General features: G+C 42.1%; 8 protein-coding genes across 18 annotated transcripts; 3 read left to right on the top strand and 5 right to left on the bottom strand.

The window, feature by feature from the left end:
• Positions 1 to 21,220: 21,220 nt before the first annotated feature.
• Positions 21,221 to 33,497, bottom strand: qtrt2 (queuine tRNA-ribosyltransferase accessory subunit 2). Of its 3 annotated transcripts, XM_039790179.1 has the most exons (9): positions 33,429 to 33,497; positions 32,897 to 33,133; positions 32,743 to 32,798; positions 30,949 to 31,025; positions 30,100 to 30,309; positions 29,323 to 29,522; positions 27,392 to 27,561; positions 23,063 to 23,177; positions 21,221 to 22,932 (listed from the first exon to the last, which is right to left on the bottom strand). In XM_039790179.1, exons 2-9 carry the CDS (start codon positions 33,112 to 33,114, stop codon positions 22,692 to 22,694), a joined length of 1,287 nt encoding a protein of 428 aa, XP_039646113.1. In that variant the 5' UTR covers positions 33,115 to 33,133; positions 33,429 to 33,497; the 3' UTR covers positions 21,221 to 22,691. The 3 variants fall into 3 exon arrangements, with proteins under 3 accessions (XP_039646113.1, XP_039646112.1, XP_039646117.1); XM_039790178.1 differs by having other exon boundaries at positions 32,897 to 33,475; XM_039790183.1 differs by having other exon boundaries at positions 27,410 to 27,561; positions 32,897 to 33,473.
• Positions 33,498 to 33,920: 423 nt separating this feature from the next.
• ccdc191 (coiled-coil domain containing 191) lies at positions 33,921 to 45,513 on the top strand. Of its 2 annotated transcripts, XM_039790172.1 has the most exons (17): positions 33,925 to 34,000; positions 34,458 to 34,496; positions 34,720 to 34,855; positions 34,976 to 35,128; positions 35,967 to 36,145; positions 36,287 to 36,510; positions 37,558 to 37,702; positions 37,811 to 38,001; positions 38,222 to 38,471; positions 39,022 to 39,461; positions 41,197 to 41,288; positions 41,628 to 41,710; positions 41,830 to 41,931; positions 42,113 to 42,256; positions 43,489 to 43,641; positions 43,877 to 44,031; positions 45,247 to 45,513. In XM_039790172.1, exons 1-17 carry the CDS (start codon positions 33,929 to 33,931, stop codon positions 45,386 to 45,388), a joined length of 2,700 nt encoding a protein of 899 aa, XP_039646106.1. In that variant the 5' UTR covers positions 33,925 to 33,928; the 3' UTR covers positions 45,389 to 45,513. The 2 variants fall into 2 exon arrangements, with proteins under 2 accessions (XP_039646107.1, XP_039646106.1); XM_039790173.1 differs by lacking the exon at positions 34,458 to 34,496 and having other exon boundaries at positions 33,921 to 34,000.
• Positions 45,514 to 45,674: 161 nt separating this feature from the next.
• zdhhc23b (zinc finger DHHC-type palmitoyltransferase 23b) lies at positions 45,675 to 51,646 on the bottom strand. Of its 4 annotated transcripts, none has more exons than XM_039790175.1 (7): positions 51,523 to 51,646; positions 49,435 to 49,589; positions 48,979 to 49,038; positions 47,959 to 48,648; positions 47,310 to 47,477; positions 46,545 to 46,814; positions 45,675 to 46,025 (listed from the first exon to the last, which is right to left on the bottom strand). In XM_039790175.1, the coding sequence occupies exons 2-7, from the start codon at positions 49,569 to 49,571 to the stop codon at positions 45,980 to 45,982; spliced, it is 1,371 nt and encodes a 456-aa protein (XP_039646109.1). In that variant the 5' UTR covers positions 49,572 to 49,589; positions 51,523 to 51,646; the 3' UTR covers positions 45,675 to 45,979. The 4 variants fall into 4 exon arrangements, with proteins under 4 accessions (XP_039646109.1, XP_039646108.1, XP_039646111.1 ...); XM_039790174.1 differs by having other exon boundaries at positions 51,274 to 51,645; XM_039790177.1 differs by lacking the exon at positions 46,545 to 46,814 and having other exon boundaries at positions 51,274 to 51,643.
• A 1,473-nt stretch (positions 51,647 to 53,119) lies between these two features.
• gramd1c (GRAM domain containing 1c) lies at positions 53,120 to 66,829 on the bottom strand. 2 transcript variants are annotated; one of them, XM_039789584.1, is made up of 18 exons: positions 66,664 to 66,829; positions 65,967 to 66,066; positions 65,246 to 65,369; positions 63,981 to 64,081; positions 63,130 to 63,225; positions 62,957 to 63,037; positions 59,486 to 59,604; positions 59,238 to 59,394; positions 58,994 to 59,153; positions 58,227 to 58,370; positions 57,929 to 58,047; positions 57,660 to 57,802; positions 57,473 to 57,576; positions 56,602 to 56,772; positions 55,559 to 55,625; positions 55,220 to 55,339; positions 54,701 to 54,800; positions 53,120 to 54,417 (listed from the first exon to the last, which is right to left on the bottom strand). In XM_039789584.1, exons 2-18 carry the CDS (start codon positions 66,051 to 66,053, stop codon positions 54,349 to 54,351), a joined length of 1,962 nt encoding a protein of 653 aa, XP_039645518.1. In that variant the 5' UTR covers positions 66,054 to 66,066; positions 66,664 to 66,829; the 3' UTR covers positions 53,120 to 54,348. The 2 variants fall into 2 exon arrangements, with proteins under 2 accessions (XP_039645518.1, XP_039645516.1); XM_039789582.1 differs by having other exon boundaries at positions 58,994 to 59,156; positions 66,664 to 66,828.
• Positions 66,830 to 67,246: 417 nt separating this feature from the next.
• Positions 67,247 to 76,353, bottom strand: atp6v1ab (ATPase H+ transporting V1 subunit Ab). The gene is made up of 15 exons (XM_039789585.1): positions 76,201 to 76,353; positions 73,837 to 73,939; positions 73,472 to 73,600; positions 72,710 to 72,924; positions 72,468 to 72,605; positions 72,221 to 72,372; positions 71,973 to 72,135; positions 71,786 to 71,894; positions 71,441 to 71,563; positions 70,334 to 70,448; positions 70,191 to 70,254; positions 69,884 to 70,087; positions 69,229 to 69,323; positions 68,883 to 69,054; positions 67,247 to 67,995 (listed from the first exon to the last, which is right to left on the bottom strand). The coding sequence occupies exons 2-15, from the start codon at positions 73,916 to 73,918 to the stop codon at positions 67,903 to 67,905; spliced, it is 1,854 nt and encodes a 617-aa protein (XP_039645519.1). The 5' UTR covers positions 73,919 to 73,939; positions 76,201 to 76,353; the 3' UTR covers positions 67,247 to 67,902.
• A 1,912-nt stretch (positions 76,354 to 78,265) lies between these two features.
• Positions 78,266 to 82,231, top strand: naa50 (N-alpha-acetyltransferase 50, NatE catalytic subunit). 2 transcript variants are annotated; one of them, XM_039789587.1, is made up of 5 exons: positions 78,266 to 78,490; positions 79,766 to 79,899; positions 80,269 to 80,388; positions 80,480 to 80,546; positions 80,769 to 82,231. In XM_039789587.1, the coding sequence occupies exons 1-5, from the start codon at positions 78,483 to 78,485 to the stop codon at positions 80,944 to 80,946; spliced, it is 507 nt and encodes a 168-aa protein (XP_039645521.1). In that variant the 5' UTR covers positions 78,266 to 78,482; the 3' UTR covers positions 80,947 to 82,231. The 2 variants fall into 2 exon arrangements, with proteins under 2 accessions (XP_039645521.1, XP_039645520.1); XM_039789586.1 differs by having other exon boundaries at positions 78,267 to 78,490; positions 79,763 to 79,899.
• A 237-nt stretch (positions 82,232 to 82,468) lies between these two features.
• On the top strand, positions 82,469 to 92,692 carry LOC120551982 (basic helix-loop-helix domain-containing protein USF3). Of its 2 annotated transcripts, none has more exons than XM_039789580.1 (7): positions 82,469 to 82,575; positions 83,098 to 83,212; positions 83,310 to 83,341; positions 83,482 to 83,564; positions 83,695 to 83,791; positions 83,962 to 88,925; positions 89,970 to 92,692. In XM_039789580.1, exons 2-7 carry the CDS (start codon positions 83,169 to 83,171, stop codon positions 91,758 to 91,760), a joined length of 7,011 nt encoding a protein of 2,336 aa, XP_039645514.1. In that variant the 5' UTR covers positions 82,469 to 82,575; positions 83,098 to 83,168; the 3' UTR covers positions 91,761 to 92,692. The 2 variants fall into 2 exon arrangements, with proteins under 2 accessions (XP_039645514.1, XP_039645515.1); XM_039789581.1 differs by having other exon boundaries at positions 83,067 to 83,212.
• A 326-nt stretch (positions 92,693 to 93,018) lies between these two features.
• On the bottom strand, positions 93,019 to 117,473 carry boc (BOC cell adhesion associated, oncogene regulated). Of its 2 annotated transcripts, none has more exons than XM_039790396.1 (18): positions 117,230 to 117,473; positions 105,524 to 105,652; positions 104,571 to 104,843; positions 101,113 to 101,259; positions 100,136 to 100,279; positions 99,234 to 99,527; positions 98,028 to 98,300; positions 97,652 to 97,920; positions 97,370 to 97,535; positions 97,108 to 97,173; positions 96,585 to 96,794; positions 96,063 to 96,238; positions 95,714 to 95,936; positions 95,415 to 95,600; positions 95,124 to 95,329; positions 94,949 to 95,034; positions 94,311 to 94,462; positions 93,019 to 94,097 (listed from the first exon to the last, which is right to left on the bottom strand). In XM_039790396.1, exons 2-18 carry the CDS (start codon positions 105,633 to 105,635, stop codon positions 93,928 to 93,930), a joined length of 3,153 nt encoding a protein of 1,050 aa, XP_039646330.1. In that variant the 5' UTR covers positions 105,636 to 105,652; positions 117,230 to 117,473; the 3' UTR covers positions 93,019 to 93,927. The 2 variants fall into 2 exon arrangements, with proteins under 2 accessions (XP_039646330.1, XP_039646331.1); XM_039790397.1 differs by lacking the exon at positions 117,230 to 117,473 and adding an exon at positions 115,084 to 115,102.
• Between the last annotated feature and the right edge of the window lie 15,636 nt (positions 117,474 to 133,109).

Raw genomic sequence — 133,109 nt, 5'->3', positions numbered from 1 at the left:
TATGACTTGAAAAATGTCGGGAAAAAAGTCATAGTATAGTATGTCGAAAAAAGTAGTTTTTTTCAACTTTTTTATTTCATACTATACTCACAAAGAAGGAATGCAACACAGCAACAATTTACTTTTGGAATATTTTATTTTACAAATTACAGAACAGCTGCACACAAGACATTCTATGACTTTTTTGACATATTATACAGACTGACTATACTGACTCTTTTAACATACTATGACATTTATTCAACTTTGTCCGTCCGGGGTCTTAAACCGGCAACCCTCCAGTATTTCGAAAAAAGTCATAGTATAGTATGCCCAAAAAAAGTCATAGTATATTAAGTCGAAAAAATTCATATTATATCAAAAAAAGTCATAGTATAAGTATGCTGAAAAAAGTCAAAAAAGTCATAGTATAGTATGTTGAAAAAAGTCAAAAAAATGTCATAGTAAATATTCAGAAAAAAGGCATAGTATTGTATGTTGTAAAAAAGTCATCGTATAGTATGTGGGGAAAAGCCGAAAAAAGACAGTATAGTATGTCGAAAAAAGTAAAAACAAAAAAAGTCATAGTATAGTATGTTTAAAAAAGTCTTAGTATAGTATGTTTAAAAAAGTCATAGTATATTATATATATAAAAAAAAATGTGAAAAAAATGTCTTAGTGGAAAATATTCTGAAAAACAGGCATAGTATAGTATGTCGAAAAAAGTAACAAAAGTCATAGTATATAGTATGTCGAAAAAAGTCAAACAAAAGTCATAAGGTAGTATGTCGAAAAATGTAGAAAAAAGTCATAGTATAGTATGTCGAAAAAAGTCATAGTATATTGTGTCAAAAAAAGTCGAAAAATGTCAGTGGAAAATATTAGAAAAAAAGGCATTGTATTGTATGTCAGAAAAAAGTCACAGTATAGTATGTCGAAAAATGTTTTTAAAAAGTCATAGTATAGTATTTCGAAAAATAATTCATAGTATAATATGTCGCAAAAAGTCATAGCATATTATGTCGAAAGAAGTCAAAAGAAAGCCATAGTATAATATGTCGAAAAATGTCAAAAAAAAGTCATAGTATAGAATGTTGAAAAACGTTTTTAAAAAGTCATAGTATAGTATTTCGAAAAATAATTCATAGTATAATATGTCGCAAAGAGTCATTGTATAGTATGTCGGAAAAAAAGTCATATTTTCGGCATAATATCCTATAACTTTTTTTTCTACATACTATACTATGACTTTTTTATTTCATACTATACTAACAAAGAAGGAATGCAACAAAGCAACAATTTTCTTTCAGAATATTTTCTTTCACAAATTACAGAACAGATGCACACAATGCATACTATAACTTTTTCTTGAGACACTATACATACTCTTCTTACATGCTATGAAATTTACGAAAAAATATGAAAAAAGTCATAGTATATGTAATAATTATTATTGATTAAAGAAAATGCTTCTAATAAAATAGGCCTACTTCACATTAAATTAATAATGTAGGATGGTTACCTGACATTATCAAAATTGAATTATCAAATGCTTCACCTGCAGCTAGCCTCCTGGTATTTTTGATCCAGCTCTGCAAAGTTGCAGTTCTTTTAGCTGCTTCTTTAAGGTTTTTCACCCTCTTCTTCAGTCGTAGGAGGCATAGGCTTTATTATTTGTTGCATGACATGCATGAATCTGACGTGCACGTGTCTGTGCACCTTTCTGTGTGTCAGTGTGCATTCATAAGGAGTGCATAATGGAACATGTGTAAACAGGTCTAATTGAGGGAGGTTAAAATAATGTAGGATCCTATCCCTGAGTGAAAGGCAGAGGGAGGGTTTAGCTGCACTGCTCACCCTGTTAGGTGGGGATGACACGTCTGAGGAAGGAAAAGATTAATGTTATGTAGAGTTTAGATGTTTATCAGCAGGTCTCAGAAGGAACAGGATGCTTTACAGTGATGGCTGCTTATTGTTTAATCACTCAGACCTGCTTTGCATGTACAGTATGTGACTGAGGAGACAAAACACACAGGGCAGAAATACCTCAATGACTAAAAGTGTCTCTCTAGCTCAGGCACAAATGCAAGTCTCTTGTTCTGCTTCTTTCCTTTTACTTCATGAATATGAGAGGCTTTGTGCATTTCTGTGTGGACGAACAGATGTTATGGACACTTGTAGTCTTTACCAGCGGCTAATGATGATGGATAAAGATGCTGATTACAGACAGGGGTGGTAATGACATTCTGTCTGTCCCTCTCTTCTTCCACCAAAGCCTCCCACTTTTTTCCTCCCACCAGTTTGTCAAAGCAGCCCAATAATCATCCTCCCCCTCTCTGACACTCCCTGACGTTTATACACATGCTGCCTTTACTGTTAATTTCTTGCCATTTTGAGGTTAAGGTAAGGGGCATGTGTGAGAATGGAACCAATCCTGAAATGGTGGTGGGAAATTAGTTCTAGCAATTTTAAGATGTAACATAAAGTTCAAAGCCAGCAGTCTGTCAGCATAGCTTAAAAAAACAAAACTAACAACACACTGAAATAGGTCTGTCAAATTTTTCCTGCACATTACTGTAAGGCTGGAAACAGGTGGAACACAGGTGGAAACAGCTAGCCTGGCGCTGTCTAACAAAAACAAAATCCACATACCAACACCCCAAAAGCTCACTCATTAACACATTGTGTTTTGTTTGCTTAATCCGTACAAAAAAAAGAGACTTTGGTTTTTATACAGATTAAACAAACTGGATATAATGTGATCATTAGGCTGCATTAAAGGTGCTGTAGGTAGGATTGTGAAGATCCAGGACTTAGCCAAAATATTTGAACATCGACAACTTCTCAGTCCTTCCCCCCTTTCTGCTAAAGCCCAAACGGTCTCCTAAGCCCCTCCCCCCACAAGGGAGAGCTGTGCACAATAGAGCGCGTGTGAAGAGTGGGGAAGGGGAGGAAACCTATCTGCAGCTCGTGCGCGGGGAAGGGGGAGGGGAGGACACTATGAAATGCATGTGCCTGAGCAGTGATTCACACGCAGTCAGACCCCCTCCAAATATGACAGAAAGTTAGTTTTATAAGGCTTACCTACTGCACCTTTAACGCAATGTTTGCAGCATGGAGGAAACCTTGTATTTCCCAAAATGTTGAACTCTTCCTTTTACCATAACACTTTAGGGTTAAGACTTGGTTTTAGGTTAATATTAGGTTAAGGTAATGGTTAGTCATGTTGTGATTATGGTTAAGGTAAGGATAAGTTTCCAGGAAATGAATGTAAGTCAATAAAATGTTTTCCCAAGTAAATAACAAGTCTGTGTGTGTGTGTATGTGTGTGTGTGTGTGTGTGTGTGTGTGTGTGTGTGTGTGTGTGTGTGTGTGTGTGTGTGTGTATGTGTGTGTGTGTGTGTGTGTGTGTGTGCATGCACGTGTGCATGTGCCCTGGTGACAGATTAATAGCAATAGATTCTAATGAGTGCATAATGTGGCCACGGTGGAAGTTAAAGCCCTTGAAACATGTCAACCATTACAGAAGATCCAAGCAGGTGATGTAGCATATCCCATAGATTCACACATGAAAACATTGGGATACTTTTCCACTCTAGTACTTTACCCTGCCAGTGTTGAGGGATATTTTTACCAACAACATTTTAACTCAAAATGATACAAAAAGCATCAACACATATTTTTGTATGCTTTTAGTCACATTTCATCATTGGGTTTGTGAATACAATTATTTAAAATTCATTCAGCTGCTGGATGTTACAGGATGCTATAAGTAGCTGTGCAATATCCACAGTATAAACCAGAAAACAAATAAGAAACGTTTTGTTAAACGTTATTGTGAAATCAACATGTTAATACCAGGCCGTAACCAGGAATGCAGAAATACTGAGGTCAAGAGCCCAATTCCCTCCATTGAAGCGCATCCCTCTGAAAATTCTGACCATACCAAAAAAAAGCGCTTTCATTGACGCTTTTGTTTTTATTATTATTTTAACTTTTCCATTACATGCTTTATACAGCTAAATGTATAAAGGCTTAAAAGTATGTAAATTCATGTATGTGTTCATGTATTTAGTCTAAAAATACTGGAATCAGTTTATAAAACACCCACAACCCAGTGTGTGTTAGTTTAAAAACAATTATACATTGTAATGTCCCTGAAGGTTGCTAAAACCCACAAATTCACTTGCATGGTAGCTACAGCCCTTGTTAATACTCTACTACTAACAATAAGATTTTCTGCCAGGAAAAGGAAAAAATAGATGAAAAGCTAGATATGATAAAATAAAAACGCTCATTGTTACCAAGATACATGACATACAAAGTCAACATTCTGAGGTAGTGAGTCAAAATTGAGATTTTAAATCAAATGTCTGTTACTGTACTGAATCCCCCCAAGGTGGTAGACTTAAAACTGTATTCACATCACTGCTAATACTGATAGCTAATGCTAACCCGTGAGCTTCTGGAATGTAGCCTGCTAACGCTAGCTTGTGCTAATATGACTGATTGATTTGTCAGTTTTACTGTTATATTGACTCCCGATATAGCTATTAGGGATACCCATCATTCAGTCCTTCTAAATCTTACACTTGATGGAAGTCAAAATTATGAGATACAAAATCAACATTTTTATTTAAAATTTCATGATTTTTATTTACTATTTTATCCATTTTAATTAGTACCTCATACTTTTAATTTAATATCTCAAAAATATGACATTTTTTCGACTTTTATCCAAAACATCTTCCATGCTTCCCAGACTCATACATTTGGGACAATTTTGGGCTCCATGTCGTCCTTGAAGACATATGTGAACAGATGGAGCCAGGGATCAAACCACCTGATTAATTACAATTAATGGCCAACCCCCTCTACCAGCTTAGTTGCAGCTGCCATGCATAAACATTTTTTAAATATATATATATATATATATATATATATATATATATATATATATATATATATATATATATATATATATATATATATATATATATTTAAAAAATGTATCCATCCCATACTGCAGGTGTTTTGGTGTCTTTAACCCTGCTTTGTTTTAGGGTTATTCTGAATCATTCCATGGCGATGGCATCCTGTGTTCACTTATCACAGTTTGAGTGTTAAAACCAAACATGACTGGACTTTGTGTTTTATCTTCAGCAGCTGACTCTGGGCACTCTCTGAAAGCATGCAAATCTCTACATGCTCCTGCATGCGCAATGCCTGTACACTCTTTTGCAAACGACCCCTTGAAAGATGTGACCCCTTTACATTTGCTTTATGTCTTCAAGCTGTATTTATCTCACTCCAGTGATAAGGAGTTACCAAGAGGAGGAATGGAGAATGGAAGCCTTAAGAGGAGAATGTTCTTTGTGAGTTTCGTGACTAACATTCATAAGCACTGAGGATTTGAGGTAGGCCTAACTATTTAACATAATTAGATAAAATAAGTTTTAGATGGTTAGCAATGCAGTTTGTAAGAGGGGAAAAGGGGGCATTTCAAAAGACTTCAAAGTGAATTAAAAATCAATGCATAGAGTGAGGCTGTTCTTTCTCTATCAAAGATGTGGATATGTAAGAAGAACAGAGAAACCCTATACATATATATAGTCATTCGTATGCTAAAAAAAAGAGTCAAGGTGCAGCACGAAGACTCACTTCATTGTAAATGATATGCTGTGTGAACAGCATATACAACCCTGCACCAAGGGATCATCTGGTAAGAAGACCCTGAGAATCCTTCAAACACAGTATGCACTCACAAATCCATTCAAATGCTTGTGCACGCCGCATGTCGCCCCACGTCGCCTATGTCTTGGTAAAAAATTTGCTGATTGTCAAGTACCAGTACCACATACGTGCTTCACTCCCCACCAGGAAGACAGCGGACACCGGGAGATGGCTAACCCGACTGTGCCTCTCCCAGGCTATTATCCGTTCTCTTGGCAAAGAACTCTCCCTATAGTGGGAGCAGAGTGGATGTATGGCTGGCTCATTAGCTAACGTTTGCATGCTAATTTCCCCCACCCAACATGCCCTCATAATACACTGGTTACAGAAAATTATCCTATCTAAATTGTCACTCATCTGGCAAAAGCAATGTGCTTTCCGACCATAGACTGTTATGGATGTGACAAGAGCATGTGAATGAAACATTAAGTTGTTACATTTTACTAATTTAGAGGCTGGCTAGTAAGCTAGCTTGCTTAATAGGGGGCTAATTGTTTAGCGGTGCATAGAGAGAGGTCTTTATGAAATATCCCAGTATAGGATATTAGTTTATTAACGTTAGTTTATTTTGCAATGGGTAGGTATGTAGAGATCTTTTAAAAAACATGTTATTGTTGGAATAAATATACCAACACAAGTAGCTATGTATATCTTGTTGTACGTTTGCCATGTTATGGACATAATGTGCAAAAATAGTTATTCCAATCGTTCAAACCTATGTGTTTTTAGAAGGAACATTCAAACGTAATTTCTTTTTACCAGTTTTGACAGCTCTGATGTCTAATGGATTGATCAGATGAGATGAAAAATGCCTTGTGTGTGCCTCTCACTGTCATTTGTTTTGTTTCCTCACTCTCGTTTTCAGGTTGAACACTGTTCGGCCGAAAAAAAGGCAGACGAAGACACACTACACAAACAACGGCGACGGTCACTCACCGGCGGCCCAACTTGGACAGACGGCCGACGGTCTCCTTTGTGTGTCACAGGGCCTTTGGATCCTCTCCTGTGGAAACGATTAAAGGGCAAACGCTGCTGCCCTAAAAACATTACAGGTTCATCTCCCTCAATACACAAGATCCGGTATTTCCCCTGAGAAATTTAATTCTGGAGGAAATTGTGCCAATGAAATGGTTATTTTACAAAATCGGAAGGACGTACTGCAAATTGTACTGCATATTTTGCAAATTGCACTTAAAATAGTTGCAGATGATATGTGCTCCTTAAATAGAGGCACACATATAAATAAGGTATCAGGAGTTGCATACATAAATAATGCATTCAATGCATGGTCATACCTTTCTCACCCTGGACTGTCAGCACCTGGGCTCCCCTTAATCTGTTAATCTGTTGAGCAATTAAAGCAACACCTCCCTACCATCTCGGCAGGGATGACTGAGAGCGACTTGCTGTGTGAGTGGTTTATGAGAAAAATGTGCATTCACTTGAGGGTGCTTGCATGTGAGGCAGAGCAAAAGAGACAGAGGAAGGTGGTCACGTAAAGGCTTGGTCATTATATTCTCTTTCTATAGGGGTCAAAATACACATGCAGCATTAGATTTTGTATTAATTGCATCACATTTAGACCTAAACTGCTATAATGACTACTAATTACACACTTGCACACTGTTCTCATGCTCGGCGTCCATTTTACGTAGGCTGCTGATGCTTTGCCAGAAAATACTTCACCAGAGCCAGGAAAGGTCAATGAAAAATCATTTCTCTTTCCTGCTAATTTTGAAAGCTTACTACACCTCATGAGTCTGTGTTTACTTCTATTTTTTTATCACACTCTCACAAGCACCTGGATGAAACCGGTTACCTTAATCAGGACATAGACACACACCCTGTCTCTCTGCTCTCTGCGTCGTGCCGCATCCACTGCATCCACCCATGCTCTGCTGTGCCACGCTACATCCTGTAACGCCCTGCTGTGCCCTGCTATGACATGAACTCCTACAACTACCATTGTAGTCACTGTTCCATTATCTTTAATGTGACTATTATTGCCACTGTTCATCACACCCCCAACCGGCCACGTCAGACACCGCCTACCAAGAGTCTGGGTCTGCCGAGGTTTCTTCCTAAAAGGGAGTTTTTCCTCGCCACTGTCGCAACAGCCACTGCTAATGCTTGCTCTTGGGGGAATTACTGGAATTGTTGGGGCTTTGTAAATTATAGAGTGTGGTCTAGACCTACTCTATCTGTAAAGTGTCTCGAGATAGCTCTTATTATGATTTGATACTATAAATAAAATTGAATTGAATTGTTTCCTGGTAGACCTCCCTGCTATACCCTCCTCTCTTTGCAGTTTCAAATTTCCTCTCTCTGCCAGGTTAGATACTCTGCACATGTGATGCCAGCGTCAAGCTACAGAGTCTGAGAGTCACACTAAACTGGTACCACGCACAAATCTTATTTTCTTCCTAATCTTGCCTTCTCTTGGTTCAGCGTTTCCTAATTGTTCCATTTCAGGCTCACTGTGCTTTGCCATCACACGTGCTTTGTTTATGTGTGTCGGGCTCTCATGTATTGATTGTTCATTGATGATGCACAGGTGGTTGCTCTTGCAGGGAAATATTGACTGGTCTGAAGCTGCACACTTCTCCTGCAGTCTATGTGTGGTTGGAATCAATATTTGACTTAAAGGAATTATTTGATTATTTGCTTTCTTGCCAAGATTTAGTTGAGAGGATCGATACCACTCTTATATCTGTATGCTAAATAAGAATCTATAGTCAGCCGCCAGTTAGCTTAGCTTAGCATAAAGACTGGAAACCAGGGCCTGCCAGCACCTCTACCAAGCAACTTTGAGTCGATGAAAAGTGATATACAAATTAAACGTATTATTATTATTATTATTATTATTATTATTATTATTATTATTATTATTATTACCACAACCTGACATTTTCGTTGTTCATTAATGAGCTAGCAAAAGTTAAAAGGATCAGGCTAGCTGATTCCCCACGTTTTCCATCTTTATGCAAAGCTAAGCTAACTGGCTGTTGACTGTTGCTTCATTGTTAGCTTACTAATAAATATCTCATTTGTTTAATCCCTACACAAAACAAAGTCCTCTGGCTCACCTGGTAGAGTTTGCGCCCCATGTAGGCTGAGTCCTTGGCAGCATCCAGCAGACTTTTGCTGCTTGTCATCCCCCCTCTCTCTCTCCCTCCTTTCCTGTCTATCACTATCACTGTCTATTAAAAATAAAGCTCCAAAAGATAATCTCTAAAATAAAAACGACAAATTGTGATAGAGGTTATGACAGGTTAGACAGAACCTGGAAAGAGAAACAACTCACAAAGGTAATCTTTGTTATATGTTATAACTTGTTTGATCCAGAATCAGAATCAGAATCTGAATGAGTTTTATTGCCAAGTATGTTTTTTTTATCACATATAAGGAATTTTTTTTTGTGTTGTTGGTGCACATCACACATTCTCTAAATGGAATATTAAACAATATAAGTATAGGTATAAACAATATAAGTATATGTACACATTATGTATTAAATTAAATAAAAAATAAAGATAGAAATAAAAAATAAAAAATAAAGAGCTAAGAGCATTACAGCAGAGAGAGAACAGTGGCATGAAGAGCCAGGTGGAGAGTCAGGGTGGTTTCCGGGCCTTGTTAATAAAGCTAGTGGCGGAGGGGTAAAAGCTGTTCATGTGACGCGAGGTTTTGGTCATGATGGACCTCAGCCTCCTGCCAGAGGGGAGTGGCTCAAAGAGTTTGTGTCCGGGGTGGGAGGGATCAGCCACAATCTTTCCAGCATGCTTCAGAGTCCTGGTGGCGTATAGGTCCTGGAGCGGCGGCAGATTGCAGCCAATCACCTTCTCTGCAGACCGAATGACACGCTGCAGTCTGCCCTTGTCCTTGGCAGTGGCAGCAGCGTACCAGATGGCTGATGGAGGATGTGAGGATGGACTCAATGATGGCTGTGTAGAAGTGCACCATCATTGTCTTTGGCAGGTTGAATTTCTTCAGCTGCCGCAGGAAGTACATCCTCTGTTGTGCTTTCTTGACGAGGGAGCTGATGTTCAGCTTCCACTTGAGGTCTTGGGAGATGGTAGTTCCCAGGAAGCGGAAAGACTCCACAGTGTCAATTGTGGAGCCACAGAGGGTGATGGGGGTAGGTGGGGCTGGGTTCTTCCTGAAGTCCACAACCATCTCCACTGTCTTTAGAGCGTTGAGATCTAGATTGTTTTGGTTGCACCACTTCACCAGGTGGTCAGCCTCCGACCTGTAAGCGGACTCATCTCCGATGGAGATGAGTCCGATGGGGGAGGTGTCGTCCGCGAACTTCAGAAGCTTGACGGACTTGTGACTGGAGGTGCAGTCACAAGTCGGACTCATCTCCGATGGAGATGAGTCCGATGAGGGAGGTGTCGTCCGCGAACTTCAGAAGCTTGACGGACTTGTGACTGGAGGTGCAGCTGTTGGTGTACAGGGAGAAGAGCAGAGGCGAAAGAACACAGCCCTGAGGGGATCCGGTGCTGATGGTCTGTGAGTTGGAGACGTGTTTCCAGCTTGACATGCGGCTTCTTGGGGACAGGAATAATGGTTGAGGACTTGAAACAGGCTGGCACGTGACATGTCTCCAGTGAGGTGTTTAAAATGTCTGTGAACACTGGAGACAGCTGATCAGCGCAGTGCTTCAAGCTTGATGGGGAGACAGCATCCGGTCCAGCAGCTTTCCTGGGATTCTGTCTCCTAAAGAGTCTGTTGACGTCCCTCTCGTGGATGGAGAGAGTCGTCACTGAGGTGGGTAGGGGGGTGGAGGTGGAGACCTTTAAGGAGGGCATTGGTGGGGGGGCCCCGGACCCTGCTGAGGTGAGGGAGGTGGAGGTGATGCACAGTGGCTGTAGCTGTAGGGAGGTGTCGTGGGGGATGGTGTCAGGACTGTCCTTTTGTCTTTCAAATCAACAGTAGAACTCGTTCAGGTCGTTGGCTAGGTGTCGGCCATTGAAGGAGTGGGGGGTTTTAGGCTTATAGTTGGCGATCTGCCTAAATCCTTTCCGGACCGTCGCAGAGTCGTTAGCTGAGAACTGGTTTGGGAGTTTCTCAGAGTACCGTCGTTTAGCCTCCTTCACTGCTTTGCTAAACTTGTACTTTGACTACAGGTTTGCAGAGCTTTAGTTTCTGCCTGTACGTGGGGATCAGGTGGACCATGACGTGGTCAGAGTGTCCAAGTGCAACACGGGGGACGGCGTGATAAGCATCCCTGACTGTGGTGTAACACTGATCCAGAATGTTCTCCTCTCTGGTCAGGCATTTAATATGCTGTCTATATTTAGGGAGTTTGTGAGTGAGGTTCCCTTTATTAAAGTCACCAAGGACATTAACTAGGGACTCCGGGTTGGTCCGCTCCACGCACAGTATCTGGTCGGCAAGCATGCGCTGCGCGTCCTGCACGTTGGCCTGCGGTGAGATGTAAACACGACCAGAATGAATTACGCAAACTCACGGGGTGAATAAAAAGGCTTACAGTTTATGATGAAATATTCCAGATTAGGAGAACAATGCTGCTGGATCACTGTCACATTGTTGCCACTATTGATGTAGAAAGCGATTCCTCCAGGAACCGGTTTCTACATCAATAGCGGCTGGTGCAACGATCCATAAACTCTAGGCAAGAAAGCAAATAAGCATATTTCTCAAGCATTTTCCTTTATTCCTTATTGTGTATGACTGATGTTGTGCTAATGCATTTGAAACTCCTTTAATCGTTTGTGCTCATTCTTTTTTACACTTTAATCTATCACTTCTTTAACACAGCGTGCTTTTTTTTCTCTTGCTGATGGCCCCGTCAATTTCTCATATCAATTTGCTTTTGTCTCTCACACTTTCTTTCATGTTGTGCTTTTTATTCACCACATAATCCACTCCCACTCTAACAACTGCTGCCTGTTAGTCATGTGAAACTTAAATCTGCAGATTGAAAGATCCCCGGTGAACATTGTTTAATCAATGAGCACAAATAGATGACTTTCATTCCACACAATTCTTCCCATATTGTTAGCCCAATCCTTGGCCCAATTGAGAGAAGTGAGTGTGTGTACTCGTACAATTACAAAGAGGCCAGTGCAAGAGCAATCTCAATCAATCACAATCTGCCTCTCCCTCAGTTACAGCAAGTAAATTGTTTCACTACCATAGAACGCCTCTCTTTTTTATTTCTGTGCTTAAAATGTTTTTTTTCTAAACTTTACTTAACCCCATTTCCCTGCAACTCTCCTCTTTTGCTGTTGATATGTCAGCTAAATTAGGAAAGAGAGAGCTTCTAATGGAGACCTACTACCTGATGTGTAGCGGAGGAGGTTTACTCTAACCAGTGGCTGTCATCTCATTTACCAAAGTCAGCCCGACGTTACTGGTGATTCACAAGGAACAGAACTGAGGTTACATGCAGATTAGGTTAACTGTGCCTAACCATGTACAAATGAAGACAAATATTCATGCATTAAGTGTGGCACGATCACATGTGCACTCATATACATACTAAGTGCACTCGGTAGGCAGAGGGGTGCCTGGCCTTTCTTCAGCTGCAGGCAGTATCCCAGTTCACCCAGCTGTTCTTTTACCCCTGCAGCTAACTATGTGTCTGACCTCCCCATCTCCAGCAACAACAACCCGACCCAGCTGGCTTAAACATCAGCAGCACCCACAACAACACTGAAACGCAAAGTCACAGAGAAAACATGGCCGTGAATCATCACAGACACAACAATCTCTCAAAATAGCCGAAATAGTCCCAAAGTGCCCGAAAAGACGTCATCAGTGACCCACCACAAGTTCTATACATTCATACGTGAACTAGTTGTAGTTATAGTATAGTTCTCAATAATAAAGACTTATTTTAAGCCTAAAGGGCCGTCCATACCTAGAACGATAACTATAAATATATTGTTTTAAAAATGGCTCTAAATCAAGTGGATGGCAGAGTCCACACCACAACTATAACAATGACAGTTGGCAACGATATCGTTGAGATCACTTTGAGAGTGATTTAATAAACGATAGAGACTCTGACAATCAATCAGAATCCATCCAAATTTACAGGGCGCCACGTTCAACACGTCTGTTTTGGCAGTTGCCAAAAGCATGGCTGTAGACTCTTACTCTTGTAACACATTAGAAGTTACTAATAGTAACAAGACTAGTTTAGGATGTTAGCATGCTAACATTTGTTAAAATTAGCACTATTACAGCTGTGGCTGATGGAATGGGTTTGGATCAATAATTTTGCACACGCTGCACAAAATAGTACAGCTTTCTTTTCCTTAAGTTTATTTGTAAATATTTGTTATATTGTCTTACATATTTTTCAATGTGATATTTCTAATAGGCCTATTCTTGACTGTGGCAGTACTTTGCTTTATTGTTTATTTCCTTATGTTTTATTGTATGCACTAAACAAACCAAGGCAAATTCCTTGCAAGTGAAAACTTACTTTGGCAATATATTGGATTCTGATTTTGCAGGAATTTGGTCATAAATTAAAGTATTTAACTAAACTTAAAGTTTGACCTGATGATGGTGCTACATGAAAAGTCAGGGCATCACCTAAGTCAGTAGTATTCATCACCATGAATGTCTGTACCAAACTTTATGCTATGATATTTCAGTCTGGACCAACGTGGTGGGCCGACCAACTATCAGACCTCTAGAGCCACATCGATAGCATAGCTCAAAAATATATTATAATGTAATAATAACAATGCAAAGAATGGAAACACATACAGTCCAACTCGCAGAAGATACATTGGAGTACTCATGTATAATTTTGTGCATTATATCTACATCTCATGTCATATTTGGTGGTCCTTTCCTGTCTATCACTATCACTGTCTGTAGTCATGTAGCAATTCAGATACTTCTTTGGATTCATGCAAATGCAGGCTCCCTTGTGGCTAAGGCCACCAGTATCCAGGAGGCATGTGACCTGAGGAACCAACAAGCTGAAATAATAACATTCTGCTCTTGTTTCAGCTCCTTTACTTTGAGCTGTTATTATCACCATTTTGTGATTTCTTTTACTTTGTGGTAATATTTGTGCATTTCTTTGTGCACTTTTAATCCAAAAGGTCTGATTTAATTCTATAAGTGGATCAATATATATATGGAACTAAATAATTACAATTATTAATATTGTGTATAATGCCTCTGTAAAGCACTGTAGGCATAACTAGTCCTACTATACAAATTAGAATATTTTATTTCTGTACATTTTATATAACCCTGAACCATTAACCATTAAACTAACTGCAATATAAATATGTCTTGAATCACCACCATACGCATATAGTAAATTATACAGTATCACAAACATAGCCTCAGCGTTGTAATGATAATTGAAGCAGGTGGAATACTGCTTATTGGACATGAGTATACTGCATTCCCATGTTATGCATTGCAAATGACTTTGGTTGGATGGATGATGTGCTTGAAAAACAGATGCAAATATCCCAGTTTACATCTGTACACTCTCATCTGCCCAACTGATCACACTGCTGCAGTCGTTACTCAGCTAAATGTCCCAAGTGGGTGAGTACCTAAGGCATGTTCAATACTTGTGGTGTAAAGAGGTGAACAGCAGCAGAGATTTGTGTCTACGCGTGGCTGCCTGACAGCCTTTTCATCAACAACATCAAAACATTGGACTAACGCCAGAGTGTCAATGAGAGTTTCGGCTCCATCATTCACAGAAACCCACCCTCCCTTCAGCCTGGAGCAATGAGGCGAGGGATTCTACTAACCGATTGTACAGAGCATACAGAGTAAGGAAGGTTTAAGGTGAGAAAGGGCGGCAATTATACACAGGTCCTATAGGCTGAATACATAGCATCCTCAAATGAGCCACAAAGTACGTCCGTCTCTTGATTTAATCAAGACACAAGGAAATTGCCTTCAAACTCAATGATCGTCAGTGTATCTATCACAGTGGCAGCACCAATCACACTCTTGGTTTACGAGCCAAAAACCCAGAACATCATGAGGAATGCTTCAAAGACCCCTCCACTCAAAAATGTGTTTTTGCTAGTGCTACTTCTTTTGTTTTTTTGAGTGTATACAGATTGAAGTTTTTCCAGCTGCTGAGGGGCTAAAGGTTTTTCCGTACTGTCATGAAATCTCAGTGGGAGATGTGCATGATTTGTGACATATCAAAAAGTGGCAGCATAATCATGGTCCAAAAACAGATTTTTTTCAGAGAAGTTGGAGACAGCCTGTCAAGTGGTTAATCTTTTGAAATGTGTATGACAGATTGATGACCCAGAGCTGAGAGATTTTCTTTCACTATCTAAGGAGTACCATGGTGAGACAGAAAAGATGGATTTTATTTGGAAGTTAAATTTGAATCCTGCAAACTATTTATCCTCAGGCAACACAATTAAGCAAACCCTCATAAGAAATAATTTTCCATAGAACATATTTCCTAGGTGACTTTAATATTGTTAGCTCGCCGCTAGCAGCTATTGTTAGCTAGCAGATTGAATCAGATAACGGCAAAAAAGAAAACTGCTAAATGAACCAAAAGATCTGAAACTAAATGAAATAATTTTACAAATGAAAGGAGTCGACAACAGAAACAAAAAGCAGATTTTCAAACTGAATAACAACAATAAAAAAAAGTGTAAGAAAAATAAAGGTATCTTTGTAATAATGAGACAGCAGGAGGACAGGTGTGGTTTAAGATGTTAAGTTCTGTGATTTTTCCCTTTAAGAAATAAACAACATCATGAATATAATCATCTTCTTTATCTCTAACTGTTCTGTTCCAGTGTCACACACAGCTTCACTGTCAGCTGGTCACTGGTCAGCTACAATTTAAAATGCGTTGTGTATGGTGAACCCCAACAAACACAGTTAGGGTTAGAGTCCTTCATGTCAGTCTAATAATGCCTTCAGTTGTAATCATGCAGACAAACATTGTCACAAATTGTTAGAATCTGCTCAGCTCACTTTTTTAGATACTAAGATGTTTCTATGTCTATCAAAGTGTAAGCAAGTTCTCAGCTCAGTAAAAGTTTTATATGGCAGCAGCAGAATTCTTATAATCTGCAATCTTGTTATTTCTGAGCACAAATAAAAATCAGCTTGACTTCTTTTAAATGACATGGCTTGTGCTATGGCTAGTTCTAAGCGGACCAGTGGTGGTGGTGGGTGGAGCAGGAGGTCTGAGGCAGCTGCTGACAGGAATTCTCAATGAGGGAGTAGATGTGCTTTGAGGGATCTTTCAGTTATTTATTGAGCTTATATTTGTGGGAAATCCAACATAAACAACATATTGCTCAATGCCGAGTACTTTCGTTTTCTCCAGAAGAGATATTTAAAGGAGATATTCTTAAAAGCACCCGAATTTGCAGTGACCCCATGCTGAGCAACAGATATGTGATGTGACTTCAAAATCAAATAAAGATCTCTGCTATCAGCTGTCTCCATTTATATAGGCAAGAAGAAGGAAAACCTTGTTTTTAAGAGCAGAAACAATTGGATTTCCGACCACTGGTTTCCTGATCCCTCAACAGCTGATATAATTTGTTTTGTCTTTTCCTAACCTGTCCAATGCTTTGATTACCCAGCTAGTTCTGCAAAATAGAGAAATGTTTCACAGCTATTCAGAGAAAAGAAATACTACTAATGTCTCAAAGTTTGCACCAGAAATAATGCCACACATGCCTCAATGTAGCTATGGCAACATTGGCCAATATGCTTTTTGTGCCTGAAAGGTGAAGAAGACAAGCCTCCACTGATGCCTCACTCCATCTCCACAACCCAAACCTTCATGGAATGCGCTTTGGGCACCGCAAGCCGAGTGTGAGTGCCATCTGCTTCCATTATACTGGAGAGAAGGCAGACATCTCTACAGCTGATAACTCCAACACTAAAACAATCTAGATTGCTATATAGCATTACAGGTAAGAGGGAAAATATGTATTTTTGATTTTAGGGTAAACTGTCCCTTTAAATAGCTGATCATGGCATGTCTTGCGGCTTAGGAGCCATTTTTCTCCATCCAACCACTTTTAAAGATATAAGAGAATTTCTAATAGGAAAAATGAGGCTAATTTGCTTTTTTAATATAGAAATAATGAATTTAGAACTAACAAACATCCTGAATTATGGTTGACAAGTATATGAACAGATCATTGCAGCGGAAATACATACACGGTTTGATTGATGGCATGGTGATCACATAAATTCGCCGTCATTCCTTTACCGTTTCACTCTTTCAAACAGGGGCCCATAAGCTATCAACAACAGTGGCAATTAAATATAACTGGTTAAGGTGCATTACAAATTACCCCATAAGATCCTTAAGGAAATCTCATAAACAACAACAAGGTTATATTACACATGTCACGCCATTAGGGGAAGATGAATCCCTCAATCATCACTCATTGTGTAAAAGCGTTTTCAAACTACTGCCTATCCAGACACACTGTAGGGAGGCATGCTTGGAGATAACTTTAGCTGCAAACACTTCAAGTGCAGCAAATCACTTGCTGCAACCTTCCTGTACTGTACTAAGTGATATGATGCAGTTGCAGAGAAACTTTAAGTGTTAATGTTTAATGTTAACGTTTTACCTAATGCTCTTTCCTTTTCTCGTCTCTCTTTCCTTCAAACAGCACAGACCTAAAATAATGCTGAACGACTTAATTCTGCATTTTCCCCGCCCTAACCGGTGATGCTCACGAGTAAAGGTCGAATTCTGCGTGGCCTTTTCATCCATCCGCTGTCCCACTACACTGACTACACAACTGACCTTTCGTTCAATTCCCTGTGACCTCTAGAGCAGAAGAGCAACATAAATGAAAAGCCTGCTTTAGTAGTGAAACAGAAACTACAGAAGCAAAAGCTCATCCGACCTTTTGTAACATTTGGTGTCCTTTAAATAAACCCTCAATTAACTAACGCATATTTTCCAAATTACTTTGTTCCAGATAAAGAGACATAATGTTCTCTCAGGATTTAACTCCCTGGATAGTAACAGCTGTTACTACATCCCACAATAATCATGCGTTTAGGAACTGAACCACTGTACAGACGGAGCATCACAATTTAAAGGTGCTTGTTACCCTCATTTCCCTGTGTGTATTGTTCTGCTACCGATTGGTATGATAAATATACTGTAAGTTGTAAGAAAAAGCATTTTTTTATATTTTCTAAAAAAATTCCAACCATGTCTCTTACTGTGGGGAGCCTTTTGCTGACTCAGAGGCAAACCAAATAAAACCCTTCATTCAATAAAATATGATTTTGGGCCACCCCAGCCAACCTCTCTGCACATCTTTTTATTTATTTTGGCAGTATGTTTCATTGAATTTGTGTGTGCACAGGCAAAGAGGAGGATTTGGGAGTCAAAAAGAAGAGTTAATCAAAGTTTCTCTGGTTTCAATAATTTGGTACTTTTTGTCGTTTTCTATGATGGTAAATTGATTATTTACTGAAACAGATTGAAATGTCTTGACAACTGCCGGATGGATTTTCTCCTCAGGATAAATTGTAATAACGTTTGTGATCCCTTAACTTTTCCTCAGGTCAAAACTTCACTTTGTCAAATAAATTGGTTTTTGATATTCCTATCAGCCTCAGCTGTACTTTGTATTTAGTGCTACTTAGGAAATGTTAACAGCCTGAAATAAGATCGTGAACATTTTCCGTTTCCGTCCAAAAAAGTTCAGGAGCTATAATCAAATGTATACTTCCTCCTTTTTCATTCACTGAATTCTACACCTAGCCTTAATATGGGATGGGATTTGCGCAAAACTAAACTGCAGCCACAATTCATTGACAGCCTTGTTCACCAACCCGGAAAAACACCATTGCTTGCAAATGTTCAACAAAGTTAAAGGACCGGTTGTAGTGCACATATTTTCGGTTGTTCTTCTTTGAATATAACTCCATACTGGTGTTGCAGTGAGCAAACTGGTACAACAATTAGAAAAATATGGGGTCATCCCCAGGATTTGTACAGTATAAAATCACAGTAATGGGGCATGATATGCAGAAAAGACCTGCACACGTGCTCCAATGTCTTTCAAACATTATGATACTGGTTTCATATCACATCCCATTAAATTTACACATGACACTGGGGCACAAGGTCCTGAGAGATATTAACCAATAAGTCTGAAGCATTAACGTATTATGACCTTCTCTATTTCTATATTTCAGAGTACTTTAACTTAGACTTATACATTATGAAGTGCAGAGTCACAGCCCTGATGAAATATTCACTTAGGGCATCCAACGGAGTGAGTAGGTCCCCGCTGACTTAAAACATTGTCAGCCGATGATTTATGTGAATAAATGAATCCTGAAATACATCAGGGAGGTAATAAGGCATTTGCCCTCCTGTTTAGTGAGCGATCATTCATAGCCAGCTAAGTGGCAAGAATCATGGCTGCTCCTCGCTGGTGGTCAAGGGTGGCCAAGGGGACTGAGGAGAAGGTCAGGACAGGAGCTACTGAGGGAGTCGTCGCAGTGTAGGTTTGTTGTAGCGTGATTGTTTATGATTGGGTGACATGAAGAAGGAGATCCTGTAAAGTAAGCTGACAGAATGTTATTTTGTGCGACTGTAGTTAAAAAGGGAGCTACAGCCTCGGACAGATTATGAGACAACCCCCATAGACACGTAGAAGACTGTCAGAGACACTTTCTTCTCTTTGTGGTAATTTTTTGTCTCTTTGTGGTCATTTTGTGTCCCTCTGTAATTGTTTTGCGTCTCATTGTAGTTGATTTGTGCCACTCTGTAGTTGTTTGGTGTGTCTTCGTAGTTGATTTGTGTTTCATCGTAGTTGATTTGTCTCTTCGTAATCATTCAGTAACATTTTCAACAAGATGTTAATCACAAACAGCTGCTCAGGTGACACCCAGGCCTGTGCCCAGTAGTCCTGTTGAGTAACCCATTAATCAAAGCTGTGGCACCTTGTTGAATCAATGATTTAAGCTTCCAAAGCATTACAACATGACACTCTCAAAGTGACAAATGCTGGCACTTTTTTACTCCTGTAAAGACTCTGGATGCTCTGCTCTGACAACACAATCCCTCACTGATGAAACCCTTCTCTGGCCATCATTTCCTCCATGATAACACCCGCTGCACTTCACACTGCTGGCTTTATGAGACTTTCTGTTGTCTTTGGAGAGAAGCTGATCTCATCCTTTTTCATGTTGTGCTGCCATGACAGCAGATAACAATTCAGCTGCCATGTGGAGAGTGGGATTAATGTGAGGCTCGGCTAGAGAGTAGAGACAAAAAAGAAACGTGTAGTGATACAGCCTGAATGGCACTTTCCATCTATATAATTGGGTGAAATGAGCTATGAGGGCCACCTGCTGACTATGTCATTCAGAGCTCTTTACATGGAAATTGTGCCCAATGTCGCTCAGTGCAGCAGTGAAAAGAGGCACATGGTGTCCTGTGCAGCACTGATAGTTTAAAGCTGCACTAATAAATATATTTGTATGAAATGTGAAAAGGGGGTCACTCACAGTGACAAATCCACAGAGAATTATCACCTGACACTGCAGTTTTCTTCAGCTCTATGGAGAGTTTTAGCGTTTTTCTGTTCATCGCTTTTATGGCCCAAAACTTTTGTTTTCAGCTGCAGCAGGCATTATTTCTGTGAAAATGCTCTGATAAACTCACTGTACACATGCTTAGCAGTTAGTGACTAGCTGGTGAACATTGTGGGACATTTAACAGCTAAAGAGCTAGATATTTCTCTCAAGAGTTGGTGGAAACCATAGACAAATCATTATACAGTCTATGAAGGAAACCAAAAACAAACCTTAAAGGAGAGTGAATATTGGACTTACATTTGCCAGATGACTAGAAACACGAGTTCATGTGAATAATATTCGTCCACATTAGCTGAATGTTCCACTCGAACAGCGTCTAAGCTGCCAAAATAATCAATTAAACCTGCTTTAAGTTTATCTACAAGTGCATTTTGGAAATTAATTCCCATAATGTTAAAGGTGTGCTCACAATCTTTAAATAATTGCGGTTATATACTATACTAATATACTATCTATCAAACCTATGAGCCGTGAAGCATTTCTTAAGAGAATATTTTAGCATTTCCACATCAATAGTTTTAATATCACACGTCCATTCTGTAGGAATCTTGTGTGAATCTTTTAACGTAAAAAGGGTATGAACTCCTGTGTATCCTAGGTGTTCTAAATCCACATATTGTTCTCAAACTCTTATTTTTCTACTTAACACACTCTAGCAATAGGTCAGCTGGGGACACCAACCCCCATCTGCTACATGCTTATTTATATTCTATTTCATTGTGCTGTATCTCATCATTTTTGTAATCACTTTTGTTCCGCTTTCTCTTGCAGTTGAAGGTCACAAACCTGATAAATATATGTCAAAATGAATAATCAGTTGGAATCTTATTAGGAGCTTCAATCAACCATCATTAAGAACCACTTCAAAAGGGGCCTAATTATTGCAATAAACCGACAGAAACCAGTGCGTATTTACCAAGGGTAGATTTAGTGACAATTGTTTATACAAATGTTTGTCAGATACACAAGGAAACGTTATTTTTTTATTAGCTGCTGAAAAAGTAAAATACTAATAGCCGTTATCCAGGGAAAGGAGGGCAATATCTGTTCACTTATCATTCTATTTTTACTGGCTAATCTGGGGGATTGACTTTACAACCTTCTCCGCACCATCTTCTGTCTACTACCATCGCATTAAACCCCAAAATAAACATGTCTCAAGGTGACTGCTTGTTTTAGCTTTCATTTTCCCCGCAGTTAATTGACTTCCATCTTTCCCAACTTATATTATGCCTATATCTCTGAAGCATGCTATACAGCACTGACCTATTGATGACCGTAAATCCTCCAACCTACTTCTATATAATGCGTAATGTGGTTAAGGTAAACCACAAGTGTGACAACAAATCTTACTGCCGTTCCACAAATCTATCACACTCCCTCTCTCAGTCTGTCCCTTGTACCCCACAAATATCTGCACGGTCTGGCAGTCAATTATATCTCCTCACCTTCAAAAAGCTTCTCTCCATCGCTGCATTGGAGGCAGTAGAGACCCATATCTTTCCTTGATCTTTATCCTCCCTCAGCAGTAGGAATGGTGAAGCTGTCAGCTCAAACCTTCAGTTAACCTCCCCGAAGCTCACAAGAGACAGCCACCACATCTGCATGTTGAGAGCAGCGTGTTTAATGCAACACACAATCTCATCATACCTGCTGGTTAGTCATTGGGTTTGACAACGACATGAAGTCAACGTCTTTGTGTGTGAGAAGCTCATCCAACTGAAACATAAAAAATATTCCTGGAGCACAAGAACAAATGAACGGCTGGATGATGACAGAACAATATGAAATAACAAAAAGGATGCCTCAAAGAAATCTTAGTGCATGACATTTTAATGTATGACAGGAGAAAAGCGGGAACTATTTTGGGTTACCCAAGTTGGTTCTCCCTCTGGTCTATGCTACTGTATCAATGAGTCCAAAGGGTATTAATCATCTGCTAACCTGCAATCACACCACAACAGAAGGCACACAGGGACTTAGTCAGTTGATAGTACACCACCATCCGTCCTTACATGTATCTCTTTATGCAAATTCCTCTTGACCTCCTATCCAGCTACTTTCCTTCTTAAGCCACCTAACTCTGACTTCATCTCCTGGATATCTGCTCAGATCAATACACAAGCTTCAGGGAGTGGTCCCTCCTGCTGTAAACCACGACCCAAATCTAAGGGACAAACATCAAAAGGGTGTCTTTTCATCAAAAACGTGCTTCAGAGACATGACAATAGCGATATATGGAGAGGCCCGGTCTCAAGGTCTCTGCAGTAGTAAGACAAAGCTTTGATTGCGTCTGGCCAAGTCAGTCCGGTGATCCTTTAGAGGAAAAGCAGGATCAATCCCTCTCCTATCATTTCACTTATCAGTCTTAGTCCTTTCTTTATGTCTGCCTGCCTCTTTCCCTAAGTACCCGTCTCTTTAGAAGGTCCAGTTTATCATTGGCCAGAGCTTCTCTCAGGGCGCCGAAGAAAGCGTGATAGTGGGCTGTGTTGTGAATCATGAGCAGGACTCCAGCCAGCAGCTCATTGGTCACCAGCAGGTGGTGCAGGTACGCCCTCTGGTGGTTCTTACAGCAGTAGCAGCCACACCCCTCCACCAGGGGCCTGAAGTCATCCTGGTATCTGGATAGAAGTTCAAAGAAAGTTTAAGTACAGTAAGTAGAATTCATGAACAGAAAGTTAATCAAGTGTTATTGATTCTGCAAGCGCTGCTTATGAAACCTGCTGGAGTTTTATTACAGCTGCCACAAACCTTTTGTCTTTGAGATTGATCTCAAAGGATGTCATCTGCGTTTGATCATCAAGATTAAAATCTCCATTCTGTTGCGTCTCCCCCGCTGTGTCCCTCTCTTCATCCAGCCCTAGCACTGCCAAAGCAAACATAAATCAATTAAACCACAAACCATTCACAGCATTATCTCATTATTTAGCACGAAAACCTACATACAGAACCATAGCTCTATCAGCCCGGCGGTGAAAATAAACAGGAACAAAGTCTGTAGCTTGACTGCCTTTAAAGGGGTGATAGCATGATTATATAGGGTATGTAACATTGGTTGAAAATGGTCTAGTTGATATTTTATTGGCCCTTATGCATCCCTGTGTTTTGGCCCTATTTGTAACAAGAGCTTTTCTTCCAAATATGGTATGCTCATGAATATTTAGATGAGCTGCGCGCTGATTGGTTGAGCGAATCCCCATACACACACATTAGAGACACGACAGAATCTCATATTCCAGACACTGCAATGTTTCATTACCAAATTCACTTCTGAGACTTTTATTGCTTGAAATCAACTATATAAAGCTCAACTATGGGCCGTTTTACGAAAATTGATGGTTAATTGCAAATTTGGTAAGACATGTCGGACTTTAGGAGCTCCACACAGTCTGACGAGAAAGCGGTAGCCTGCTGGGCTCCATACCCAGGGCAAAGTCACCCTCTGTGGATACTGCACTACCGCGGCTCTGCGGCCGGCTGCCGGCATAACTATAATATATTTACGGTTTGAATTTCGTCACAACACTTCTATCACAGCTACCCCAAGGTCTTACAAAGCTAACAGTCCGATTTGAATTTAAGGCATTTTTATGAACGTGAGGGGTCTTGTTAGGAGGAGCAGCTAGCTAGCTAGCTATGTGTCCCATTCAATACAATGGGAAACGATTGCGGCTAGCTAGCTACACTTTCGGCATAACTATAGTATATTTACAGTTTGAATTTCGACACGCCACTTATATAACATCTACCCCAAGGTCTTATAAAGCTAGCCGTTGTGTCCGATTTCGGATTTCAATTTAATGCATTTTTGTGAATTTCAGAGGTCTCGTTAGGAGGAGGCTCGCTAGCTCTCATTGATGGACTCCAGCTCACCGCAGGCTCTATCAATGAGACTCGCGGACAAGAGGCATTTATTTCCCTGATCGTTTGTTTAATTAACTCAACACACACTCAGAAGTGAATTTTGTAATGGAATAGCAGAGATCTGCACAACCTAGATTCAGAAGACTACCTGATCTCAGGTCAGTTGTGTAGCCTATGTAAATGTTTGGGCGTGACCGTTCTCTTAATACATCCATGGGCGTGACAAAGGTACAGGTCTTGGGATGCTTACGTAAGCAACTAGCTTTGTTGAGATTCCCCCGCAGTTTCAAAATATGAGATTTTCATGGTAAAGGGGTGTCAATGGGATTTTGAGCTTCTATGTATGTCCTATTTACCCACCGAACTGTCGTTATTCAACTATGACATGGTAAAATCGGTTTTGCATTCTATCACCCCTTTAAACACTGCTGTGTCCTATATTATCTCCACCATTATAATATAATTACTTACTGGCTATGTTTTGACAACCAAAGCCTGTCTTACACAGATTGGTGTTCACTTCAAGGTGACTTCGCTTAATTAAATGAAAATGAATAAGAAACCAGAGAAGAGCCTTGTTTTATCAAGAAGGATGTTGTTTACAGGAGGGTAGACCACAGTTACGCACACAATGGATATAAGAGAGATGAAAAAGATATGGAAGAGGGAAAGACAAAATGGAAGAAAGTGGTCCACAGCAATGCACATGATTAAGTATGGAGATTAAAAGGCAACAATAGAGCAAAATGGGTTTAGTGCAAACTGAAATGGGTGAAGCAGAGTGCAACAAAGCAAAGAAAAGGAAATTTGTTTAAGAGACAAAATGAGGCTTGACCATAGCTAATAAGATGTAAAGGATGGAAAAGTAACTTGCGCTGAAGAGCAATTCTGCCTTACAAAAGCAGAGAGCAGCAACTACAGTAACAGGCTACTTAACCAAACTGTGAAGCACATTGTTGTAAACCTTAACTGTATGCCTTTTAGACCGATTGTTAATAAAAAAAGAAACATTTTGGATAGTGCGCTCGATGTTTGGACATCTAAAGGCTGCCGAGAAAACACACCCACAAACAAAATGTGTTGTTTATCTTCGTCTTTCTTTTCCGTTTAAAGAAATGAGCTACTTTAATTTTATTCCAGTGGAGTTGGAGGCTACAGAGCTCTCTAATAAGCTAGGCTAGTTAGCTTAAGTTTATATGTTGTTGCTTTTTCCTTCTACATTGTGATTACATTAAGCTGCTACCTCAATTATTAAGATGTTTGAGCATTAGAACACAGTTTTCAACTACTAGCCATAGTGCTGCAGCTTGGTTTTTACCTGTTTTGTAGTTCTTAAAATTATGTTTGTTCCCCCAAAATTACACATTTCTATATTTTTTTTTATATCATGGTAAAATAGATTCTGGGCAAACTCAATTTTGAGCAAATGTGTAGTTACAGTGTTTTGGCTTTTTAGGGTAGAATAGGTGGAGGAAGTGCAGTAAGAGGAGAAAAGTAAGATTGAAAACATAAAAGGTCTAAAGATGGAGAAAAAGGAAAACTTCAAGAGGGTTAGAAGGACGGAATAGGGTAAATAGCATGTGGTCTGCCGTGTCAAAAACAGTCTTAACTGGACCGGTCCACAGGGCTTTGTAATTGGCTGAGAGGGGAATTAGAATTTCAGGTTTGACACCATCAGTGCTCTCACCTCCACTGAACTCCATTACGCTCCCTGTGCAGAATCGATTAGTGCTGTCTGACACTACATGCTGTCGGATACCCAACTTCACTCCTTCTGTCAGACAAGTTTCACGCAACTTTTTAATGAAGCACAATGTCCTCAGCAGGCTGAGTCAGTGCATTACCCACAGCTCTTGTCATAACACTTCTTTAGCTTTTCACTTGGGACAACAATCAGTATGACGAACCTTTACTTAATTGTTACCTTACTGGAGCTGCTATGGGATACACCATTGATTTCATTTTACCAGCTGAATTTCTTCCTACCCGATTACTTCAACTGACCTGAGGCTAGAAAATACACACCAGCAACTACACACACACACAAACAATCAAACACATAACTTCAATAGCCATGATCCATCTCTGATTTTAATGTCACACACACACACACACACACACACACACACACACACACGTATGTGAAAACTGGCTCAAATAGCAGTCAGACTTCCTTTTGTTCTCATCAAACTAAAATTAGATGAAGGGCTTGTTCATTTACTGAAGACACCCTGCAAGGTCTGTACACTGGAACCATTTAAAGATGGTGTTATTAGAGAAAATGTTCTGTTCAGCCTCTCTGCTGTGAGATTAATGGCCATTTACATTCTGTATGAGAACCAGGAACATCTGTAAGCATTTTTAACTCAACATCACAACTCCTCCTATAGAAATAAAAAAAACTATCATGGTGAGAGGAGTCATATTCTCCACCACATGCAATCCAAATGCATATAGCGAGACAGACCCCCTACCTAAGCTCCCATACTACATTGTGACATGTCAGTTTGCTCTAGGAATATATCCTAATGCAAGCTGTTGAAAAGAAAAGCCAGTGTTTTCCATCTTTTGGGGTAATTTCCTTCATTCACTTTAAAAAGTAATTATGTGGCTTTGGGCAAGGTTGTTTTACCTGAAAGGTTACTTGGTTTGACAAGAGCAGAAGTGTCACCTTGTTCCATTTTAAGTTTGGAATTAAACCTCTGTGTGCTTTCATTTAAATGCTTAATGTTTGCTAATGTCTAAAGAAACCCAGTTACATAAGTTGCTGCCTAAGAAGAACAAGAAAGTGGAGGGGGGTAGATACAACTTAAATGGGAATGTTAGAGCAGCCGAAATTTAACAAGCTTGATCTGCATCTGCTGATATGTTCAATTAATTGATGTTACAATATCCAAATTAGTTTGGAGTACAAGAGAAAGACAAAACAAGTAAAATCATTAACAATAAAATAAGTTAGTTTTTTTTTTTTTTTTTTTTTTTTAAATGGAGTTTGGTGCTGAAGCACCACATATATAAATTACTAGATCAATATCTGTCAGCGCTCCACAGCTGCCAATTAAGTTAAACTTTCTTTCATCCCTTGTGGTTTAGCTTCATCAGAGATATTGATTTACCCTCTAAATGATGTAACGTGTAAAAAGAAAAAGTTCAACAACAAAACAAAAACTATACAAACTAAGCAAAATGATTCCTTAGCACAGGTATTCACCACACCTGCATGGGGCGCTCTACCTGCGAGCTCCGGGTCCGGGGAAATGTCGAAGCTGAAGCAAAGAGCGCAGCCTCGCTCCGTCACCTGGAAGGGGAAGAAACTCTCAAACAGGTCTACACCGGCCTCCACACACGCCAGCACCTCATCAGGTCGTCCTACACCCTGCAGCAGTCTGACAGTCACAGCACAAACAGCAGAAAGTACTGAATTAAACATTACATTAATCATAAAAAAAGGGTCTACAACATGTGTGTGTTTGTGCTCTTCATGGGCTTTCAGTACACTGGCTCCCTCTGACTCTCTGCCTGCAGGCATCAAGGTCAAGCCCAATTTAGCATTTGATAATGACTCCACTCCACTTTCCAGTAGGAAGCAGCATCTCCTAACTAGAATTAACAGCAGGGACGGTGGCGTCCCTTACTATTCCAGATGAGCTCAAATGCAGCTCCTGGATACAGATTACTGCTTCTTTCAGGTCCTCTTTCTCAATCTCAGAGCCACTGCCAGACCCTCCATCACCTCCAGGAGAGGCGCGCTCATGTGGTACAGTGAAGGCAGGCAATGAAAAGCCTCTGAAAGGCTACCAGCTTTTGTAGTTATGTTTGGAGAGCCAGTAACATCTAGAGAAAGTTTAGCCCGTACTGATAGTGTATTCAGTCTGGTTGGAGACTTAGGGTTCTTTTGAATATCTCTAGAAGAAGCATTTTATCATTCATCATTATACAATATTCCTTTAACAAGATTAAAAATTGTCTAGATCATCTTTCTATTTCATCATTATGTTTATGTGTACGAGTTGAGTGTTTTAATCTCAAACTAAGATTATATTTGGGGCTACAACGAACAATAATTTAAAGGTAAATGTAATAAAAAAAAATTCTGCCACATGGCATCGTTTTGTCATTGATTACATGCCACTTTGCAACACAGTAATACAACAGAGACCTTATTTATTGATATTGACTGATTTCAATATCGATCGATCCAGCTTAAGGTTAGCCTACTATAAAAGGTGCTAGTTGACGAGTAGCTAATGCTAATGCTTGGTCTATGACGTTAGCTAATTCTTGGTGGGTAACATAAGATTACGACAACAACTAACCCACAAATTCACCAGTAAATGTACAGATACACAACTAATCTAAATGGTAATTTAGCCAGCTAGCACACCCCTGTCTGTCTGCCTCACTCTCCCGGCGCTGCAAGGCTTCAGTCGGGATGAGAGCTGACAACAGCCCCAGGGACACATCCTCAGTCAGCCCCCAGCCAGCTAGCAGCCAGCCACTATCATTACAGCAATCCAAACCATGTCAGCACTAGAGGTGTGAATCTTCACTGATCTCCCGATTCGATTATGATTATCATGTTAGCGATTCAATTCGATATCTCGATGCATCAAAAAAATAAAAAAATGTAAAAATTCTATTAAAGCCATATAGGATACTTAATTCATAGCTTTTCAAGCTTCAAAAACAAAAACACCTCCGTTAGCGTTACCAGTGTTCATGCCGAAAATCTTTTTCAAGCAAAAAAACTCCAAACCTTCTCTGGTTTTACCACATCCAACATGCTGCTTTCCTCCGTTTAATATCATTGTAAACTGAATATATTTAGGTATTGGATTTTGGTCGCTTTAAAATGGTAATGGACCTTTTCAAATCCTAACCCTCAAAATCAACACGTTCATTAATGATGAAAATCCTTGTTGTAGCCCCTCAGGTGTTTTTTGTTTCTGTATGGATTTGCTGCAGGGCATCTACAGGCTGTTCCTAATCGGGTGATTAAAATGCCTTTGTGCTACATCGGTCTTATTGATGTCAAGATAGTAAATAACCGAGTACTTTCAAATTAAACAACAGAGACGAGTGTATGATTAGTGGGGGAGAAATCTCTGTGATCAATAAACACATTTCTCACACAGTCAGAAGCTGACCTTGGTTTGTCCTCAGGCAGCTCTTTGGTCACAGCAGTGATGAGCTGGGTCCTCAGGGCCCGGTCCATGGAGCCCGTCTGCAGGCCGTCCAGACAGAATCCTGCCACCGGCCTCTTGGCTGTCTCCCTGGCTGAGCGCACCCTCTCTTCCAGGATGTCTCCTCCCTCCACCACCCCAAACATCTCCACTCCCTCCAATTCCTGGCAATGACACACAGTTTGGTGATTGGTGAAATATAGAAAGAAAAGTTATTGGAGCATTATCAGGGTGTAGGGACAAAGGAAAATTTTCCTCAAGTGCAAAAAACAAAACAAAAAAAAAATAAGGTTTTATTCTTGGCATAGACCATCTGGATTTTGATGACTCTACATGAAGTTAACTTTACATCACGAGGATGAAAGATGCAGTGAGGGGTGGGGAGTGGAGCTCCGTAGCAATCAAGCAGCTCACTCAGTCAGGACAATGTTGATGTCAACATTTACCTGCAGCACGCTGTTGCTTGTTTGTACCTTTGCTCAACATCATTCTACACTTGTCCCAATGGAAATTTGGTTTGCAGCCAGGCAATAAAATACACAGAAGAGACATACAGGCACTGAAATGTACAGATAATAAAAAACTGTGTTAAAAAGACTTCAGATTAATGCAACCCAAACAAACTTAGAATAAATTACTTCCTACATATCAAGCTAGAGACCTTAGGGGACTAAGGCAGTACAGTTGGAAAATATATGATCTCTTCATTAAGGTGTCATATGTATGCTTGTGTGTGTGTACCTGGGATTTTTGGTGAACCAGCAGACACTCATCCAAGTGGGCGAGAGTTCGATCCACCGACTTTCGAACCCTTTTGCGGGAGGTGTTATTCTGCCACGTCTCTCCGTCTGCCATGCTCTGGTACCAGTCTGGCTGCACGGTCTTCTGGAGAGCCATAAACTTGGCCACTGTCAGCTCTATCCGCCCACCGCTGCCCCACACTGACACCGTCTAATAACAACCCACAGGGGGCATTTCCATGTAAAAAGATGCTTGAGCTGAAACAGCTTTGGTGAGACAATTCTCTCTTAAATAGTTTGGCATTGTGGGAAATGTGCTTATTCGTTTTCTTGCCAAGAGTTAGATGAGAAGACCTATACCAATCTCACAGCAGCTGGTTACTTTAGCATAAAGACTGGAAACAGGAGTATACAGCTAGCCTTGCTCTGTCTGAAGGTAACAAATTCCTCCACCAGCCTCTCTTAGCTCACTTATTTACAAAAACAAAATGCAAAAACGATGAAGTGTGGTTTAACCCATTGTTTTGTGTTATTTGCAAGTATTTCTTGGGCGTAGTCTTCGCTGGTTGCCTAGCAACTACTCCCAGGCCAACAAATAGTCACACATAACACCCCATAAAACTACAACTTCATCATGTTCACGCATTAGGGGTGCATTTTGCTACCTTTGGACGGAGTGGGACTAGTGGTTTCCCCGTTTTCAGTATTTATGCTAAGCTAACAGGCTGCTGGCTCCAGCTACATATTTAGCGCACAGATATCAGAGTAGTATTAATCTTCTCAACATGGAAGGAATAAGCAGATTTCCCAACATGTGGAACTACTCCTTTAAGGAGAAACTTAATCTTACCTTGTTAGTAGTGTAACCTGTTGGGCAGGGGGTCGCGGGGTCGTGAAGCGAGCAGTACAACACAGTATCATGAAGACCTGCACAAAACAAAAATCAAGGCATATCACAGAGGGAAGAACATTAGACAAAGGGTCACAGTCAGCACGAAACGAGGTGACGGAGTGAGCCGCTTCATCACTGCATGTTATTAATGTGACGACTCCGGGTCGGGCGAGACGAATGAGGTGTGGCCTTATCAGCAAACCTAGCTGCAGCAGAAGATCAAAAGGTGAGAAAACCAAAGGCTTGATAGCAGCAAATGCTATTATTATTTCTAATTATTCAATCACTGCTCTTCCCTTCTGGGACTTCAGAGACAGCACAGTAGTAATCCCCTGACAGTTTACAACAAGCGAAACAGTGATTACATTTCTAATTTAAAATGTGGTTGCTTGAGGCAGAGTATAGCTTAGTATCACAGCTACTGTTGTACATCAAAGCTGAATGAGGTCACTCTTCTGGGGCATTTATATTAATATTACTCAGAACGGCACCACATTTTGGTCAGGCTCATGAAGCTAATGTGCTTTTTTTAAATATTGAACTTGCATTCTGTATGTTTAGAAGCAATTTGCTCCAGTTTTTCCAGTCTAGCCAGTAGAAATAACAATACACCCCAAGCTCTTCTAAATATGTGTATCATGCATGCATGACATTTACATCAAATACATCAACTAGTCACACCAGTACAGGATTTGGAGCCTGACTGAGGTTTATATTTAAAATATGACTAATGCAGAAGGTTAAATAACAGTAACTGTGGAGAAAAACATAATACAATTCAAAATAGTTCAATAAAGTCCATTTCCTCCTCTACAACCTCCTAATTTTTGACATTGAGATGATTTGACTTGTTCTGACAGTGTGAAGCAGATGTGTTTTGAATTACTACGAAAGCTACTTCCAAAAAAGGACCAACAGAGTCTTAACACCGCACAGTTCAAATGGCATGCTTTTCAGTAGAAACATACATACCGGTCCATTAAAAGGGTGGAAAAAAGGACAATTTGAGAAAGATATTTACACTCACGACCTTGTTAAAGATCTGTAAATGTTCAGAACTCAGTAACTATTATGGAGTTTTCAATTGTATCACAAACAGTTAACGGACTTCTCATTCATGTTGCCTTTAAAGTTGAGACTGAAGGAACAGAACAGCTACTGGATGAACCATGTGGTGAAACTGTTTTTGTCATCTGTTTTTTTTCAAGCTCAAGAAGGAACTTTAAATCTCAAAATAAAAAGTATTAAATAATAATAAAAGTAAGTAATAAAATATTTGTATGAACACGCTTTGCTTAAAAAAGCATTTCAGCACTGACTGGCTACGGTTGTCATATAATATATATGCTGCTACTAAACATTTCCTAATATCTGGTCCAGTGTTTTGACCAATATCGACTATCAGATCTGCACATTACTATCACCTGTCCATACTATTTTGCAGTTGTATGCCTTTACCTGAACATATTAAACTGATTCCAACTATTTTATACAAGTGGCTGTAAATAAAGCTCTACTGCATTAATATCAATACACTTCATGATTTTTAGTTAGTTAAAAAGATGATGATGGATTACCTTTTAATCATACTGAATAAATCTGAATACATTGGGTGTTATCATAATTTATGCAACTGATGCTGTTGGTCTGCTAGAATGTCCCAACTTATCTTCTTCACTCTTCTCCTGATTACTAAGTGCCACTGAGGGAGGAGAGAGGAAGAAGAATACAAATGTGATTGATCCAAAGTACCTGCAAACTTTCTGAATCCATCCTTAAACTCCTCCAAAACGTCCTGGTGCTCTGCTCTTGAGAAAGGAAAAAAAGTTAGACTTCGTGTGTGTGTGTGTGTGTGTGTGTGTGTATGTATGTATGTATGGTATGTATGTATGTATGTATGTCTTACATATTGGACAGGGTAACCTGAGTGACAGAGGGGAGGTTGCTCAGGGTGTGCAGTGTGTCCTGGGTGAGGTGGGGCACTGTGCCTACGTGTGTGTGCAGCAGACACCCCGGGACTTCCAGAGAGTGCTCTCCCGTCCTGCCGAGCCCCTTCAGTACACCCAGCCGACTTCTTCCCTGAACCACACGGCTTAGCTCCAGCTTCATCCTGCTGCCAGCCATACCAGGAGCTGCAGTCTCTCTAAAAAGATCCACAGAACTACACTAACGTACAGTACCTAAACCACCACGAGTTTCAATGATAGATCTCCGATAGCTTACGTTAACGTTAGCAAAACACACGTGAAGCAGCCACGTATAGCTAACGTGAACCAGCCTAACCACTCACGTATTAACGACTCAAGCGTTCGGTGAGTTGAGGTGTTTAACGTTACTTACTGCTCTTAAAAGAAACCTACGCATTCACAATTGTGCTGGTTTGAATTATATAAGTGTAACTAGGAGCATCTCTTCTTTCGCTTCCCTACAAAACTCACCGCCTGACAGGAACTACAAGTCGTCGAAATATGTCGTCATCACCGGCCGCGACGGCACTTCAACAAATAGCCAACACCAGTTTGTTGTAAAGTGCTTTACAACCTTTCAAATAATTAGTGTAACTGGATTTCTTTAATTATATTTTTACGATTTATTACATATTCAAAGCAAATTAGGCACATTTAGAGAAGTGAGCAGCGTTGCTATGGTTACCAAAAACCACAAACAAGGTGTAGTGGGCCATGTAGTCCTAACATGATTTGTTGACGCAACAGATAGTCTAAAAAAATGGTTAATTTACTACATTACCCAGAATCGTATGTGAACAAATCGACGGCAGTTATGTGTATAGGTCTTACGTTGTCCGAGGGTTCTTTGAGCCGACTTCTGAACACTTTTTGTTGAAATAGTAAAATAGTTGGCTTTTGTGGCTGTTGGTAGAAGAGTAATTATTTTTACGCATATATTATAGTAGCAGCGGTCTATAACTAAACAGATTATGACATTCCCAGGTCACAATCCTCACCTGTTTAGGTGGAGGAGGCTCGGCAAGAGTAAAACTGCAGATAAGGTAAGTTTTGTCTTCGTAAAATTATGCTTAATTATCTTACATAAAATATATTTTCCAACTATTTTCACTTTTTAGACCTTTCCCCAGGATTATCAAATCCCCTAGAGATATAACATAATTGTACAAAAGGGTCCTATTGGATTTATGAATGAAGAAGAAGCACAGCATCAATGTTATTACTACGGATGAAGGATGGCTCATGTCAGAGGATGGCTTAGAAATGTCATACAGATGACCTTTCTTAGATTCTCATATGCCTGCAGTCTCATATGTCTCCTGTCAGATGAGACAGACCTGTGAAATAATCAGCAGACATCAGGCATGTCTGCTGAGCCCACAGCTCAAGGTGTCTGTGTCTGTGAGCTTGGCTGGGCATTTTCATGGGCCCTGTGATCTCTTTTGCAAAACACTATCAGCTTACACTTGAAATTATTTTAATTTTTTCTTCCAATAACAGATGCATGTGAAGAATTGTGACATCGATCAGTGGAGGAAGGTGAAAGAACTTATTTGCAGCTGCAGCTGTGTGCATGTGTATTTTCATGATGCAGTTTTGAATCATTGCATGTATTCTTTTGGGTTTTGGATTGTTAGTGGGAAAAACAAGCTATTTGAAGATGACACCTTTCACTGATGGGCACTAACCAAGTAATTGAATAATCATCACATTAATTGATAATGAAAACAATCAATAGTTTTTTCCATTTTTTTGTCTTTAGCGCGTGGAGGTGGCTTCCGAGTTTGCTGTATCGGAAGTCTTCCCCCACAAGAAACCTCATTTAGGAATCAACGGCCTAGCTGTACCATTGCAAAGCACTGAGCAGATAAGAGATCATGATGATGCTTACAGTGAAGGTAGGTCAGCCTATAAAAAAATAATAGAGGTCTCTAGAGAAATGTCACCTATATAACAGAGTTGATCCTGTGCAGCAGCAGCAGACTGAACAATGATATTTGGGTGATTGCTTGTTGCAGCTCAGGCTCTTCTTGGTGATTGGCTGAGCAGTAAGTTGCGACTGGAACTAGAGACAGAGGAGGAAGATGACCTGATGTGCTCCAGTGAGAGGAGAAGCTCTGCTGCACTGGCTAGTGCTCAGCCTGCTGCCCTTAACTACTGCAACTTTGATGGTACAAAGCATGACAAGAACTATGTAACCTATCCAACTAACCTTTTTATTTGAATTAATCAAGACCAGTTAAAGCTAGGGTTTGTAGTTAAATATGTCAAAGTTTGGAGCAGAACACCTTTAAAGGACTAGTTCACCACAAAGGAAGATGTTGTCATTATCATGTAATCTTAACTCCAGCTCACTGATTTGAATTTGAATTTATTTCACTGCAGAGATGTTGAATTTGCTTGAGTTTAGAAATTGATCACCGTGAGCATTTTATAAACTTTCTTTTTTTTTGTCAAAGTTAAGTTATCATAGTGTATTTGTCTTCTGTTGTTTTCTTCATTGTTTGTGCATTCAAGGTCAGAATTGTAAGACTTCAGAGTTAAATGCCAAACTGCCAAAGAGGCTACCAAATTTCAATTTCCTTTCACAATGTCCTGTCTTTTGGTATTTTCGGTTTCACATTCCTACAACATAACTTGTGAATGCAGTGGTTTACAACAAGTGACTTCCACATCTTAGATGTAGGAGTTTCCTTGAGTTTTGAAAACAATACTATTAACTGCACTACAATAGAGTTAAACAATAGAGAACCTATATAATATGTGTGTATGTCTAAATGCTTTCTGTAAAAGATTATCTCAAGCAAGTGTTTTGAGTCTCAGCGCGTTGATTTTCACATCATGGGGAAATGAACTGAAAGGGCAACAAATCAATCTGAAAACTTATGCTTTGCAAATCTGTCAGCAGTAATTTACAGTACAAATGTTAATGGTATAAAACATAAAATCACTGGTACAGTCCTTTTAAAAACTCCTCAGTTATAATATTTCTTTTTCACTCGTGCAAAGATCTGTACAACTGCCTGGCCGAGGAGGAAGAGCACAGTGCCGTTAACAGCTTCCTACAGGACCTGATGGAGCAAGAGGTCTTGGACTCTGGAATGATGGAGGAGCTGGCGCTGGATGTTGGACAAACAAGGAAGAAGTTCAGAGATCCGACTGTCACCATGGAAGCACGACACCTGCAGGTATGTGACCAATGTGAATCTCAGTTTTCTCGAGATAAGAGGTGTGAATGCTGTGGGTTGGGAAACTTTCACCGTGAGTAGAATGATGGGCACCCATGTCGTGTTCTCACTTAAAGTAATTGCTACTGATTGCCACTGAAGGTGCGAGAGAACAGGGCACGGCAGGAGGCTGAAAGGCAGAGGCAACAGAGAGAGAGGGAGGCCCGGCGGGGTGCCATAGAGGAGGCAAAGAGGAGGGAGCGAGTGGAGGACACAAGGAAGAAGCAGCAGGGACGCAGACAGGAGGAGATGGTGCAGCAGGAGATGGTGAGACTGCGACGCCAGATGGAGGAGAGGAGAGGCCTGGAACAGCTGGTTCGACAGAGGTATGGTATCCACGGCAACCACCGACCTGTGCTGAAGTGCTTATCGCCCAAATCTGAAATAACCCCCAGTCTCCTGTCTGATTGCATCATACGTGAGCTTGCCTCTTCCACCTTCCTATAGTGGATTGAATGGATTAATGGTAACCTATTGAGAAGTAAGCCAGCTCCCTGACTCAAACGAGTATTGCAGAAGTGTCCCTGTGAAGGGCATTGGACACAAGCTCATGTCCAGCACGGTGAGACTGCTGTGTCATCTCTTACAAAGTGTGTACCAGCCAAGGTAAAACATCCTTTGTTAAAAGCGATCAATGGCTGTCACCATGCGGAAATAAAAAACAGACCTTCAGATATACTTGTACAGCGGTGGTTTGAACTAAATGCAAACATGACAATGCTAACATGGTGATGTTTAGGAGGTATAATGTTTCCCATGTTCACCATCATCTGAGGCTGATGAGAATGTAATTGTATTTGTAGACCAAAGTATTGGATAAATTAGAAATTCAACCTAATGATGGTGCTAGATGAAAAGTTGTTAAAAATAGTTGTGGAGACATTTCACTCAGAACCACAATTGTCAACTTGTGGCACTAGAGGAAAAGTCAGAGGATTCATCATCTGGGGATCATGAATGTCTGTACAAAACTTAATGGCAGTCCATCCAAAACCTGTACACATATTTCTGTCTGGACCAAAGTGGTGGACCGAATCAGCCGTCATTGCCATTTATAGAGCCATACTGCTAGCATAGCTAAAATGTTTTACGATTGTATTACAGGGCATTAGTTTTGTCATTAAGGTATTTCTACTTAATTTAAATTCTGAAAATCTAATGAAAAATGTAACAGAGATTGGCAAGAGAAAAATAACCAATTGGGTCAGTTCCAGGAGATACGGTGTACAATTATGAAAGACCACATATTCATGTTTAGTATGTGTGTTAATACACACCCAAAAAAAGACTTATTTACTGCAACTTTTAGAGATGACTGCTATTCTTTATGGGCCCCTGGTAGACTAAGAAGTGTATGTATGGTTATTCCACAGGGAAAGGGAGAGAGTGGAAGGGCAAAGGGCAGCCAGAAGCCTCCAGTCAGCTCATCCACTTCCCACAAAACAGCAACCGCAGGACACAGAGAAACTTTATAAAGAACAGAAAATTCAAACCATGGTTCTCATGGGTAATCTCAAGGTTGGTTCCTGTACTGTACCTATACTTGCAGGTTGGTACAGCAAATGTATCAATGTAAGTTCTCTAACTTGTGGGCATGCATGTTTGTACATGTTTTGCATGTTTTAGTGTCTGCAGAGGCATTTCTCTAAATGGTATTCAGTGGTGTTGGCCAGAAGGCTACGCTTAGGTAAAGCCATGGCCCTCTGTGACTGGAAGCGGCAGCTGAGAGCCTGGCGAGCGTGGCGGGCAGTGGTCTGGGCAGAACAACAGCAGCGAGAGGTGGCAAGAACAGAGGAGGATCTACGAGCTGAAAACAGGCAAGAACCTCAAAGGAATTACGTTAAAAGGTCCTGATAACCCATCATTGTATAAAGCCTGCCATTTACCACAAATTATACAATGTAAATTACAACCTATATTCAAAATGAATTATTAATGATGGCAGTATTTCTAGAAGACACCCTCCATCATTTCTGTTACCCCAATCAAGCAATAACTGAGGGGTAAAACTACAATCACACCTGTTCCCTCCTCCAGGCGATGTCAGCTGGCTGTGGAGAGTGACCGAAGGCGATTGCTTCGGCGATGTCTGAATGAGTGGCAGCTATGGTGTCGGATGGAGAAGGAACAACGAGAGCTTTTAGCCCAGCAGCAGGAGACCCGGCGCAAGATGGCTGCCTTAATCAATGCTGCATCAACAGGCAAACTCAAGGCCACAGAAACCCCAATTTATCAGCCAATTATGGCGCAACCTGAGGCATCTAACCAACCAGAGACAACGAAAAAGGTGAGAAGTGCACTCACAAATCCTCATATCATTAGCAACAATGCAAAGTGTAAAATGTAATAGGTAAACATCTTTGTTGATGCTCCTTGGATTGTTTTCCAAATCTTCTTATTGCCTGGGATGACCTGAACCTTTCTCAGTAAGTCAACCAGGAAGAAAAACTTTTCCTGCTGAAATATTCACAACTCTGGAGAGTGAGAGCAAGAAAAGAGTGGTGTTAATATATAGGGGACGGGAATGTATAGAGCAGATGGAAAGAATACTAGAGAGAAATAAGTGGTGTAGGATAGTGGAACAGAGCTCGAGGGACAGTAGAAACGGAACAGGAGATAAAGTTGGAGTTGCTGGAGGGGTCAATAAAGAGGACATACTTGCAATCAGGCTCCTGTTGCGTATATATCAGGGTTTCCGGAGCTCAGTGAAGATTAAATTGGACTGAAATACTGTATCTATATTATCTCCCTTAAGTTTTTCATAGACCTAAGGGGGGAATTTCTTTCATATATAGCCTATTGCAATCTTCATATCTGCTCTGTTTTCATCTCTGTAGGGAGAGCACCACAGGTCAAGCACTTCAGCCCCCAATGCCTCTGCAGTACATCAGAATAAGACTCCTGTGGGTGCTGTGGCCCAGCCCACTCAGCCATGGCAGGTGACCCGACAGCATGCAGCACCGACTGCTGCTGAGCTCCAAGGGGCACAGCAGAGATGTGAGGGCGGCGGTTTTACCTGTTCAAAAAGCACAGTGCCGCCGGGCAGCAAGTTTGAGAACAGACACGCCGCCCAGCAGCAGATCATCACACAGCAGAGGAAGCTTTTGAAGGAGCAGCAAGAGCAGATTGTACGGCTGAAGGAGGAGCAGAGCGTGGCGGGGTCAGAGCTGGAAATGGAGAAAACCACACAGCTCAAGCAGCAATCAATAATTGGAGGCTTGAGACCAAAGAGCCTCAACTTTGACCACACAGAGCAGAGGAAGGCCCACTGCACAATGTAAGGCACAAAAACTCCAGATGTGTGTGTATCATATTCACCACTCTCTCATACATCACCCTTTATAAACCCTTTATAAGCTGTAACTAATGGCTTTATTGATAAACCTTTTACCACTGCTTTATTGGTCAGTTGTAAGCAACTAATAAGAACAACATTTGGGTTACCAGTTTGTGTGCTTCTCACCTTCTAATAAGCCATTCAGGCAGCATGTGTAAATGTCCATAAGTCATTCATTAAGGGTGAGAAACCAACAATTCTGCAGTTATACATGTTAATGCGTGATTGATCAAGGGTTTGCATAGTAATCAATCAAGTCTGCAGTTATAAATGTGAATAAATACTTAATTAAAGGATGTCCAGATATCCTGCTGCACTTTTATGGTGGTCTACATACTGGAGAAGGATAGATTGTTTACAACCTGGCAACCCAAATGTTGTCCTCAGTAATGGTAACTGATTTATAAGGCATAAGTAAATTATTTTTTAACTGTTAATAAAGCCAATATTACAACTCATTAACTTTTTAATAAGGGTGACTTGTAAAACTAATTTCAGCAACAATAGCATTGTTAAGTTAGTTAGTCAGGGAGCTATCACCATTCAGTGTAGGCTATATTAGTCAAACTTCAAAATGTTGGTCCAGTGGGTCTTGGTGTAGATTGAAAGTCATAGTGACACTTTGGCCATTTGCACCTTGTTTACTGTTCCCCTAAAATAATGAATTACAGGCTCAAATAGTAAAAATAGTATAAAAAAGGCCCAATAATGTGATACTAAAAAGGTAAAAAAAATAGATTAGGAATATGGACATTTTGGGTACAACTACAGTGGACGATGTGTATATATTCTTAGCCTGGCCTCTCATTTCAACCCCCTGGACTTTCTCCATTTATACACATCCCAAACGTGCTGTTAGCTCTAAAATTGTCTTTAGATGATGAAAAATAACTTAGCTTAGCTCACTTCTCTTTCTACAGTGCAGACTAATATTGGCAGGACATTGTCTGTGTACACCCCAGTGGGTAAACATTGGCTTTTACAGAAAAATCTCAAATGTCTAGAATAGTACAGGCACTTATTGTTTTCAGGAGCTACACCAAGGTACAGTAAATTGGGGTGAAAGTCATCCGTTAATAGCTTTTCTTTTTAAATACAAGTCATGTAGGAGTATATACAGTCAGATACATAATGATTTTAAAGCTTAGAGAACAGAGCAGGAGATTGTGCAAAAGCCAATATTTTGTACATTAATAAGTCTTATAATTAGATATTTATGTGATGTGGCCGGGTTGGATCAGTGGGTAGAGCAGGCGCACATATACCTAGAGGTTTATTCCTCGAGGTCTAGGGTTCGAATCCGACCTGTGACGATTTCCTGCATGTCTTCCCCCTCTCTCTCCCCTTTCTCACCTAGCTGTGCTGTCAATTAAAGGTGGAAAAGCCCAAAAAATAATCTTAAAAAAAGAAGAAGATATTCATGTCATTACAGATGCTTTCCCAGAAGTCTAAACAACCTTGAACATATAGTTTTCATGACTAAAAGCAAAACGCTCTGCCCTTCACTTCCCACTAAAATTAATTTATGGATGTCTGACGCATGTCGGTTGAGTTTGATTGGTTCGATACCTATCTGAATAAAGTTTGCCCGGTAAGGATCAGCAAGATGTGAATATGCAGAGAAATTTATAATGACGGAGCTGTGTTTCTGTGCTTCTCGCTGTGATTGTTGAAGGGCACCAAGAGTTACCGGAGAACCTGACAGTCTCTGTGCACCTCCAAGGGAAGCTATCACACGACAGACACGCCACCATCCAATCATCACGGGTCAGTCCACAAGGTCCTTCACTCTGAGAGCTTAAAAGCAGAGGACAAAATACACAAACTCACATATACATATATTATAAACACACAGCAGGTACATATCATCTTCCAAACATAGAATGCTGTAGCTCTCTCACGCATATGGAGACAAAACAATTGCGTAATAAAAGCCTATAGATCTTTAGTCTGACAACAGTAGCACTAATTTTTTCCTTCCAGTTACATGTTCAGAATATGAAGGCTGAAGCATACATACATAAACATCAACATATCCACTTCTGAGACTCTGTTGTACCAGAGGAATACCTTGTGCTCAACTCACCCGTCTCCCTCCCTTTGAAGCCATGGAGGCCCGTTCACGTCAACGTGCAGAGCGAAGGAAGGAGATTAAGGGACTAAAGAAAAAGAAGGAAGAGGAAAAACTGGTAAGAGACTGATAAGTTGTTTTCTTGACCTCAAAACTGTTTTGTAGGGTGAGTAGCAAGTTGTAATTGTCTGAAACAATATTTTATTTAAAACAAGCAAATTTAATTAAACTCTTCAGGCTGAGATGAAAGCTGCTGAGGAGCAGAGACAGAGAGAGGAGGAGGAGGAGAAACGCAAAGCAGACGAAAAGAAGAGGGAGGAGAAAAGGCAGGAAAGAGAGGTGAGATTCCTATTTTATGGATGTTCCCAAAAACATCAGTCAAAATACAGAAAGCGGTAACACTGAGCGACATGTATAATGTCACTTCTTTCTTTCTTTCTGTGTGTGTGTGTGTGTGTGTGTGTGTGTGTGTGTGTGTGTGTGTGTGTGTGTGTGTGTGTGTGTGTGTGTGTGTGTGCAGAGGGAAGAGGAAAAACAGAGGCAACTGAAAAGGCAACAGGAGCTCCTGAAGCTGGCCCACCAACACTACCACAGAAAGTTGCTGCTACGGCGAGGCCTGGCGCCATGGAAACGCCTCATTCAGCTCAGACAAGCCAACATACAGGTGAATCACTGGGCTTGTCTATTTCAGTCGACAGGTACAGCAGTAGAGTATTATCAGCCATATTCAACTGCCCTCAGTCCTCTAACTCAACATTTTAAGAACCCAGGAGGGTTTGTTTGTTTGTTTGGTTTTTTGATTTTCAAAATCCAACTTGAATAAGTAGAAGGAGATTTTGACCTACAAGGGTAAATCCAAGTCCACGCCATGGATTTGAATAATAAAAAAGTTAAAGACTTGTTTGCATGGAGTGCTGCATGTGCGTCTGCTATCTGACTTGGAGGCAGTCGCTTAAAGGCAATGTGTGCAATGAAAGGCTTTTTATAATTCAAATCTCTGATGGACATAATGCTTCCTAATTTTCTCATACTAAAAAGCTTGTTTATCGTTTTCCATCTGATTATAACGACTAACCGGTCTTACATTTGAGCAATTCTAAGAGGATTATACACGTTTTTCTTTGTCAGTCCCCTTAACTGAAGCTCAGACATGTTCATAACACACTTTTTTTAACCAATAGTATAAATAACTTCTTAAAAATTTAGTAGTATAAATAACTTCTAAAAAGGCCATAATAAGCACAATATTTGGCTTTTGGCTGATTTACAGTATGTATTCATTTATTTATTCTATCATTAAACGGATGATTTTTTTTGTTCCATTTTTATAATATCTGTCCATTGGTGCTGTATTTTCCCTTATTGTGAAGAACTTTGATTTTCAGAAGTGCTATAGAAAGTTAGTTATTATGACAAAATATCACAAATCACATGCTGTGTATCCACAGGCAACCTACTTTAACACATTCAATAGACGCACTGCGCAATGAGCAGACTGCTGTGTTAAATATACTCACTCAGCAGCTTAAAAGACCTAAGTTATGAAACACATATATACCCACCAACCAATAACACTCTTAAACTCTTGATCTGAACATGCAAACATAACACACACGCGGCAGTAGGAACATATCCAAACAAAAGCATGTGACACCTTGACAGTATCATCATTTCATCTTCAAAATGTTCCTCTCTTTGCACAGCATCACACAAAAACTCTTGTGCATACATGTTTCACAGCTATATATAAACCCTCTTTGTTAAATGTGAGTCAGCCGAAGACAAGCGCTTCATCATTTGATAGCACTCCATTGTTCCAACCTGGCACGTACGTATGATTGAGTTTGGATGCATTCATCAGCGTGCATCAACGTTTTTCTTTTCAATCCCTGCCAGCTGGCTGAGAGTCATCACAATCTCTTCCTCCTGCGGCGATGCACACTAGGCTGGCAGCAATCAGCAAGAGAGTCTCTTACTGAGAAGGAAGATTCTGCTGACCAACTGCACCAGCACTTTCTGCTTCGGAGGAGCTTAAGCTGCTGGAAAAGAGTGTGTACACGCCGCACACACACAAACACAGTTACTCAATCAGGATTGCAGTCTCCACATCTTCGGCTGGAGATTTAGAGCAATACCTTTTCCTAATCAGCTCTTCTACCTGTTATCAATCATGGTTTCTTTAAAGAAAAAAAAAAGTTTAAAAGTTTAGACCAGTTTCTACTTGCCATCCTCATCACTTCACACTAAAATGCCCCCATCTCTGAGTGAATGTTGTCTATTTCAGCTCAAGGACTGGCGGATGATTCAACAGGAGAGAGCCAAGCGTTTCTGTCGCACTCGCACTCTGAGGAGGTTTCTGGTGGCACTGCTGGACCATGTGACCCAGGAGAGGCTGGTGGAGTGGGACCGTCAGGAGGTGGCTCAGGAACACAATAACAGGTCTGCAAGCCGTGACTTTCCCATATGTTCAGTGTGTGGATGCTGCAGTGTGCTCCCCCAGTGACACAACCAACTAACAGGATGTCAAATTAAATTCAACAGCTTGTTTAATTACGAGTTTAAATGTAATATAAGAGAAGTTGGGTTACGGTATGCTAGAAAAAAACAATGCCTTGATTTGTATCAAACATAAACATTTATGTTATAGACATTTTAAGGCCTATTCTAATAAGAAAGTTAAGACTTTCAAGATTGACTTGCGATAAAAATAGTTAATTCATGAACAAACACTACGGAATATGATAAAGGTTACCAACTGGAACATGCATATTTGAGCAGAAGCCATTGTTGAACATTAACCAATATGAAATGTGAGAGCTTTTGCTCTTTTCCACTGCAGCTGCCTATGCATTAGATTATAAACTCCACCATCATCACCTTAACTTCCGTGAAGTGCCTCAAATCTGCTGTTAGCTGTAAATGCCTCTTCAAACTATGAGTAATGGAGTCTGTTGTGGTGTTCAAATAGAAACTTCAAGGTCTCTAGCCCTGGGTAATTAACAAACAAAAAAATAACCATGGAACCATGAATGTCAATTTTATCAATTCATCTTGATCTTGATGATATTTCACTGGAGACTTTGACCTGCTGATGGCAAAGTCAGGGGATCACATAAGATTCATCTTATGTGAACCAAATATGATGGCAATCCCCTCCATAGATCTCGAGATATTTCAATCTGAAATAAAGTGATGCACAGACAGACTGTCATTGCCATCCTAAGAGTCAATTTGCTAGCATGGCTGAAAAAAAGTCAGTTTGGTAACTTTTCTAATTTGCATTTAAATTGTTTTACAAATTATACATTTTAAATCAGCAAACACATTCAGGTTTTGATTGTGCTTAATAACATTATTATGTGGTCTTGTTTCCCATTGTGGACAAAATTAATGAATTCTGTAGCACTGGTCTAACTAGGATTTCACCGTCATTGATACAAAATGTGAGAATAAACTTTAGCTTCTCAGTTGTCACCTAAATGACCAAAGCACGCAGGCGAATTCCCACCTGCTGCCCAGCTGCCATTGTCAATAATCCCCCAGAAACATCATGTGAAAACTCATTAGGTGTTGTCAACCCAGAGGTCCCTATAATTCAGTTTCTTATTGCTCGCTTGCTTTTCCCATCTGTACCTCCATCTGTCTGCACTTCAGACGGGTGCTGCGACGATGTTTGCTGGCCTGGAGGCAGTTTCCCTGTCTGCTGCGCAAGGAAAGAGTGAGGGAGGAGCAGCGGGAGAAGCTGGGACGGAGAGTGACTGCGGTTCTGCCTGATTTCTGCTCCTATCCACTGTAAAGCCTCTGGGAGAAAAAGACACTGTAGGAGACAAACTGCACACCCACACTGACGACAAACAAACATCTCCATAACTCTGTTGAGGACACACATGCAAATACAAAATGAATACACATGCACCTCTCTCACATTCATTTAATATAAATAGATTTAATTTCTTACAAACACACAACTGGATGCGTACAACCTTTTTGGATACCAAAAAAGGTGACATTAATGTGCTTTTAATTTATTCAGGAATCAGTTTGAACCATTTTAAGAGAATAAAAGTCACTATTCATATTCATACTATCCAATCATTTATTATGTTTAATGCAGTGGTGAGCTGTAGAACATTAATTATGTCACTTTATGTCACACCAGGAGGTTTGCTTCATCTGTGATTTAATATCCATGACACAGTTCACAAATCCAGGTCAGGGTCCCTCCTTTGAGAACACTGCAGATAAGTGTTTGTGGAGGAGTGTGCAGACAGACCATCCTTGAAAAGATGTTTTGCACATTTTGTGCAGGACTGACCAACTCCAGAGGCATCATCTTGTTACTGACGCCGTGCTCAGAAAAAAACGTCCCTAGGAGGACCAGAACAGATTACTCATTCTTATATTTTTCTTGTACGTCGACTTCCAGCAAGGCACTAGAATGTAGGAGACATAAAGACAAGTCCAGGGAAGACGGTCAGTGTGAAGGAAACGGTGATATTTGTTTGGCAGACATTGATAAGGTCAGTGTGACTAGATACAGCTGCATAGAGATTCCAGTTGTGAGTGACATTCGTGCGAATGTATCTGGGGTTTGTACTTATGGCTGTGTCAAAGTCTAAATCAATAACTGCAGTAACCCAGCGATAAAGGTCCTGGCAGAAGTTAGAGTGAAAACGATCCATGCTGCCATCCACTGGACATGAACAAGAACAGCAACACCACTTTGACACAACACAATGTCTTCCTGATGTTAGCATCAACTTGTCACGGAACAGAATTTATAATTTTGTAGGTTTTTGTTTTAAAAGCCTTTCGTTATCTCCCGTGCTGTGCTGTACATTCACATGTAACTCAGACCTAATGCTACTACTCATGAAGCTGCTGCAGACTTTATTACTGGGAATCCATGCTGTCTAGGGTTTTAAAATCAGGGTTGGGTAACGGTCTCTTACACCAGTTCTGTTGGGACGGGAAAGGGTGGATTCAGTTTTTCTCCCATGGTCATGAACTCTGCCCAGTTCCCACGGAAACCTCGAGAGTAGACGCCGGTGTCCACGACGAGTCCCCAGTAGGCCCTGCGAGCGGTTTTGTCTCGCAGGGCTATGCGTGCCTCGCGCTCAGTTACGTTGTAGCTGACGTTGATGACCTGCACCACCAGCAGGTGGAGCAGCCCACAGGTCACGATACCGCTGTACCACGCACAGGTGAAGCAAAGTGCAGAGCTGAAACAACAATACGCAAAGATGGTATATGGAAAATACTCGTCAGTGGTCTCTAGTGTGTAAATTATGCAATTATTACAAATTAACTGTATCTTTGGCATTTCTGTACTGCAAGTTCTTGCTACTTTTTAATCTGTAATTAATTTATATTTATCAATATTAGTGTGAATGTATGGGTCACTCAACTTGCTTGTATTAAGACCTGAGAGAGATATATATATTCTTTTTCTTTCTCATCGTTACATTTATAGTTTCTATGAAGGATTTATAAACATCTGATTTTTTTTTTTTACCCAAACTGACCCAAAAGCTTCTAACCTGGGAACATAACAATAAATGGGATGAAAGCAACAAAGAATTGGTCTATTGATTTTCAATTAAACCTATATCATTAGAATGGGGCTTCAGAATTAGGTAAATTGTAACTTTAAGGGAATATAATGTTAAAGTTACCCAGCCCAGATAGTAAGAGGGGGAGATCTTTGCTCTCAGTACCTGTACTGGTCGTAGACCCCCGGGCAGTAGAGCAGGGCGGTGAGGAGGTGTTGATTTGGACACACACTCTGAAGCACCAGGCTGATCCCGTACAGGGACGTCAACAGGAAGAGGACGAGCGTAAGCAGGAAGCTGCGGTGATTGACCTGACCCACACAGCTGTTTATCCTACCCAGGCACCGACGGAGGGAGCACAAACACACAAGTACACACACACACACACACACACACACACACACAGGCAGACAAAACATCGTACTGAGACCAGGATTACACTACACTACACACATGCAGGACCACACATATATGTGTAGGAGTGGATGATAGCAATGAACTGTTCACTTGTAGCTGTAATTAATATGAGCGTGTGATGGTGGCTCGACACAACATACAAATATGGTTAATAAAGACACAGCAGGTGTGAACAGGACAAACTCATTCAGTTTGAGCTGATTACGTATCCTGGGAAGAAAGACATTTAAGAGCATTGTTTTTAAAATTAAAAAGGACTTTTTTTCGATTTATTGAATAGTTTGTATAAAAAAAGACGAGCAGATGACAACGAGACAACCTCAGTGTTTGAGATGTGAGACAAAGTGGAAGCAACAGTGATGATAGACCAAGTGAGAGGCATTTTAATGGAACCCACCAGACACAGTGGTGGTCGAGACGCAGCACGCAGACACCACAGATCCGACAATGTCCCGCCCTCGGGGGCCGCACCACTCTGCACACCGGACACCAGTTCCTTTGGCTGCTTTCCTTCAGCTCCACTCCCGCGTGCTCCGACCATCCCACCCGGTTGGCTACTGTCATCGTCACGTCTTGCCTCCCCCCGTTGATGACAGGGTCTCTGTCTGCCTGAGGACTGTAATACGTCACCGTGCTGTGGACGGCCTCTTTGTTTGGCCGCACAATTCCGGGTCCTCTCTTGGTGTGGACAAGAGCTACCAGGGTAAGTATGACCCCTACAGTTACCACCGCTAGCTGGACCAGGCTAACATCCCCTCTGGGAAGCACATTAGTGATGAACAAGTAGTACATGTACGCCAGGGAGAAGAGTGCCAGGCTGAGGAAGAAGAGTGTCTGTCCTTTCTTGCGGTGGGTGAAATAGTAGTACCACAGCACCAGGCCAGGCAGAGCTATCAGAATTGCCATGCCGAGCAGGAAGTGGAAAGCAGCTAAGTGCAGCAGGACCGGGAGGAGAATAAGAGGAGGGATGATGGACAGGTCAACTTTTCGGGCTCCACCCCATAGCCAGGGTACACGAATCCGGTCTGTGAAGACTTCAGCCACATGAGACAGGGATTCAGGTTTCTGAGGCTCCCTCTTCATAAACCTGAAAGAGTAAAAAAGGAGGTGAAATATGTTTACTTCAGGTGATCAACAACTTCTTCATTACCTGGTAAAGCCACCAAATGAGCAAACCTTCATCCCATTAACTTCAAGGTCACGTCAATATAACGGCTCTCTGAGGTTGTACTCGAAATGCTGCTTTGAACTAAATGCGACCGTCAGCATGCTAACAAATGCACAATGACTACACAGCTAGATGTTTAGCAAGTATAAAGTTAACTATCCTGCTTTAGCATGCTAAAGTCAGGGGATCACCAAAATGATCACAATTCATCCTGAGGGAACAGGAATGTCTGCACTTGAGAACTTTTACCTGCTGTTGGTGCTAGAGGAAAAGGTGCTGAGAATCACCAAAGCAGGTAGGGTTCTTCTTCTGGGGACATGAATGTAAAGAATTCCAAGGCAATCCATCAAATAGTTGTTGAGATATTTCAGTCTGGATCAAAGTGGTGATCCTACTGACCAACCTACAGACCAACATTGTCATCGCAATGAACAAGCAGGGCTAAAAATGTCAAGCATTTGCTGGTTCCAGCTTGTCAAATATCAGGCTTTCCTGTTTTCCACGGTTTTATATCATTGTAATTTAAATATCTATGGGTTTTGGGCTGTTGTCCGGACGAAGCAAGCAATTTGAAGATGCCACTTTAGGCTCCGCAAAATTGTAAAGGGCATCAGTTTTCTGACATAACCAATACAGTAGATCAAATCCCAAGTAAAAATAATCATAAGTTGCCGCCCCAGAGTTTTTCAGTTTAATGTCTCTCACCTGTCACAGGCATCATCCAGGTCCTCACAGTCACAGCAGCAGGCTACCACATGACTGCGCTCTCCGAGTCTGTTCACATACTCACAGCAGCACAAGGTCTCCTCTTCCTCCAGTACCTTGTAGGCTCGCTTCTTCATGATGGACAGCCGCACAGCCTATCGTATTATAAAAGTTTATTGGTACCGTTACTGACATTTATGTTTTAGATTAAATAGGATTCAGAGACAAAAAAATGGCAGATAAGAGACATGAAGTGTAAGACAATACCGGTAAATACCTCTAAAAGCCTTCTTATACTGTCTACGCTAAAAGCCCACTTTGCTGAAATTTCATTTGCACACAGCAGCTTACCAGCTATTTGCACATGCTTTGGTGGAGCGGTTTCAAACATTTTCCCACCACTGCAAAGCCTGCTTATTTGACCCTACCCACGTAGGGTCAAACCCCACCTCCTACCCCCACATCTGTCACACATCTGTCACGCTTTAATGATTTACAGGAACAGAACGGTCCCATCAACGCAGCCTGCTGGCTTGTTTAGACGGCACAGTTGGATTTGGGCTAAGGTGGGGCAATGGAAGCTTTTATAACAATCGCAGGTCTTCAGTGTCCCCTCTACCACAGTGAACAAAACTAGTAAACCACTAAGTGGGATGAATCCTTCAGCTCAGTAAAACCTGTCTCTTCGGGGATCTGGCTCAGTTGAATGAGCCTCTGATTAGCAGTAAATCAAAGCATGACCTGGTGTTTTATTATTAGTCAGCCACTGATCAAACTAACATGGTAAAAAGGACATCAGGCTCAGGAAAGGCCACCACACTTAACAGGTGAGTACTTCTAGGGCTTAAAGAGAAGACAGAAGGCTACATGTACTGAATAATAAGTGTGTGGGTGTGTGGTAGCTCCAACTAGCACATCTGCTCCCTGACAAAAGAAACTAATACTGCTGCAAGGATTCATAGCATGACTGTGGTGCTCAGGTGTTTTAATGTCCTGTTGTAACACTAAGCAACTTTCTGTGGTATACAGTTTTACTTGCAATTGCTGCAGGATATTAAAAAGATTGTAAAAATTTAATGCAGGATGGATCATGTAACTGTCTATAGGAATAGAAGGAGTGCCATTGTTTAAAAAAAACAACTTGGGAACTTTGTAGGTGAGACATATAGAGGTGAAATGATTAGTTGATTAATCGATTTAAACGAACAATTTTGATAATAGATACTTCATCTTATAAATTGTGAGAATGTGCTGCTTATGTGATAGTATACAGAATACCTTTAGGTTTCAAACAATTAACGTTAGTTAAACTAAATAAGGGATCTGAAGATGTCGACTTGAACTTTGGGAAATTGTGATTTTGTAATTTGTTTTCATTTTTTACATTACATTTTTTTTACAAGAAAGTAAGCGGTGACAAACAAATGTCAATGAAGTTAACCTGCTGAAGATGTTAAAGAAACGGTTTGACATTTTGAGACACTTTCTGAGAGTTCGATGAGAAGATTGAACCCTTTCATTTACCCTGAAGCTACAGCAATGGGACTGCTAGCTTAGTTTAGCATAAAGACTGGAAACCTAGCTATTTCTTCTATCAACGTGACAAACTGGTCTGGTCTACAGCCTCTGCAACTTGTGTCTTGATTAAAAATGACATTGACAAGACGGCTTCTTGCACTGTAACCAGGCAGGCACTGAGTAAACAGTAGCGTTACTGTCGACCCACATTTGTACTTATCATACCGGTTAACAAGCCGCTGCGTCAAACACGGCTTAAATGTGGCGCCAAAGATACACAGTAAATGCTAAAACACAGCCTTAACATACATGACAACTGACCTACTACATGCCGCTGCCCTCGAGTAAATATCGACGTCAACGGTTCACCCCGGGCGCCCGACTTCTCAACGGAAGTCTTTCACCTGTTCGGCTGTCGTATCCGGTGTTTTTCCACAGCTGCGTGACGCCTTTACGGTCTACGCATGACGCCCAGTGTGTCAAGAAAGTGTCCAAAATAACAGCAGCTGGTGATAAACCATGGATGTGATAAACCAGTCTGGGTTCATGTGTCCGATGTGATCTTGTTACCGGGTTTCAGTTCGCTGTTCAGGGAGACGTCCTGTGGCTCTGCCCCTAAACAGTTTCCCTCCTGACGTCAAACGAGCTGGACTCTCCCCGCCCAGGACACGTTTATGTCATGGATGTATTAAGAGAACACCAAAGACTGTCTATGGTAGCCTACCACGTACGTTCTTACAGGACAGCCATGTAACCTTTTTATACACGCATGCATGTAACGCTTTTTTTTTTTTAACTCTAAGTGCCTCACAAACAGGCTCCTGTTTGTGAAATTTTTTTCTTCAAACTTCAATCATCCAATCTACCAAACGAGTCAATGGCAGAATAAGCTGTTTGGCATTGGTAGAGAAGATTTGGCAAATTTTTCATGGGCGCAACCCACATACTCAGCGCTGCTGCTCATCCCACAAATGCATGTAAAACTGAACAGGCTTTCCAACGGTATAAGATTTTTTGCCAAAAAGCATTGTTACCACAGAGAAATAATCTACCAAACACAAATTTAATAAGGAAAAAGGAGTTTTGGCTTTCTCAGGAGAACATCTATGTGTGCAGAATTATTATGCAACTAAATGAAAAACACATCTCACTTGTTAATTTTAATTTCTTAGAGTAAGAATAAAAACTCAAAATGTACAAATAAACACTTCTGCCATGAGCCTTCCATCCGGAATCTGTTAGTTTCTTGATCTATTGATGAGCAACTTTTTGTGTAGCAGCAACCACAGCCTCCCAAATGCTTTTCAAAGAGGTGTATTGTCTTCCCTCACTGTAAATATCACATTTAAGAAGGGCCCCCAAGTTCTCAATGGGTCAGGTGAGGAAGGGGGCCATGTCATTATTCTGTCATCTTTAAGGCCTTTGCTGGCTGGCCATGCAGTGGAGTACTTGGATGCATGTGATGGAGCATTGTCCTGCAAAAAAATCATGGACTTCTTGAAGAATATAGACTTTTTCCTTTACCACTGCTTGAAGAAAGTATCTTCTAAAAACTGGCAGTAGTTCTGGGAGTTGATTTTTAAGTCCATCTTCAACCTGAAAAGGTCCAACTAGCTCATCCTTAATAATAGCAGCCCATACCAGTTCACCTCCACCTTGTTGGCGTCGGACTCTAAGTGGAGCTCTGTGCCCATTAGCGATCCAGCCACGGGCACACCCATCTGGTCCGTCAAGAGACACTCTCATTTCATCTGTCCATAAAACCTTTGAAAAATCTGTTTTGACATTTCAACTTATGAGTCTTGTTAAGTGGTGGTCATGTTTCAGTCTTTCTTACCTGGGCCGTGTCTCTGAGCACTGAACACCTTGTACTTCTGGACACTCCAGGTAGGTTGCATTTCTGGAATATGGCAGCAGTGGAGGCTACTGGGTTCCTGGTAACTTCATGTTTAATTATTCTCAAGTCTCTCTTTTCGAACAAAACAAGAGATTAAAAACTGTCAGCTGCTGTGAAGGACATTTTCACTATTTCACAGACAAGCATTTTGACATTTATTAAATATGACATTTTGTATAGACAATTCAAGAAACTAATTGGCAGACTAATGACGAAAATAATTGTTTGCGGCTCTAATATATTGTACCTTAGAAATGTTGGCAGCATAGGTAATGATTCGGGCAAGAAACCTTTGTTTATTTTAACAGTGAATTGCAATACAGCTTAAAATTTACAAAACCGCAACCAAGTTTAAACAAGTGGTCACTTGCAGAAGTGGTTTAAAGTTAGCAAAATTATGCACACAGACAAGGGTAATGGCAACACTGTAAACATCAAACAAGGTTCAAGGTATTAGTGGTGTATCACTAACAATTGATTAAAAAGAAAAAAATAGTGTTCATGTCAACTTGGAAATCATAGAACAAACTTGCATCTAGTGTTGACAGGATAAGAGCATGGTGCTGAGATAACCTGAGATAGTCTCATGACCCTACACATATTTAAAAATACACCAAATCATTCTTTTTTAAACTTGGTTCAGTGTAGAAAAATAGAAAAAAATAAAGTACATTAAACTGTCAAACATGTACAGGTGAAAATTTTTTTTTATCAAATATGTATTGAATATGTGGTTTGAAAAAAAAACAAAAAAAAACAAGGCACATCAGCAGTATCTTCTGTACACCAGATTTGGCTCATATACCGTATTATAAAATGTAGGTTATTTTTCTATTTGCGATTTGTAAATTTAATGGCGCAGTCACCCCTGCAGTTTACATGTAGAAAAAAAAGATGCATTATCATGACTCCAAAAGAGAGGACAGACCTTTAAATTTGAGTCACTGATTCTACAATTTTTATTGAAAAAAATAAAAATCCCAAAATATATCACAGTCAATGTAAAAGGCACTTGTGCAAAAATTAAAATATGTGCAAAAATGTAAATGGAGAATATAGTTTTAAATCATATCGATTCACTTCCCTGGAATAAAACAAAAATAAAAGTATTTCCAATAGCTCACTTGGTGTGGCATGAGGCTCTGAAATCCAATTAAAGGAAAGAGTGAAAAAGAAGCCAGCCAAGTGAGCTGACAATAGCACCCTACAGAAATCTAAACCCGCTGCTCGATGTGTGTCTGACTCTGATGCAACTTTGTCCTCGCAGCAGTCAGTACACAGCTTTAAAAAATAACTAAAACACCCTGGCACTTGATGCTCCGGCACAGGCTTTGGGACGTGTAACCCCTGGCAACACATGGCATGTCTGGGGTCTGGGGACATCTTCATGGCAACGTCACTGCATCCCAGGGATTTCCTCAGAGGCAGTTCACTACTGCAGTTTTTTTGTTCCTCCACAGGGCCGGGACAGGCCCTCTGTAGTCGCCATGTGTCGAGCATCACTGTGGTTCTGCTGTGCGATTGGCCAAAGCAAAGTTCTGCTGTAGCACCACCAGAGAGCTGCGGAGCTGTGAGGAGAAGAAGAACTGACTCAGCAGCTAGAACACCTGCTTTAGGTTTTAAAAGTTGAGTTACAAGACAGCTATGAATTTATATTATGGGCTTCTGGTTGTAAAATAGAAAGAAATGACAGCTGCAGGTCTCTGCTTTCTGACTAAAAGATAACGTGTAAAAAGGCTATAATGAATTGCTCTACTTTGCACAAAGCAATGCAGAATCTTCACAATAATGGCCACATTGGAGCTACAATAATACTTTTAATTTATGTAGCGCATTCCCAGCTCGTCCTACCTGTTCTAAAAGGTTGATGGAGTCCTGCAGTACAGTTTTTAACAGCTGTGCATCCTCTCTAAACCCTGGTCTCTGTTTGGGTCCATATTCAGAGGCCAAGCTGCCAAACAACAGAAAGAAAGTTATTATTCTTATGTGCAAAATACCATATTCACATTTGCTACATAAAAAAGGCAGCAGAAGACAAAAACAGAGGCAGAAACTAAGTGAAGGACATGTAAGAAGAGGGCTAGAGTTGAGGAGCACAGATGCAATGCACAATGTCACTTACATAACCACAGTTACTAAGGCAGACTGAGTCATTAAAACAACCAGCTCTCTTTATGTGGGCTGCTTATATGCCACTTAAAAAAGAAAAAGGAAGACTAACCCCTTCCCCCTCTCCACCCACACCAACACTTTTGCTTCCTGAATGATCGTGGAAACTACTGATGAAGTTACTGTCTATGACAGCTGATGAATCAAGGGGGAAAATACAAAGAAAAATGCATATTGCAAAGGAACAGAAAGTTATCCGACCTGGCCTCACTCTGCTCCTTCAACCGATACTTTGTGCTCAGGTACATGCGATGGACTATATCCTCCATGGCCCACAACTTGAAAAACAGACCCAGATTCATCACCGTCAGAATCAGCAAACTGAAAGAGACAAAAAGCACTACGTTTATTTTGACCAGTGGTGCACACAGTGACACAAGAGAGACAAACAGTTGAAAGGGAGCAGAAATGACCACACACAGCAGTCATCTTTACAATCAAGGCAGTTTGGACAAAACAAAATACAGACACAATTTGCATTCTTCATACACAATATAAACCACATTGTTTTACAGGAGTGTTTCTGGGTTGTTAACTTACATCACACTCATCCCAGCCACTATTGTCGTGGTGTTCCATCTGTGCGGGCCGTTCATTTCTATGGGGCCTGAAACACAGCAGGACAGATCATTAAATTATAGATTTAAAAAAAACCTGTGGCTGGTTAAAAAAAAAAAAAAAAAACCTGGGTTGCAGTCAATGTGAAGTTTTACACTGTTTTGCAACATTTGCTAGATATTTCCTCCCAATGACGTGCAACATTTTGCAACGGCCTGAGATATAAATGCTGCTGTTTTGTGGGTTTGTCAAGGGTGCAACCCAATGAGACAGTAACATAATTCCACTCATCTATATAGCAGTGGCTGTTGTCTGGCATGCAGTTTGCACAACAGGCATTAGTTTTTAAGGCTTTATCCATGCTTCTGTCTCAATTGCTGCAGCAGCAAGAAATTCTCAGAGTGCAGAACAATTGGATGTTTGATACACTACAGTCTCCATTTAAATGTTTTGGTCGTTTTTGAAAGGGCTGAAGGCCGCACACATGTAGTTTACTTCAGTCAGATTAAGGAAATGTGTAATAAGGTTTAAAATGTACATGCTTGCTCTAAATACTTAAGTTATTTTGAAAAAAAAAGTTAAATTGTTCACAACCATGCAGCCTTAAAAATATATAGTTTGTAATTTTAGTTCAAAATTTGCATACAGAAGTTAAATGACAAGTTCGATACACTCTAATCTGTTCATTAAATACGAAGATGTTGCCAGGAGTCACTTCATTTAGCTTAGCATAAAGACTGGAGGGAAATGGGGGGGAAATGGCTAGTCTGGCTGTGTTCGAAGGTAACAAAATCTGCATACCAGCACCACAAAATTTTGCTAACACTATGTCTTTATTTTCTGTACTAAGTATTAAAAACAACACGTTATAGTTTTAGTCCTGGACTATTTCTTGGCTGGGCACAATGACTTCCTGGCAACTCCAGAAAGTCGATACTAACCTGGCTGTAGCTTTACATTTAACCGACAGACCACAAATCTATTCCTTCCTTTAAAGCCATTATATACAGTATAACGTCATGTACCCATGTTGCCATCTCTGTGCTGTTCGAGGTCCTGCCCGTACTGATTGTTGGGCTTCATGTGCTCTGGCAGAGTCCGGCTATAAGTCCGCCTCCTCCTCCGAAGCCCACCCATCTTCCCAGAGTCTCCACCTGCTTGATTCATCTCTGCTTCCTCCTCCAGCAGTTCTGCCTCTGTACAGAATCATCACAGGGCCACAAAGAGTCATATATGGGGCAGAATGAGAGGGGTTAAGACAGTAAAAACACCATGTCCTGAAAGTGTCTGTGTATTTAGACACTAATTGATTCCAGTACTACATTAAGTTTTACAGCGGAAAAAACTAAACTAAAGAAAAAGAAAATTTACATTATGGTTTCCTGCTCAAGCTCAGTGCACTTTATTCTGGTATTGATGTTCTTATTTCATATATTTTGTTATCATTACTTTTTCATCATTATTATTATCTAGTCAATATTTTCTGTATGTTAATTTTATGTTTGTAATATTGTGAAATTGCAAAAAAAAAGAAAAATGAGGTGGAGGCTTCAAATAAGCCCATTGGGTTTTCTGCCCTTTCCATGTACTGTACACTATGTTATGTTTGTTTTATTGGTCATATTTGACATTTTAAATTGTGCAAAATAGAAAATAAACTAAAACTAAACATAAAAGGCTGATAACTGATGCAGGCCAGATTGTTCGTTTTAGTCCCATTCTACTTCCTTGCAAATGCAGCTGTGAAATGATTCACTGATGTAGAGCCTGATGTGTGTTGGAGGAAACCGTTCCCATTAGTTAAAAAAATAAATAAAAAAACCACAAGCTAAGGAAAGATAACAGGGAGGTGCTCTTTTCTGCCTCCAAACTGTGAGAACACAGCTTTCTTCTTACCCAGCTGTCTGAAATAATCTTCTATGCCGCTCCAGGAGTTTTTGGTGATGAAGGACTTGACCAGGCCCCATGGCTGCTTCTTGTATTTCACATCGGTATAGACCCTGGCAGCACAAAAAGAGATTTTTAATGGCAGTCACTTAATATTTGTGTTATATGTCAAACTGATATAATTGTAATATCTTACTTTAGTCGACACTTCCGCTTCGAGTTACCTATAATGTAGTAACGGTTTTGAGTGTAGAAGTAATCGTGATAGGGAACGTCGTGAGTGTACACCTCGGAGTCCAAGAGGTAATACTGACCATCTCTGGATTCTTTGTACAGTATCTGTGACACAAATTAAGAGTACAAATGCACAGTAATGCATCCATTCACACACACATTAACGCATATACACACACACAGTAACACACACACACACAGTAACACACACAGTAACACACACACACACACCTGGTTCTCTGTAGCAGTGGAGAACTTGCCAACCAGAGGGTTGCTGATGGAAATCGTGTAGTTCAGACTCCTCTTCATGTTTCCCACATCGTCTTTTTGCCAAGCAGTAAAGCTGGCCTCTGATAATACAAAGGACAACTTGAATATTTCACGTGAAAGCTTTTATTAGATATAACTGGTGGATAAATAAGTTCAGGAATGACTGTACATCATTTTATTAATTTATTTTATCAGGGATCATACAGATAAACATTGTTACAAACAGATAAGAGGCAACAGATGAAGGTTTATTACTTACTGGTTGTCTTCCTGATGTTCATGAACCTGCGGATGAAGCTGGAGTCGGTGAAGAGCAGCTCAAACATCTTGCTGGCGCTGATGTGGAACACCTTGTTTAGATAAAGTCGACCATGCACCTGGGACAAACCCACTCGCTCCTCCACTGATGAAGCAATAGGTTTCGACATACAGTACAGGCCAAAAGTTTGGACACACCTTCTCATTCAATGTGTTTCTTTATTTTCATGACTATTTACATAGTAGATTCTCACTGAAGGCATCAAAACTATGAATGAACACATATGGAATTATGTACTTAACAAAAAAGTGTGAAATAACTTAAGTCTTATATTTTAGATTCCTCAGAGTAGCCACCCTTTTTACTTTTTTTGATAGAGCTGCAAACCCTTGGTGTTCTCTCAATGAGCTTCATGAGGTAGTCACCTGAAATGGTTTTCACTTCACAGGTGTGCTTTGTCAGGGTTAATTAGTGGAAATTTTTCCCTTATTAATAAAAAAGCAAAGGGTGGCTACTTTAAAGAATCTAAAATATAAGACATGTTTTCAGTTATTTCACACTTTAAGTACATAATTCCATGTGTTCATTCATAGTTTTGATGCCTTCAGTGAGAATCTACAATGTAAATAGTTATGAAAATAAAAGGAAACGCATTTGAATGAGAAGGTGTGTCCAAACTTTTGGCCTGTACTGTAGATAAAGGAAAATGTTAAACCACAAAAATACAAAACATAAGCTCAAGCATCCTCCAGTGCCTCCTGACTTACTGTCCTCGATGCCTTCTGAACCGCTCTCCTCAGACATGTTGTTCTTGTTGGCGTTCAGGTCAAGAGAAAGCGAAGAGTGCTTAGAAACCCGTTCTGGGGCAAGGCGGTCCAGCGAGGGAGCAGGGCTGCGCTGCTGAGACGGGGTGCTGCGAGAGTCTTCCTGCTGGAGGGCGAGACAAAAAAATGAGGTGTGAAAAGATCCAGATATGCACAGATCACACAATAAAGGAAAACATTTTAATACCGCGTTAGGAGAGTTGTGTGAGCCGAAAGGGGAAGGCAAGTCCTCCCCTTGAGGAGTGGAGGTCTCTAAAGGCCCATGCTCCATCCCAGGGAGGCGAAGGGAAGGAGAGCGCTCAAGCCTCCATAGACCCTCATCGCCACCAGGCCTCGCTGTCAGGCTGCGGACAGACAGACAGTCAGGTGGGATCAAATTACAGCACATTTTGTTTGCATATACGAGGAGGGACATGCAGGTAGGAGTGGGCTTACCTGGTCTGCATGCTTGGTTCTGCTGGTAACTGTAAGCTCTCCATGTCTTCATGGCTCAGGCCCAGGTCATGACCATAATGCTGTTTAATTATCTGCCACAACTCCGAGCTGGTCAGAGGCTGAAAGTGGGAATAAAAAGAGGTCACAAAGACATGGCAACATTGACAACCGTAGCGTTTTTTGGCAAAGGCGAAGAAACATTTAAAAATTTAAATCCTCTGCGCCGCAAAGCAGTTTTCTATTATCTATCATTTCACTGTGTGGAGAAGGTGCCGTGCACAAAACCTGTGTAAGAAGGGGAAAGGGGGGTGGGGGGACTGAAACAGAATTTGAGAACTAAAAGTAGGCTAGATAGAACTTCACGAAAGCAATCCAACATATATATATGTGTGTGTGTGTGTGTGTGTGTGTGTGTGTGTGTGTGTGTGTGTGTGTGTGTGTGTGTGTGTAGATAATTAGCTCCACGCAGTTCATTATAGTCTTATATTTGGAATATCCAAGTTACTCTCAGGGGTATCCAGTTTGGGACGTCGCATAGCATTACTGTATGTGCTAGGGTACATTTTCAAATAATTTATATACAAGTGGACACCTGATTATTACCCCCATGTTGATTTAAATTTACCCAAAACATGCTTTTAGGGATACTGTAGTCAAATATAGTGATTGTGAGGTCATAATGCAGCAACAAAAGTAATCTGTATTTTCTGTCTTTAAAAAACTACTAAATCGATTAAAGGTTAAGGCTGGTGATAGTCTAGACTGGGTAAACCCAGCCCGATCTGCCAGTGATTTGATTTCGCACTGCAGCTCAGGCTGGAAACCTGTACGTTTATCCATCTTCTCCGTTACAATTTTGCGGTAACCAATCACAAACTGACTTATCCACCTGGCGCGCTATTGCCGGGTTTAACAGTTCTCTTAATACATCCATGGGTTTAACACGACGGCGATAGAGAAGCGACCAAGCAGCTTCTTGTGCCACCGAAGCGCAGCAACCTGTTGATGCCGCTGTCGCTGCTACGTCACCCGGATCGTTTGTCTGATCGGTTGAAGGACTATCCAATTTGCGTACAGAGTCATTTGAACTACGCCCGTTGATCACGCCTCTTGTGCAGTAGAAAATACAGAGCAGACTCCCCAGACTAATGTTCAATCTCAAAAGATTGAGCTTGGTCTGGTGATAGCCAGACTATAGTGATAGTCTGTATTTTTTAAATCAATAAATCCCATTTAAAACCCAAACCATAGCCTGATAAATCTTCCTCCAAACACACATCAATGAGCAGCATGTTGTTAGGAAGTGATTATCTAAGTAGTACACAGGTCATACTGTACATACTACAGGTAGCTACAGTGCATGTAAATACGTAAGTCAAGGTGCATTCATTTACTAAAAGTTGTTTTAAGATGGTCTTGAAAAATTTAAAAAATTAATTATTTTCCCAGGCCGCCAACACACATCCGCATGTTAAAGATTTACGTTTTCAGTAGAAATAAATGGGCTTAGGAATGTTGGAAAGGGCTCGAAGGTAGTCTCACCCAGGGTGTAATTCAATGTAGAACCGCCACTGGTCGACAGCAAAGGCTTGTTAGGAAACTATCTCCTGTAGAGAAGCTCCTTCTACAGGAGCAACTCTGCTTTGACACATAGAAACCATAGAAACTCATGTTGACTCAGAGTTTGAAGTAGTTGCAGGTAACCTCAAACATTTAGCCTCCATGCAGTATTATTTACAGTCTTATCTCCATGGGTGACAAACCTATAAACCTTATATTCTCTATCGACCGCTGGGATAGTCATCTTATATTTTTGTGTTGACAACCAGCAGAAGGTCAATCTTAGAAAATTACAAAAACAAGATGTGCGTTTCCATATGGCGGAGATAACGTATAGTCTGTATTATTGTAGGCTTGTTTATGCCGACGGGAAATTAACGTGTTTTGCCATATGGAAGCACATATGGTTTAGCGCATCTAAAAACGAGAGAAAGTTTAAGATCCATTCACACGTTTTTTTTTTTTTTTTTAAACTTACGTGTCAGAGGACATTTCTCCGCAGCTGTGAGCTTGAACTGGCTGTTAGACGGTGATCCGTAACCTGGACGCACATTCAGGAAGTCCTGGTAGATTTGAGCGAGTTCAGGGGCGTAAAGACGCGCCGCCCAGATTTAAACCGTGATAAAGGTAAATAAAAGCTCGTTGTAGCAGTCGAAAGTCCTTGTCCATTGACGTTTCATACGGCCAGACAAACTCCTTTGTTATGAGGTGATTCCGTTAATAGTTTCAGCTTCGAGTCAGCTCGTAGAATGTAAATCAGCTGTCACGGCCACGACTGTGTTAACAAACCGTCTGACGCGCCAGAGGTCAATGAACTCTTTACAGTGATGTTTTTATAACAGGCCTACAGGTGTTTGTGCTCCAGATCCCAGCAGACTCTCACCCCCCGCGGGTAGGCTGCCATACACATCATTTACTGTACACATCAACTTGCCCATTTAACTCATTGTTAAAGTTGTAATCTTCAACATTTTCATGAAATCAAACCCCGTTTTTGATACTATATTTTGTCGCAATGGTGTCATGTGATTACCTCTCTAAGTCGTAGTTTTCATTCTTAGTGACAGAGTCCACCCTTCCCAGACTGGAATGCAATTCAACTGCCCATGGTGCTTTAAATTGCATGAGACGTTTTCAGCAATTGCACTTTAACAGAGGCTTCAAAACTGTTTTAACTTCAACTCCTGTACAACATCTCACAGGCACTTATTTTTTAAATACATTTCAACCTGTATACAGTGTTTGCCTGTATACAGTGTTTGCGCCTGCAATTTTTAAATTAGACTTTTCTAGTTTATTATGCTCACTTTTACAGAGCAAAGTGTTGGGTGAACACACAACAAGGTGGCTGAGCTGTAGTGGGTTTACTTTTAAACTCCTTACATGCATCTGGGCAAATTATTTCAAAACACAGCACCTCAGTAGTGGAACAATTAACAAACGAGTGTGTCTGTTTGACTCTTGCGGAGGTATCTTCATGGTTGAATGCATTTATTGTAAGACGCTTTGGATAAAAGCGTCCGCTAAAGATATGTAATGTAATATAATGCAAACTCTGCTGTGCTGATGTGTGCAGATCTTTAGCCTGCATGCAATAGCAGAGTGCACTAATAACTTCATAGAAAGACAGGGCACTATGTGTACTCTGGACCGCTCAGATAAGTCCTGCAAAATGGGGCAAAGTCTGGTGCTCTGGGAGGCATTTAGTCACAGCTGGAAAGTAATTGTACAAGTGTGTCTGTGTGTTGACAGTGTTTGTGATACAAATGACTAGGTATGAAACTGGGGCTATTGTTGGATCTGCATGAGCAGCTGTTACTCCCTCCACACGGAGTTTGAACATTGTACTGATGAGCGTCTGTATTAGGAGACTGTAGAAGGTAACAGCAGATAAGTGGAGGAGGGCCATACCTTGTCCAACAGTGTGTTTTGCCACATGCGGAAAACACCTTGGTAACTTTTCTCTCTTGCCGAGAAGGAAGTGAAGAAGAACTGCAGGTGAAGATATAAAGAGAGATATACAGTAATTGATTATGTGTTAATTGAATGTAAAATAAACTCTGCTCTCTTCTAACACATTTTACCTTATCAGTGCTCGTGCAGACCTGGATGGCATTGGGAATCAGACGAGCCGTTTTCTCTCTGGTCATAGTTATGAGGTCTTTAAGAGTCAGTGTAATCTATAAAAAATAAAAATAAAAATAAAAAAAAGGTGAAAGGTTACAGTAGTTAATGCGCACATGCTTATCAAAAAAGATCCACCTATGGCAAGCCTCCCCTCAGGAGTTATTTTTGTGATGACATCTTATGACTTTTAGCAACTCCCAAGAGGCGTGAACTTACTGCTCATAGCAGCATTGTTGCATTATCATACGGTCGACTGGCGCTGCTGTAAGTGTTGCAATTATTGTGTCTTCCTTGTTATTTTTAGGGTTGTGGCTTGGCTGTTTTTCATATGTTGCCCATGATTGCAAAGTTGAATATCTTGCCATTTGTATTTTAGGAACTGACACCAAAATCTGATATTTATGGTTTTTATTTTGTATTGCTGAAAACATTTACATTTAGATTTCTCTGTATTTTCTATCATCACCATTGTAGTTATAACAAAAAACACAACAAATCAACAAAAAGGGGCTCTGAAATGCAAGTTCTTTTACAACTGTTTACATTTAATCTATGCTTTAGGGTGGATTTTTCCCTTTAAAATTCTGCACACTGTTTAGACTAAGGTATTTTTCTACTACAAACGAGCAAAGCGTGAGCAGTGTGAAATAGTTAATCAATTACTAAAGTAAATAGAACCATCATTATTAGAGATGCACATTAAAAAGGTAAATAATGCAAAGTATTAGCTATATGAAATTATAATCTTGCACTATATTTTGTTGCTTTATCCACACAGGCTGTACATCCTCCTCCACTCTCTCATTACCTTCGTTCCTCGAAACACATTGCTGTAGAAACAGAGCCAGTTCTCTGTGAGGTAGAGGCGTCCCTGAAGGAGGATGTCCCGCTGGAGGGCACACGGGTAGTCTGAGGAAAAATATATTGCAGACAAACCATCCTTACAAATGAGTGTGCCTGAGGTGTTCTGTGACACTATATTTATAAAACAGGTCACTGTATTAAAATGTTGTGGGAACGACTGTGTGATTTACCTTCTTTCAGTTCATGTATAATTCAGTTTAGTTATCTAGATAAAACTGATCTTTTGTGATTAACAATTTTTTTTTTTTTAAACAAACACACAAAACATACAACTCGCAACATGAACACCTCCCCAACCCCCTTCGTCATCACCACCCACCCAGACAAAAATCAAGAAAAGATGACACAGTAGCCACAATATTCAAGACCATTCAACAAAATAGAAAATTAACCATATAAACATTATGTATAAATGACAACGCCATCATACACGTCTCTCCCCAGCACGAAGCTTCTTAGGAGCCCTCTAGAAAGCTCAGGTACTTTCCCCATTTTCTAGTATAGATATCCATTCTTGCAAACTGTTTAAATTACATTTTTTTTCAAACACCGCCACCCTAGCCATCTCACAAGCCCACTACTGGATTGACGGTACCCCTTCATTCTTCCATCCTTTTAAAATAATCTGTCTGGCTATCATTAAACTAGTCTGGACCCAGCTTCTTATGTGCTTATCCATCCCGCTTAGGATTGACCCATCTCCCAGAACAAATAATCTTGGGCTGAATGGAATCTCTAAAATACTTTTGAATTCATCTTAAATTCTAGTTGGTTCTAGTGGTTTCCAATGATGCTATCAGTGTCATGTTGAATTACAGTACATGGTCATGTGACTAAACATGATCAGAATCAGCTTTATTGGCCAGGTTTGCGCAAACAAACAAGGAATTTAACTCCGTTAATCTTTCTTGATCTATCTTGATCATTTACAATTTAATGTAACAGTGTAGCTATAAAACAGAGTCTTGGATTTGAATCACCCTGTAAGGATTTCTTTCAGTTTCGTCATTTGTTAGTCTAAATATTTTTTTCAGAGGCATTTCCACTTTACAAGGCATTAATAAATAAATAAAAAAAAATGTTAAAATGATACTGAATCTCAGCAAAGAATATCATCATCAACTCTAATATAAAACAATTTCTGTACAACAATATTTGGATCATGGATGAACACGATCATTATTATGAGAAGCAGTCTTTGTAACTCACCCACTATGAGTCTCTCTGACTCTGGCAGTTCTTTGAACAACTTCCTAAATTCATCCAACCTCTGTTTGTAGGTCGGCAGAGGAGCTTGAGGTGCCGCGAGACACTGTCCCTGAGGCTCGGAGCTCTGGTGGAGAAGATGGGAACATTACAGATACTGAGACATACATTTGTCTTTGTGTAAAGGAAATGAGAACAAATTATATGCGGTGTTTGATTCTGACCAGAGGTTAGAAGAGGTAGACAGACAAAATGAGATTGAGAAAGGAGTAACATCTCCTGTGAGTTTGAGCAGATGATAAACATCATTATTATTAGAATTAGCATTTTGGGCTTTGCATCAGAGAGGCAACAGCATCCCACTTGTGCGAGGTGAAGCATGGTGAAATGATGGTGTAGTCTGCAGGGACTTGGCTTGAAACTGGAGGTTAGTCAGTTCAAGTCATCGCACGGCCACCACCCATCATTCTGACATCTTTTCACATTGAAGCATGTATGCGGGGTGTGTGTATTGTGTGTGTGTGTGTGTGTGTGTGTGTGTGTGTGTGTGTGTGTGTGTGTGTGAGAGAGAGAGAGAGATAATCTGACCCACAAGAGTTCAATGTCACAATTTATTATAAAATGATACTACAAGTGCATGATTAAGTTAACTATATCAAGGTCTAAATGTCATATACAAGCAGCAGTAGCTTTATGTTAACCTGGACAGTGTTGTTTTTTTTACCTCTTCATCAGAGCTCCACCTGACAGATGTTGACTCATCTGTTACATCATCACTGCCCACTCCTGACCGGTTGGATACCTGGTCCATCTGCTCTGCTGCGCTGCTCAAATAAAAAAAATAAAAAAGATGTGCTTCTGTGCAACTTCTTTAACCCTGCAAATGCCAGTCTCCCCAGTGGTGTCATAAGGAGTGACTGGAGGGAACATGATCTAAATCTCATTGGTAAATGTCATGAAACAAAAGATATCCAGCAGCAGCACAGGGGAAGACATTATCACGGTCTGCAACAGAACTGGTTTGACTAGAAGGCTTAAGCTGAAGGAAGCGTAGTTAGGTCAATGAGCAGAACCCCTTATGCACTTGGGACTCTTTTGTTAAATGGAAAAGTATCGTTAAAATAATGGATTTATGTCATAATTTAGAAAAAGAAATCACAGCGACCCAATGCCACCGCATTATAAACTTCCAAACTCCTTAGGCTGTGTGACGTTAGATTGTGGCGGCCGATGGGAACTATCATAACTATCTAGTCAAGTCTTGTCAAACAAAACGGATTCAATGTTACTATCAGATCTACAAAGCCGACAGACGTGTCTAAATACTTGTGCACAGCGCCATGAAGACACAGGCAGGCGTGCTGAAACTAACATGTCACCACACGCTGGTTACCTGAAACTGAACTGTAGCTGACACTTACCTAGCACGGAGTGGACCCAGGATTTCTGTTCTGTTGTAGTGCGACCAAGTAAAAAAAAAAAAAAAAGTTCTTTTTTTAAAAAGGCAAGAACTCGGCAGTTTGTCCCACAGAGCTCTGAAGCTCTGTTGATGAGTTTAATGTTGTGCTCGTGCGTCTTGTTGCAGGTGCATCTCATCCGGCCAGAGCAACATACCTTTAGGGAGTTGTCATCTTATCGGTGACGCTCATTGGTCTTCACAGAACTAGTTAATGGCTCCAAAATGACCTCTCCCTTCATTTAATTAGGAGTTAATTCCACTTACAGCCAAGTACTTTTGTATCCCAAGTATTCAGGTGAGCAAGCTACTCCAGTATGAAGTAAAAGTTTGTCATTTTAACCATTTACACAATTTCTCAACAGTTCATCCCATTAATTGCAATCACCAAGTTAAGCTCCGACCTTTATAAAAAAAAAAAACTTCAATAACAAAGCATCCTAAGGACAGGGTGCAGGAGAGAATGAGTGACATGCAGAGAGACCAGTTCAGCAGCTCTTACAGCATCATCAGAAACTATGACGTCAAACAGACAAACAAACACAATGTTGTTCTTTTTCCCCATGTTTTAATTCTTTGGGAGTAACATGATGAACGTATTGGACAGCAGAGCGTCGACTCTTTACACATTCACACAGCAAAGTACATGACACTGCACGGTGGGAAACACAACCATAAAAACAAAAAGAAAAGAACGACAAAGGCTTCACATCAAAATGCTGGCAATAAATACGCTGATCTTATTAAATTTATATTCAATACTCTTCTGTACAGATGGTCTATGAATTACAATACATCAACCGAACAATCCTCTTCAGGAAGAGCAACACGGATACACAAAGAAATCATGTAAACAGAGAAAGGAAGAAATGGGTGGAAGAGATCCCTCTTTCGTACACACATTAAATCCACACACACACACACACACACACACACACACACACACACACACACACACACACACACACCAATGTTCAACGACCATGCAGAGGATCCAGAGTCGCCGATATGGAGGCAACAAAAATAAATGAATACAGTACATCTTTCTCTTTTCCCTCCACATGAAATTGCGCAAACACACACTCACACAATCACTCACAAAAGGAGCACAGGGGAGCACGCGGGTTCTGGGGATACAAGGAGGTGGAATGTGATTCTGCAGTGGAGGGGTCAGATGAAAACTGCAAACGTGAGAGGTGGGAGCCTATTCTTCCAATGTACGGAAGGCGTTCTGCATGTCCTCCACCAGCTGAGCGTATTCAGCCTTGATCTTAGCCTCGCCTTCCTTCACCGGGTCCTGTGCCAACAAAGAAATACAGTCTTACAACGTGAACAGAAAACAGGAGGCCTAGGCAGACGCTGTGCTTTGTATGTGGTGCTTAAGCTATGGCCGTCATCCTCACTGTGTCCTCCAGAGGTCATTCCAAAAATAGCTCTTTTAAATACGCAGCCCCTTTTTCTGCTGGAACAATGTATAGACTTTCTGACAAAATTGTCAGAGCTTTTGGTTGATAAAATGTATTGTTTATTCATCTCAACTGGATATAGTCTATACTCTGTCTGTTTATGCTGTTTGCATTATTGTTGTAACAATGTTTTCATGCTACCCCTTTCCAGGTCTGAAACATGACAAAAGAAAACCCGATGGGTGGGGGTCCTTGTATCAGGTATAGTTAGAGCAATTCAACTTTCCACTTTCTTATTGTGATTGTCTCAACTCTTAAATGCCCTCAGTGTATTGCAGCAAACAATATGTCAACAAGCTCAACATAATCCTGAATCAGCAAAGAGACTCTTCATCTGATGTAAAGGCAGACTTCCTGCCACACATTACAAACAAAGAATACTGCATTGTTGATAACGCAAAAGTAAAATCAAAAACCGCTGATCAAAGGACTTTGATTCTCCACCTTTTTACCTAGAATTTTGAATGCTTTATATAAAAAGTATTTTTCCCGTTCTTTTGATTGTGAGTCTTTGAGCTTGAAACTATTCCATAGAAATAAAAGAAATAAAGCAACAAGTGAAAAGTCTAACAAATGAGATATGTTTTTGTTTGCTCGTCTGCACACACACACACACACACACACACACACACACACACACACACACACACACACACACACACACACACACACACACACACACACACACACACACACACACACACACACACACACACACCTTGAATTTCATTGAGCTGATCCTGTAAAGGATTTCTCCCATGTGCTCCTTGATCATGGACCAAGTGATCTTGTTGTCGCTTTGAGCTGTGGTCTCCACTGCGTGCCTTGCCATGTCGTAGAAAGAGATCATGTTGGAGAGGATGCCCACTGTCTTATAGAAGGGACAGAACCTGAGGAGATGGACACGAGAAAAAGTACGATCAATAAGTTATCAGTGAGATTTACATGCACAGAAAACATGAAACAGTGGAGTTTCACCTCACTTTCTCTCCAGGGTGTCCAACATCTATTTGAACTCACTGATTAAAGTGAGTGGGGGTATGATACGTTGGGTATGACATTACCTGTCATAAGGCGTGTAACCGTTCTGCTGCAGGAAGTCGTCTTTGATCAGTTTGGCCACCTCCAGGGTGATTTTATCTGTTTCTGCCAGTGATGCCTGTTAAAAAAAGAATTTAAATAAAAAAATGCATTGAAGCAAGCAGATATGGAATAAATATGTATGCATGTCTTTCAATGCAAGTCTGACTTTGAAGTAGAGGATGGATACCCGAACCGAGCCCGGCGGTACCCAACGGGCTGGGCCAGGTTCAGACAGATATTTAGAAATTATGTTCGGGTAAGGCTCATCCACATCAGCACGATAAGGCATTGAACATTTTAAATTTAAAACAGCTTATTATGTAGGAGCGCGCCTGTGTTAATGTGCACTTGTTGGCCTGTGTGCGCTGATGCGCTCATCTGTTGACATTTCCGAATGCCTTCCTACAGTTGCTTAATAAAAGCGGGCTTTCCACACAAACAAACATGTCATCAGTATGACAAAAAAAATGAGATTTTAACTGTGTCGGGCTCGGGTCGGGCTCAGACATAAATATCTTAATTCCTGTCCTGACAGAAAAATGCAGCCCGATCCACACTCTACTTTGAAGCTACATACAGGGAAAGGAGAGTTCATCCAAAGATCAAACCACTGCTGGCGACTTTATGCTGAATTACCTTTCCGACGAGCTGCACAATCTCAGCCAGGTCCTCCTCCTCCTGCAGGATCTCCTTGGCCTTGGTACGTAGGGGCACAAACTCGGGGAAGTGTTTGTCGTAATACTCATCAAGAGCACGAGTGTATTTGCTGTAGCTGATCAGCCAGTTCACTGAAGGAAAGTGCTTCCTCTGAGCCAGCTTCTTATCCAGACCCCAGAACACCTGAGAGAGGAAACAACCACAGCATAATAAAATAAAGAACTGAGCACCTTTAACAAACAAAGCTTAATCGGAGTGGCACTGGGAGCTGAATTTGATCATTTACCTGTACAATACCAAGGGTGGCTGAAGTGACAGGGTCAGAGAAGTCACCACCAGGAGGCGATACACTGAAAAAGGAACAAACCTTTTAATTTAACAAGATGTGCAGAGTAATGTCTCCATCTAGTGGAATAAAGCTGTACTCACGCTCCTACAATACTGACGCTGCCCTCCCTCTCGGGGTTGCCCAGACACTTCACCCTTCCAGCACGCTCATAGAAGGAGGCAAGACGGGCGCCCAGGTAGGCAGGATAACCACTGTCTGTGGGCAGATACAGAAAATACTTTTTGTACACAGGTGACAGGCTATATGCTTTCTACTAGGTAAACAGGACTACACAAAAGATAAGGTAAGAGTTGAACGACACTAGCTCCAACTACTGTAGAGTGGAATTAAAGCATTAGAAATGTAAAACAACTCGGGCGCCCGTATAGCTCAGTTGGTAGAGCGGGCGCTAGGGCTGGGCGATATGGAGAAAATCAGATATCGCGATATTCTTGTCCTAATACCTCAAGGTCGATATTGTGGCGATATTATAGGGTTGACAATTGGTGCTCTAACAAAATATCTTCACAATGAGATTTAAGGTAAATAATCTTCAGTAATGTAGATATAATGACTAAGTGGGTAAAGGTAAAACTAACAGAAAAGCTAGAACAGTCTAGTAACACAGAAAAGTACATCAATTTATTGTAATGCAGCCTTTAAAACCAGGAAAAGACAACACTTAAGCCATTTACGATATTACAATTTCCAAAATCTAAGACAATATCTAGTCTCATATCACGATATCAATATAATATCGATATATTGCCCAGCCCTAGCGGGCGCCCATATATAGAGGTTTAATCCTCGACGCGGCCCTTTGCCGCATGTCATTCCCCCCGCTCTCTCCCCTTTCCTGTTTTCAGCTGTTCTGTCAATAAAGGCCTAAAAATGCCCAAAAAATAATCTTAAAAAAAAAAAAAAAAAATGTAAACGACACATGCCAGGTGGTGTATTTAGCTTAAAGATTGTCTTCACATTTGAGCACCAATTCACTTACTTTATTTTTATGATTTAGAAGAAGGCAAAAGCATCAATGACCCTGACTATTAAATTAAGATGTAATTTTAACCTCAGACAGAGTATTGTGCTTTTTAGTATACATTTTATATATATCTATGGTTTAGTCTATAAATTTCTCACTAAATTTACGAAAAATATCCATCACAAGTTCCCAGAGAAGTATCTCCAGAAGACGCCAAACTTACCAGCAGGCATCTCCGCCAAACGGCCAGAAATCTCCCTGAGAGCCTCGGCCCAACGGGAGGTTGAGTCGGCCATCATGCTCACGTTGTATCCCATGTCTCTGAAGTACTCAGACAGCGTGATTCCTGCCGAAACAAACTGAGTAAGTAGGCATTCATCGTGTGTGGTAATCAACATGCAAGCTAGTCTATATCCACGACGTTCAACATTTTTGCCAATTAACCAGAGCACGTTTTTCTCCCATCCCGGAATGCTATGTGGACTCGCCAGATAATGCGTAATGCGAGACAACATTCAAGCACGATTGTGACTCTTTATTTTAACATAAGTGATCAAAGAGTATATACCTGTGTAAATGGAGGCTTCTCTGGCAGCTACAGGCATGTTGGAGGTGTTGGCCACCAGAGCTGTTCTCTTCATGATGCTCTCCGTCTTCCCGTCCACCTCCATGGTCAGCTGTTGATCAGACAACACTGTCAGTCACTCTGAACACCAGTCAAGTTAGGATACAACGCCACCGCTGTCTCTACCCACCTCGGGGAAGTCTCGCAGTACTTCTGACATCTCGTTACCACGCTCCCCGCAGCCTACGTAGACAATGACATCACTGTTGGAGTACTTGGACAGGGACTGAGAGATGACAGTCTTTCCACAGCCGAAGGCTCCTGGGATGGCAGTGGTTCCTCCCTGTACACATCTTCACAGAGAGAACAGAGGAGAGTACAGATGGGGGTCTCGAGTGAAAAGGTTACAACAACAAAAAAGGAGGACGTGAGACTTACGGGAAAAGGGCGTCCAGCACTCTCTGTCCTGTCAGCAGCGGGTGATTGGCCTGCAGCTTCTCTGTGACGGGTCGCACTTGTCGGACAGGCCACACCTGCACCATGGTGAACTTCTCCTTCACCCCCTCAAACTCCAGCTCCATCACCACGTCCTGACGCAGACACACACACACACACACACACACTATCAACACAAAGCAACATCTAACAGTCTGGACAGCTGTGGCTGGAGGTGTGGTGAACTCACGGAGACGTCGTAGTTTCCAGGTGGAGCCACGTATGTCACAGTGCCTCTGTTTCTGGGAGGCAGCATGATTTTGTGCTTGATAAGGGAGTTCTCGTACACCATGCCATAGATGTCTCCTCCTGTGATGTGACTGCCAACCTAACAGTGATTAAAAAAATAAAAATAAAAAAAAGGGAAGTTGACATACAACTGACCATTTAAACATGTCAAGCTGAAGGTTTGAAGTCTGCACAGACACACACCCGCAGGCTCTTGCCGGGAGAAAACTCCCACTTGAGGTCTCGGTTGAGGGCTCCGATGTTCACACCTCTGGGGATGTAGATGCTTTGTGTGATGTCATTGATGTCCTTTAGTGGTCGCTGGATACCATCAAAGATGGACCCCATGATTCCTGGACCCAACTCCACAGAGAGAGGTTTTCCTGTCCGCAGCACAGGATCTCCAACAGACACGCCGGCTGGATTCAAGCTCAGGAAAAACGTTTGGACGGGAATGTAGGACTATTTCTAATGTTAACTTTCACATATATACTACAATGCATTCAAGTGTGGGACGGCAACCTTAGTCAGTCTGAAAATTACTTTAAATCAGACCAGGTTACTATTTATTTGTTTATCTGTTCCCAGTTTGTGGGACAGAAAAATTGCTGACCTTATCTTAGGGTTATCATCATTTTTTATTTTATTTTTTTCCCCCCCTTTCTTCTTCCTTCTCACTTTAGAATAAAGATATTTGCTTCATTATATACTTCGGTTTTTAAAAAGAACCTTTGTTGTATTGCATTCAAAATATTGTCTATTAAATGTTCCTATTTTGTACTGTCTCATTCCTTAAAGAGCCGTTAGATATCAGTATATGAAACTTACATTTTCCTCTCGTGTCATTTTTGGCCCGTGACGGCTTAAAATAAAATGTTGACCTTTGGAACACTTATAGCAGCCATCCAATGTGACCAGATGTAAGCTGTGACATCAAGTAAAGGCAGGGAATGGTCAAAAGGATACATGTCTCCTCGTAGACCTGGATGGTGGCCATGTCTCCCTCCAGCCTGATAATCTCTCCCACCAGCTCACTGTGGCCGACACGAACCAGCTCATACATAGCTGCTCCTGCCATGGCCGTAGCTGTCACCACTATGCAAACAAACAAGTGTCAACAACCAGACTGAATAGAAGTTAAACAATCAAACCATGTGAAGCAAAAAAGCAGTAGCAGAACAAGTCTGTCCTTTTTTTCTTGCTGTCTCAGCTCAAATATTGTTGTAAAGATGAGCCTGTAGCTGTTTTAAAGGCTTCTGTAGTAATTATGTTCGGTTTATAAGAGAAAAGTGGAGAAAGAGCTTGATAGTGATGCGCTTGTGGTGGCCAACCTGGTCCAGAGACTCCATGAACGAATCCAAACTCGCTCTCCCTCTCCTCATCCCTGAGCTTGGGCAGCTTGGACATGTCCATCTTCACCGGTTATTAGTCTGACTGGAAGGAGAGCAGAGAGGGCAGGGATAATGTGAGGGAGACATCAGGCAACAGAGAAGGAAAGGGGAAAATTCAGGACTGGAGGAGACGCCATCCTCTCCTCTGTAGTGGTCACTTACAAAATAACCTCTGTCTACATTTTAATTATTGAGAAATTGTATTAGCAGTCATAAAGCAACTGTGAGTAAGAGTGCTTTGATTACTGCTGTTACAGTTAATTTCAACTAAGACCACACAGTGCTACCAATCGGTTTAAGAACTGAGCCAACTGGTTAATATGAAGAGAGTGAAATATAGATTTGGCCATATAGGATAATCGCTGTATGCAGCAGGGTCCATCCCATTTTCCAACTTTAAATCCTGATGCCAAATCAAAACATAAAACAGTTTGTTATTACATTTATGTAAAAGTAAAGTTCTTCATTCTACATCATTTTCGGCATGATGTTCAACATAAAATGGCTTTTTCACAACAGATTCAGAACACCAAACACATTTTTTTCATCATAAAAAGGCAGATAAATATTTGTGTGGCACCGTTCTGGGACTTTGGTAGTGGCACCTACCAACTTTTTATTTCTCAGCATTACGGTGCCTGATCTGGGCGAGCCCCCCTCATCTCCTTCTCCTGCTTGGCTACACTCGCTTCAGGTGCACTAGTACATTGTTAGGCTAACATTAGAGGGGAATGCCACAGAGCAGCATGTTCCTCGGTTTTTCCTTCACGTGCGTACAAACAGGCAGTACACGTATGTAATCATGCTCCTTTATACAGGCTGACAAACGTCTCCCAGGGATGCATCTTTGCATTCAATGTTTCTGTCTCATATTACTAATATGTCATTTTCACATCACATATCTGCTAGATACTCTCCTGACTCACTTTGGCTACACGCACGAGTAACACAAACACAAGCTGTCATCAGTCGTGACATAAACCCATCCCCGACTGCAGATGCTCTGCACACATCACAGAGAATCTGCAATACAATGTGGGCACCACACGCACACAGCAGATCCAGTCAACATGCTCATACTACTTATATTTGGTATTTCTCATTGTCTATCTGACAATCATATCACACATACAGTACTCTACAACCATGCCCTTTTCTTGTCCTTCCCACTGATGTACAGATCTTCCTGTTTACGCTAGGCTGCTTAACCCATCTGTGCAGGAAAATAGCAGCTCCACCAATGGGTCAATGCAGGAATTACAAGAATGACACCTAAAAAGGCTTCACTGTTCTTGTACAAATCAAACTAGATTTACATGTAAACCTTTTAAAAATCTGTTATGACCATATCACAATATTTGTTACAAGCCTATTTACAAGCAGTTAAGGCCACGTTATCTTGTAAAAGAAATCCTGGCTACAACAGACCTCGCACTTGATCATATGATCCTGGCACATGACTGGCTGGCCTCTCTGTATGAGTCTCTTTAAGGAAGTGGAAAACTAGAATGGTGCAAAACTGGGAAGTACAAATTATGACTGTGTGGACACACTGGATAAATTCTCCCCCTGACTACAGTCCTCCATAGAAAATAGACATGCTAAAGATAATCGTACCTTTTATTATTATACTGCTGACCATTAGATGTTATGTTGGCTAATTTGTGATGGATAGTGGACAGAGAAGAACGTTGGTAATGGTCAACTGTGAAACATAGCTTGTAACCCAGGCAGAGACAAGTTTACTGTACCTGTATTTTCTAAAGGAAAGCGGGTTAACAACACTGAGAAGATGCATGTATTGGTGTCTGCGCCACAATAAGCTCAGAAATGTTACATGTAAGTGAGATGACCACGCAAGACATCCTGACACACTGATGTTAATTGCAAACTCCTTAAATGCAGATAGCTGATCGCAGCTAAATTATATTGTTTTAATGGAGAACCACATGACAATAGTCAAGATAAAATGGCATAACAATGGCCTGGAGGCCAATAGGCTACATGGTATAACGTATATGCTTTGAAATTGGCCTCAATGCAGGCAGATAAATCATACCTGCATTGAGGTATGGCTGTCATTTCCACTCAATCCCACTTTGATTTAGCACTGAAAACAACGGCAGGTAGCTTCGGTTGTTATTCGGTGTTATGAAAACGATAGCAAGACTGCTCGGCCTGGCTGAAAATTGCTGGCTCTACCGTTTTGGCGCAACGGGTTATCTACATTACATTATCAACACACAGCAAAGCCAATGCCAGTATAATATCGAGAACACAGTTAAAGAAAAATATAATAGTTACCGTATGGTTGTTAAGTGGTGGTTTACTGTCTTTCCTCGAGAGAGAAACGATGGTTGCTGCGGTGCGTGACAGCAGGCAGAGATCAGCTGACTTCATTCACTCGCTGCTCGGTTTTACTGCTGGGCCCCTGCAACTGCCACCATTTTGGATCCGCCAAATTTGTATTCCTAGTATGGGGAAGGCATAACCATAGACAGTATATAAGAATGACCCACCTGCAAAAGTACGAATCCCACGATGGCCACGCCAAGACCCGCCCTACGAAGCAGCTCGATTGGTTGGGGTTAGGCATTTCACCTCGAGTGGTTAAGGTTAGGGTTAGGGGATTGGTCAGGGGATAGGACCTGTACGTGTAAGCATGGACGCCTGGCCAATAGTAGTGTGTGAACGCTATTGAAGGGCGGGTCTTGACGTGGCCATAGTGGGATTCGTAATATCGCGACCCACCCTACTCTCTCTCTCTCTGATTGGCTAGTACTCGTTGCCTGCTCTGGTTGGGTTGGTTAGATTTAGGCAAGAAAAGTGGGATTGGTTAGGATTAGTGTAAGAATGTCAAGGTAAGCCAATCAGAGGCAGAGAAAGGCAGAGTAGGGCGGGACATGCCTTTGCCATCCTATGGAAATAAATACTACCGCAAAGAGTTTATACATGGTGAACGTTGGTGATCATTCTCTCCAGATGAATTTTCGTCTACAGCATGCGCAAAAATAACATTTGAGTATATAAGTCAAAATACCATCAACTTATAAGACCATCATTAAAAGTGTATACACAAAAAATGATGTAGTTAGTGGTCCTGCTCTTTACATACAGTCTATGGGACCTGCTATAATATATATATAATATTTTTTAGACTGAACATACTTAATTTACATTCAGATATCAATACAGCATTTTTAATTCATTATTTCATTCATTTCAACTAATATTCTTATTTATACTTTTCTTACATTTTAACACACTTAATCATAGATCCTGATTGAGCTGTTGTTATAGTATACTCTGTTATATTGTATCGTACATATATTTTTTTATGTATTTCTTATTTCTATTTTTCTATATATTGTTGTTATATATTGTAGTATAATGTACATATTTCACATACATATTTCTTATTTCTATTTTTCTTCTAATTTATCTATATATTTCTATTAAAGAATGAGTGCAACTGTAACGTAACCCCCGGGGATAAATAAAGTACTGATTCTAATTCTGAGCGAGGAGCCTATCTCTTACGTGCAGAAGATCTTTACAGCAACGTTTGAGCCAAAATGGAGGCGTTATCACGAATTAGAATTAGAAATAAGTATCTCTCTCTCTCTCTCTCTCTCTCTCTCTCTCTCTCTCTCTCTCACACACATACACACACACACACACACGCACACACAACATAATCTAAAATGTGACGATGTTAAAGGAAATAAATGTTCTATGTCCATGAATTTGTACCTATTTATTGATGTTATATGTGTTGTTTCTCGCTATATCTGGTTATTGGTTAAGTATGTAAGGCAAGGTTTATGTTTTTTGTTTTCGTGACAGTGTATCAAAAAGCATTTGCCTTTAAAAATAAATAAACAGCAAAACTACTGAAACAGCTTCAAAATGTAGTTGTACCAGAAACGGTTTTTAGGATCTTTGGTTAAACCAGTTGTACGTGAATACATTAAGAGGGTATGTATTACCCTGAATCTAGTCTCACAGGCGGTGCTTCCTCTCAGGTTTCCTACAAATCCCGTTAATGTTAATAATATATACATCCATGACAAATCCCCATGGATGTATTAGCAAATCCCGCCTCGTTTGCTATGATTGTCAGATCTTAATCCCAACCATGGCCCAGCTAAATCTAACCTTCTCTTTTCAAATTTGACGTCAAAAACGTTTATCAAAAATGGTTATCAAAATGATCCTATATGGTTGTTTTAACATGATGTAATGTATCCATGGATGCATTATATTTAATGTAACTAGCCTAAACAAGGCTCACCTCTTGATTGACGGCCACAGTATTTCCTGAAAGACTAAAACAGGGTTCAATATCCTGCAAACAATTTGCAGAAGTGCTTGTGCGCATGCGGGGGTCAGGGTTGACAGTCTCCACACAGTCGTGGAAGGAGTGCGGCGGCTAAGCTAACTCCATCCACCGCAACTAGCTAGCTACATGTGGAGGGTAAAACGGGAAGCATCCCCGACCCTAACTCTGTCAAAATCCCTCTTTTTTACCCAAAACAACTCTAAAGTTCAGCCTCGTCGAATATAAGGGATATTATCTGTTTACAATGAAAGGGTGAGTGTAAGCTTCTGAGTCACGAATAAGTAGTTTAGCAAGAGTAAAGTTTTTCATGTCTGTTTTTTTTCTACAAGGGGAGGAGACGGCTAGGCTAGCTAGCTTGCTAAGCTACTTTTATTTAGGTGTAGGACAAAAATTACAAGCGACAGCTCCGTTACCGAAACAGTTCTGTCATGGATATTCCCGTTAACTTAAGCCGCTTGTCGGTTCGTTTAGGTCGCTAATAAACGGAGCTAACTAACTAGCTAGCTAGCTAGCTGCTAACTGGGAAGCTGAGTCAGTAAACCCGCTTTAACAGACAGACCTAGATCTCAAGTAATGTGTATGTTCGCGATAAAGTCGACAACGAGCTCAACTGAACTTCATCTGCAGTAAGGTAGCCAAGTCAGTTAATACATTGACTAGAGAAGTTACTGGCACACTGAGATGTTGGTCAACCCCGTGAAAACGTTACACCCGACATCCACTTCAGAGTCTGTTCCAGCTTGCTCAGTGTAACTTGACATGTCAAAGTGATGCTCGACGTTGTAACACTTTTTTGGCTACGGTGTGGTTTCATAGATAACATCAGGGCGATTAACGCATGTGTTCAAATGTTAAGATGTTTGGACGGATGCTGCTGGTACTGTATCTTGATAAACTAAGCACGTGACCAGCAGCTGCTTTTTGGATGTGTAGTATCCTATAAATACCACGGTGAACCCCTCAACTTTAAGAGCTGAAGAGTTGTGTTTGGATTACTTACTAAATCACTATAACACATATTCCCAGGTTATATTGACTCTTGATTTTAGCAGGTTCCATTTCTCAGTAAATATAAGGCAAGAATATCAAAATTATTGGCTAGGTATTTATGTTTTGTTGAAACAGTGGATTGTGTCTGGCAAGGAAATACTGTGTGTGACATCCAATTGTGCTGTGTGACATTTGTATGTCATTGTGGCACAGCTTCCACCACATCTGGATTGGCTGTCATTTGATTGGACCGTAGGGGGTAATTTTACCTAGAGGCTGCAGCTTCACAAATAATAAAATTAACCGTCCTCCTGCCGATCATATGCAGCTCGATGTTCAGCAGTCAAAAATTACTTACATTTGTGTTGATTGACTTAAGTAATAAGCAATTGCATTCAAGTTGTTGGTTTTGAAAAAGATGTCAATCACTCAGCAATCTCAGTCTCAAAGTTACCAATTGCATTTGAGTCAAATTATCCTAAATATAACAGTGTACCCGTTGTCAGCCATTTGACCGTTTTGCTCTTGTTCCAGTAGCCGGATCGAGCTGGGGGATGTTACGCCCCACAACATTAAGCAGCTGAAACGCCTGAACCAGGTCATCTTCCCTGTCAGCTACAACGACAAGTTTTACAAAGATGTACTGGAAGTTGGAGAGCTTGCAAAGCTAGGTAAGAAACATCACTCATGTAACTTGCTCCCTAATAACTTCAAAACATTTTTTTAAAGCATGCAGCAAATGCAAGCAAATTTCTGGTGACAGTGAAAGATTAGAAAGTGAAATCACTTGCAGGATTCAGTCCTTGGTCAGTGTTATGTAAGGGATTTAATAACCACATGGATGAAAAGCATTCTTTAACAGCTTGGTTTCCATAAATGAAGTAGAAAAAGTACTCCAATACACGGCCAATTATTGACCTAATCAAATTACGTTGTTATGAAAACCTTTACATTTCCCCTTCTAGCAATCATTACTTTAGAAGAAAGTAAGGATTCCCTGTCTGTTGGTGCTGTTTCAGTCTTACCGCTTTGTTTTGCAGCATACTTCAATGACATTGCAGTGGGTGCTGTGTGCTGTAGAGTGGACCACTCTCAGAACCAGAAGAGACTGTACATCATGACGCTCGGCTGTCTAGCACCCTATCGTAGACTTGGAATTGGTAAGGAGTTCTGCATCTCTAAAAGACGCTGCAGTGCACATTGTGATCTTGTGTTTTGTTTTTCCAACTTTGCCTTTGTCTTTTTCTCCAGGTACTAAGATGCTGAATCATGTGCTAAACATCTGTGAGAAGGACGGCACTTTTGACAACATTTACCTGTAAGTGTCCAATTGCAGAAGGTGTATGAGGAGATGTCATTGCAGCTTTGGCTGATTCTACAAACACATATTTACAGTATAAATTAATTAGATATTTTTACTTAAACAGATCGAGTCTTTCCACGGTAGTGCAAACACATCAATTCATTCCATTGTTACTTTTTGAGCAATTCTTCAAACTGTTCTAACCCTAACTACATTTCTTCTCTTCCCTCTCCACAGTCATGTGCAGATCAGCAATGAGTCAGCCATTCACTTTTACCAGAAGTTTGGCTTTGAGATCATCGAAACAAAAAAGAATTACTACAAGAGGATAGAGCCCGCAGATGCCCATGTGTTGCAGAAGAGTCTGCGCAGCCCATGTGCACCGCCCACCGGAGAGCTTCAGAAGGCAGAGTAACGGCACAGATGTGCCCGCCTCTACAGAAACAGAACTGTGACAAATGCCCCAGGGTCGACACATTAAACACTTTCTTCAAAGGACGCTAAAAAGAGAAAACAAATTTAAAGTACAAAAAAAAAGCTGCATTTATTTTGCAAAGGGATCCCCTTTGATTTTTGCATATTTTATTGCTCCCCTCTCCTCATACAGATAATTGAAAATGACAAAAAAGCTCAGTATCCAAAAGTGCTCCGATTGACAAAGTTGCCAACTTCAGACAGTTTTAGACTTAGGGGAGGGTGTGGTGATTGCAAAGCATACTGTTTGTGTTTGAGTTGTTTTTATGCGGTTATAAGGCTAATGGGGACATATCTATACTGTTGAGCAAAAGAAAACCGTTGGTTTAAAGCTGTAAAAGTGTTTGGAAGACCATAACTTACACACACACACACACACAAAACACACACACAACACACAAGTCAAAGCTGGTCAGCTTGGAATGATGCTTTGAGTTGTTACATGGAAAGGTCACAACTCTATTCCCTCACCACCGAACCCTGGGATTTATGGGAAATAAGTCTGACCAGCTTGTTGATATGTCATGTCCAGAGGGGAAAAGCAGAAATGTATCCCCTCGGTTCTGACGTAAAGAAAGCTGAACTGTTTTGAGGTGGTGGGAAAACGTGGTTATCACTCCTAATTTCTGAATAACTTTATTTTCCAGCCTGTTAATTTAATTACCCTTCAACTGTTTTTTTTGTTTTTTGTTTTTTAACATTAAAATGGCAAATGGTTCAGAGGTTCTCCTGGGTTTACTACTAATAGTGAAAACATTAAAGAATGAAAGTAATAACAAAATATTGTATTGAATGGGTTTCTGAGAAAGGCACACCACATAATCTTGTGGGATGTTTGAATAACAAAAGATTGGCTGTTTGGGATTGGATATGGGCATTATTTTCAGTAGTATAATGAAGGTGTGGGAGGATGTGTGTCTCTAAACACATGAAAGTGTTCTGAGACATCTTACCTTAAACACCTTTCAGAATTGGTCTTTTCTAACTACCTGCCTCAGGTTCTGTTAAACACCCTTAGGTTTGGAAGCTCAGCTAAAGTTTTGGTATGGTCTCTTCAACTGTGTTTTACCCAGAGGAAGCTCTGTCCCCTCTGCATGCGAGAGTTGTGTCCTCTCTACTGTAGTATAAGCATGTTTTTTCCTTTCTTTGAAGAATTTTATCTTTTCTGGAGCTCTATATTGTAAGACTTTTTAACGTCTAAATAAAGGATTACTATTTGCAGTAAATGTGTTGTTAATTGTATTATTCTGTTTCATTAACATGGTGAATTATTAGCTAAGAGCATAGAATTATAATTGAAAATTCATTTTAAAACACTTCAACAGCATACATGTCTAGGTGCATTCGTCCCTGGATGCCCTTTTATACGTCGTGATTGGCTGAAACCTCCCACAGCTGGAATACTATTGGCTGTCAGCTACCCCAGAGCCCTCCCCTTTCTGCACAAGCTAGGTGTATCTAGATTGTTTTGAGTAATGAGTTGAGTTTAATGCTCTGCTAACCAACAGTTAGCCTCCAATCTCAAAGTACTTGCAGCGACAGATAGTCCCCAAAAATGCCGAGGCTAGAGGTTAGTGGAAACTACCATCCATTAGCAGCCTTTTATCACCAGGGACACGAAAAAATCCGCCATTAATTTGCTTAATAATTATGTCCGTAACGGTAAAGTAAGCTAGCTATTAGCCAGCTAGCTAGCAGAAAGCTAGCTGAATAGGTAATTGTTCAGGCTGCTAACGTTAGTTTTTTGTTGGTTAAGTGATAGACGGGATAATAATCTGAAAATCACTTGATGTCAACAACGTAAACCAGGACTCACAGCTGTGAGTGCAATTCGTTAAACATGTTGTAATTATGCTGTAATATGCATGTAAATGAGTTTATGTTAGCTGTAAAGCTAAGTTAGCATCTAGTTATAGAAGCTCAGTCTATCTTATCAATGTCTTTTGATTTGATATCTATTGCTGTACCAAATTATATTACTACATAACTGCTGGATAATTGCATCTGAATGTTTCTCTCTTTGGTGTTCGTCGTGTCATCATACTTATTTAAAATGCATAGTCTGTCCGGATGTTTTATGTGTTCATTGCAGGATGGGCACGGAAGGGATTTAAGGTCCAGCTGTTAATTTGTTGACTGGTACCTTATAACTGTAAGGACATAATGCCAGAGATGACTGAATCTCAGACACCCGGTCGTAAACCCAAGTAAGGATGTTTGAGATATCTGCTCTTTATTGTTGTTACCAAATTATTAATAGAGGCACATAGTTGTACATAGTTGTAATGTATTTGTATTTTGCAGAAAGAAGAAAAACAAAGAATCACACAATGCAGGTGAAATAATATCTCCTGTTATGCTTCTTTTCAAACCTTGCTGCTTAATAGTGAACATATATTTATTGTGGAGGGTTTCTTTACTTGGTGGTAACTATAAATGTAACTGGACATTAAAGTTTAGTCTCTTCTCTATATAGTTGAGAGACACAGAAAAGAGAAGATTAATGCTGGGATTAACCGCATTGGTAATCTTCTGCCCTGTTCCCAGGCACTGAAACAGGTAAGAGACAAGCTGGCATTATTGTTTTGCCTTCTCAGTAACATGTTATGGTCAAATTAGTGTTTGTACAGGCCAGTTAACTGCTGTTGTGTTGTGTTTTCATATTAAACCTTTATTCGATCATCTATAGAGTAAGATCATGATCTTGGACCAGGCCGTTCGCTACATCACTGAACTGAAGAAACAAAATGATACATTGCTTCTGGAAGGAGGTGATAAAGTCCAAGGTAAAATTTAACAATAAGTATACCTCACACATGTTTTTTGCAGTAGTGCACACCTTGATTTTCTCATAGTTGAAATTATGAAAATGTGACTATACATTTTGTGCACTTGGAATCGTACAGTAAGACAAAGTACACTTGATTGATTATATGTGTGCTTGGTCTCTGTGCAGCGGAGGAGATCCGTCGGCTACGGCGTCAGATGGAGGAGCTGAGGAGGGAGAGTGCTCACTACATCGAGCTCCTCAAAGCCCATGATATTAACATTCTAGAAGACCCCACAGTTCACTGGAAGGGCAAACAGCATTGCGCCAAAGTGGCAAAGGTGACCCCCACTCACCAACTCCCAAAGGGGATCATCGTCTATTCCAATGGCAATGTGATGTGCCCAGCAGGGAAGGAGAGTAGCCCAGCGAAACAACCTTCTGAAACATTAATTCTTCAGCCTCCTAAAGTCACTGCTAGGTTGAGGGTTAATGGAGCACTGCTGCAAGTTAATACCTCCTCATCCACCCCTGCACTTCTCCCTGGGTCAACCGCCACACCCATCCAGTCTACACCTGGCCTGAGAATGATAGAGCAGTGTGTGGTCGAGACACCGACTGCAGCCACCAGTCTGCCACCCTCTGTGTCTTACATCACCCTCCAGATCCCTGCAGCCACCACAGCCCTGTCCCAACAACCGCAGCCTGCCGCCCCAGTCCAGACCCTCACCATAGCAGCCACCTCAGCCTCACAGCTCTCCACTGAAAGCCCTGCTCAGCCCATGTCCAATCTCACCACACTTACCCAGGCTATAGCCACATCCAGAGCAGCAGCATCAGAGGTTTGCTCTTGGGTCACACAGGACCCTGCTATTAGGACTGTAAGTTACACTGCTATCCCCAACAGCCAAGCCCTTCTTAGGGCTGGGGCTGCAGGCAGCACACAGACTACCTGGACAACGCTGCAGATGGCAGGGAACACAGTGCAGCCAGTCTGTCAGAGTCTCCCCACCCCAGAGGTCATCAGTACCACCCAGGCTGTCCAGCAGTTGACTCTGTGCCCAATGGGCAACAAACCCTCTGTTCAGCCCATTCAAATACAAATGCAACCACATGTGCCTGTACAGCAAGCACCCATTACAGCCCACATTCAAGCGCAGCCCTTTCAGAGAGCACCCCAGCTACGGCCCGCAATTCTGAACCAGGCACAGACTCAGCCTGTTCTAGCCCCCCAACCACAGTGTGCTGTTCTCTCCCATTCAGCCATAGTACCCCAACCAGGTGTGGTGGCCCACCCTGCAGTCGTGCCATCGCAGCCCCAGTCCGCTGTACTTCAACCAGCAGCATTGGTTTCCCATCCACCGACAGCCCTCATATCTCAGCCTCAGCCCATTGCTCAGCCAGCCCTGGTGCCCCAGCCACAGGCCACTGTGCTGCCCCTCCTTCAGACCATGCAGGTGCTGCAGGTCAACACAACTGGAGGGACAGCCTCAGGCGTAACAGCACCACAGAACACCAACAACCCAAGTGTGGTCATCCTGCAGCAGGCTAGTTCTTGCCCAACCCAGTCAGTTGTAAGGGAAGAAATAACCAATCAGACACCGTGTCAGCATATTGTAATCATCCAGGCACCCAATCAGGTTGCACCTGCCCCTCAGAATCCTCAGGTTGGCATAGTGCCTGCTGCTGTGCCCACTGCAGTACCGGTTGTGTCTACTCAAGTACCAACAGCCAGCAGTTCAACATCTGCTACTTCCTTACAGAGTGTTGGGGGAAAGCAACTGGTGCACATTCTCCCACGCCCTGTTCAGCCTCATATGAACCATCCCCTTCAGGTCACTCAGGCCTCCTCTTCCCCACCTGTTCCTCCAACCCCACAGACTATCACTGTGAACGGCCAGGTGTTTGCCTTGCAGCCCATGAAGACCTCTGACAAATCCAGCTCCCAGGCTGGCCAGAGTACACTCCAGCTGGTCCAGCCCACCACCACTGAAGAACCAACTACTAATGTGGCCCTCAACAGTTTAGGTGCACTCAGCAGTCTCAATCAGAGCATCTCTCAGGGCCTTCCACTTACCATTTCTAGCCAGAACAATGGTCAGCCTCCAGCTGCTCCATCATCAGTAGTCCAGCAGAAGCAGCCTCCTGCTCCAGCATCCGTCCCTGGCACCACACTTGCTCTACCTGCCCGGCAGCTACAGGTACCTTGTTTGAACCCAGTCAAATCAGGGCTGATGGTTAATGCCTCTACACCTCCAGGAAAGAGGCTTCGCACAACTTTAAATACAAAGAGGGCAACAGCTAAAAGGACTAAACCAGCCAAGAAAAAAGAGCTTAGTCAGGCACCACCTGCTGTTGCTGTTTCAGCCAAGCCAGTGGTTGCTGCAGGAGAGACGGTTCAAGTTTCAGTATGTCAAGTTTTACAGTCCTCGACTGTAAAGGTCACAGACATTCCCCCCACTTGTACCACAGCTGTCACAACTACAGATTGTAGTGTAGCTGTAGGGAATGTCACCTCTACACAAAATACTCAGCTGATGATTGTGTGTAGTTCATCTAGTGAGTCACCTGTATTTAGTCAGTCCCATCCACAGAGCAAAAGCGCTGTCAGTGCAACTCAGACTGATGTATTCAGTCATACTAACACTAGTGGTATGGCAATTTCAGTTCCAACTGTCAATGCCACATCGGTCAAGCCAACAGTTAGTGCAGCTGTGGCCATTGAAAGTAAACCAGCTGTAGTTTCTGGCAACAACTCAACAGTAACCAAACTCCCAGTTCCAGAGGTTAAACAGCCAGCCACCAGTGCAGGAACTAGCACAACACAGAGTAAGTCAGCTGCTGCTGCCACCACTGCTGTTTCGAAACAGAGCAAATCTGTGGTCAGCTCTGCAGACTCTGAGACTCTGTACACCTCCACCACTGTTTCTACTGCATGTCTGACACCAGTCTGCACCAGCAGTATCCCAGCAACTGCACCAGTATCTTTACATCAGGCGACACAACCAACTTCAGTATGTCGTCCCCAGGTATCTAATACCCAAGTTCCTCTGCCCTGTAATAAACCTCAGTCTCAGCCCACCACATCACCCTTGGTGTACACAACTGTAGCACTCTCATCACCTGCCGCAACTTTTTCTGCATCACACAGCTCTATCACAGCCCCTACAACAAGTTCAGAGTTTAGGAAAAGGGTCGCAACCAGTAGAGCTCCAACACAGCAGACTGATGTGAATATGCCCAACCTCTCCCCCTGCCATCCCGCTGAAGTCAAACCAGCCCAGCCCCCTAGAAGAGACAGGGAAGCTCAGGTAGAGAGACACTCCACAGCAGCAGATAAAGATGGCTTAGTGGCAGCAACTTCTGGCACTCCTTATAGAAAGGATTCTGCCCTATCTCAACAGGTGTACACTAACCTTGACGATCAAACTATAGAGCACCCTATGACATCTAGCAGACAGACAGATTCTCCCATGTCTTCAGGGGCAGTGGGAGGCAGAGGGTTCTCTGTGGCATCCATGCTTCCCCAGGGCCACACTATTGGTGCGTCATCTGGCTCCTTTGGAACATATACATTCACCTCGGAGCAGGCAGAAATGCTGGCCTTGGCCATGCTAGAACAGGACAGTCCAGGAAGGCGGAGTGGAAGCTGCACTGTTAACACTGGTTCAGCAAACCCCACTGCAGCAGCATGGGAGCCCCCAAAAACCCCAGCAGTGTCCAGCAGTAAAGAAAGGGGCGTAACTGGACAGCAGGCAAAAGTGACTAAACCCATGGACACAGTAACAGTTAAACCCACTGTCCAGGTATCTGTCAGAGGACATGCTGGGGAGGGGCCCAATGGAAGCAGACATCCACAAAACATGTCATACTCCCAGTCCCTGACCCAGGTCCAGTCTCAGAGCTCATCCCAGAGTGGCACTGTGGCTAGCCTCAGTGTCAACAATCTGATCAGGCCCAGCTCCAGTCAGCAACCCTACCCTGGCTCTCCCAGTCTTGTTGGCCAACAGGGCTCAGTTCCCTCACCTGTAGGGACCTCAGCCCACATATCCCAACCCCCAAACAATGCCCTCTCACCCTGCTCAGGTGCAGCCCAACTGAATGAGTACACCCCCTTAAAGACTGCTTTAATGAGGGCTCAGGCTCAGGCTGGAGTTGGTGAGCGACAAGTGAAGATCATCTCCAAGCGGCAGGCCCAGGAGGAGGTGATGCTAAACACTGGAAAACGGCCCAAGCCTTGCCCTCCATCAGCTACCACTGTTAGCCATATGGACGTGAAAGCACCAGACCACAGCCAGATGATGGTGGGACAGTTGCCCCCCGCATCCTCAGCTGTCATGACAAGGATTCATTCAGAAAGTGGAGGCCCCCTCTTCTCCACAAACTCTTTCATGAGCCCGATAGTTCGGCCCACGGATGGCCACTGCCCTCCGCAGGGACCCCCTGAGCAGAACCAGCCAGGTGTGCTTCATCTGCCCCAGGGTCATTCACAGCATGCTGCAACCCAGCCTGGTCAGCACCTGGGAGGAAACATTTACATGAAACAGCAGCAGCAAGAGCAGCAGAGACACCATCTATATCATTTGCAACACCACCTGACACAGCCTGACCCTGCACAGCGCCACTCACTACACCAGAGGGCGCTTCAGCAGCAGCAGCAGCAGGAGCAGCAGCAGCAGCAGCATGTGCAGAAGAAGCGGGGGCTTGTCAGAGGCAGTCAAACTGGTTCCTCTGCTGGCCTGCAACAGAAGCAGCACCACTTGGAGAAGTCTGGAGTTCAGCAGCAGCAGCAGCAGCAGCACTCACATCAACAACAACAGACACAGCATCAACAGCACACACAGCAGCATCAACAACAGTCGCACCAACAATCACAACAGCATCAACAGCCAACACAACACCAACAGTCTCATCCCCAACAGCACCAACAGCAAACCCATCAACAGCAGCCACAGGCGCAGCATCAACAACACCAACAGCAGCAGCAGCAGTTACAGCAGCAGCAGAGCTCTCACTCCAGACACCAGCAGCATCTACAGCAGCAGATCCAGCAGCAGCAGCACTTTAGACACCAGGAGAAGAGCTGTGAAGCCCAGGCAGCAGGATCCAGGGCCCACCACAGCAGCCACCTGGCCCAGCAGGAGCACCTCAAGGTACATAATGTGACAGTGTCAGATTTAATAAGATTGGAATCGAAGTACAGTTCCACTTGTGGTACCTAGGTTGATCTTGTCTCTGTATATTTTTTATTTAACCGGCCTTTTAAGTGATAGTATTTGATAAACAATTAATTGTGGAACCAACTTATCAGCAAAGTTCTTTTTTTTTAAATTGATTTTTATTTACCGTTTAAACCATATCGAAAATTGGCTGTTCACAACCTAATTGATTTTTCTGAGTGTGTATGTAGCCATTTCTAATTACTTTAGGTATTAATTATGATTACATGATTTAAGAACAAGTCACTACATCAGGTGTGAGATATCTGTCAGCGCAGTCAAATGATAAAACAAAAAAATAATAATAACAAAAATAAACTAATTTAAAACTGTTATGGGCGCCCGGATAGCTCAGTTGAGGTTCAGGTAGAGCAGGCGCCCATATACAGAAGTTTACTCCTCGACGCAAAGGGCCGCGCGTTCGACTCCGACCCGCGGCCCTTTGCTGCGTGTCATTCCCCCTCTCTCTCCCCCCTTTCATGTCTTCAGCTGTTCTGTCAAAATAAAGGCCCAAAATGCCCAACAAAATTATCTTAAAAAAAAAAGAAAGTTAAACTGTTATGCTGGTGTTTTTTGGAACTGGTTGGTAAATTACAAAGACGTAGTTGTAGCAAACCACCGCAGCAGACCACATTTACACTGCCACAGCAAAAAGAATCCTAAAAACAAAATTTTTGCCTGGGAGCTTTTTTCTGTCCTCGGCCTCGCAGTGAAAAAGCAGCCCTGCCCCCATAGCCGCAGTTAAGACAGAGGAATGAAAATTCAAGATTGTGAAGTTATTTAAAGTGAAAAACAATTATTGTAATATCTTGCCAGTTGTTAAAAAAAAAAAAGAGAGAGAGAGAATTATACTGTTTATCTATAAATGTCTGGGAACTGTCAGGAAAAAATGTTGATGAAGATTGATTATATTGATTAATAAGATTTTAAATTAGTAAGACTTTTGTTTGAAACATTTTGACTTTTTCTCTCCCTCAGCCTGGTCAAGACCATAACGCTATGCAGAGGATGATGAGCACTCGGACTCTGGAGCAGCAGCTCATCCCTCCTCCCAGCAATCCCGTGTCCCGTTCGTCTGACCTGGCCTGTGCTCCATCACGGCAGGAACGTCACCGAGTTTCCAGCTACTCTGCAGAGGCACTCATCGGTAAAAGTTCCACCAGTGGTGAACAGCAGCAGCGTATGGGTCTCCACCTTCAGCCTGGGCGCAGTGCCACACAGGAGCAGCCAGACCTCCGCGGTTACCTGGACACATCACGAGGGAAGGCCAACATTGCACACAACCCACAGAACCGCCTGCCCTCTGACCATCCAGGATCCACTGATGTTCAGCGGGTCTCAGAGTGTCCGCCATTCAAGGTCATGGGAGGAGGAGCACATCAACTCGGTGGTTTTGATGTTCAGGTGTCTCGTGGGAGTGACATGACCCCTAAGTCCTCCCAGAGGGGCCCTCAGGGGCAGCAGCAGCAGGGCGGATTCAGGATGGGTGTTGGCCCTCCAGCAGATGGCAGGAACCGCTACAGTGCAGCTCATCCTGGCTCACAGGGAGTACAGGTTGGCCTCCCCCGGGAGCAAGAAGGTTGTCACCAGAGTTTCATGCAAAGCCTCCTTTCCCCCCACCTTCCTGAGCAGAGCAACCACCAGCGAGCAATGCAGTGCTGTCCCCCAGTCAGCATGGAGTACAGCTGTGTGCCTGGAAGCTCTTCGGGAGACATACAGGCCAAGGCCTCCAGCCCCAGTGTGCCCCAGACACAGAAGGCCCCAGCTATGCGGATCGGAGAGGGCAACAAGGGCCATATTTCTCAGGTCAGCAGTAATATGCATGGAGGCCCAGGTGTGCGCACAGGTCTCCCCCACCCTCCAACCCCACACAGCAGCTCTGAGCCAGGCCGCTCCTCTGCCCCCTCCAGACCACCCACTGCTGTTAGCCAGCACTCCCGCCACATCGCCCGGGATACTCAGCCCACCAAGCTGAGACCTGGTGACCGGCCTCGATCAGGTACTCTGAGACAGAGCAACCCCTTTGAGCCTGAGGGCCACCTGCCTCTGCCCTCTGGAGGAGGGGTGCTGCTGGGCAGACCACAGTCTGGAGGAGAGGCACGACGCAGCACTATCGTTCGCTTTATGGCAGATAGTGCTCAGGTTCCTAGTGACAACAACCTGATTCCTGACCAACACCTAACACAAAACTTTGGTTTCCCCTTTATTCCAGAGGGAGGGATGAATCCTCCTCCCATCAATGCTAACTCCACATTCATCCCTCCAGTCAGCCAGCCCAACACCTCCCGTACACCGTCCCTTCTGCCTGTGGAGGCCCAGAACACTTTACCCTCCTTCTACCCTTCCTATTCTCCAGCTGCTCACCCCAGCCTTCCCAGCGATGTCACCCTCCAGTACTTTCCCAACCAAATGTTTACCAGCCCTAGTGCCGACAAGGGCAGCGCTCCTCCACTCAATAACCGCTTTGGCTCCATCCTCTCACCGCCTCGCCCTGTGGGTTTTGGCCAGCCCAGCTTCCCCTTGCTTCCAGATATGCCCCCTATGCCCATTGCCAACTCATCTGGAATCACCCCTCACATATCCAACTTCAGCCTCACCTCTCTGTTCCCCGAGATTGCCACAGGCATGCCCACTGACGGTTCGGCCATGCCAATGTCTCCCCTGCTGTCTCTCTCCAACACCTCGGCTGCCGACTCTGGCAAGCAGCCCAATCGTCCTGCCCACAACATCAGCCACATTCTAGGCCATGACGGCAGCTCAGCTGTGTGAGGAGAGTTCCTGCTGCATTTTGATGAACTGGTGTTCTGAAGTGAAGTTTAATTTTCAGTTTGAGTTATGTTGTTCTTTTAAATGTTCAACAAGTTCAGAAAGTGGTGGGGAAGCACCCGATGAAACGACACCATGTCTGTCTGATTGTTTACATGTTCGCATAGTTTCAATCTCAAATGTATTTCCTTTGGCATATGTATGATGTTTACGGAAGAGGATTAGGGCCACATGTGAAAAATGTATTTGAGTTCTGAGTTTAAAGTCAGAATTCTCAGAAAAATGCCAGATTCCTCGAATTCTGACTTTTTACTCTGAATTCTTACTTTAAAGGTCTAGTGCGTAATGCGTTTAGTTCATTATCGAAATCTGTGTTGCCTGTTTTTCTTCGGCCAGAAAAAGAAAGGATATTGAAAAGAGCAAGAGACTGGCTTTTTGAAGCGTGAAGGCTACCGTAGCTGTAATACGTACTTTGAACTGCGAGGTGCAAGAGAGTTGATATATGATCTCTTAACACTAGATGGGAGAAATTCCCACACATTGGACCTTTCAACTCAGAACTCAAATTTTTTCACGTGTCCCTAATCCTCTTCCGTAGATGTCAACGTTATAATTTGTAATATTTCAAAACTCTTTTGAATTTAACGTGACCAGAAAATGTGGTCCTTATTAGTTTGTTGGTTAAACCGACTGTTTGGTGGTAAAACAAAATCTAATTTAGGTTTAGAACCTTAATTTAATGTTTTCTTTGTAATTAAGAAACCTTCTGCACAGTTACTTACCAATGTAATTTACTAACTTATATCAGGTTGTACTGTACATAATTTTTTTTTTTTCAAAAGCTATTTTGTAAATACCAGTGTTTCATATCAGAATTGTTAATTATGTATGTATTTGTATATACAAAATTGATTAATAAAGTTTATAAGGTGACATTTGTATTTGCTGCTGACTAAAGAATTGTGTTTCTTGCACCACTAGATGGCACTTGAACTAACTTTTGTTTTTTGTGGCTCCTGGGGGTTGTTTTAGAATCTACCAGTGGGAGAAACAATGAAAATTAGTGGTGGTAGTGGTGACTTTATTCCAACAACAGTGGATTTTAAACTAAATTGCCACATCTGTAGAAGGAAATTACACAGCAAATCATTTGTGTTCACTGTAAAACATAGCAAAGCATAGAAGAAAGCATTTTAATCAGTGTGCAGACTAGTTACCACACATAAATGTCCCCAGATTTAAAAGACGCACCAAACACTTGTCAATTTCATACGCTTTTATTTACATGCAATAGTGCTCCAGCATGTGCAACCACAGAACGGCTACACTAATAAGGGAGGGGAGGGGGGGGGGGGGTGTAGATTCAGGATCTCCTTCATTTTGATTGCAGATGTCTCTGGCAAAGACTAATACTTATGCACCAACCTGTGAGAGAGGAATAATACTGACACCTGTCACAGAGCCCTCACCTGGCAGTCATTTGGTAACCAGCAAATGAGTAAACACAGAAGTGGTGGAGTATAAAGTTCAGCTTATCAATGACTGAGTTTAAGATATTTTTCCAGAATCTCTCCCATTCAGTGATTTAAAAAAAAATAAAGTCAAAAAAATAAATAACTATACAATATATGATCTCTTGTACACTACTGAAACCGAACAATTTTATGTTGCATACACTTGTTAATAGTTTGTTAATGATGAACAATGCATAATACATTTGTGTTTTGCTATACAAAATGTTGTAATTTGAAAACGTGATACAGCAACAGAACCATACAAACAGCAATGAAGCACCTCTTAATTACAGCATGGTCTGGTTTGAATAGTTCCTTTGTTTCTGTTGTACATAAAGCTAAAGTACCTAAGGTCCAAACGTGTAAGATGGAGGATATATCTGAGGAATGACGAGAGGAGTGAGAAGGGTCTAGACATGAAGTGCTGAACCGAGGACTAAAGGTCCCCTGACTGACCTTCGTCACACAAGGAATAACATTTCAAACTTATTTCCCTCCCTAGGAAATACAGAGTTCCGCAAGAGTCTTTTTCAATGTGAAAATAACCTTATATACAGTATAATCAGACACGTATGTACAAAAGCATAAATATATAAATATCTGTGATACAAAAATAAATATTTTCTCTTGTTTTCTTCTGTTCATTTAACAGTATCTTATGCATCTGTTGTGTTGGCTGTCCCTTCATCCTCAGGGGATGCCTCATTTGGGAGGATGTTCACTTCCTGTATTGTTATGTCCTGGGATTGGGGTGTTGTGGCTGCTGAAGATGATGTAGTGAAAATCCCTTCATCTTCTAGAGAGAGAAGAGGAAAGGATGCTGGCTCTGGAGAGGAGGAGGGAATGAGAGCTGGTCAGCAAACGTAAAGCTGATTGAAGTGTTTAATGGATTCTAAAGGTCAAATGTTTTACATTAAGCATCAAAACCTACATTATTGAACATATGCACTGCAGGATCGTCACATATAGGAAAAGCTTTGTTCCAAATGTGTTAATTAAGAAAAAGGAAGGACTGCTAAACAAAAGAATCCACACATACTGTAAGTGACGCCATCCTCTGCTTTATCTCCACCACAGAAGTTGCCATCACCTCGCAGTTCCTGTGAACCGAGGTGCTGATGGGAAGAGTGGAGGAGCTGAAGAGTGGAGTCATCAGGAACACAGCAACTCTGTTCATGATGATCCGGGCCACTAAGGAAGACGAGAAAAAAAAACGGTTTACGTTAGGACTGAAATTTGTGATTATTTTCAAAGAATAAGGTGACATCTTCAAATAGTTTCTCTTTGGGTTTAGTGTTTTTTTACGCTGAAAGTCTATTTCTTCTGTTTTATATGCAAAACCACAGTGATTGTGGTTTGGGCTCTGAGCGCTGACAAAACAAGGGTGACCTACACTCAATATTGTGCCTGAACGCATCCCATGATCAGTATTCTATTTACAATGAGATGAAGATACTTTTAAAAACATGATAAGAAAATGACATTTGAAAAAAAGTTACTTAGATGATTAATTGGTTAGATTAATTGTTCAGTCCCTTAACAATTTGCATGATTCCCTGTTTTGTCTATCTTGAGCATTTTGCTTCCCCATTAGTTGATTATTTACAAATGATCTGATAATGTCCCTCCAGTACATGACATTACATACAGTATATAGGAGTTTTATATGTAACATACCTGTTGGAGTAGTGGTAAACGGGCAGATGTCCATTTGACACCGTCTGTGGCAACAATGTGTCACACTCCATATCACAGTCACCCTCCTGCAAAACACAAGAGCATCTCTAGATAATATATTCCACACATTACATGGATAGCTCATTAACAACCTATATTAAAGGGTTTGTTTTACCTGCTGCAGTCCAGGCAGACAGTGTGTGGGGTGGTGAGGTTTGCCGTTTGGAGTGTATTCTCCATTAGCGTGGTAGACGCCATGTGGCATGTGGCTGTCCAACGGGCAATGGCCAACCAGGGCAAGTCCCTGGAGGGGAACCATAGTGTACTGGCACGACGACACAGGGGCGGCCACGGCAGGGAAACACAAGTCGGACGTTTGCTCTAAAATAAGCACAAAAGGAGAATTACACAGATGTAGAGGCATATACTTTAATGACTGCAAAGAGGAACCATGAGGAGCACTCACTCTGTTTGGCCCAAGCCCTCCAAAGGCAGAAGGGGATGAAGGCGACAATGATGAAGACGAAGGCTCCCAGGACAATACCAACTATGAGGTAGGGGAGGTCGCCAGGCCGAGGCACAAGTGCGTTGGAGTGTCCCGGCCCGTGGTCTGGGGTCTCTGATGGAGCGGGCCGCTGGTGATTAGGCCGAGCTGAGGAGACAAAAAAGTTGAAAAATCTGTTCAAAAAACAGTTCAGACTTTGCTGCCTCTGGATACATCTACATCAGCCTGTACGTTACAGCCCCAAAAACAAATGACCCCACCTTTTGTTTCAAGGATGACAACATTGCCAAATTCACTCTCTCCCTTCTCGTTGAAGCTCTGCATCTTGATGTCGTAGGCGGTCTCAGGCTGGAGGTCAGTGATTGAATGCCAGTATCTGTCTCCCTCGACCACATCCTTCTTATAGTCACTGTCATTATCGCTGTCTGTTGGTCGGTAGTAGATGTAGAAACCGTAGATGGGTGTGTTGTTTACGGGAGTGTACTGTTGAGAGAGAAATAAATCATGTTGCGATCACAATGAACTTGAAATACATTGCAAAAAAGTTATTTGTATCCTGCTCAATAGTAGACAAAAACACATGTTTAATGTTTTCTTGCAGTCACTCACCGTCCATTTAAGAATGACGGTCGTCTCATTGATGGCTTCATTATAGGTGATGTAGGGTCCATCAACAGGGCGTTCATGGGTTCTCCCACCCACCACTGTGTATGCCTTCGAAGGGGCACTGGGAGGACTGGAACCGATTACATTTACCGCCACAACACGGAACTTGTAGGACGTACCTACAGGGAGAAGATTAACCATTACTGATCGGTCTCTGGGGGCTACACGCTGCCTAGAATAAAGCTCTATATTGTGTTGACTAATGATGTTTGTCTTCACATCACTTTATGTTTTCCTTTTGCGCAATACGGTTATGGTTTTGATTGATGGCAGCAATTACTGAAATGACTACAACAACACTCATTATGCTGATGAATTTACAGGCCGTAGGAATGTAATTATGCAGGACATCATCATTGTAATTATATGGCACGGCATCCTACTCCTCCTCCCCCCCCCACACTCCACCAAGTCAGAATAAACTGCTGTGAATAATAAGAACAGTGTTTAAAGAAGATGGCCGACCTTTCTCCAGGCCTGTGATCTCCACAGAGAGTCGTGATGGGGGGATGTTTTCCACCGCCGTCACCCAGTCCTCTCCTGCCTTCTTCACCTTCTTGTACTCCACCCGAAATGACTGGATGGGGAAGCCGCGGTTACCACGAGGAATCCAAGTCACATATGCCGACGTTTCCGTTGCCGTGGAGACTGTGGGTTTGTCAGGGGCTTCGGGAGCTGCAGAGGAGGAGGAATGGTGTCAGATAGAGGACATAAACTCTCAGACAACATTCTGTTATGACCGTGAAGAAAAAAACTCATTGCATTCAGCACTTACTGAGGGCTCATCCTTCAGAGACAGAAATGAAAAAGAGATAGAGAAGTTTCCATGTTAGTCAAAAAAGGAGATTGGTTAGAAGTTCAGGATCTTGCTGCAAAACAATATCAAGTTAGAGTTATTTGAGTAGAAGGGATTTTGTTATAGTTAGTAAAGTTGATAGGAGCTAGAGTTTTCAAAACGGGCAGGTTACAGGATTGGTGGGATACTTACGAGAGAGGCTTGGCGAAGGAACAGCAGGAGTTTTTGGTGGGTCAATTTGCCCTGGACCTCTGCGACCTGAAGACAGTTAGATCAGAGGTTAAATTAAGGAACTGCCTTTTGAGCCACGTCAAACTTTAGTTGAATCCTCCTCTCTCCACAGCCGTGCTAGCAGCGCTGTGAGGCTGTACTTGGGCATTTAGCAATGCTTGGCGCTAAATGCTAATGTGCTAACTTGCTCTCAACGACAATGCTAACATGACAGTGTTTTTACCTTTGCCAGTTCTGAAGGTCATCATAGCAGGTTGTCCCAAACCTGCACAGTTTTTGGCAGTCATCTCCACCTCATACAGGCTGTCTGGCTGCAGCTTGGCCAGAGTCAGCTTGTGGAGGGCACCTGAGATGCTGCTGGACGTCCACTCTGCTAGAGGGTCTCCCACCTGAGAGAGAGAGAGACAGAGGAGTGAGCTACTGACAAAGAACACGTACAAAAGAACTAAAAGATAATGTTGTATTTATGCTTTTAACTGTGAATACAGTGAACCGATTGCAGTACCTTTCTGTATTTGACCATATACTCCAGCACAGGGGCTCCTCGCTCATGCCGCGGCCTCCAGGTGAGTTCATAGTAGTCAGCCTTGCCTGTGCGTGGCTGGCTGAGAATGATGGGGGCGTCTGCTGGAAGGATCTGTCCTGGCAGCTCAGAGCAGTCTAGAGGCAACATGGCACCCGTGGCCCCAGGCCTCACAGGCGGCTGCTCTCTCAGCACCTTATCTGGGCTGAGCGGCCGATAGAGTGAGGGCAGCTTCCCTCTGGATGAAATCCCTAGGAAAAAAAAGACATAAGTCATGAAATCTGAAGGCTGTGACATTAAAAAAAAAAAAAAAAAAAAAAGACTACATTTCTAACAAATCACCAACTATCTGACTTACCGGTTGATACTGCAATGAGGCGAGCCGAGGCCTGTGAGCTGCCCACCCCGTTCTCAGCCATGCATTGGTAGAGTCCGTCATCCTGAGGGCCCACGTTGGAGACACGCAGCACCCGGGAGGTCAGGCGGTAGCGAGGAGACGGGGAGAGGGGACGGGCGTTGTGAAGCCACATCACAGAGGGAGTGGGTTTACCGCGGGCCTGGCACGTAAAGCGCACCGTCTCTCCGTACACGACCTCCTGCTGCTGCAGCTCCACAGTCACCTGCGGAGGCTCTGCAGGAGAGAGAAACAAAGTTAAGATGCTGGTTCAAAACCTTATAAGTAGAATGAATGGGTATGTGCAGGGTCTAGGGCTGCAACTGACGATTATTTTCATTAGAGCCCAGGCAATTAATCGTTAAAATTAATATTCTAGAAATTACAATTTTTTAACTTTTCAGTTTAAGTTCCAACAATGTCACGTGTAACATGTGTGAGTAAAGGCACAATTATGCATGCACTTGTGTGTGTAAAGGCTGTATGACAGGGGGGTGTATAGAGCCAGGCAGGCGGGGCCAGGGCAGCCAGTTGATGGTTGGCTGCTTGTGAATCAGGGAAAGACAGAGCTCATTACAGCAGCTCTCTGGCTTTAATTCGAGCCAGCTGCAGAGAGACAAGCACAAGCACACAAGCGCGCACACAAGCGCGCACACAAGCGCGCACACACACACACACACACACACACACACACACACACACACACACACACACACACACACACACACACACACACACACACACACACAACTGTAAAAACAGTCATCCATAACCTAGACACACTCAATCAAGTCACGCTACAGAATAGAGAGCTCTGTCTCTACAAACTCTTTCCTACACAACACCGCCCAGGCTTACATACTTCACACACAAATGACACAGCCCCCTGTTCTCTCTGTCCGCCAAACAGGAGTCAGTCTAATTATTAAATCCATGACACAGAGAAAACTAAACAATCCACAAATCATTGCAGAGTCAAAATCTCCATTCAGTATTAAAAGCCTTTTTTTTTTTTTTTTTTTTTTTTTTTTAAACGGGAATCTGCATTTAACAGATTAGTTCAAGGTATTTCAAAAAGAATATCAAAACAAATCATATATAAGCCCAAAACAGCCAACACACAACATGCCAAAACAACTTTTCTTTAGTCCACTCCTCCAGTATACTCACCAAACACTTGTACGTCATAAAGCACCGTTGCAGAGCTGGCTGAGCCGATGCCGTTGTCCGCTCTGCAAATGTAAGTGCCCGAGTCGGCCTCGTCCACCGCATCGATCAGCAGGTTGCTGAGCAGGAAGCGTGTGTTGTTATGGGATCGCAGGTCCTGCCCATCTTTTGCCCATATGACCTGCGGAGTGGGGATGCCACTGGCCACACACTCCAACACTAGCCGCTGGCCTTTCGTCACCATGATGGAACGGGACGCCGGTGGGTAAATGATGCGAGCTGCTTCTGAGGTGGAGCCTGGAAAAGATGAGGACAGTGACGGTGTGATTACATTGTCTATACGATGTGAAAAAGTCCCACCCTTCTACATTTCTTTAAAATTGCTTGTATGCATGTTGTGGCTGAAATTAATACAAAGGATTTAAATCACAATGTGAACCCATAGCACTTTCATCTCTTCCTTTAAAGACGCAAAAGCATGAATTGTGCACGTCGTCACCTATGACTTAAAGTGTCCTTGCAAGATCAGATTATAAAAAAAGTCACATACATACATACATACAGTTTCTGTATTTATTGTTTATTTCATATTGTTTATTAATTTTTTATATGTTTGTTGGTTCATGTATGCACCATTCACCAAGGCAAATTACACATAAGTAACTTATTGTGGCAATAAACCCTTTTCTGATTTTCTGATGAGCACCACGTTTCTACAGTAACAGTTACAAGCTCTCCAATATTGTCCTTTCTCATGTCGTTACTTATTTAATTACCTTTTAATATTTCAGTATGACCTATGACTTTTTATTGCACATCTTTAAATGGTGTTTTCATTAGAACCAGCAATACTACTAAAAAACGTGTTCTTTGTCAACATCAGAGTGTTAGAGGTGATGACTCACGGCGAATGCGCAGGCGGTCAGCGGAGATGGATGTTTTGACCTCCTGAGTGATGGGGTTGTAGGCAGCGCACTTGTACGGCCCCTCATCATCCTGCGTAGCATTGGCTATCTGCAAGTTCCCTGACGGCATGATGAGGTAGTTCCCTGCAGGAAAAAAAACAAACAAATGTTATGCTTATTTACTTATGGGCAGCTTCTGTAGGGGCAGTTATTGCTTTTAATGGGCTAAAGACAAAGATTCAAAAGGTTGCATTTGTCTCTTGCTCATACAACATGTGCCACAAAATGCAAGGCAGCATACTGTAGTTCACGCGGTGTAATGCCATTTTTCCAGAATGTAAAATGTGCATATGTTACAACTTCAAAGAAAACACACAAATAGGCACGGCGGTAAAAAGGATTCAGAGGACAATGTGCTTGGCAAGCAATACGGTTACAGCAATAACATGAGATAAGGTTTGATTTATTGTAAAACTTAAAAGCATATGTAATTGGAATTATATACTGAAATACATGACTATGACCAAGACAAAGAGGAGCTGCAGAAGAATCGAGTCTATATTGTGAAACACAATATGAGTACTATGTGCATTCCAGCGCATGTTTGCACCGTCAGCAGAGACCACAGGGTGGCGCCCCAGAGTCTGACCGAGACCAGTCAGCGAATGCTCGTCAACGTGGTATTCATTTCCTCACAGATAAGCAGCAGATATCAGTACCTACAGCTCCCAGGCATCATCAGCATACCAGCCACAAAACCACTGGAGCCTTTATTCTCTGCCAGGCAACTTAGAAGTAAATAGTTTGAAAAATAAACAACTGCATTCCCATGTCTCAACATTCTCGAGATAATACCCTTATCAACGGTTTTATAATGGGCCAGATAGCAGGATTATAGCATTCCGGTAAATTATGAAGATAGTAGGAGAATTAAGAGGGAAGTAGAGAGAGATTATGGGAGATCATCTGCTCAGTACCTTTGGATGTTTCCAGCCACTCCTGTTTGACACTGTAGCGGACCTGTGCCTTGGGCTGGCTTTCCGGGAGGTGACATTCAATAACAGCCGTGTTGCCTTCGTCAACCTCGATCTCCTGCTGGTCATCAGGCTCAAAATCCCGCAGCTCTAAAAAAACACACAGGCAAGGGAAAAAAATCAGTGCCGTCACATCGCCGCTGAACACAGTTCACCATTCTTTCATCATCTTAACATCACATCGAACTGCACATGTATACAGTCAGTCCTCAGCTTTAGAAGTAGAAAACCGCAATATTCTGAGGAATAATAAACACTACAATAACTGTGCTGTTTCCATAATGTGTGTCTCTTCATATTGGGTGTCCCCATTGTATCGTAACCACATTCCCACAACTTCTCCAATGTGCCTTCACTTTGAAACAAAACCTCCATTTAGTAATTTCTTTCACTCTGCTTGTCTTACATGAGCGGCTTCAAGTGACAGGCATTTTATATCTCTAGCTAATGTTCCTGTTTAACTCAATTCATGTCACTTTGGACAAGTCCAAAGCCTAAAAGTGGGGTCTGTAACATTCGAGTAGGTGTCATCAATCCTGTCAAACATTATACTGGGACTAGAGCCTGTTTAGATTCTGTGGGAAATGGGTGGAGTGGGATTACTGGGGCCATGTGCTGCGACTGTGTCCCACAGACACACAGTCTACACGGCACAGACACTCATGTGACCTCTGACCCTCCTAAACCCCCTGCCTGAGTGGCCTAGAGGCCTGGCCAAGGGGTCAAAGGTGAGAGGTGTCCATCCTATAGAGTTTCAAAGAAAGATATCCAGTTTGGGTTTGGGAGGAAACAGCAAAACTCTGCTCTTAAGAAGCCAGGGAAAAAAGAAAAAAAATATACAAAAATTGTAGCGGGGGATACTGGCATTTCATAGATTTGAAGCAGAGGGAAACTAAAATGAGTGAAGGGAGCAGCACAGGAGGGGGAAAACAAAGTAACAACTGGAGAAATGTGTCGTGAAGGAGTTGAGCAGTGAAATGAAAGATAAATAAAACTTCTCCAGGGAACGTAATTAAACGTCTACCAGCCTTTGTTGATTTATTCTTAACAAACACGGCCTCTCTCCATTCTTTCCAGAGGTGCTATAACTAGCGTGTTTTTCTTGGACCAGCCGCTCTCTCTGGCAACAAAACCAACCTGCTGGTATATACAGTCAGCTGATGGGACTTTGTATACAGCTCTAATTCAATACGTAAAGTTTAGTTAAGGACAGTGTATCTACTGATAGGGACATCACAGCGATTTACTCAAAGCACTGAACACCTTCACTGTAGGCAACCGATTTATTCAACATGCATGTTGGATCTGTCCCTCAGTCTGTGTCTGAGGGAGCTTAAATAGGAGACGCACACAGACAAACACACACTTCTCATTTTTCAGAACAAAAGCTGAAACCGAGTCGGAAAAGGAGTTGCGTTTTCCGACTCGGTTTCAGCTTTTGTTCAAAGAATTAATGTCAATATTAATATGTATGAAGGGGGCTTAAAAGAGGGACCGTGTGGCGCTCCATTTGCTAAATCAATCAGGTGCTGTTTTTACAGCCACCTCCCCCCCTGCCTCCCCCTTACATCTACCCATCCCACCGTCCTCCTCCTGCTTCTACCAAATTCCTCCACCTTTTAACCCCCCCCACAACTCTAACGCCCCACATTCTTCACAGGAAGAACCCTGCATAGGTGCCTCTCAGGTGTGTGTGCGTGTGAGCATGCTTATGTATTTCTGTGTGTGTGTGTGTGTGTGTGTGTGTGTATCCTGCAGGGATGGAGGATTGATGGTATTCATAAAGTGAAGCAGACCTCCCGCACCAGAACTGCTTGGCAAGGCAGACTTAAATATTTCTAGAGAGACGGTGCATTCATCATCTTTATGTGTAGCAGTAGGAGGCCTGTGCGTGTGTGTGTGTGTCTGAATTATTACATGTTTGTGCAATGTGTTGTGCGTTCACGTTGTGCAGATACATGCCTCTCTTTTCTGCAGCAAAGGGGGAGGGGGGGGGAGAACGGTGATTGTCTGCACAAGAATTCAAGCAAGGAGCTTTTAACTTATGCCAAAAAAAGTCGGATAGCGAGAAGGGTCTGGAATCAACCTATCCTGATCACAAAAAACATGTGCGTACAACTAAGAGAGCGCACATGGAAAGACAGGCACGTACACCCTCCCAGTGGAGCAATTCCTTAGGCGGTTTGGGGGTGGCCGAGGAGAGAGACGGTTATTAAATTAGAGAGGTTTTTGGGGGGAGGCGGGGCAAACAGTCTGGCTCCACATGTGGTTATCTTAACACGATTCATCCACTATTGGAACTATCAATAACTTTTACTGCCTTTGTGCTTGCTCTGAAAAAGAGGGGGAAAAAACATGAGGTGAAGATGACAAAAGAGGAGGGAAAGTGAAAGAAAATGAAAGGAGGCAAGAGAAGAGAAAGTGACAGAGTGAAGAGTGAAAAATGTGCAAAGGAAAAGAAGTGTGTGTGTGTGTGTGTGTGTGTGTGTGTGTGTGTGTGTGTGTGTGTGTGTGTGTGTGTGTGTGTGTGTGTGTGTGTGTGTAAAGTTATGGAGGCCCACGAGGAGACAGAGAATGTGACATCACGTCTCATCTTGTGTGAGGCTCTTGTCTCGACTGGCCTAAAACACCTCCAGTTTCTCCAGCTATGGCAGCCTCATACATCACTACATGTAAAACAATACAGTTAACAGCACACCTAATGGTGTGTTCTAGTGAGGCATATCCTCACACATGCACACAACACCCTTATCTCCCCCCAGCCCTCTACTCAATTACGGGGCCATAATTTTTGGCGAGCCCTGCTGTCGGGCCCTGTGGAGAGGAATGTGGTGTTGTGTGGAGCAGAGAGGCCGATAGAAGCAGGGGGCCCCCAGGCTGGAGTCCTGGTCCCCTCTTTCCCGTTCTGACCGGCCTTTGGGTCCCCTCCATTCCTCTGGCTCAAGTTACACAGCTTCAGGCCCCCTCTTAGTCCCATGATGCATATCAAATATAACACCACACACTCAGACCAGCACACTAAAAAAGTCAGCAGTGAGAATAATTCACTTTAAGTCCATTAGATCAATATGACACTACATAAAAGCAGCTGTTGTATCCAACTAAACAGAGTGAATACTGCCTCACTATGTGGAGGTATTATTAATCAATAATGTGCAACAGTTTCTCACCATGATCAGAATTGTAGTTGGTTTAGGATTAGACTCACAGCAGTGGAAAAGTACAAGGTTTACAGTGTTGTATTGGTGAAGATTTTAAGCAAACAAATACCGCCCCTTCACTTTTTTTGTTTGACTCCAAGAAAATTAAGTCAAAGGCGTTCTTTGGATACTTTGACAAACCAAAAAGGGGTGTGTGTGTTTGTGTTTATTTGTCTCAGTTTTGTGTGGGTGGCTACTCACTGGCAGCAGTGACGTTAGCAGGCACACTAGCCAGGGCTCCTGCGCCGGTGCTGGCCACACACTGGTATCTGCCCACAGTCAGGTTGGAGAGTGTGGGGATGAACAGGCTGTTGGGCCCCAGCACAACACCCAAATATCCGTCCACCAGCTCCTGGCCGTTGAGGCGCCAGCTAATGTTGGCGGAGGCGGGTCGGGCACTGCAGCGCAGATTCACGCTGCCTCCCAGCTTCTGCACCACAGACATGGGTTCTTCACTGAACAATAGTACCTCATCTGAGGAAAAACATCATACAAAAGTAGTTAGAAGCAAATAATAAATCTTTACACTTTTTTTTTTTTACTTAATCAGTCAGCATATTAGACATTTCCCACAGATTACTAGTCTAGAAATCTAAACACACCCTAGCGGCAGCAAATGTAATTTGCAGCCAGGGTCAGCCAGCAACTCTCTAAAAGCATAAAAATATAATAAGCAGCCACTTCTCACATTTGAGAACCTAGAACATCAAAAGTTTGGCATTTTTGCTTGAAAAAAACAAAACGTTTTAATTAATTATCAAAATAGTTGCTAATTAATTTTCTTTCGATCTTCTAATCAATTAGTGGGTTGGTCGTTGCAGTCCTACGTACAATACTTCTCTCTTTGAGTTCACCCATGGTGGCTAATACGGCTCATGTAAACTACCGATTTCTTCAGTTCATTTTTAAATAAACTGCTGTTGCTGCTGCCAGGACGCATAAACTGTGACTGAGCCAGAATATTTTATCCTTGGCAAGACTTATCCTGCACCAGGTGATTGGAAAAACTAATGTAAAAGGCATTCATAAAGAGAGCATAGATCAAGTCAGTAATGAACAGTGACATAAAGCACAAAAATTTAAAAATTTAATTTAATTTCTGCAGATGGTTACTTAAAGATGCAATTCTTCACCATCTGAGTTGGTCTACTCACCGGTGAGAGAGGCACCGCTGTGCAGGCAGCACAGTAGTACTGCACCCAGAGCGCACAACACTGGAGCCCTTCTCTTTTTCATCCACGGAGTCCAGTCTCGCTTTCCAGACATCTTCCATACACTACCCCCTGAAACACACACACACACACACACACACACACACACACACACACACACACACACACACACACACAACACACACACACACACACACACACACACACACACACACACACACACACACACACACACACACACACACACACACACACACACACACACACACACACACACACACACACACACACACACACACACACACACACACACACGAAGGTCATTTACAGACTTGGTACACTCAAAAAGAGCAGCACAAATTACTTTCTTCTGACACACTGACACACACACACACACACACACACTACCCTCAGCAGCCAAACTCCAGACACAAATAAAGCCTTTCTTTTCTGTCAGCCCCCATCTCTATGCTGACCCCATCTTCTCTACCTGTACTTGCACCAATGCAGCCTGCCTTCATCAAAGGGGCGCCCTCATTCTGCGGGCCGTAACCCGACCCCTCTACCTTCCCGCTCAGGTGTAACCGATACAGGTAGAGGGTCCAGGAGGAGGAATGGGGGAGGGAGAGGAGAAGGGAAAACACACAGGCTGCATTCAGGATTCGGGACAAAGAACAACTAATGAGAGGTAGACAGGGAGGGGGAATATACATCACAGCAGCGAGGACTGCGTGTAAGATGGAGGAGAGGAGGGCTGTATTATGGTTGCAGTATCTATTGGGAAGAAAACGGAGAAGATGATGGTAATGGTCAGTATATTAACAGTTAATGTAGAGAGGGGCGCTTTTCGCTCTCCCTTGTCGCTTACTGCCAAGTTTCCCAAATTCTTTCCTGTCAGGTTAAACTAACAACTTCCCCTCAGGATGCAGAGGGTGGTCCTGCAAAAGTGAATCTCTACTTCTCTCTCTCTCATATAAATGCATGTCGCTGAACATGCACACACCCAGGGCAACTGTCCTGATGTTGTAAAAATGAAAACACACAACTTTCTCATACATATTTGTCCTGATCTTATTATGGCAAGGGGATGATTAATGAAGCTCAGAGAGACTAGGGACTGCACGCACGCATGCATGGAAAAACCTTACAGTGCACCTTCATCATTCAATGACAGCAGTGAAAATGTTTAACTCCCTGGTACATTTATTGAAAATGAGCAAAGCAGCAGGCTGATGGAAAAACAGCTGTTTAAGACACAAACTGCCACACAAGGCCTGCATTTTAATTGCAGATTATAATTGTGTGTAAACACTTTTAGATTATTAATTCTCACAACATGAACAGCTATGGAGAACTCTAGTCCAAATTGCACAATGTAGAATTGTAATGATTAGTTGATTATTCACTTTGTGAATAAACAGTCATTTTTTTTATTTATTAATCCTGCAATAACGAATTTATTTGGCCACTTTGGGCAACAGAAACAATCTGTACACACAACACTGACATTATCTTTTATGTTTATATGGCTAACATGTAAGCCAACAGTTGCTTATTTACACATCCAGCATATATGAAGCAACATTTTCTACATTGAAAATAATCCTTAGTTGCAGCCTTACATACATTACACAGTAAACAGTCTAATTCACTCACTCGTCCGCTCAGAGTGGCCCACCAGTAGTGGGCTCACTCAGTAAACAAACAGCAAGCTGCTGTGGAACCAGGAAGCTAAGCTGAAGGTCTGTGGCTTCAGTGGCCGGTCGCTGTATGGACACAACCCAGGACAGCTGCCCATGAAAAACACACATCTGTATGGAGCACCTGTCCCAACTGTAAGAGTCACTAACCGTAAACCACACCAGTCAATCTGCCAACCAGACACATACTACTTGCCAATAAAACCTCTCACCTGTCCAATTTCTGTCTTTTACACACAAATCAAAGTAGCGACAGTAAGACAGGAGAAGAGACAGAAACAGAGATAGTGCTTTGTTAGAACAGCGGTATGAGAAGGCCCCTCGTACATCATCACTCCCTAAAAACAGCCATACTCCTTTGAGCTTTGTCTGTCCATCTGATTCATTAGTCAGCTGGGTCCTGTGTTTGCTTAGCGGATACCCTGCCTCAAGATGAAAAGTTGGCCTGACATGTCCAACTTTTTCCATCTATCCTTCCCAGAGAAGTCACAGACAAAAGAGGGAGAGAGAAGAGCCTCCTACGCATCAGCAAGGCTGATAAAAACCAGATCATATACACAGACAGCTCTCCTAAATTAAGAACCGAGGGAGTGTGTGTTAATGTGTTCCTGTGACTGTTTTGTTACAGCCTTACCAGTGAGGAACAACGCTGCATGGCCAACACAGCTTTGTGGAATGAAAACACACTTCAGTGTGTGAACTGCTCAAATTTGCCAGTTCTAGTGCAGAATTAGGATTACAGGAGAGTACATCTATTGTGTAATCATGTTAAAGAACTGACACTTGACTACTGTGAGATCGGACTTGCTTAAGACTTGACTCCCAAAAGAAGACAAAAAATCTTATTTTTTGACTTAGTAAATTCCTGGGATGATAAAGAACACCTCAAAACTTCTATGGTAACCAATCATATCATATTGTGTCTATTGCTGCGAAACGTAGGCATTGAATGTCTGGTCCGATACATAGTGGTGTTGTTTAATCAGATTCTTATTCATATCATAGTTTCTTGTACAGCTAAGTACAGTAAGTATAGTAAGTTAAGGTATTGAACAAAAGTCTAGTCAATCAGTACTGAAACTCTGTTAATGTATTGCACTGTTATCGAAAAAAAGACTTAAAAGTGTAGATATCATAGAGAGGACGAGGGGAAAGCCTGACTAGAAGAGAGTCCCAGGTTGTGGCAATGGTGTGCAGGCATGCATCATGACAGTAGGTATAGGTATTATATGTCATTGTTGGAGAGAGTCACTTGACAGAAGTTCATTGTGAGCGTGCTAAGTAAAGACACCGGGGCCCCTGTTCTCCCGGGCCATTGCCAGTCCCATTGTCCCCCTGCCTCCGTGGATAAATTTATTTTGACAACCCTGCTAATTGGGAAAAAAACACGGGGGGCCCCCCCCCCGAGCCCCCACCCCCCTTTTTTTTGGGGGGGGAGAAAAAAAAAAAAAAGGGGGGGGGGGGGGGGGGGGGGGGGGGGGGTGGGGGCGCAGGGGGGGGGGGGGGCTGTTGAATATTTATCACCTCCGCAATCTCCCTCCCTAGTCCCCCAGTTTTACGTCTTTTTACACCCTGTGCGCCCCCTCCCTCGAGGTTCTCCAAACACCACAAAGCCCCCCCTTTAGATAAACACATGCGGTGTCAAGTGTGAGGAGTGCCGGGGGTTCAACTGCTCCGCTCGGGCCAGCCGCCCACAATGTCATGCCGCATAGCTGCCATGCGGGAGGCCGGTTGCCCCTGGTGACGCTAACAGGCAGAACGCACCTTAATAGAGTGGAGAGTCATTGTAAAGCAGTGAGCCGGTGCATGGACAAAGACCCCGTAGACCCCTGGAGAAAGGGGAGACGCTACTCTGAAGGGCCCGGGGAAGAGCTGATGGGCCCTGCTCAATAACCAAAGAGAAGGGGGGCTCAATGACCAAGAGGTTTGAGAGTAGTGTGGAGTGAGTTTGGGGAGGCAGGGGGGGTTCAATGCCTTTATGGATTGATGTGAGATGGGTGAAGGGGGTTTATGGAGGCATTGGGAGGGGTGGAGAAGTTGACTGAGAAAGCAGAACGGCGACTCAAATTAATAGAGAGGATGTCAACTGACGGGCGAGCAGGAGGAGAGAGCAGGGCCTCGTCAATGAAGAGGGAGTGTTTGAGAGAGCGGGTGTTAGAGTGTTGCTGAATGTCCCAACATATTTTCCCCTCACTCTGTCTATGTGTTTGCTGGTCTCTCGGTTTGGCCCGGGTTTGTGCCGAGTGGAGGAGGACCAAGAGGGCCTGGAGATTGCATATCAAACCAACAACATACCCGGTTTGCCATCAGACCATCACACAGGGAAAGAGCAACCAGACGGCAACAGCAGGAAGGAAGATTTTTAGGAAAGAATAGGTAATCGTAGCTAGTTCGCCAACGATTTTTACATCATTGATCAATCTGTCTATTATTTTCTGATTAAGCCTTCAGTCTATACATTTTCAGAAAATTGTGAAAAATGCCCATCCCTTTAATCAGTACACAAATGTATGCAATTGGTCATTAATCGCTATAGTTATCAATATGTCATTGCTTGTTTGATATTGGCTTTTACAAGATGAATAGAGGATAAAAAGCTGAATAGAAGGAAAGAAATCGGTTTGTCAGGTATCATCATATCAAAATACATAGAAATCATAGAGATCGTTTTGCTGGATGCGACTGTCTCTATTACAAAGTATAACAGATAATGATACTGAAGTGGAGAATCTCTGTACTTCTCTTTTGTACTTCACACAAGCAAAAACTTGGCACTTAAATCTATTCCCATCTGTCAGACACAAGAGAACCTTCTGGAGTTTTATCTTGGCATGGAAACTCTGCCCAACAGGTGGTGAGGGGGCCAATCCAAATCCTCCACTCGAGGCATCACTCGTTCTCGTGCAATAAAATTACACATCAAAGCATCTCTAACGAGGTTGGGACACACACACACACACACACACACACACACCTTAACACCGAACCGACACTACGCCAGAGCTACAGAGCGTCTCGAGGATTAACAAGGGCTCTGGACAGGCCTGCGATGTAGAGGAGAGGGGCGGTCTAATCAATTAGGCACCCTGCATTTGCATAATTTAGATAACGAAGCTGAATTAACCACGGAGAGCTAATTACTGTGTCACGGTGAACACACCCACCCACATTCCTCTGCCTGGTGTGGGATGCCAGCGTGCCCATCAGGGCCATGGGAACAGGACCGGATCATCCCCATTGCCGGGGGGAGTAGGAGCCAGATAGATGGACCAAACAGTGATGTAAGTAGTATCAGCCAATCAAATCCGAGGAAGGGATGGATGAAAGAAAGATGGATGGATTGATAGAAAGAAGAAGGAAAGATGGATGATCAGACAGAAGGAAAGAATGAAGCAATAATAGATGAATGGATGATAGAAGGATGGAGAGAAAGGAAAGAAAGAAAGAAAGTTGGATGGAAAGGACATAAATATAGATTGATGAAAGAAAAGGAGGGGTGGATGGATAGGAGGGGAAAATTAATAAATGGATGGATGGAAAGAAAGGATGGATAGATAGAAGGAAAACTGAAAATAGAAGGGAAGATCGATAGATTGAAAGACAGAAAACAAATATATTGCTAGACAAATAGCCCTGTGTGTGCAAAGCAGATATTTGGACAAAGATTAGGGAGTGTTATTATGAGCCAAAAGCATGCATACATACATACATACATACAATATATATATATATATATATATATTATGTATGTATGTATGTATGTATGTATGTATGTACACACATACACACACAATAGTTAGACAGTTGCGGTTTAAAAAACTAGAATAAAATAAAATCTAAGAGAGGATGAAGTAAAAACTCTAAAACTGTATTAAAGACAAACTGTATACATTTGTTATCATCATTCATGCAAACGTGTTGATGAATCAACATACTGATTACAGCCTCTCACATAAGACAGAATATATTTTAGTTTGGGACAAAACAAGATATTTAAAAAAAATATATCACTATGCAAAGAAAATACAGTATGTGTTCTTTAGTGACACATACCACCACCCCTTTCTGGGAAGCTTTAAGTGAGCATCAAGGGCCTCAGTACATTGATCTCTCACACACACACACACACACACACACACACACACACACACACCCACACACACACACACACACACACACACACACACACACACACACACACACACACACACACACACACACACACACACACACACACACACACACACACACACACCCTTGGGAAACTAACTTAAACCCAGGATTTCACAGTACTCATCACACAAACATGCGCATGCAGTTACACATTTCATTTACCCACAACCATCACACACACACAAAATGGTAAAAGTATACTCACAGAGGCACATAAATATGCAGACCTCAGGAAGTTTTTCCAACACCAAAATGTCAACACAAAAAAACTGACTACCACTTCTCCCCAGCCCTAGAGATAAACTACACACACACCACTGCATTTGTGCATGCTTAGACTTTCTTAGCTGTACATATCTGCAGCTTGCTCCTTGTGTGTTCCCGCATCGTGGGGAGGGAGGGAGGGATGTGAGCGGGTGAAAGGGGCCCCAAACTCCTTTGGCAGCTCATGCATCAGAGTGAATGGAACCAATTATAAATCAAGAGCAATTTCTCCCCATTATTCAGCAGGAACCAGGAGGGAAAAAAAAAAAAGAGAGAGAGACTGGCCCTACAACTCTCAGTGGGAGACCAAGGAAGGAAGAGAAAAGCAGAGAGAGTGAAATATTATATGAAAAACAGATATGAGGAGGCATTAGGAACTTGAGATAAGGCAGAAAGAGTGACGGAAAGAGAGATGAGGGAATGGAGAAAGGCTCTAAAAGTTATATGAAATGACTGAAGGAGAACGTTATAGGGAAAACATATGCGAAGGAATTACAAAATGGAAAAGAGACATTAAATTAAACAGAAAGTGAGGGGTTGTGGGGCGTCAACTTTGTTCAAGATGGTTCAACCAACTTTGACTGCTTACTCCACGGTTATAAAGTGAAAGCTGCTGGTCTGAAAGAGTTTCTTAAGAGGAGGAGAAACAGCTGGAAGAGGCTTGTTTCAAAGACAGCTCTCAGTGTCAGAACCTAGATTTGTGTGGTATAGCAGAAGACCATTTGTCCTGTCACTCAGAGCCACGGATGTGCATTATCCTAAAGGGGAATTGAAATATAACACACACACACACACACACACACACACACACACACACACACACACACACACACACACACACACACACACACACACACACACACACACACACACACACACACACACACACACACACACACACACACACACACACACACACACACACACACACAAAGAGAGGAGCGCTGTCAATGGAAAATTCCAGTTGTGATAACCTCAGGGGCCCAATAACTAACTAATCTGGTGCCCAGTGATTTATTCTGTTGAATCATGTCTTCTCCTGCCAGTTTGACATTCTTCAATGATGAGTTGTTTTTTTTTTTCTCTGGGGCAACACTTTAAATCTGATTATTGGTTAAAGCCCTGGAACACAACCCAGATTCCTTGACGTTTTTTTGTGCTTTTATTTTTTCGCTCGCACATGTATTGAGACAGGAATACATTATGCAGTTAATATGACAGCATATAAAAGGAGTTACAGTGCACAAGAACTAACTGGTAGACCTTAAGCAAAGTCGAATAAAGCTAACCAAATGACGCAGATTTTAAAAATGTGCGTAATTGAGACAAAAAGAGAGAAAGAGTTGAGGCTTAAATTGAACAGCCCCAGTCAGAGTGCAATCTTGTGCCTGTGTGTGAATGATCTATTAGAGCGTCTGGGTTGCTTTTGGCTCATAATAACACCCCCTAATCTTTGTCCAAATATCTGCTTTGCACACACAGGGCTATTTATCCACACACACACACACACACACACTGCTTTCTTACCCATGTCTGGAGTTGATCATCGATCTAACAGCACTCACTCCAGACTCACGGTGTGTGTTGTGTGTGTGTGTGTGTGTGTGTGGTGTGTGTGTGTGTGTGTGTGTGTGTGTGTGTGTGTGTGTGTGTGTGTGTGTGTGTGTGTGTTTGAGAGAATGAGTGAGTATGGCTTGGGTAACTTGATTATCCAATCAAGAGCTTCTTAACTTTTATTTTAAGTAGTGGAACAAATCAACTCAGCTGGTTTAAAGGCTTTAGATAATCCCCATTAGGCTGTTAAAGCAATGAATGAGAGCATGATTATATTTATGATACAGATACTGGCCAGTCAACATATTGTTTCCAAATATTATTTTGAACTTGAAAAAAAAAATGCAGAAAAGTTGCATACCAATCTGTAAAAAAAAAAAAAGTATAAATAAAAGCGTATTTCTCTTGCAACAGCTTTCTATCTCCCGTCTCTCCTTAGGTCCCATTTATCTTCATCCCTTCCTCAATAATTTCCAACTCTCTGTCAAAAACTTTCTCCTTCACATTTTTCCTCCTCTTTTTCTCTGTGGTCCTGGCTGACAGAGAGGATCAGAAGGAGAGAGGTATGCAACCCCAGGGGAGGGGCCTGGACCCCGGCCACCTGCCGGTCCAGGTGTCCCTCCCCGGTTATCCGATGTCTGACTGGTCACAGAAACCCTCCCGGGGGCACAAGGCTTGAGTCTGAGCCTCCAATCTGTCAGCGCTGGACGACTAATGCACCGCATGTCAATGGGCCAATAATGTCCGGCTCTAGGAAATGAAGCAGCCTTATTTGGGGATGAGTGTGTTCCTTGCTAGTTTATGAAAATGAATCCAGAGAAACTTGCTGAAATTATAAAGTCTTAACAACCCCCTTGTTTCTCATAGTCTTTTCCTCTTCTTTTATTGCAATAATCTCAAAATGACCTTGCAGGTGAGGCCAGTTGAGGACCACTATGACAAGCAATACATTCCAGTGCAAAAAGATAATCCTGATTGGACAGGAACTATCACTCACTCACACACACACACACACACACACACACACACACACACACATCTGTGCAGCAAAGGCCCACAGATTCTGCCTGCAGGCTGTTACATCTGCCTGAGTGTGTCATAGAGATGAAAGCATGGCCTCAGGAAGGATTTTTTCTTCTTCTCCTTTGTCAATTAAAGCCAATGTTACACCCTCTACAATAACAATGCTGCTTTCCAGCACCACAGTCAAAAACCTCTGGAAATTTGGCTCACAAACACTGATATTGGAGCAGCAACAGCAGTCCTGATGGAACCGCTGGCTGTTTGTAATCTCAAAATGCATCTTCAAATCCATCTCCATCTAAAAGACATTGATTCACATCCAGATGTAAAAACTCACCAGGCAACAGTCAAACAACTTAAATCCAATCCTTCAACACATATCTTACGTCACAGTTTAATATGGCTGGACAAGTTTTGAAACAAAACTAAGATATGAGTGACAAACTATTGCTATTGGCCGCTTACCTAAATCCACACCGTTACTTTTCTTTACAAGATGGAACTCAGCTCCTATAGACAGGATGAAAAACTATCCACCAGCTTTTGGACAAATACTGGAAAACTGGCAGCTTTTGTCTCCACTACATTTCTGTTTGGCGGGTAACCAAGATCAATCACATATAATTTCAAGTTTTGGTTTCAAAAGGCCCAGTTGGTAACGGTAAGACAAAAAAGGCTCCTAAATTCTAACTCATATTAGGTGCTTTAACCAAAAGACAATACAGTTAGTTTCCTGTCCTGACCTAGAGGTCTCTTTCGCCTAAAGGCATGCACATTTTCAGTCCTACAAATCCACAACATACAGGATATTAGCAGAGTATTACACACCTTTAAGGGTTTTCTCTACTTCCAGGCAATATCTGATGTTTTGGCCTGGGACTGCAGTCTGAAAGCATTTTATTCATCACAATATCCTGTATAGAAAACACATGATATTAGAATACTCCTATAGGAACTTGCAGTATGCCTATGGTAGTAATGGATTGAGTCTACTTTACTGTAATCTAGGGCTCCAACTAACAATTTCATTATCAATTAGTCTGACAATAGTTTGATTTCTCAGTGCTTATTTGGTGAAAGCAACAGTCCAAAATCCAAAGATATTCAAGTTATGACCAAAGCAGCAAATCCTCATATTTGAGAAAATAGACATTTAGCATTTATGTGCAAAGTATTACATAAACAATTAAATCAATTATCAAAAGAATTGCTGGTTAATTTGCTGTTGGATTTCTGTATTGAAGGAAAACTACTGTACTTCACTAATGCACACTGAAAGCTTTTCATTTAGTATCTGATCTGATAATTATAAACTCCTACAGGGATTTAAAGTGTGCCTGTGGTATGCAGTAACAAATTGGGTCTACTGTATTATAGTCTTTATTGTTTTGTCCCCTATAGTATGACAGGTTCCACATAAGTAATCAAAAGGGCCAAACAGTGTGAGAAACAGGCAGATAATCAGACTGGAATCAATTAGTCCAACTTTGATCCACCCGACTGCCAGAGATGATCAACAACAACAACTACTGCCAAACAACAAGAGACTCTTTTTTTCCTGAGACCAATTAATTCCCTTATAAGCTGTGCGCCTAATTGGAGGAGGCCAGGCCATTCGTTTCGACTTTTAATCCAAGTGACATTGATTCAGTAGGAACAAGCAGACCCTCTTGTCTGATGCCATGTCTGTCACTGAATCTCCAAAGTTCCTCCATGCGAAGCAGCGGAGGCTAAAATGTAATCCAAATAACAAAACGACACCTGGGGTTGGAAACTTGAGCCCCTGCGGCTGTTCCTGCATGGCATCCTCCATGTCCGTGTACCCCCCCCCCACTCCTCCTCTGCCTCGCTACCAGGCCCCCACGGTGAGTGACACCCCGGGCCAAACACTCATCAACAGCCCGGGGATTAAGACAAACATTTTCTCATTAAATCAAACCTGAATGAGAGTATGATATCAGGAGAGATCTCCTGGCACAGAGGCAGGATGCTGCATTCCTGGCTGCACTGAGCAGCAGTCAGTTTATGTGAGGTTTAGATTAGGTTATTCTGACACTAGTCTTGGGGGGGGGGGAAGAGAGTAGAGGCACTTCAGAAATGCACTCAGGTAGCGTTGTTATGGTTTTCTCTGTGTCAATGATTAAATCTGCGCAGGCCATTTTGTGCATTAACAGGATGCATTATCAAAAAAAAAGTCTGATATTCATGGTGATACATATTTAAGACGTAGCCTATATTCATCAGTAGCATCATTAAGAAACATGCTTCTTTTGAACAAGATTCTTTTTGTTGCTTTGCCTCCGATGGTCACGGTTTCCCAGCCTACATTGCTGCACTCCCCGATGATAATATGGGGGTAAATCTGGCAGAGCTCACCATGTCTGTTTTCTGTTACCCTATGGAAGCTACCTGGCTGCGGCCTGCAAAACGCAGAAACATTTCCCCTAAAAACACAACGTATGTCTAAAAACAGCTATGTATTTCTGCTACGTGTCACACAAAGCTGGTTTCTCTCCCCATACATGTAGTATTGTATTAGTCGGCGGATACGGGCAGAAAGTTAAAGAAAAATATGCACGCAGAGTTCAACCAATCAACAACAGGCTAAGTCCGAAAGCAAAGTTAACGTTTCTTATTTAAAGTAGCATAAGTCTGAAAACCGAAACACACACTTCCGTCTAAATAACATAGATCTGCGATAGAGAAAGCTTGTAGCGAAGTTTGTGTGCATAAATGAGCTGAAGAAAAAAACAAAAACAAATGTGGCTATCAAAATAGTCACCAGAATGAACTAGTAATCAAACACCTAAATCACACTTTTCTTTATAAATATAGTAACAAATAAGCTGGTAATGACTCCCGTCAGGCTGTAAAGACACACCAAAACTGCTACTTTTATCTATAACTTTGTAAAACATGTTAATACAAAGCGTAACACCGCAAAACATAGACCGCATGAAGGGATAAAACTTACCAAAACTGCTGTGTTTGGTGCTCACACCTCGTTATAACCGACCGATCTTCTTTTCGCCTCTGTTCTGCGGTGAGTTTTAGTCCCCAAAAAACAACAGATTTTACTTCACTTTTCCCTCTAAAGCCTCGCTGCTTTAGTAATTTACTGCGATGCCACCGACATTTTCTTCGGCTCCCCAAGTTCTCACATTGAAAGGCCGTTTTTGGATGACTGAGCTCTCAAACAATTCTCCCTTTTGGAACGCCTTTTCGGGTCCTCCCACTTCCCAAGCAGGAGGAGGGATCTGAACAATAGGGACTGGCTCCCAAAATCCAAGAGCTGGGTACTGCACCGCCGTTTATCCAGACTTCAGATCCCTACTCGCAACACATTAGGACTTTCCAGAGTTTGTGCGTAAAACCAGAACATTGATCACTAGTTATAAAGTACAGAGATGTATGTTTAAGAATTAAAAAAACTTCTAGAAACCTAATTTCTGAAGAACTACGGTGTCCTGGAGGAGAAACGTGCGCCCCCTCCCCCTCCGCCTGCTCTGTTCCCTACTCTGTTCCCCCTGATTTGGTATGCGTTGGTCCCCACAGAGTTTGTATTGACCCCCGTCCATTGAGGCCTGCAGGCCCTCCAGTGCAGCTGTGCAGTGCTGTGCTGTGTTGTGTTGTTGTGAACTGGACAGGTCCAGTCAGGACTGTGCAGTGCAAGCACGCGCACACACACACACACACACACACACACACACACACACACACACACACACACACACACACACAAAGACACACTCTCATACCACAGTGATCACAGCTCGGTACCCCCCTGTGCACGCTCTGGAATTCTCTTCTCCACTTCAATCAGCACACTTTAAAACGAGGGGAGCCGTTCCTGTCCAGTTCATTAATAACTGGCTATTCCCAGATCACAGGGTTTGATAGGGGGTCTGATGGTGGGAAGCTGGCCGTGTCTCGCCTCTGTGAATGCAGGAACTCCCACCATGATGTACCTGAGGGGTTATTGCAACCCAGCCGGGCTCCATTCACTTACATGCTGTGGCATTTAATGACACCTGTTGCTATTGTTCAGGTGTGATTGTGTGTTTATGTGTGGACGGTTGGCACATTTTTCAGCTTTTTCAATTAAACCCAAACATTAGAATATTCACATCCCTTTGATTTTGCATGTCATACCCAGCTTCAAGATGTTTTCGAGGAGTCATTAATCGTGGGTGTTTTCCAGTGTTGTGCTGCAGTTTGCCAGCACTTTGCAAGCTCTGCCAATGTTTTGGTGTTGTTGCTACCGAGCGGGGCTCTGTTTGTATGTGGCTCCCTCACACTTGCGCCACCATACACTGCCCAGCAAAGTAGAGCGAGAGAGAGGAGAAAAAGTGGGGACTCCCAACCCCAAAAAAACCCTTCATGGTGCCCCTCCCCCCTCTCCATCTCTCCATGCAGGGCTGGATGAATTAGCTTGGGACAAAAGGCTTTGTGGGCCGGCCATGAAAGGCCTATTAACCATACTGCATCCCCCAGAGGCCCTGCCCGCAGGACACCGCCTCCCAGAATGCCACTCTCTCAGCAGGCCGCAATCCCAGCATGCACCGCTTCCCTTCAGCGCTAACCCTTGTCAACCCCAAGCCTCACTATACAGCCCCACACAGATTGTCATGTAGATGATTATAAATGTTGTTATGAAAGTAATGGAGAGTGAGAAGGAGAGACGAGGGTGTCAGCACTGTATGTGGATGTGGTGTGATTTGTGCGTTTTACCAACAAAGAGTTAGATGGAGTGAGAGCGCAGGGTGAGTTTTGGCTGTTGGCTGTCAGGTGTGAACTCGTCCAGTGTGTCTCACTATTGAACGGTGTATAGTTCATCAGTGTATGTAGAGTATGAGGTGATTTTTCCTCAAGGGTCTTAACCATGGAATGCTGCCTCCTCTCCGACCTCCTCACTCTATTGTTTAACTGGGCGCCATGACAACGACCCAATCTCTCCTTCCCTCTCTGTATCCTGCTGACCTTAGCAGCTGTGTCACTTCCTCAGTGTGACAAAACCAGGTTAAATCACACACACACATGCATAACTTGTGCCTTGCACCTTTTCACTCCCTCACATTCATAAAAGCAAGACAGAAGATGAATCTTGTACTCTCTCTCTCTTTTCTACTCATACACTGTTATTGATCATTTTGGATGTGCTGTTAATATTAAATTCCAAAAAGGAAATTTAAAGAGTAGGTCCAGCAAAGGGAGGGAACCAGCAAAAAAATGCAGGGTTGTTTAAAGGGGTGATAGAATGCAAAACCGATTTTATCTTGTCATAGTTGAATAAAATAGGACATAAATAGAACCTCAAAATCCCATTGACACATCTTTCCTCTGCAAATCTCACAATTTGAAACTGCTGCTGAAAATGGGCAAATCTCAACAAACCACCGAGTTGACGTTGACTCAGTGGCTTCTCCTTATTTGGCTCTAGTTTCTAGTCTTTGTCACGCCCCAACATTTACATAGGCTACACCTTCTGAATAGGTCGCACAGATCTCAGAAATTGTATACATTGTTCATCTGCTATTTTACCACTAAATTCACTTCTGAGACTTTTTTTATGCAAGAAATCAACTATGTAGAGGTCAACCCCGGACTGCTGTGAGCTAGATGGAGCTCCGTCACGGCCGGCAGCCCACGGTGCTCCATACCCACGCAAAGTCGCCGTTTCTGGGTTACTGGACTACCAAACGCCGCTGCCCTGACAGAGCTCCATGGCCTGCAGCTCGCTGTTCTCCCTCCCCTCTTCCTGCTAAATGGCCGGTGTGTGTGAGTGAGAGCGTGGTCAGCAAGCTTGTTACGCCTACAATCTCTTACCGCAGGTTCCAGTTAATCTTATAATGGATATGTGTGTTGAGTTATTTAAACAAACGATTGTGGAAATAAATGCCTCTTGTCCGCGAGTCTCATTGATAGAGCCCGCGGCTGGATGGAGCTCTATCAATGAGAGCTAGCTAGCCTCCTCCTAGACCTCTGAAATTCACAAAAATGCATTAAATTGAAATCAGACAAAGGTGTTAGCTAAACTTTGTAAGCCCGAAATTCAAACTGTAAATATACTCTAGTTATGCCAAAGGTGGAGCTAGCTAGCCGCGATTTTTACCCATAGGATTGAAGGGACACTAGCAGCTAACGAAAGCCCTCATATTCACAAAAATGCATCTAATTGAAATCGGACACAAGTGTTAGCTTTGTAAGACCTTGGGGTAGCTGTAATATAAGTGGTGTGACGAAATTCAAACTGTAAATATACTCTAGTTATGCCGGCAGCCGGCAGCTGGCCAGCTCCACGGAGCCCCGAGCCCCGGTAGTCAAGTAAGACCTTGGGGTAGCTGTAATATAAGTGGTGTGACAAAATTCAAACTGTAAATACACTCTAATTATGCCGGCAGCTGGCCAGCTCCGCAGAGCCCCGAGCCCCGGTAGTCCAGTAACTAAGAAACGGTGACTTTGTCCTGGTTATGGAGCCCAGGCTTTCTCGTCAGATTGTGTGGATCATTTTTTGTAAAACAGCCCATATTTGAGCTTTATATAGTTGATTTCTCGCATAAAAAAGTCTCAGAAGTGAATTTATTAACGAAATAGCAGATAAACAATGTATAACATTGCACTGTCTCGTCTCCAATGTATGTGTATGTGGTTCGCTCAACCAATCACTGCGCAGCTCATCTAAATATTCATGAGCATACCATATTCGGAAAAAAAGCTCTTGTTACAAATAGGGCCATATTCACAGGGTAGTTAAGGGCCCATAAAATAGCAAGCGGGACATTTTCAGCCCAACCAATGTTACATACCCTAAATGAACAGTGTGAAATACCCTATATAATCATTCTATCACTTCTTTAAATTGGCCAGACCGATGTATGGTATATGCTGCTTCTGACATGAAATGATGCAGAATGACCAACATGATGTTGTAAGCACAACTGTAAATGTTGAATGAAAAAAAATATATAAATAACAATGCTACTGCTATTCTAAGAACTCTCTTGGTTGTTGGCCAAAACTAGTTTTTGTTTTGCTGCATTTCAGAACATAACATAGGTAGAGATGGATGATGCGGGTTTTTGACATGCCTCTGCTTGCAACTTTTTTGCATCAAAGTAATACGTTTCACCAGGCCTTCACTGAATTCTCCTTCCTCAAAAACTGACACTGTACATTCCAATACAGATTGTGACCCCTCATCACTTTATTGTTGTATTTTTGTATTAAGATAACCCTGAAAACAATCCAAACTTATTCTTTAAAGTGACAAGCTGATTTTTTCAGTGACAACAACAACATAAAGCTCTGTGGGAGTTTCAGGGTTCATTAACACTGACTGGAGCAATGTGCTGCTGGTCGCTGCATAAACACCCTCAGTCATGGTTCAAATCATTACAATAACCCAGACATTCAAACAACAGGTGTTTCTATATCAGCCAAGTGAATGCCTTCCTACTCACAACACATAATACATTACAGTATCTGTAAAAAGGATTAAATGAAGCATAATGGGAGGTAGAGTCAAAAGCACAGTGGCAGGACTTCTACTTCCTGATGTGTTTTAGCATATACACTTAAAAATAAAGCTGTGTCAGCTGAAAAACTGCAGAGCCCATGTCAGAGCTATCCAATGAGGGATTCAAAGCAAGAGTCAGCTGCTCTTTCCACAGCTTCTTCTAACTTTCATTCCAGTGCTCCTAAATAAAAAAAAAGGAGCTCACAGAAGGAGCTCATGGGAAAATGTCTTCATAGAAAACTGAATGATGGTGTTTTATGACCTCTGAACTGCAGCTTCATGCACATGAGTTATGTAAAATCCAGTGGAGGAGAAAGTACAAAAATCTTCACTTGAGTAAGAGAAACAGCCTAGTTTTCAGTTTTGTGACAATGCATTCTTTAGATAATCCAAATGGTTAGTTTTGCATAAGAGGTAGTCAACTTTTGGAATAGTTAATTTGCTTTCTTGTTTAAAGTTAGATGAGAAGATTTTTAGCACTCTCATGTATGTAAATATGAAGCTACAGCTGTTAGCTTAGCTTAGTTTAGTTTAGCATAGAGACTGTAAACTGGGGGATATGGCTAGCCTGACTCTGTCCAAAGGTACACTTTTGTACGGAATAAATAATTTAATAAATAATAATAATATATGTTCATAAGTAAGCTTCAGGGGTGGTAGGTAGATTTAGTTCCCTTTGTTACCTAACTCTTGGCACGAAATCGAATAAGCATATTTCCCAAAATGTCCAACTATTCCTTAAATGGAACATGTAATATACAAAGGTGTTCATAATATACACTATTTATTGCTAAAACATTAGTTAATATTTTGGGCACACTCAACAATAGTGCTGCATTATACTGTGAGGTTCTCAAGTAATTCCTCATTAAGAAATACGTTTTATTTTTTTTAGTTTTCAACCTTTTTGTGCCCCCCTAAGTAAAGTAAAGTATCACCCTACAAAACTAACAAGTAGCTACTGCGTTTGTACTGGAAATGTACAATTAGTTCCTTAATAACAAACCAGAGAGATTCTTTAAAAAGGTAGTGAAACTATGAGCTTTTTGTTTTGTTTTGCATAAATCTTGATTGTCCAAAGTGTATAGGTTGGGAACAGCCATCAGATAAATGTAATGAAGCACAAATAAGTATGTCCAGTAATAAAGTACCTGTACACTACTGGAAAACAGGAAACTTTACTATTCCTTAGTTTGCCTCAGTTTTACAGATACACACTTATAACTCTGCCTTGGGCTTCACATCAAGACACACAATCAAAATTCCCAGTACAACTCGGGAAGAAGAGATTTATGGCATCTTTTTCTTTCAGATGTGCAAAAACACACACACACACAGCCACACAGAGAGCGACAGAGAGAGAGAGAGAGAGAGAGAGAGAGAGAGCATATTGTACTTTAACCCGTGCATTGTTGCCTCAGGAGCTATTCATATCCGGAGATTTTATTGTTCTTTTTCATTCTTACTGTGTGTGTCTGTGTGTGTGTGTGTGTGTGTGTGTGTGTGTGTGTGTGTGTGTGTGTGTGTGTGTGTGTGTGTGTGTGTGTGTGTGTGTGTGCGTGTGAGTGTTGGAGGGTGTGTGTGTTGGAGGGATATTGATGGTAATTGGCTGTTATTGGTTCTCATTCCAGTGTGATTGTGCTGTTGAGACAGAGAGCCCGGCTCAGGTGGGGTCAGACCTCAGGCTGAGTTACTGTATGTCATGATGTGGAATGTGCTGTGTGACTGCTCTGATTAGATGTTGTTTGTCTGCAGAAAGGCGGCCTCATATCTCCACTGGGACTGCGGGATGCAATTTTCTGCAACTGTTTTTTATTGAACCAGAGTTCTTGCAGCAATGATGGCATCTGTTTGTTGAGATTCATTTGATTTATTGATTTATTGTGTTTACTTGTTTATTCCAGAGATTTTGCAACTTGATGCCTATCCACTATGTCAACGTAGGTCATCGCCACAGCTTGAAGCTGAAATCTGTAACTTTCCATTTTCTGTTTGGATCCTGTTCTATTGGTTTCATTTTTGTCTTAGGGCAATTTCCGTTTGGCTTCTGTGCTACCTCACTTAGAAGCTTCTTCTTTTTTAAATCTGGTGCAGAGGACTGTGACAAAGCCTGACATTGATTTAAACCATCATTATTAAAAAGGCTGATGAAAACTAGAAGAGGTTCTTCTGGCGCAAAAAAACCCCAGATAAATCCATTTATTTCAAATGCAAAAGAGTGAAAACATGAATTAAAGTTAAATGTTTTACTCATGCACAACTTACAAATTGGCTCCCGGACAATCAGGAGGAAGGTAGTAAGAAGCAGAAGGGGCTATCAACTACTTGGCTCTGGACAAAAAGCTGCTGCTGCTACAGCCTCACTTGGTCCAGTATGACCAGTAGCTGATGGTGGCTAATGTTAATGTTAATGCTAATTAAAGGTAGATAGTGCCGTACTGTATAATTGGCCTTTGACAGTTGTTTGACTTTATAATTCTTCTCTGCTTGGGCTACTTTTACACACTGGCTCAATTTAAAGGAATAGTTTGCAATTTTGTGAAATATGCTTATTTGCCATCTTGCCGAGAGTTAGATGATAAGATTGATACCACTCTCATGTCTGTAGTTAAAAAGTTAGCTTACCTTAGCATTAGGAATGTAAACGGGGAAACAACTAGCCTGATATCCAAAGGTTAAAAAAAACCCACAGAATTTTACTTTAACAACAAAAAATATGCTAGAAATAAATCCTGGTTCCACATAAAAAATGAAATATATAAAAACAGTTGTTTTCCATGATCGATGTGTGCGTTCCACGGGTATGTGGAGAACATATCTCTGTTTCTTGGCCCAAGTCTGTACACTTAATGGATACTCAGAGCATTGTTAGTGTAGAGAACTTGCCATTTTCCAGTAATTGTTTGCCCTCAGCTAAAGCCTCAAACATAATGTTGCAACATGGAAAAAATTCTCTTATTGACACAATCTGACAGCAGCACACCAGCCTCACTCCATCTCACGCTGCCTTTTCCTCTTTCAGGTTTTATCTGTTTAGCCATGTTATGACTGCTGCAGAGCTGTAAATATTCTCTGCTCTTTGTGGTATAAAGCTTCACTGGCCTGTAGTCTAAAGTTGTGACTTTATATCCCTATTGGAGCGAAGTGTGAGTTTTGACTCTAACTCTAACTGTGTCCAGATGCGCCAGACTGTCCTAATTGGACCTGGAGCCAGTTAAATCCAGGACCCGTTCTGCTCAGCTCAGCTCACATTACTGCTTGGCCCGGGTTGGCCTGAACTGTCCTTACAGCATTTCACTCTTCAAACAACACACATCAAGATCTGTGCATACGGCTGCTGTGTTGCTACATCTACATCTTCTTGTTTTTGCTCTCGGGGGAGTCAGATGAAGAATGACCCATCAGAGGAGGTCTACAGTGCAAAATGTTGGATAGTAAAGTTAAGTTATAGGCACAAGTCGGTGTTGCTGAAAGGGTCAAAAGGTTGAATGAAAGCCGAGGCTGGGGAGTGTAAGCCTTGTAGTATATCACAAGTCAGGGAGTAAACGCCAGAAGACAGAACGGCGGAGGGAAGAGAAAACACCAAAAACCTGACATGGCTGAAAGAAAGAAAAAGATTTTACATTCCACCTTTTATCAGGCACCTGGTTTTATCATCCAAACCCTCCCTGCATATGTTTTTTTCTTTGGATCTGTCTCTCTATCACTCCTCCATCCTTTCTTGGACTCCCCCTCTCATAGTTTTCCCTCATTCCTCCCGTCATCCATCTTGGCTTCCCTTCTCCTCCCTTATTTTGACTCGCTTTTTAACTCACCCTCCACCCTCTCCCTCCTATCATCTATCTACCATCCCTCCCTCCCTCTTTCCATCTCTCCCTCTCTGACTTCCTGCTTTCCAGCCTGCCAGACGGTCATAATTAACGGGGAAAACGATAGTCCCCCTGGCCCTGGAGCCTTCTACACTCACTGCCCTGAGAGAGAATGTGTGTGTGTGTGTGTGTGTGTGTGTGTGTGTGTGTGTGTGTGTGTGTGTGTGTGTGTGTTTGTGTGTGTGTGTGTGTGTGTGTGTGTGTGTGTGTGTGTGTGTGTGTGTGTGGGAGATCCCTGTTTCTCCCGTACCTCCAGACTTGGCCTATGGTCCACACTCCACTCAATGACTCTTTATGTTCAGCGTCAGCGGTGAAGCATGATCTCACCCCCTCCAAAAAACACACCAAATGACTTACAGAGACTCCCAAACACAGGCCGCAAACACAGAACGGCCTACTATCCAAGAGCAATAACACACACACACACACACACACACACACACACACACACACACACACACACACACACACACACACACACACACACACACACGCACACACACACAGACACACACACACACACACACACACACGCGCACACACACACACTATGCAAGGCGTCCACTGACAGTAACTCTCCTTATGACTAATTCTGACGAGAAAGTAAAGAAAGCGAAGGAGAAAGAATCCATGTAATAAAGCTGCCTGGTTGTTGGTTAAACAGAAACTATACACTTGTCTGTTTCTCCTTTTTTCTCTGTAGTAATTAATTAATAAATTACGTCATATATGTAGAACAAAAGGAGTCAAAACAATATGTCAAAACATACCATGGTTTCCTCACCTGTCCATATGTGCATAACTGTTTGTGTGTATTGTGTGCCCTCTTGCCTTGGCATGTCCCCCCACATCACCCGCCTCCTTCCACCCTTCCTCCTTCTCCTCCTAGCTGCAGTGCTGGGAGGCAGATCCCAGATCAGAGGGCAGGGAGCTGATAAGGACCTGGACTGATGCTATCTGTCACTCAGAGCAAGAGGGCGGGGCTCAGAGCCAGGAGGTCAGAGCTCTCACGGTCCCTCGGCTCTCCCCTCCTTCCTTATCTAAACAAACAAATCCTTGAGATGCTCTCACATACAGGCAGAGTATGAAAACAGCGGGATGGACACAATGACATGAACACCTTCCAAAGGTACACAGTGCAATGATATACCTCGAACTATTCCCTCCAAAATGCCAGTAGGGTTGAATCAACACCTTTGGCACTTGTTGATCAGGGTTGCTAATTAATTGGCTTATAGTTTAAATGTAAGAGAATAGTGGGAAATCCCCATCACAAGTTCACAAGTTGTTTTGAAGTCTTTGGAAGTTCACATTTACTATGTCTTTATTCTTTTGTAATGCAGAAGAGTAATGAGCACAAATGGTTTGGCTGATACACCTGTACCACACCTAAAAGTGATGTCACAGTGTACTGACACACCATGGAGTACACAGCTACATCACTGCAGCAAGGTGAGAAGTTAAACCACTGGAAAAGCAAACGTAGACTTCTAGCTGCTGTTGCTTTTTGGCTTTAGCTTTAGTTATGTACATTTTGATTTCAATTTCGATATCCCGACCCCAGTTTGCGAACCAGTGATCTAAACGATCCATTAGCACTAAGGAAGAAAAGATCCACACATGCAAACTCAATTGCACATATGCATCAGCACAATCGCCATCACCTGTGCTTGTGTATGTGTACACGTCTCAGTGTTTGTTCGCCCCCACAAGTGTGCAGGTATATGTGCTGTGAGCGCGAGTGCATCTATGTGGATGTGTGTCGGTCCAGCAGTGTAAATATTGTGTTGTGCTCCAGTAACAGCTTTTCCTCCGGCTCTGCAGTAGCAGCACGCTCGGCTGTTTATTTTCCTTCCTGACGGACGAATTATTATCAAATAAGCAGACACTGCCTCCTAGCCCGCTGTCCAACCACGCGCTCCCAGAGGATATCCCGCCTACTTTCCTCTAGGATGTGGAGTCTCTGCTTTCTTCATGATGATTGACAGCAAAATGAACCACTCACACTACTCACAGATCCTGATTGACAACGACTGCAATAATCTACAGTCTCCTTTAATGTATCAGTGTGGATGTGCCTGATTTACTGTCGTCAGAGATGCACTCACATACACAGCAGATGTAACACAGTGTTTTCTCTATGTTGCCATGGCAGCCCCCTTAGTTATTACAGAGAGATAAGGGCTGATGGTGGCTTCCACAATGAGGGCTTTATGAGTCAACACTTCAGAGCTCCAGAGTAAAAGAATGAGTGAATTTGAAATGTACTTCGGACTCTCTCTCTCTCTCTCTCTCACTCTCTCACTCTCTCACTCACTCACTCTACTTTTCTCAACATTCCCATTACATCTCTTATAAAATCAGTAAATGAGTTTTCCTCGCAGTCAAATAAATGAAATGCAAGGCTCATTTTTGAGCATCTATAATTCCAAAAATAGCCCAGATGATGTCATAGTGATGTCACTAGAGGTATCTCAGTTTGGGTTTAAAGATCATACAGAGCCTCCGTTACAAACTATGAGTGTGGAGTTTGAAAGACATTGGAATTTATCCAACATTGAGGATATAATAAAAGACACCAGGTTGTTGTGCAGGATCTAGTGTTTTTTTGGGGCTTTTAACCTTTTTTTTTGGACAAATTTATGGAAATTTAAAAGAGCTTAGCTTCTCTAAAAGTAGTTCTGTCTCACAAAAAGAGACCGTTTGCTTGAATTTCAACCCTAAACTTTTCTGTCTACCACTTTTTAATTTTATGTCACTTTACTGTAACACATGAGAAATTTACCCGGCCAAGAAAGCTAATTCATTCTGTCTTTTTTCTTTTATTTCATGCTTCATATGCTCTCAGGTGGACTACATCCTAACTAAAACCACCTGGCCATTATGAGCCCCCTCTCCTCCATTACTCCTCCTGTGTGTGTGTGTGTGTGTGTGTGTGTGTGTGTGTGTGTGTGTGTGTGTGTGTGTGTGTGTGTGTGTTAGAGAGAAGAGGAGAGGAGTGAGAAACTGGACCATGCATGGTTGTGATTACATGTTTATGTCCATATTTGTAAGTCTGCTGGAAGGCGTCTGTGTGTATGTGTTTGTCTGCAGTGCTGATGTGTGTGTGTATATGTGTGTGTGTGAGAGCGAAAGTGTGTACACTGTGAGTTGTGAGAGTAAATAAACGCTGTGCAGCAGGGACTCACGTGGCGTTATTATCAGAGCTCAGAGAAAAGACAAACTGTTTTTTCACTTCGGTTTGATTCATCCCACCCTCTGCTGCCTCCTGCCTTTTTGTATGACCCACCGCAGTACATCCACCCACCACCCACTATCACCCACCCACCCACCACACACACACACACACACACACACACACACACACACACACACACACACACACACACACACACACACACACACACACACACACACACACACACACACACAAAACCTTAACTCCACCGCCCCAAATTCAACACATGGCTCCAATCATGGGATTATTTTTAGCACTTTTCATTTAGTTTTCATAGAGGAATTCTAATCAGTTGTATTGTGATTGTTTTGCACACTCTCAGTATGTAAATAAAGTTTTCAACCCTGGCTCTACAAACTGACCCCTTACAGTTTGTTAAGTTTGGTTTCTTTTGCAGACGCCTGCCGCTTGATTGCAATCGTATCCCGGTATCCTCGGGATTGGGGAATTCTTTAAAAAACGGCCCAGATGCAACGCGAAAGCCAGCTTTCTGTGGAATCACTTACTTTGATGATCTCTGAAAAAAATCCACAAAATAAAGTTTGGTTTGGATCCTGCAGATCAAACACACACACACACACACACACACACACACACACACACACACACACACACACACACACACAGAGGCTTGTACAGTATGCAAACTCACACACTCACAATTTGTGGTACACTGAGGCATTCTTTCTCCCTCCTAGTCTCTCACACACATACACGCTAAGTTACACTCATTAATCTGGGCAGACTCAGGAAACCGCTCCAGTGAGCTGGCTAGAGGCCCTGGGAGGGTGTGTGTGTGTGTGTGTGTGTGTGTGTGTGGGGGGGGGTATCAAAGCGAGGACGAGAGCAGCACACTCGCTGAAAAGAAACAGCAGAAGAGAGAAGAAAGGAGAAAAGAAAGTTTTGAGAGGGAAGAAAAGAGAAAGGAAAATTTTCTTTGCTCTTGAGTTCTGAGAATACAGGAAGGAGAGACAGTCTGAAACCCCTCGATTTAATGAACTGGGAGTGTAGGTTGTGTGTGTGTCCATCAATACCTTTCAGGATGTGACAAGGGCATGTGTGAATGTATTAAAGTCACAAATAAGTATAGAGTTGAAACTGAGAGGAGAGAAAATAAAGTCAGCTTCGGCAAAGTTTCTGTACAAAAAGGAAAAACCGCAGAATGAAAACACAAACTCAAACACACACACATACACATACTGTACACACATGCACAGACAGAAACGCACACACATACGTGCACACGCTCACACGCATTTCTGCCCCAAAAAGCTCTGCAGGGAGGGTCGACAGTCCTTAAGAAAATATTCCCCAAAGCACTAATTAGAAAAACGATGGTGCTTGTTAATAGCCAGCCCCCACACACACACACACACATTCTCCCTCCACCCTCACCCCACCTCATCCACCAAAGTCTTGCAGAAGAAGAAGAAGGGGAAAAAAACACAAAAACAAAACAAAAAAGATTCTGGCAGAGGGAGAAGAGAGCGTTCCACTAGCAGGCCTAGGTCAGAGCCCTATTTACCTACCGCAGCACTGCTCTCTTTTCCTTACAGCACCGAGCACCTCCCCTCAGCGCCGAAACCTGACCCTCTGTCTCTCTCTGAAACACACATGAACATGCATATATACAGACAAACCAGCCAAGAAGTGGCACATGGTCTTGGTTAAAAGTTTCTTGGCTCCAAATGTAACCCAATCTCTCGTGGAGTTATTCCTGTCATTTCTAAAACTTTCATTTTAGAAAATGCGAGAGAGGAGGAGTTATATTTTTCCCTTTGTCTTCCACCCCCATCCCCATCATACCCCTCTTTTCTTCCCTCTTTCTCTCATACTGATTAAGTTGCACAGTAAAAAAAAAGAAAGAAAGAGGGAAAGTAAAATAGCCCAAGGATTTCTTGAGCCTTTATCATCTGTCTCTGGAGCCAGTTCAGGAAAAATTAGACAGAGGGAGAGGGAACAATAGCTCAGACTTTCTTACACAGATAGTAAGGTGGTTCAAAAGCTTGGAAACACACACACCAACACACTTACTGTGCATGAAAACACTGCAGCAAAGTTTATTCACACAAGTCTCAATCAGAGCAAATGAGGTGGCAATTTCAGGGAATCAATTTGTTTTCTCTCTGCTCTCTTAGCTCTCTATCTGTTGCTGACATTTCCTCCCTGTACCATAGCCGAGCCCAACCGGCCATTACTACACCACACAGGCCCTTATTAAATGTATATATAGTCACGCTTTAGACCAGGAGACACTTTCTCACACAAAAGCCGAAAAGAGTGAACACGGTGTCGTACAGCAAACTCCTCTTATGAAAGAACCCATGGAGGGAAGCTAAAGCTTGACCAAGATCCAAAATGGCCTCAGCCTGTGTGGGTGGATGAATACAGTCAAATCCAACATGCCTGCGTCTTGTTTCACGGTGTGTCTACCCCCCGCCCCTCTCTGGTGACTCTGTCACACTCCTCTCCAGCCCTCATTAGAAACATCTCACTTAGGGTAACAGTGTTATTTCAGTGTTTGTAGCTTGTTATGGGAGCGTTTTTCCTGCGGCATGGCCCTCGCAGTGAGTGTGTGTGTGTGTGTGTGTGTGTGTGTGATGGAAAAGGATTGGGGGAGGATGAAGGGGGAGGTAAGAGAGGGTGGGCTTCTTAAACATGGGTTGAGAGCGTAGAACGTAGAGTGCGATTCCAGATGTGTTTTTTACTGCTCTGGCAGGGATGACAGGGCTGTAAAGAACCTCTCTGGAGTAGCCTAGAGGGGGAGAGAGAAATGGGGGAGGAGAGGGAGATGGAGGGAGGAGTTGAATGCTCGGCAGCGTAAGGCCCTCGGGAATGAAGCCAGAGAGGAGTCGGGGAACAGGAGAAGGGTTGGGGGGCTATGGTGGACATGGTGGTGTTCAGGGCTTTGGGAGTTAAGTACGGGGCAGTTTTTAGGGCCTCAGGGAATGAAATTGAGGCAGTTTAAGGGGGAGGAGAGAGGGGAGAGAGGGGGGAGAGCAGAGACAGAATGAAATAGCTTTTCCTGGAAAAAACGTCCCACTTTATTGGCTCAGGTGTGTCAGGCAGAGAGTCTGGGACTGTGAAATGGTGACTGTGGGATATTGGTGTGTGTGTGTGTGTGTGTGTGTGTGTGTGTGTGTGTGTGTGTGTGTGTGTGTGTGTGTGTGTGTGGGGTGGTTGTGTGCGCGCATGAGGACATGAGTGAAGAAAATGCAGAAGGACCAAGGGAGAGAGACAAAATGAAAACAGACAGAAGGAAACAAGTGAGCTGTAGGCTTGAATCAGACTTAAGGAAATAATTCAACATTTTGGGGAAACAGATTCACTTTTTTTGCCGAGAGTTAGATGAGAAGATTGATACCACTCTCTAACATAAGTGGTATCAATCTTTGTCTCTCTCAAAACAGCAAAAAGGTTTATTCCCCAAAATGTTGAATTATTTCTTTACTGTAAGTCATAAAAGTGTAGACTTAAAAGTAGACTGTGTAACAGTAAACGGTAAAATTATGACCCAAGATATTATAATAATAATAATAATAATAATAATAATAATACTTTGTTAATCCCGCAAGGGGAAATTCCAATGTTTAGCTAACATAGTTTGGAGGATTTCCTGGTTGAACTTTGACCTCACCTACTTGCAGTAGTTTAACTGTGAAATTATTATTTTCAATGACAATTTTGGTGAGCTCACATTTCATTTTACCTCCAGATTATCTGGCTAAACGTTTGGTTTGTTTACAACCTGTCTGATCATCTGACCTCTCATGTCTTTTTTACAGACTTTGTTGTTGACTCAGTGTTCTCAGCAATTACTCTGGTGAGTGGCCTACAATCTTATCACAACTGATAGAAACTGTGACCCAAGTTAAAGTGAACTAAAATTATCCTTTGAAGAAAACTTCAAAAAGGTTTAAAAACCACTCTGGAGTAAATCATGCATGAAACGTGTGTGGAAAATGGAGAAAAGCTGCAACTGAGAGACCAAAAAAAAAGTCTGAAGGGAGAGAAAGAAAACTATATAATGCCGAAGACATGATGTAGGCGTGTGTGTGTATGTAGTGCAGTGTGATCCAGCTCTGTGGGTCCTGCGGGTCAGGCTAATTTTGGAAAGATGTGTATAAAATGATGCAAAAGTCACGCAGAAGACTTCTATTTGATGGAATGGTGCAGCCATAAAAAAGTCAGCCAGTTTGAGTAGTAAACATCATAATGCTTCAAAAAAGAT

Source organism: Perca fluviatilis, chromosome 22, assembly GCF_010015445.1.
Source record: "Perca fluviatilis chromosome 22, GENO_Pfluv_1.0, whole genome shotgun sequence".
Classification (NCBI taxonomy): domain Eukaryota; kingdom Metazoa; phylum Chordata; class Actinopteri; order Perciformes; family Percidae; genus Perca; species Perca fluviatilis.
Note: the sequence above shows the minus strand (reverse complement) of the source record. Positions and strands in the feature narration are given on the sequence as shown.

Bases quoted from the DNA above. Each gene is read 5' to 3' on its own strand.
- qtrt2 (XM_039790179.1), bottom strand. From the start codon at position 33,114: ATGGCTGGCAGCAGGATGAAGCTGGAGCTAAGCCGTGTGGTTCAGGGA. The intron at 29,523-30,099 runs GTACACACACAC...TGTCATTGCCAG, and splicing joins TGGTTCACCAAAAATCCCAG to GAATTGGAGGGAGTGGAGAT. The intron at 23,178-27,391 runs GTGTGGTGAATA...TTGCTTTGGCAG, and splicing joins AGGTAGAGCGCCCCATGCAG to TGCTAGGGCTGGATGAAGAG.
- ccdc191 (XM_039790172.1), top strand. From the start codon at position 33,929: ATGACATTCCCAGGTCACAATCCTCACCTGTTTAGGTGGAGGAGGCTC. The intron at 41,711-41,829 runs GTAAGAGACTGA...TAAACTCTTCAG, and splicing joins AGAAGGAAGAGGAAAAACTG to GCTGAGATGAAAGCTGCTGA. The intron at 44,032-45,246 runs GTCTGCAAGCCG...TCTGCACTTCAG, and splicing joins GCTCAGGAACACAATAACAG to ACGGGTGCTGCGACGATGTT.
- zdhhc23b (XM_039790175.1), bottom strand. From the start codon at position 49,571: ATGAAGAAGCGAGCCTACAAGGTACTGGAGGAAGAGGAGACCTTGTGC. The intron at 48,649-48,978 runs GTAAAAGTTCTC...TTACTCTTTCAG, and splicing joins TCCTCTAGCACCAACAGCAG to GTTTATGAAGAGGGAGCCTC. The intron at 47,478-47,958 runs GTGGGTTCCATT...GTGCCTGGGTAG, and splicing joins CTCGACCACCACTGTGTCTG to GATAAACAGCTGTGTGGGTC.
- gramd1c (XM_039789582.1), bottom strand. From the start codon at position 66,053: ATGGACCAGGTATCCAACCGGTCAGGAGTGGGCAGTGATGATGTAACA. The intron at 64,082-65,245 runs GTGAGTTACAAA...ATTTTTCCTCAG, and splicing joins GTCAGAGAGACTCATAGTGG to ACTACCCGTGTGCCCTCCAG. The intron at 55,340-55,558 runs GTAAGTTAACAA...TGTCTCTTTCAG, and splicing joins GTGGCTGGGATGAGTGTGAT to TTTGCTGATTCTGACGGTGA.
- atp6v1ab (XM_039789585.1), bottom strand. From the start codon at position 73,918: ATGGACATGTCCAAGCTGCCCAAGCTCAGGGATGAGGAGAGGGAGAGC. The intron at 70,255-70,333 runs GTGAGTACAGCT...TTCCTTTTTCAG, and splicing joins AGCGTCAGTATTGTAGGAGC to TGTATCGCCTCCTGGTGGTG. The intron at 69,324-69,883 runs GTAATTCAGCAT...TTTTTTTAACAG, and splicing joins TTGTGCAGCTCGTCGGAAAG to GCATCACTGGCAGAAACAGA.
- naa50 (XM_039789586.1), top strand. The intron at 79,900-80,268 runs GTAAGAAACATC...TTTGTTTTGCAG, and splicing joins TGGAGAGCTTGCAAAGCTAG to CATACTTCAATGACATTGCA. The intron at 80,389-80,479 runs GTAAGGAGTTCT...CTTTTTCTCCAG, and splicing joins CTATCGTAGACTTGGAATTG to GTACTAAGATGCTGAATCAT.
- LOC120551982 (XM_039789580.1), top strand. From the start codon at position 83,169: ATGCCAGAGATGACTGAATCTCAGACACCCGGTCGTAAACCCAA. The intron at 83,565-83,694 runs GTAAGAGACAAG...GATCATCTATAG, and splicing joins GTTCCCAGGCACTGAAACAG to AGTAAGATCATGATCTTGGA. The intron at 83,792-83,961 runs GTAAAATTTAAC...GTCTCTGTGCAG, and splicing joins AGGAGGTGATAAAGTCCAAG to CGGAGGAGATCCGTCGGCTA.
- boc (XM_039790396.1), bottom strand. From the start codon at position 105,635: ATGTCTGGAAAGCGAGACTGGACTCCGTGGATGAAAAAGAGAAGGGCT. The intron at 95,937-96,062 runs GTGAGTGACTGC...CTCTCTCAACAG, and splicing joins CCGTCATTCTTAAATGGACG to TACACTCCCGTAAACAACAC. The intron at 95,330-95,414 runs GTGAGTGCTCCT...TGCTTATTTTAG, and splicing joins GAGGGCTTGGGCCAAACAGA to AGCAAACGTCCGACTTGTGT.